Here is a 144,179-nt window from a genome sequence, read left to right as displayed (position 1 = left end):
TAGAGCCGTCAGCCAGACAGGAGCCGCTAGAGCCGTCAGCCAGACAGGATCTGCCAGAGCCGCCAACCAGACAGGATCTGCCAGAGCCGCCAACCAGACAGGATCTGCCAGAGCCGCCAACCAGACAGGATCTGCCAGAGCCGCCAACCAGACAGGATCTGCCAGAGCCGCCAACCAGACAGGATCTGCCAGAGCCGCCAGCGAGCCATGAGCAGCCAGAGCCGCCAGCGAGCCATGAGCAGCCAGAGCCGTCAGAGCGCCATGAGCAGCCAGAGCCGTCAGAGCGCCATGAGCAGCCAGAGCCGTCAGAGCGCCATGAGCGTCGAGAGCCGTCAGCCTGCCATGAGCGTCGAGAGCCGTCAGCCTGCCATGAGCGTCGAGAGCCGTCAGCCTGCCATGAGCGTCGAGAGCCGTCAGCCTGCCATGAGCGTCGAGAGCCGTCAGCCTGCCATGAGCGTCGAGAGCCGTCAGCCAGCCATGAGCATCGAGAGTCGTCAGTCAGCCATGAGCTGCCCTTCAGCCTGAAAAGGCTAGATACCCAGAACTGCCCATCAGTCCAGAGCTGTCTCTCTGTCCGGAGCTGCCTTTCAGTCCGGAGTTGCCCCTCTATCCTGATCTCCCTCTCTATCTTTATCTACCTCTATAGTCTTATCTATCCCTCTGTCTTGGTTTATCTCTCTGTCCCGGTATTGTCATTATTAGATATGTTATTAGGAGGATTTTGTGGGGGAAGTAAGAGGGTGGACATTCTTGAAGGGAGGGGGCTAGGATGGATTATGGTGGGGTGGGAACCGCGCCCGGAGCCTGAGCCACCACCGTGGTTAGATGCCCACCCAGACCCTCCCCTAGACTTTGTGCTGGTGCGTCCGGAGTTCGCACCTTGTGGGGGGGGTACTGTCACGTTCCTGACCTATTTATGTTAGTTTTTGTGTGTTATTTGGTCAGGACGTGAGGTTGGGTGGGCATTCTATGTTATCTGTTTCTATGTTGGTTTCGGTTTGCCTGGTATGGCTCTTGATTAGAGGCAGGTGGTTTGCGTTTGCCTCTAATTAAGAGTCATATTTAGGTAGGGCATTCTCACTGTTTGTTTGTGGGTGATTGTCTCCTGTGTTTGTGTCTGCGCACCACACGGGATTGTTTCGGTTGTATTTCGTTTTGATGTAGTCTGTTTCCTGCTCGTGTGTTCTTCCTGTCGTTATGTAAGTTCCATGTTCAGGTTTCGTCTACGTTGTCCGTTTGTTATTTTGTATCATTTCTAAAGTATAGTTCGTGTCAGTGTTCGTTTTGTTCAATAAATTCATTATGTCATCACACCTCGCTGCGCATTGGTCTACCGATCCTTCTCTCCTCACCTCATCCGAGGATGAGGAGAGCGTCACCCGTTACACCACCCTTTGCCTTGATGACAGCTTTGCATACTCTTGGTATTCTCTCAACCAGCTTCATGAGGTAGTCACCTGGAATGCATTTCAATTAACAGTTGTGCCTTATTAAAAGTTAATTTGTGGAATTTCTTTCCTTCTTAATGCGTTTGAGTCAATCAGGTTGTGTTGTGTCAAGGTAGGGGTGGTATACAAAAGATAGCCCTATTTTTTTAAAGGCTGAGTCCATATAATGGCAAGAACAGATCAAATAAGCAAACTGAAATGACAGTCGATCATTACTTTAAGATCAGTCAATACAGAACATTTCAAGAACTTTGAAAGTTTCTTCAAGTGCAGTCGCAAAAACCATCAAGCACTATGATGAAACTGGCTCTCATGAGGACCGCCACAGGAAAGGAAGACCCAGAGTTACCTCTGCTGCAGAGGATAAGTTCATTAGAGATAAGTGCACCTCAAATTGCAGCCCAAATAAATGCTTTACTGAGTTCAAGTAAGAGACACATCTCAACATCAACTGTTCAGAGAAGACTTTGTGAATCAGACCTTCATGGTCTAATTGCTGCAAAGAAACTACTACTAATGGACACCAATAAGAAGAAGAGGCTTGCTTTGGCCAAGAAACACGAGCAATGGACATTAGACCGGTCGAAATCTGTCCTTTAGTCTGATGAGTCCAATTTTTATATTTTTGGTCCCAACTGCCGTGTCTGTGTGAGACGCAGAATCGGTGAATGGATGATCGCTGCATGTGTGGTTCCCATCGTAAAGCATGGAGGAGGAGGAGTGATGGTGTGGGGGTGCATTGCTGGTGACACTGTCTGTGATTTATTTAGAATTCAAGGCACACAACCAGCATGGCTACCACAGCATTCTGCAGCGATACGCCATCCCATCTGGTTTGTGCTTAGTGGGAATATAATTTGTTTTTCAATAGGACAATGACCTCCAACACACCTCCAGGCTGGGTCAGGGCTATTTGACCAAGAAGGAGAGTGACGGCCTGGCCTCCACAATCACATGACCTCAACCCAATTGAGATGGTTTGGGATGAGTTGGACCGCAGAGTGAAGGAAAAGCAGCCAACAAGTGCCCAGCATATGTGGGAACTCCTTCAAGATTGTTGGAAAAGCATTCCTCATGAAGCTGGTTGAGAGAATGCCAAGAGCGTGCAAAGCTGTCATCAAGGCAAACGGTGGCTGCTTTGAAGAATCTCAAACATGAAATAGATTTTGATTTGTTTAACCTTTACTTAACGCCCATCCCGGATCCGGGAGCATCCTCATCAGTAAAACCTGACTAGCATAGCCTAGCATAGCGCCACAAGTAAATAATAGCATATAAATATCATGAAATCACAAGTCCAATACAGCAAATGAAAGATAAACATCTTGTGAATCCAGCCATCATTTCCGATTTTTAAAATGTTTTACAGCGAAAACACAATATGTATTTCCATTAGCTAACCACAATAGCCAAAGCCTCAACCGCATATTTTCACCATGTTTCTACCGCATAGGTAGCTATCACAAAACCAACCAAATATAGATATAATTAGTCACTAACCAAGAAACAACTTCATCAGATGACAGTCTTATAACATGTTATACAATAAATTTATGTTTTGTTCGAAAATGTGCATATTTGAGGTATAAATCATAGTTTTACATTGCAGCTACCATCAAAAATATCACCAAAGCAGCCAGAATAATTACAGAGAGCAACGTGAAATACCTAAATACTCATCATAAAACATTTATGAAAAATACATGGTGTACAGCAAATGAAAGATAAACATCTTGTGAATCCAGCCAATATTTACGTTTTTTTTAAGTGTTTTACAGCGAAAACACAATATAGCATTATATTAGCTTACCACAATAGCCAAACACACAACCACATTTATTCACCGCATAGATAGCATTCGCAAAAACCAGCAAAAGATATAAAATGAATCACTAACCTTGACCAACTTCCTCAGATGACAGTCTTATAACATCAGGTTATACAATACACTTATGTTTTGTTCGAAAATGTGCATATTTAGAGCTGCAAACCGTGGTTATACATTGTGAATATGTAGCATTGATTCACCAGAACGTCCGGAGCTATTTTGGACACTCACCTAATCTGACCAAAGAACTCATCATAAACTTTACATAAAAATACTTGTTGTATGGCAAATGAAAGATACACTAGTTCTTAATGCAACCGCCGTGTTAGATTTTTTAAAATAACTTTACCATAACAAACAGCTTGCGTTATTGCGAGACTGCGCTCGCCAAAACGGCAGAGAAATGGAATCAACATTTTCCACAGAAATACAAAATAACATCATAAATTGTTCTTACTTTTGTTGAGCTTCCATCAGAATCTTGTACAAGGAGTCCTAGGTCCAGAATAAATCAGTGTTTGGTTTTAGAATGTCCTTTTCTCCTGTCGAATTCGTGCCACAATGCTAGCCAATGTTGATGACGTTCCCAATTTCTCTCGACGCAAAGAACGGAAAACTCCAAAAGTCCCAATAAACGTTGAATAAACTGATAAAACTCGGTTGAAAAAACATACTTTACGAAGTTATTATCACATGTACCAAATAAAATCAGAGCCGGAGATATCCGCCGTGTATACCGAACGCTTTTCAGAAGCCAATGTTGACGTACTTCGCGCGCCAGAGAAGACAAAGAAATTTCCAGACCTGTCACTCCAAAAGCTCTTGTTCGGCCTCAGATCAAGCTAGACACCCCATTCCACCTTCCACTGCCCGTTGACATCTAGTGGAAGGCGTATGAAGTGCATGCATATCGATAAATATTAGGCAATTGAATAGGCAGGCCCTGGAACAGAGCATCGTTTTCAGATTTTTCACTTCCTGTATGGAAGTTTGCTGCAAAATGAGTTCTGTTTAACTCACATATATAATTCAAACCGTTTTAGAAACTTCTGAGTGTTTTCTATCCAATAGTAATAATAATATGCATATTGTACGATCTAGAATAGAGTACGAGGCAGTTTAATTTGGGCATGATTTTTTCCAAAGTGAAAACAGCGCCCCCCTATTGACAAGAAGTTTTAACACTTTTTTGGTTACTACATGATTCCATGTGTGTTATTTCATAGTTTTGATGTCTTCACTACTATTCTACAATGTAGAAAATAGTAAAAATTAAGAAAAACCCTTGAATGAGTACGTGTGTCCAAACATATGAGCAAACAACGCAATTATCACAACACAAAGGTTGTAATAAGGCTTTTATTCCCTGGCTTGGCTTCCCCAATGATTTTACCCATGCATTGCCACTGCAGATGTAGGATCTTAATTTGAATCTTAAAATAATCCTGCAGCAACAGGAAATGTGGATTATTATGTGGATTATAATTAATGGAAATGTTTTGAGGGGTTGATACATTTTTCATTAGGACAAATCAAGTCTGACATTTAAAGTGGATATGTAAACCTTGAATGCACTACAAGTTTGCATTTCCTGCTGTGAATGAAAATTCTCAGCAACAAAAGAATGATAAAAATGGATATCCTATATCTATATATGGTAAATCATGGCTGGCATTGGTTACACATCTGCTACAATAGCAATGTGCCAGCTATATGAGGGGATAGTAGTAGTGTGTGTGTGTGAGGTCTTAGAACCAGGCTTTACTGTGTGTTTCTCTGGCCCTGTCTGACCTGCCTTCTATAGAGTTTACACACTCCCAGAGCTTTCATCTCTTCCACGCAATACACACACACACACACACACACACACAAACAAACACAGACACACACACAGACATCTGTTCTGGTTAACTACTCTGAGAACTTGACCAGGATTAGAGGAACAGAGAAAAAACAATTGAGGACACAACAAATGTTCACTTTTAACACCTTTCAATCGGGGATTGAAGCCATTTACGATCTGCATGAGGACAGACAGTGTTTGAAATCCAACCCAAAAATTTGACGCCGATCAAAACAAACATACCCCCCAGTATGGCGAACACATCCTTGGTATTTGACTGTTATGGAACCATTTAACATGTTTCTAATAGGCCTGGTAAAGAATACTCTTTCTAAGTTTTTCATAGTGCAATGGTCAAAGCTGACTGAAAAAATCAATAGATGTTGCATTTCTGTGAATCAACTAACTCTACTAGTGTAATGAAGGTGAGTTGGACTCACACTGTCGTTTTGAGGTAACCCTGCGTGCAACTTGAAATCTGTTTCACCCTGGGTCCAATAGGGAATTTCCTCTGGTGATGTTGGTTTTCATGAGTGTGAGACCGAGGTTCAGATCAGTTACACTAGCATGTAGTTAACCGCTGAGTAGCCAAAAGCCTGGTACATCTTTAACAGCCAAGATGAGAAAATATGGTTTTATGCTGTTTCAGAATGAAGTTTGCTTGATCTGAACGGTCTACAAAACTGGCTAGTTTTGTCTGGTCTCTACTTCCGTCAACTGTTATAGCTGAAACCATAACACAGTATCCTGTGCTCTTTGGGAGGGAAGATGTGGTGTAATTCCTCTACCACACCCTCCCTCCCAATAAAGCTCCTTGGCTGGGGATGGATGTTTCACAATATGAGGGGTGACCAGGGGTGGGTTGGAGGGGTGTGGCTACTGGATAGAAATGATCCCTTGCACAATGTTATTTCTTCCACAGCACAAGCTCAAGCCATTAGATTGCTACCACCCTACCACAGTACAATTATGAAACCAACAATAACACAATAAAAAGCCCACCACATTCATTATTATGAGGATGATACAGTTCACTTAGCAAGAAAGTGGGTGTTTGGTTGCGCAATAAATGAATAATGCATGATCACAGTTCCGGATCCAACAGTTGAGCGAGTTGAGACCAAAATATGGATTGGTGCTAATCAGTCAACTTGCTGCCCTCTAAACAGAGTTAGATGTGGCTGTAGGGCTAAGTGGGCTTTGGACAGCTGCCATGTGATTATCAATCAGTGGGCGATGGGCCGGAGGGGCGGACTTTCAGGATCCTCAGAATGGCATATTTTCACAACACACACACATACAATATTCACTTATACATATACCGTACACACACGTATTCATATATAAGACTTGGCTTTCCTTTATTTTGGCCTGATTCACCCCTTGAAATAGCTAGTGAAAGTCTACACACCCTTTCCACAGTCTTCACATTTAGCTGCCTTAAAATGTAATCTAAAACAGATTACATTTGAATGTCTTCCTACAGATCAACACATCTTTCACATTTTCGAAGTGAAAGAAACATTCTAGAAAAAAACGTTTAAAAAAATAAAATATATTAAATGGAAGACATATTGATTGCGTATGTTTTCACACCCCATAGTTAATACTTGGTGGAAGCACCTTTGACAGCCACTATAGCTGTGAATCATTTTGAATAAGATTCTACCAACCTTGCACAACTCTTAGGGCAGGGGTGTCAAACATACGGGCCGCAGCGAGGGGGTTCAATCCGGCCAGCAGGTGGTTTGAGTCAAAACAAAACAAAAAAACAAACTCACAATACTTTAAAATGACTAAAACCAAATCGAAACAGTGTAGAAATTATTCAGTTCAAATTATACATTCATACAGTTTCATGATTGTCCAGCTTGCTAATAATCACTAGACAGTCAGGGACCATAGAAAATTACAAAAACAATGGATAGAGGACTATTTTTTGCACATTTTGATGGCAAGGAAATATTACACATTCAGTGCGGCCCCCGGGAGAACGAGGCAAAATTAGTTTGACACCCCTATCTTAGGGCAACATATATCCACTGTTTTTGTCAAAATTGCTCAAGCTCAGTAAATTTGGTTGAGAATCATTCATGAACAGTAATATTCAAACCTCTCAGATTGAAGTCAGGGCTGAGACTGGACCATTCAGGAGCACATACCTCTTGGAAAGCTATTTTGGAGTGTTTTTGGCATAAAAATGTGTGTGACTGTCTAGCTGAAAAATAAAACTATATCCCAGGGTTAGGTTTTCAGAAGACTACGGTGGATTTTTCTTCTAACTTTTTAGCTGGGCTTTGCTCCTTTTATATTTATTCTGATCCTGACAAACTCCCCATTCCCTGCCGGTGACAAGCATACCCATAACATGATGTTGCCACCACAATACTTGAAAATACACTGTGTTGTATTGGATTTGACACAAGCTTGTAGTTTTTAATTTAAGCCAAAAAGTGAAATAATTTGCTGTGTTGTCTTGCAGTATTACTTAACATCCTTGTTGCAAACAGAATGGATGATTTGAAGTGAATTTCTGAACACAGGCTTCCTTCTTTTCATTTTGACTTACAGGCCAGTAATGTGGAGTAAATACAATGTTGTAGATCCTCTGTTGGGGAGAATGTCAGGATCAAAAGAAATATGAGAGGAGCAAAGCCCAGATAACAGTGAAAAATAAACCCTGTCTTCTGAATACCTAACCCTGGGATAGAGTTTTATTTTTCTGCGTTACATCTACACACATTTTTGGCCAAAGACACACCAGAATGGCTTTCCAATAGGGGTTGAGTGTTCCTGAGTGGTTCAGTCTCCGTCCCGACGTAAATTTGCTTGAAAATCAGAGACAAAGTTTGAATATTGCTGTCCATCAATGATTCCCAACCAAATGTACTAAGCGTGAGCAATTTTGATACAAACAATGGATATATGTTGCCCTAAGAGTTGGACAAAGTTGGTGGAATATTATTAAAAATTATTCACAGCTGTAATGCCTGCAAAAGGTGCTTCCACCTGGTAATAAATATGGGGTGTGAAGACATATGCAATCAAGGCATCTTTGTCATTATTTATTTTTCTTCAATTGGAAAATGTTCTATCACTTTCTTTCACTTTGAAAATGTGAAGTAGGTTGTGTAGATCAGTATGGGGAAAAAATGGAGCAAAATGTGAAGACTGTACAAGGGGTGTATAGACTTTCACTTCGCATGTTACACACACACACACACACACACATACACACACACACAGAAACACACACACACACAGAAACACACATACTGTATCCAGCTGACCTGAGAAAAACACCCCTATCGCTATCCGATGAGTATTATATTCTATTTTTGAGCTTAAATTTGTATTTTTATTCCTTTTTAACCTCTTTCAGATCAAATTTAACCCACTTGAGTTCCTGCTCATTTCCCCCCCTGCTAGACTGCCATGAAAGAAAGAAAGAAAGAAAGAAAGAAAGAAAGAAAGAAAGAAAGAAAGAAAGAAAGAAAGAAAGAAAGAAAGAGTGTGAGTGAGAGAGAGAGAACTGAAACGGAGTCAGAGTCCTTGGACAGGTCTGTATACATGGTTAATGAGGCGAGAGAAGGTAACACTAGTAAAAGACACCAGACATCCTCTGAATCATTCATTCATACACAGGCCTCCTGCAGGGTACAAATAAACACCAAACACCTACATCTGGAATAAGACCAGCAGAAAGAGAAACACCGGAGTCTGGATCAGGACCAGGAGAGAGACAAACACCTAAGGCTGAGTTCAGATTCTCCACTTTCTCCCAGAGTGAACATTGTGGTGAAATCATTAGCTGAAGAGAGTTTATACCATTGTTAAATCCATGACGGGAAGTGTGCACTCTAGGGTGGAGAATTGGGACTCAGCATAAATCTGAATTAGGCCCAGCAGAGAGAAGAACACAGGAGACCCAGACTTAGCACCTCTCTCCCTATGCTACAAAGTGTCAGGAATTCAGGGAGTTTTAAAAAGGTTTTGTAGCATTCCCAGTGTGTAACTGGGTAAGAAACACCTAAGTCTGGATCAGGACCAGCAGCGAGAGGAACACAAGTGACACAAGCACCTCTCTCCCGATCCTCTCCCCCTACACTACAGTGTCAAGAATCCAGTGAGGCAGTGAGAATAATTAAAATAGTTTTAAATAGGTTAAGGCTTTGTCATTCCCCATGTATAACTGAGAAATTACCAAACACATTCTCCAAATACACTATGAAGAGATATAAAGGGCAAAAGTTCATACGAAGTGATGCTAGACTACAGTAAAAGGTAGATTCAGATTACGCGACAATATAGATGACATTACCCGGCTTCTACTTGTGAAGAGACCTTTCAATATCTGAAAATGCAAAACTAGACTATAGCTCTCCCTTACGGAGAGACAAGATCAGGGGAGGATCGGGCCACTGTGGCCAGGTGAAAGAGGAAAAGCAGGTCACCTGTCTTTCTCCCACGCACGCGCACGCGCACGCGCACGCACACTTCAACAAGGTCTTCAGGGTTCAAGAGAGCAGGGAGTGCTGCTCCCCTGGGTCTGTGTGTCAACCAGGCTGTCTTGCACAGCTCCATCCACACAGGAAAACAATGTGAATACTGAGAGACAGCAGGGCTAACACAGTAAGAGAGCAGTGGAACAGTATCTGTTCATAATTCTGCTGCTGTAAGACATTCCCTGCTTAGACTTTTAGTGGCACTAGTTATGAATTCCTCTCAATAACCTATGACTATAGAGAAGGTGGTCTGGGTTGTTTAGCCAATGGCAATACTCTTCCATATACAGATAAACACAAATACATGTATATATACACACTGTGCAGACACACACACAGAACAGTATGCGTTCATGCAGGCACATTCAGACGCACGCAGCCCAACAGACGCTACAGAAGCCGTTCAAGGACACAGAGAAATTAGAGTTTTGTCTATTTCCTCTTCTGCCAGGCAGCCTCTCCTCTCCTCAGAATCTACTCCTCGCTCAACATTACAGACATCAATCTATTTTACACAGGCTTCAGATGTGTGCAGGGCTTTATAGCCAAATCAAGTCTTCCATCCCAACTATTAATCTGGGTCTCGGGTGAATCGTCCCTGAACTCTCCAGCTATTTACAGTGACTCTCAGGACAGCTGCATGGTGCACACTCAGATCTGGACCTCATCTTTACTTTCTGGGCCTTCTGTAGTCCAAAGAGAAAGCTAAAATAACACCAGGGACATTTGAATAAAGAACAGGGACTCCCATGTCATCCATCTTAAATTGTTATGTGTTAGGCTACGTCTCCCACAGGGGATGCCGGGTAGGTAGTGTGAATTCCCAGAGTTCCTGAGTACCACAAGACTGAGTTATCCCACTGAGCTGAAGCATATGCATAGCTCGGGGAGCTAACGTAAGTCTTGAGGTCTCAAACAACGTTAATTGTCATGCAAGCGTGGTTCTGAACCACCTTCCTTAAATTAGCTCCTCTCCAGGGCAGGGCATTGTAGCTCTGGGAGCGAGAGAGAAAAAGAGAGACCAGCTTCTGCTGATCAGAGTAGTAATTAACAGAGTTTCAATTTCAAAACAGAGCAGATGCTTATTTAAAAACCTGATCGATTGGCCACTTGGTCAGCATGGTGCTCCAACTCCATAGAGAAGGCCAATTACAACAACAACAATCACCCCTGAAAAAATATGCACCGCTTAATCAGTGGTCAGAGTATAGCTAATTTAGATATTGCCTAATCCAGCTGAGAATACAGAATTAATTTTAAATAATCCAACTGCCACTGAGGAGACAACCTCTCTCTCCCCTGCACCTAGCTCGCTGGCTCTCTGTCACTCTGTCCCCTCAGTAGGGCTATCGTGGTAAACTTCCAGTCTCAGGGGTGAAGATAAACACCAACAGCTGGCTGCCTAATGGGGTTGAGAGGGACTGCCTCTGACCTCCGTCAGCTTGTCACGGACGTTGGTTGAATGGATAATCAGTATGTTAAATAGTCATTTATCAGCTTGTTTCCCTCTCTCTCTGTCTCCTCTCTCTCTTCTCTTTCTCTCAATTACATTTCAATTTCAATTTAATGGCTTTATTAGCATGGGAAACATATGTTTACTTTCCAAAGCAAGTGAAATAGACAAACAAAAGTTAAATAAACATTACAAAAATGAACACTAAACATTACACTCTAAACATTACACAAAAGTTCCAAGAGAATAAAGACGTTTCAAATGTCATGTCTATATACAGTGTTGTAATGATGTGCAAATAGTTAAATTACAAAAGGGAAAATAAATAAACAAACATGAATATAGGTTGTATTTACAATGGTGTTTGTTCTTCACTGGTTGCCCTTTTCTTTTGGCAACAGGTCACAAATCTTGCTGCTGGGATGGCACACTGTGGTATTTCACCCAGTAGATATGGGAGTTTATCAAAATTGGATTTGTTTTCAAAATTTTTGTGGGTCTGTCTGTGTAATCTGAGGGAAAAATGTGTCTCTAACATGGTCATACATTTGGCAGGAGGTTAGGATGTGCAGCTCAGTTTCCACCTCATTTTGTGGGCAGTGGTTTAAAAATAAATAAAAATGTAACCTTTATTTAACCAGGGAGGCTAGTTGAGAACAAATTCTCATTTACAACTGCGACCTCGCCAAGATAAAGCACAGCAGTGTGACACAGACAACAACACAGAGTTACACATGGAATAAACAATAAACAAGCCAATAGCACAATAAACAAGTGAATGACACAGTAGAAAAAAAGAACGTCTATATACAGTGTGTGTAAAAGGCATGAGGAGGTAGGCAATAAATAGGCCATAGTAGCGAAGAATTACTATTTAGCAGATTAACACTGGAGTGATAAATGAGCAGATGATGATGTGCAAGTAGAGATACTGGTGTGCAAAAGAGCAGAAAAGTAAATAAAAACAGAATGGGGATGAGGTAGGTAGATTGGGTGGGCTATTTACAGATGGACTATGTACAACTGCAGCGATCGGTTAACTGCTCGGATAGCTGATGTTTAAAGTTAGTGAGGGAAATATAAGTCTCCAGCTTCAGCGATTTTTGCAATTCGTTCCAGTCACTGGCAGCAGAGAACTGGAAGGAAAGGCGGCCGAACGAGGTGTTGGTTTTGGGGATGATCAATGAGATATGCCTGTTGGAACGTGTGCTACGGGTGGGTGTTGTTATCGTGACCAGTGAGCTACTATGGCCTATTTATTGCCTACCTCCTCATGCATTTTGCACACACTGTATACAGATGTTCTTTTTCTATTGTGTCATTGACTTGTTTATTGTGTTATTGGCTTGTTTATTGTTTACTCCATGTGTAACTCTGTGTTGTTGTCTGTGTCACACTGCTGTGCTTTATCTTGGCCAGGTCGCAGTTGTAAATGAGAACTTGTTCTCAACTAGCCTCCCTGGTTAAATAAAGGTGAAATAAAAATAAAAATAAATACAAAAATAAAATGAGGACCAGGAATACGACTTCCCTGGAGCAGATCCTTTGTTCACTCTCCCCAGAGCAATTTAACTTATTCCAGAGGCCGACCCAAAACATCACCGGCGGAGGAGAGGCACTAGAGGCGGCCTGCTGGTTCGACTTAGGAGGCGCGCACACCATCCACCGCTTCCGAATATATTACACGCTAATGTTCAGTCTTTGGATAACAAAGTTGATGAGCAAGGATTTCTTTCCAGAAAGACATCGGGGCCTGTAACATACTTTGTTTCACGGAACATGGCTCTCTCTGGATACTCTGTCGGAGTCGGTAAAGCCAGCAGGATTCTCAGTACATCGCGCAGACAGGAATAAATATCTCTCTGGGAAGCAGAATGGCGAGGGGGGGGTGTTTCATGATTAACGACTCATGGTGTAATTCTAGGAACACACCGGAGCTCAAGTCATTTTGTTCACCCGACCTAGAATACATCACAATTAAATGCCGACCATATCTCCCAAGATAATTCTCCTCTGTCATCGCCACGGCCATTTTACATCCCACCTCAAGCCGAAAACCTTGACGGCCCTCAATGAGCTTCACTGGACTTTATGCAAACTGGAAACCACATATCCTGAGGCTGCATTTATTGTTGCTGGGGATTTTAACAAAGCAAATCTGAGGACTAGGCTGCCGAAGTTCTATCGACATATCAATTGTCCTACTCGCGCTATGTTCCGGGTAGCTTGCAAAAATAATCTAGATGCCTACACGGATACGGTGACTGAGTTTATACGGACATGTATAGGAGACGTAGTACCCACCGTGACTATTAAAACCTACCTTAACCAGAAACCGTGGACAGATGGTAGCATTCGCGCAAAATTGAAAGCACTTAACACCGCATTTATCCATGGCAAGGTGACTGATAATATGGCAGAATATAAACAGTGTAGTTATTCACTCTGCAAGGCAATCAAACAAGCTAAACGTCAGTACAGAGCTCTCTTTTCTGGATTTTGATAATTAGCAGGTAACGGCTTAATTCTGTTATGCATGATCATCAGCAAACAGTAGACATTTGACTTCAGATTCTAATAGGGTGAGGCCGGGTGCTGCAGACTGTTCTAGTGCCCTCGCCAATTCGTTGATAAATATATGTTGAAGAGGGTGGGGCTTAAGCTGCATCCCTGTCTCACCCCCCAGGCCTAAGGAAAGAAATGTGTGTGTTTTTTGTCAATTTTACCTGCACACTTATTTGTGTACATGAATTTTATAATGTCGTATGTTTTTTTCCCCCAACACCAATTTCCATCAATTTGTATAGCAGACCGTAATGCCAAATTGAGTCGAAAGCTTTTTTGAAATAAACAAAGCATGAGAAGACATTGCCTTTGTTTTGGTTTGTTTGTTTGTTAATTAGGGTGTGCAGGGTGAATACGTGGTCAGTCGTATGGTCATTTGGTAAAAAGCCAATTTGACTTTTGCTCACTACATTGCTTTCGCTGAGGAAATGTACACGTCTGCTGTTAATGATAATGCAGAGGATTTTCCCAAGGTTGCTGTTGACGCATATCCCACGGTAGTTCTTGAGGTCAAATTTGTCTCCACTTTTGTGGATTGGGGTGATCAGTCCTTGGTTCTAAATATTGGGGAATACGCCAGAGCTGAGGATGATGTTATAGAGTTTAAGTATAGCCAATTGGAATTTGTGGTCTGTATATTTTATAATTTCGGATACCATCAACCCCACAGGCCTTTTTGGGTTGGAGGGTTTAAATTTGGTCCTGTAGTTCATTCAACATAATTGTAGAATCAAGTGGGTTCTGGTAGTCTTTAATAGTTGATTCTAAGATTTGTATTTGATCATGTATATGTTTTTGCTGTTTGTTCTTTGTCATTGAGCCAAAAAGATTGGAGACGTAGTTTATCCATTCATCTCCGTATTGGATAGATAACTCTTCGTGTTGTTGTTCGTCTTCCAATTTTAGCAGAAGTTGTTAGATTCTATGGATTCTTCAATTACATTGAGCTGATTTCTGACGTGCTGTTCCTTTTTCCGTAGGGTATTTCTGTAAAAAAAAAAATATTCACCATATTGAAAGCGTAGGTTCAGGTTTTCTGGGTCTCTATGTTTTTGGTTGGATAGGATTCTCAATTTCTTCTTAGATTTTTGCATTATTTATCAAACCATTTGTCATTGTTGTTAATTTTCTTAGGTTGTCTGCTTGAAATTTGATAGGAAAGTTGAGGTCAAATATACTGTTTAGGTTTTCTACTTCCAAGTTTTCACCTTCACTGTTACAGTGAAACATTTTGTCCAGGAAATTGTCTAGAAGGGATTGAATTTGTTGTTGCCTAATTGTTTTCTGGTAGATTTCCACACTACTTTCCTTCCATCTATAGCATTTCTTAATATTATTCAGTTCTTTTGGCTTTGATGCCTCATGATTGAGCCTAGCTCTGTTCAAGTGGAGTGAAATTTTGCTATCATCTGATAGAGATGTCAGTGGACTGACTGTGAACGTTCTAAGAGACACTGGGTTGAGGTCAGTGAAAAGGTAGTCTACAGTATTAATGCCAAGAGATGAGGTATAGGTGTACCTACCATAGGAGTCCCCTCGAAGCCTACCATTGATTATGTACGTACCCAGCATCCGACAGAGCACCAGAAGTTGTAACCCATTTTTGTTGGTTATGTAGTCGTAGTTGTGTCTTGGGAGGCATATGGGGGGGGGAATTCTGTCACCTCCAGGTAGGTGTGTGTCCCCCGTGTGCTGAGGATGTCACGTTCTTATCCAGTTCTGGCATTTAGGTTGCCACAGACCAGTACATGTCCCTGGGCCTGGAAATTGTTGATCTCCCCCTGAAGAAGCTGTCTTTGTTAAAGTATGGGGATTCTAGTGGGGCGATATAGGTAGCACACATGAGGACATTTTTCTCTGTTGAGATCAATTCTTTATTAATTTCTAGCCAGATGTAAAATGTTCCTATTCTGACTAATTTAATAGAGTGGGTTAGGTCTGCTCTATACCAAATTAGCATACCCCCAGAGTCTCTTCCCTGTTTCACACCTGGTAGTTTGGTGGATGGGGCTACCAGCTCTCTGTAACCTAGAGGGCAACCAGAGGGCCCATCTCCTTTATAACCATGTTTCTTTGAAAAAGTTTGGGTTCCTGCTCTTTAGGCCAAAGGCAGATGACCTCAAACCTTGTATATTCCAGGATGAGATAGTAAAAGTTTGTGTTTCATAGTGTCTAGTGTTGTTTTTGTGTGGTTTAGGCCAGCACCATCAGTAGGTGTGAGTAGAGCATTTCTGAACATCTGATACATACCTCTTAGGTCGCAGGATGGGGCTTGGGCGGGTGTAATAGTGGGGGTTGGGTCTCCTCTCTCTCTCACCAAGCATGTCTGTTCATTACCAATCACAACCCATTAGCTCTTGATAGAGGCTAATCTATCATGCATATTCAGCTTTTGGCCTACAGTAAAGCTCGTGGAAGCATGGATAGAACATACTCAAGCAGTAGTGTATGTTTAGGCAGATCTTTAATGGTAGAAACATATATGGCGATGGATAGCACATACTCAAGCAGCAGCTCCGTCAGCCTACAATGTAAAACAATTGAGGGAAAAAGTCGATAGGAGAACTCTAGAGTCTGTCTGGCTTTAATTGTATTTTTTGCCTGAACCAACCCTTGAAACCTGATGAATGAAAGAGGGACCTCTCCTCTCTGTAGGTTCCTCCTTCTCTTCTACAGACCTCCAGGCTATGACCTGAACCACTTGCAGTGCATGGCTATGTTTAAACTAGAACCCCTACATTCATTACATGCAAACACTTACATTCATTACACACAAATACCCTTTTGAGTGGATCACTTATGCCCCCTTTTGGTCTACACAAAGTACTACACAAAGTACAAAGTACACAGACCTAGTTCTAATGGAACGGGCTATTGCAGTGCTATAACAACTTGTCTCCCTTTAATTCTTGGTAACTTTGAGTGGGAAAAGGGCAAGCCATGCCCAAATGATCAGCACGTTGGTCACATAATGTGCCGTCAATTGAACCGAAATCTATTTGGCTAGAGTAATTGGAGTTTAATTGACTAGTACACACTTTTTTGCTGTACCAAGCAGAGTTCAGATCTATGGCTCATTTACTTGGCTGTGGTTTCATTCAATTTACCCTCTAAAGAAAGATGCTGCTAAAAGTTTATGTCTGAAGGGTGGGGAGGCAAGAGTGCGTGCATTCAAACCTAGTCTGTGACCTCACTAAATATCTCTAAGAGAAATTAAATCTTCTGTGAAATAAGTGTTTCTCATATGTGACATGTAAACAAACATCTGAGCAACAAAACATCAAAAACAGCATCCAGCTTTACAAAAAACCTCACCAAATAATGTGTGAAATGCAATGGGAAGCATTGGGTCTCTTCCACAGAGGTCGAAGAATTAAAAGCTTCACATTGCAGTAGCAGAGAGGAAAAGTACCAAGAGGCAAAAAGAGAGGGTTAGTATTTACTTGTGATACATATTATAGCCCACCATGCAAGCATTTCTAGAGAGAGAGCTCTTCGTTTAAGCAGCTTAAGCAACCCAAAGCAGCCAGGCACTCCTAATCCACCGTCCACCTGTTTTGTAGGTTTATTTACAATATGTATTCATTAAACAGACACACATGTTTATCTGTGCCGCCGTGGCTGCCCTCGTCGGCTTAAAGAGCAACAACAATGGATGAGGAAGTTGAACTCTGAAACTTCAGATGAAACCAGCGGGTGGGTGTCTGTTCAAAGGAAACAAGCTGTGGAAAAGGTTCTACATTGAACCCAAAGGGGTATTACCTGGAACCAAAAGGGTTCTCCTATGGGGACAGCCGAAGAACCCTTTTAGATTCTAGATAGCACCTTTTTTCCCTAAGAGTGTATATGTATCTCTGTCTTTTGTCAGTACAGAACCTTTTGTATTTATATATACATTTTAAATGTATGTAGCTCTGTCCTTGAGCTGTTATTGTCTGTTATTGTTCTGTATTATGTCATGTTTCATGTTTTGTGTGGACCCCAGGAAGAGTAGCTGCTGCTTTCACAACAGCTAATGGGGATCCTAATAAAATCCTAAATCCTAATCCAACAATAAATGGCTCGTCTCCCCATGGTTTTATTTTACACACACAAAGCAACAGAGCCTAAGAACTAATCTCTGATCCAACAAGAAAACATTGTGAATGCTGTTAGTACAAAATGACTCAACATAATTGATGTCTTTGAGCGAACCGGCCTACACTTTACCAGACCCTAATATAAGACAACTCTCACACAATACCATATACTACACCAGCCTTTCCCAAACCTGGTCCTCGGGACCCCAAGGGGTGCTCTTTTCGCTTCAAGTAATCAACTAATCATCACATTTTGATCATTTGAATCAGCTGTGTAGTGGTAGGGCAAAAACCAAAACGTGCACCCCTTGGGGTCCCGAGGACCGAGTTTGGGAAACGCTGCCCTGCACACTGTACTAACCATACACTATATCAGACACTAATAGGCCTATAGAAAAACCCTATAAGTAACCATATTACTACTTCTATGTAATGTTACAACTATAACAATATTCTGTATACTATATCAACACCCATGCCAGAACCAGTCCAGTCATATGTTTTAATCTAATCTAAGAAATATGGGGAAAGTTCATCCTTGCCGAGATGTTACCTCTCTCTAATGAACTGTTCTGTGATATTGAAAGATAACGGCACTGGCACTTCAGAGGAGCAACCAATTAGGAGTGACTGCCGGGGGGATAGATGGCCAGAGAGCGGGTATAAAAATCACACACAAGAACACGCGTACGCAGCTCTACTGAGGGAGGCAACCTAGGTGACCCTGACACAGCACCGCAGCATCCAAAGACGACAACCTGTCTTCTCCCTCTCACTTATATTTCTCTAGGAACGCAAAGAAAAGAGAGCTGATTAGAGAGCTGGTCCTGCACCCACACACAGTCCTGAAGGAGCTGGCAGAGTGGTGGCGTTCAGCCCTGGCTGAACCACTTGAGACATTGCGCCAAAGTCTATGTATTGCCACTATTGCAGTGATCAAGACTTGAGTGGTGTCCTGAATATGCCAACCACTTCAAGTTTACTGGCTTGGGCATCACCGGCTTGTAGATGAATCTCAATATCATACAACCAGTGTGGCACAGAATAGGAAGACGTGCTGAAGAGGATTAGTAGTGGTTGTATGAAGTAGGATCATTCAGCAACCAGATAGAAGGAGAGAGAGAAAGATAATTTACACTGAGTGGAAGCTCCATTGTTATCCAGTGCCTATCTGTGGTTCTCTGAACAGCCTGTTCTTATTCTGTCCGTGGTTCTCTGAACAGCCTGTTCTTATTCTGTCCGTGGTTCTCTGAACAGCCTGTTCTTATTCTGTCCGTGGTTCTCTGAACAGCCTGTTCTTATTCTGTCCGTGGTTCTCTGAACAGCCTGTTCTTATTCTGTCCGTGGTTCTCTGAACAGCCTGTTCTTATTCTGTCCGTGGTTCTCTGAACAGCCTGTTCTTATTCTGTCCGTGGTTCTCTGAACAGCCTGTTCTTATTCTGTCCGTGGTTCTCTGAACAGCCTGTTCTTATTCTGTCCGTGGTTCTCTGAACAGCCTGTTCTTATTCTGTCCGTGGTTCTCTGAACAGCCTGTTCTTATTCTGTCCGTGGTTCTCTGAACAGCCTGTTCTTATTCTGTCCGTGGTTCTCTGAACAGCCTGTTCTTATTCTGTCCGTGGTTCTCTGAACAGCCTGTTCTTATTCTGTCCGTGGTTCTCTGAACAGCCTGTTCTGACTGTGGAATCTGGAGTAAAATGATTGATTAAAAATCTGCAGCTATTCGAGAGGAGAAAAAGACAGTCAGGATGAGGGGGATAAAAAAGTTAGAAACTGTCTCCCTGCTCTCCTGTCCTCTCCTGTCCTATCCTCTCCAGTCCCCTCCTTCACGCCACACAAAAAAGACAAAGTAAGTCATTTAGGTGAAACAATGATATTTCTTACCCTTGAGGAGGTTGCCTTTGATTAAGAACCCACTGGAATTCTGAAAGCCTTCTAGGCTGATACGTACTCTACAGAGCAAGGACCCCACCTGGGTATGTTGTTTTAACCACCTGTAATGGGTGCGTGTTGGTGGCAGGGAAGTCAGGCGGGTGGGTACAAAACCCGTCGCACACCGACACATGACTTGCACAAAATATACAATCAAACAATCTCCGACAAGGACATGAGGGGAAACAGGGTTAAATACACAACATGTAATTGATGGGATTGGAACCAAGTGTGAAGGAAGACAAAACAAAACCAATGGAAAATGAAAAATGGATCAGCGATGGCTAGAAGGTCGGTGACGTCGACCGCCGAACACCGCCCGAACAAGGAGAGGGACCAACTTCGGCGGAAGTCGTGACACCACCCCTGATGGAAAGAGCTGATTCTACAAGGCTTACAAACTGTGATAAACAAACACCTACAGTATGTCAAACTTGAGGTGGGAATTATTTTATAAAACTATGGGAAATACAATCTTTACCCACAATGATAAAGGCAAACACAAAGAAAAATCCTTATATGAGAGTGAAAACACGGTGCGCTGCAAGCAATGAGAGCCCAAATAAAAATCTATGAGACTACAATAGCAGCTTTTGCTTGGAGCAGGAACGGTGAGGAGCCCACTTTTTAATGCTTACTGAGCAAAGTACCTACCGGATTTCTGAGTGAGCTGAGAACAAAACAAAACAAGTCTATGTCGGCCCTAACAACGAGCTCGGCCTACTTTGCACCCAGGGCAGCAGAAGAAGGAAGCATCTGAAGAATGGATGCTGTTGAGTCATACTCAGTTTATGATAGCAGGGCAGAGATGCTTATTCTACAAATAAGGAGGGATTTAGTTTATAGGGTACTCTCTGGGAACAGGAGGGAGATAATGATGTCTATGTATGAGAGAGAGAGAGAGAGAATTATCTGATGCTCGGGGAGACTCTGAGAATGTAGGCCTACATGGTAGTGAGTTCACACTGTATCGCCAAGCTGCAAAGTAAAAATGGTCTCTCTCTCACATATATTGGAATGATGACATCCACAGAGCTCAGAGAGGGCTACCTCTAGAGCCATGTCTTGTTGTTTTTTGGATGAATCTTATTTCCGTGGCTTCAGTGGGAAGTTGTTAAATATTGTCATGGAAATGCAACCAATTCTTTGGATCGATCGTTCAACTCTAAAACACCTCATTTGTCCCCTGGACTTCTTTAAATTGTTTTAGCGGATGGCATCCAACTAAGAGGTGCATAGACCGCCACCTACAATACTGGAGTGTGAGGCTACTATCCAAACAGGGGAGCGGAAAAGAAAGGTGAAAACGGAAGAAAAATGTAAAAGGGGTAAAAATTTGTCATACTAATGCTCATGCTACAGACGGCTATGTAGTTCCACTAATACAGGATTAGTAAAGGCCCAGCGCACTACGTTGGTGAGAGAATTTTTTAACATATTTTTCAGTGGGTGCTGCAGCACCCTCAGCACCCATACTTCCCGCGCCTATGACAGGGCTTCCCTTGAAAAGGGGAGAATCTGAGCTTTACAACAATTCCAGAATTAATACTGTACTCCTTATATTCAACAAATAGCCTTAATATTTCCAATCAGAAAAAACTACTGGACTCGCATTTGATCAAAGAAAAAATTGCCTACATGAAGTAAGAGAGAGTAAACATTATTGTTTCTAGTTGAGGTTAGTTACAATGTAAATATCTTGGCTTGCTGGCTGGGCATTCGTTTAAAAGACTGAAGAGTGACTGAAGTGACTGCCCAGGAGGTGTGTGGGAGAGCCAGGCAGATCAGCTCAATCAGACTGCACAACTGAAAGACATTCATTTGTCCAATTAGAGGATTGTATTACATATTCTGAAAAGCCATGCTTGCTTATGATTGGACAAAACATATGAAAAGGAGCTTCATGTCAAATTGAATGTCCATTAGTCTCACTTGGAATTCTCGTCTCATCACATTTTCTTCAACTAAAATTAAAACTAATTTGTTACAGTAATCGTTTTTTTCATGGCGTTTCGTTATCATCATTTGTTTTGGTCTGGAAAAATAGATTTTTAATATTTTTCATCTTAGTTATTGTTTATGAAATGAACACTTTTCTGGGCATAGAAATCAATAGTGCTTTGTTGACAGAATCGCGTCCCTGCTCCAACTATAAGCCTGGGATGAATACAATTTTCTGTAAGACTCTGGCAGGCTTTGGAGTTGCTTGACTTGGTACCATGCTCATCACAGTCATGTGGGGCTCCTTTTGCCTGCAGCTGTTTTCTCCACTCCCCTCCAGACCCCCAACAACGAAATAATGCAGAGAGGTCTCTCTCGCTCTCTCGTTCACTCTGTCTTGTTTTTTTATCTCTCTTTCTCAACCTCCCCCCTCTCTCGCTCTCAATTCAATTTTATTTCATTTCAAAGGGCTTTCTCTATTGTCCCTCTCTCACACTCAGTCTGCATTTCATTCTCTGTAGTGTGATTAAAGATCTCTGTATGGGGTGAACATGCAGACCGACATTGGCAATCATCATTAACATATTGCATTATTTACTCAAACTCCATTTCCCAGGACATCCTGGTTTTGCATCATAATGATTTGATTAAAGGGGAATATGACCCCTGGAGGCAACCTATAGGCTACATTAGAACATGAAGGATTACAACATGACTTTTAAGAGCATTTTTGCGGTTTCAACATTGTTTCAGCTACAATGGACTGACAGACAGGCTGACTTACTTGTGTCCGTATGTGTCAGTGGTGTAGGCAGACATCCGTTGATGACAGGGCCAGCAAAAATGTAGGTGTGTCAAAATGTGCACTCAAATCATTATTAAATTATCATAGCCTACCCTATACCCTACTGTAATCAATCACACACACAACAAACCATCTAACATGTAATTTCGTATTACAGACCAAATAGTCTTATAGGCCTACGTAAATCCATGACACTTGCATTCAACATGCGACTCTCATAGACCTACACATAATAAACTATAGGTCTATAATTAATAGACTATGATACTAAAACATAATGCCCCAATAAAAGGCAATACTGTGCATCGACCTGGCCAAGGCTTTCGACTGTCAATCACCGCATTCTTATCGGCAGACTCAACAGCCTTGGTTTCTCAAATGACTGCCTCGCTTGGTTCACCAACTACTTCTCAGACACAGTTCAGTGTGTCAAATCGGAGGGCCTGGTGTCCGGACCTCTGGCAGTCTCTATGGGGGTGCCACAGGGTTCAACTCTCGGGCCGACTCTTTTCTCTGTATACATCAATGACTTCGCTCTTGCTGCTGGTGATTCTCTGATCCACCTCTACGCAGATGACACCATCCTGATAACATCTGGCCCTTCTTTGGACACTGTGTTAACAAACCTCCAGACGAGCTTCAATGCCATACAACTCTCCTTCCGTGGCCTCCAACTGCTCTTAAATGCAAGTAAAACTGAATGCATGCTCTTCAACTGATCGCTGCCCGCACCTGCCCGCCCGTCTAGCATCACTACTCTGGACGGTTCTAACTTTGAATATGTGGACAACTACAAATACCTAGTTGTCTGATTAGACTGTAAACTCTCCTTCCAGACTCACCTTAAACATCTCCAATCCAAAATTAAATCTAGAATCTGCTTCCTATTTCGCAACAAAACATCCTTCACTCATGATGCCAAACATACCCTCGTGAAACTGACCATCCTACCGATCCTCGACTTCGGTGATGTCATTTACAAAATAGCCTCCAACACTCTACTCAGGAAATTGGATGCAGTCTATCACAGTGCCATCCGTTTTGTCACCAAAGACCCATATACTACCCACCACTGCAACCTGTATGCTCTCGTTGGCTGGCCCTCGCTTCATTTTCGGCACCAAACCCACTGGCTCCAGGTCATCTATAAGTATTTTCTAGGTAAAGTCCCGCCTTTTCTCAGCTCACTGGTCACCATAGCAGCACCCACCCGTAGCACGCGCTCCAGCAGATATATTTCACTGGTCACCCCCAAAGCCAACTCCTCCTTTGGCCGCCTTCCCTTTCAGTTCTCTGCTACCAATGACTGGAACAAATTGCAAAAATCACTGAAACTGGAGACATATCTCCTTCACTAACTTTAAGCATCAGCTGTCAGAGCAGCTTACAGATCATTGCACCTGTACATAGCCCATCTGTGAATAGCTCACCCAACTACCTCATGCCCATATTGTTAAATATATGCTCCTATATTGCTCCTTTGCACCCCAGTATCTCTACTTGCACATTCATCTTCTGCACATCTATCACTCCAGTGTTTAATTGCTAAATTGTCATTATTTCGCCACTATGGCCTATTTATTGCCTTACTTCCCTAATCTTACTTCATTTGCACACACTGTATATTGACTTTTTCTATTGTATTATTGACTGTATGTTTGTTCATTTCATGTGTAACTCTGTGTTGTTGTTTGTGTCGCACTGCTTTGCTTTATCTTGGCCAGGTCGCAGTTGTAAATGAGAACTTGTTCTCAACTGGCCTACCTGGTTAAATAAAGGTGAAATAAAACATGGAATAAAAAATTTAAATAACAGTAATATTCACAATAGGCAGCCATAGCGTATATAGGCTAGAACACTGGTCACCAACCTTTTCTTAGACGAGATCACTTTACGAAATCAAATTGCAAGCTTAGTGTAATTCTCTGCTGGGCGCTGGAGATCAAGTGTCCCTACAATTTATTCTGTGATAGCAATTAAATGATCAGTAGCCTCTAGGGCCTAAGTATAGTGAATGGATGGAGAAGCACAGAAAATATACATTTCCAATTCATTTAAATTCCTAAAAATTATAGGCTATTTACATTAAATGGAAATAAATCGTTGCACTCATTTGTCTCTTTTCATATATAGGAGGTCTGATTTTCTCCATGTAGGCCTACCCTTTATTATAAATAACGTAGAGACCCTTATATTTCAAAACTCAAGTCTCAAGCTAGGCTATATGATAACACTGGTCAGAGGTCAGTTATTGTATCTACGCTATATGATAACACTGGTCAGAGGTCCGTTGTTGTATCTAGGCTATATGATAACACTGGTCAGAGGTCAGTTGTATCTAGGCTATATGATAACACTGGTCAGAGGTCAGTTGTTGTATCTAGGCTATATGATAACACTGGTTAGAGGTCAGTTGTTGTATCTAGGCTATATGATAACACTGGTCAGAGGTCAGTTGTTGTATCTAGGCTATATGATAACACAGGTCAGAGGTCAGTTGTTGTAGCCTACTACTTGCGCGGCACATCAGAGCATAAATTGAAATAAGGGAGAGTGCGAGTCGAAGTGGAGAAGCGTTTTTCATGATTTCTAAAACAGTTGAATAAAAACAGCGTTGTGCAGATGTAGGATCACTCTTTTGTTGCGCATCATTTTCCTGTGAATCAGGAAATGCAAACTTGTAGTGTATGAGTTTTAAAAAAGCCTTGAATTAATGTTTTGGGAATTTCCACATTTAAATTTCAGACTTGATTTACCCGAATGAAGAAAACAAATTGTCTGCGTTACAGATGACTATATCAGTCTGATAATACAAGACTAGTAAAGGCCCAGTGCATTACTTTTATCAGGGGGTGCTACAGCACTCAGCACCCCTACTTCCCACAGCTATGGGTGTCAAAGGTCTAAATTAGTGTCTGATTAGAGTGGAACAATGACAAAATGCAGTGAAGCTGACTTCCAGGTCCAGAGTTGAGTTTGAGGGTAGTAGACCATTTATTTAGCTTTATTTTCTATCAATATTTGGTCTTTCCTGGATCACCTGATTATGGTCGACAATATCACTCGACAACTAGCCGACATGCTAGACACCAATACGTATCCAATCCATCCAACAAGTAGGCTATAGTTAATGACAGTAGGCCTATAAGGTGACTCTTTCTGTTAGAGGTGGTTTTAACGTTGGGTTAGAAGCATTCGATTTTGCAATGGCATTGGTAATACACATTGCAGCCTAATCTAGTAAATTTATCATGTGTGTTAGGTTGACCATCCCGTTTTTCCAGGACATTTTCAGCCCCATTTCAGCTGTGTCCTTACTTTTCAAGCTATAAAAAGGTAGATTTGTCAGCAAGACGCATCAATTAATGTAGGCCTAATCAATGACAATCACTGAATGCCATTAGGAACACTATGGTGTTTTGTAACAGATGTCTTTTTTCATTCATCAAATGGCGCCAAAATACATGCAGTTTGGATGCTGGAATTATTTGGGAGTGGACAAACATGTACAGGTAGCCTACTATTTGAAGTGATTTGTTTGATGAAAATATCATGACCGGTTGTGTTCATGTTGTTTCAATATGCTTTGTGTTGTGGTCACGAGACAGAGCGATATATAGTTAAGCAAACTTTACTATGCATATTGTTAACCAGCACATCATGTACATGAAGACATTAAGTAACAATTGGTTTCCGTTTCCTGTGTAACATCAATATTTCGGAAAAAAAATAAAATAAATTTAACAAAGGCAGACTCCACCCAACTTCGGCTTGTAGTCCATGTCTGTAATAAAACTTAAATGTGAACTGAATGTGTGTTTAATGTCTCGGATTGTTCATTACATTGTTATTTTAAAATGTACATTCACACAGTGTCTTTCAGGTGTATAGGTCTTCGGATGGCCCTACCAGGCCTTGTGTGGGGAGTGTTGATTACATCAGGAGGTGCTTGACCTGAGATGTTTGGATCTTCTTGTTGATGTGCAGCGTCCACCTCTAGCTTGTGTTCCGCACCCTGCTGGGCATCAGCTGGTGCTCTGTTTACTGGCTCTGTGCCAGGCTCCTCAACAGTGGGGAAATCCTTGTCTATTTCTCTGCTCTTCCTCAGGTGTCTCCTGTACCTCCTGAAGACTTGTCCCTGTTCTGTCTTCACCTCATAGGACCTTTGCTCCACAGGTCTGACTACTGTGGCCCTCTGCCACCTCGGTTTCTGTCCTGTGAGTGGCTGAACTCTCACCCTGTCATCTCGTTGCAGCTCTGTGAGATACTTATCGGAGGTAACATAATACTTTGCCTGTCTCTACTGTCTTTCGTTGAACTTCTCCTGCTGACAGTTTGTCATCACCGGTCTCAGCAGATGTTCACTCATTAGCAGTAGTGTCTTTGTACATCTTCCCATGAGCACCATTGCAGGGCTGCTGTATGTTCCTTGTGAAGGGTATTTCTGTAATCCAGCATGGACAGGTATGGGTCAGGACCTACTCTCTTTGCTTTTGCCATTAGTATTTTGGCTGTTTTCACTGCCGATTCTACTTTCCCATTACTTTGCGGGTATCCTAGAGACAATGTTTTGCGTTTAAAGCCTTGCTGAAACTTCGGAAATCGTCTGAAGAGTACTGGGGACCATTGTCTGAGTACAGGATGTCAGGTATCCCGTAGCGTGCAAAGTGTGTCTTTTTTCGAATTAACGTTTTCAACTCTGTGTTCTCCAAATGGTGTGTTCTCCACTTCCCAGAAGTTTGAAATGTATTCAACTGTGACTATGTAGTCTCTGTCGTTGAACTGAAACAGGTCAATCCCTATTTTTTTCCCTGAGACACTTTGGTGCTTCGTGTGGCCTCAGCATCTCTATCTGCTGCTTCACACCACATGCAGTGCAGGTGCTACATTGTTCCATGTATGTTCTCAGCTGTGCATTCATGCCTGGCCAGTAGACACACTCGCAAACTCTTCTCAGACATCCCTCGATTCCTATGTGTGAGGAATGGATTCTTTGCATTATCTGACCCGAGGACTCGCTCACCTCTGAAGATAACTCCATTTTGCACACTCAGCTCATCTCTGTTGTGAAAATACATGGCTACTTCCAAGGGTACACCCTTTCTTTCACTTCAGGCCACCCCTGCAGGATCACATTTTTCAGTGTCTGGAGCTCCCGGTCCAGCTCAGTGGCTCTCTGGATGGCCTTTAGTCTCTCGCTTGACACAGGAGGTAGTGTATCATGTTGATTGATTCCACTTCGACCTCCACAGGGCCTCTGTTTTCTTGTTCTGTGAGGTACGCCCTGCACCACATGTTTTCCAGGAACGTGTCGGAGACTGACCTCGTAGTTTTGGAGTAGTGATTAAACGGTTACCGGTTTCACGATAAACCACGGTAAAATTCCCGACAGTTAGTATTACCTAGTAGAAAGAGGAGGAAGGGAAGCGCTACTAAGGTACACAATAGTACATTTTGGTAGATAGAAGGTGCTCTTTGGTAAAAGGGGTAAATTGGTCATCAAAAAGAAAGGAGGACCAAGGCACTCTTCATATAATTAATTAAAATGCCTTTATTAGTATGGCATGTTCAATAGAAACAAAGTTTTTTTTAATACCGACGCGTTTCGGCTGCATGGCCTTCGTCAGGGAGTACAAAAAAAGAGTACAATGTCCTCTTTTAAACAGCTTTTCCAATTAGCCCTAATTGGAAAAGGGAGTGGTTACAAAATTGATTAGACACACCTAGTAAGCAATACTATACACATTAAAAAGTGAAATACTGTAGCTATGTTATCATAAAAATACAACTCCAAGCTAGAAGTATCAGAACACTTAGAAAGATAGTTCTAACCTTAAATATGACTGGGAGAAGTGTCAAGAATAATAAAGCAATATATTCCATAGTACACTAGACCACAGCAAAACATGAACAACAACAGTCTAAACATAGCTGAGGGCAATTGAGCAAAATGTCCACTAGATGACAGCAAATGGACCCATCCCGACCCTACAGGAAGGGTGAGAAATCCATATCTTCTTTTAAACCAGGGTACTTAGTGGCCTGTAGTTTGTAAATCCATATCTTCATTTAAACCAGGGTACTTAGTGGCCTGTAGTTTGTAAATCCATATCTTCATTTAAACCAGGGTACTTAGTGGCCTGTAGTTTGTAAATCCATATCTTCATTTAAACCAGGGTACTTAGTGGCCTGTAGTTTGTAAATCCAAAAACTTTCCCTTTGGTTTAACTGTTTAAGACGGTCCCCTTTTGTAATAGAGGCCGGAATATGGTCAATACCCATAGCTTGTAGGGAGGCAGGGTTGCCATGGTGTAAGGACTTGTAGTGCCTTGCCATAGGGTAGTCTTCATTGCCTATTACCGTTTCAAATGTTTATTATCATTAAAACCGTGTTTGATTACCACGGATTGAACAACTCAAGGTAAATACTGTCCAGCATCAACCAAAGTTAGCAACAGTCTGACGCAGGCGCAGCATGCAATGTGGGTTTTGTTTTGTGTGAAAACATGGGGGAAGGCAGCGACATTGGTCCTCTTAGAGGGCTGAAAAATCTCCCGAGCAAAGGGGGCAACACTTCAAATCTCTTGAGTCATCTTCGTGACCACCACCCACAACTTTTTTTGCAATTACTATCAGTCTTCTTAAGACTCATTTGTATTTATGTAAATTGTGCATGGGGTCATTGCATATACTCAAATGCAACACAGAAGATAGACCGTGTGTGTGTGTGTGTGTGTGTGTGTGTGTGTGTGTGTGTGTGTGTGTGTGTGTGTGTGTGTGTGTGTGTGTGTGTGTGTGTGTGTGTGTGTGTGTGTGTGTGTGTGTGTGTGTGTGTGTGTGTGTGTGTGTGTGTGTGTGTGTGTGTGTGTGTGTGTGTGTATGTGAATAATAATAATTATAATGTAACACCAATAATAATAATAATAATAATAATAATACATTTGCTGTTCCCTTGTTTACAGAGTGGGCGTGCAGCAGGCAAACCCAGTGATGCTACTGGTCCCTCCTCATCTACAGTTGTGACACAGACACTCAAGTAAGCATTTAATAGACAGGTTGCTTATGCACCCACATCAAAAAAATGCTCAAGACCTCACTGCAGCCCTTTCATAATACATTGCAAAGGACATTATGCCATTTCAAATTGTTGAGAGGCCTGGCTTTCTGAGGCTGATGAAGGCTGCCGTGCCTCACTACAAAGTGCCATCACCAACATTATTTTACAAGACTGAAATCCCAAACCTGTACAACCAGGTTAAAGCTGATGTTGGAAAAAGTTTGGCTCAAAGGCACATAGTTTGCTGCAACTACTGACCTCTGGACCAGTGAAAGCGGGGGTGGTCAACCCTACATCAGCTTCACTATCCATTACCTCACCCCAGACTGGCAACTGGAATCAAACTGCTTGGAAACTCAGTTCTTCCCAGAAGATCACTCGGCTCACAACATCAGAGTTTTTAAAGAATATGCTGGAAGAGTGGGGGATCAACAAGAAAGACCTGGTCTGCATAACCACAGACAACGCAACAAACATGATCAAGGCTTTTGAAGAGTTCCCAGATCTGTGGCTTGGGTGCTTTGGCCGTAATTTGAACTTGGACATCTCAAAGGCTCTGAAAATTCAGAGAGTTGACACAGCAGTCAAGGCCTGCTGTCATCTGGTCCAAGGCTTCTCACGGAGCTGGAAGAGAAGGAGAGCACAGAGAAAAGCAAGCTGCCCTCAACATGCCACAGAAGGCTCTGATCCATGATGTGGTGACCCGATGGGGATCTACACACAAGATGCTTGAGCGTTTCCTCAGCCAACAGCAGCCAGTCTGTGCGACACTGGCTGGAGAAAGAGGAACATGGCATCTGATGCCCAAGGATGCCGACATAAGTGTCACGGAGCAACTGTGCCAGCTCCTTGAACCTCTGAGCAAGTTTACAGATGCACTTGCCTCAGACACGAGTGACACTGTCAGCCATCAAGCCTGTCCTGCACCACATCACCCGTGATGTTCTGGTGGAAAAGGATACAGAGCCATCCCTGACCAAGGAGATGAAAAGGGTAATGAGAGAAGACCTTATCAACATACACAGAGAAGGCAAAGAGAGTCATGCACATGGCTTGTTTCATTGACCCTCGCTTCAAAAGGAGCTTTTTAGATGAGCCTGGGGCTGCAAAAGTTGGCACTGACAGCTGTGCCCAGGAAGCCTCGAAACTGACAGCTACACAAGTCAGGGATGAACCACAAAGCACCAGCAGCACCTCCACCACACCCATAGCGGCATCGGAGGGGGAGGGCCTGGCTGGGTTGCTGAGAAAGATTACCTCAACAATCAGCAGAGAGGTGAAGAGGTGTCTCACCTTGTCAGGGTTGCCAGGAAGCTTTTGTACATCCCAGCAACCAGCATGCCACCAGAGTGTTCAGTGCCAGCGGGCACATTGTCTCCCCTTGCAGATCACTACTTAAACCGGACAAAGTAAATTTGCTGACATTTTCACATTTCAATCTCAAGTGAACGAAGATGCATACATACAGGATGTTAGGTCAGCAGACACTTATTTCTTTATGAAGGAGAGAACGGACATACAATAAGTGCTGTTCAATTGAGTGGTTTACATATTTTGTGTTGTTATTTTAATGTCAACACCTGCACATTGGATGTGTTTACATATGGTTGTATTGTTATTAATTGTACATTGCTTTACTTGTGTTGTTTTTATATGCACATTTGATTTGCTTACTTAAGGTTGTGTTCATTTAAACCTGCACCAGGGGAACTTTTACCTCTCATGGCCACATGGTGCCATCTTTAATGTTAATGTTATTATTTTAATGTTTATGCACACAAAAAGAGCATAGTGCTGCTAGTTTTATTTGTTGTTTGTCAAAATAAAACTTGGTGAAATGATTTCAGTGTGTTTATCAGTACCTTTTAGACATGTCCAGCACATTTTAACAATACCACGATAATACTGATAACCGGGATCATTTGTCACCCTGCATCAAGGCTGCTCCTAACTCACATTTTAACAATACCACGATAATACTGATAACCGGGATCATTTGTCACCCTGCATCAAGGCTGCTCCTAACTCACATTTTAACAATACCACGATAATACTGATAACCGGGATCATTTGTCACCCTGCATCAAGGCTGCTCCTAACTCACATTTTAACAATACCACGATAATACTGATAACCGTGATCATTTGTCACCCTGCATCAAGGCTGCTCCTAACTCACATTTTAACAATACCACGATAATACTGATAACCGGGATCATTTGTCACCCTGCATCAAGGCTGCTCCTAACTCACATTTTAACAATACCACGATAATACTGATAACCGGGATCATTTGTCACCCTGCATCAAGGCTGCTCCTAACTCACATTTTAACAATACCACGATAATACTGATAACCGGGATCATTTGTCACCCTGCATCAAGGCTGCTCCTAACTCACATTTTAACAATACCACGATAATACTGATAACCGGGATCATTTGTCACCCTGCATCAAGGCTGCTCCTAACTCACATTTTAACAATACCACGATAATACTGATAACCGGGATCATTTGTCACCCTGCATCAAGGCTGCTCCTAACTCACATTTTAACAATACCACGATAATACTGATAACCGGGATCATTTGTCACCCTGCATCAAGGCTGCTCCTAACTCACATTTTAACAATACCACGATAATACTGATAACCGGGATCATTTGTCACCCTGCATCAAGGCTGCTCCTAACTCACATTTTAACAATACCACGATAATACTGATAACCGGGATCATTTGTCACCCTGCATCAAGGCTGCTCCTAACTCACATTTTAACAATACCACGATAATACTGATAACCGGGATCATTTGTCACCCTGCATCAAGGCTGCTCCTAACTCACATTTTAACAATACCACGATAATACTGATAACCGGGATCATTTGTCACCCTGCATCAAGGCTGCTCCTAACTCACATTTTAACAATACCACGATAATACTGATAACCGGGATCATTTGTCACCCTGCATCAAGGCTGCTCCTAACTCACATTTTAACAATACCACGATAATACTGATAACCGGGATCATTTGTCACCCTGCATCAAGGCTGCTCCTAACTCACATTTTAACAATACCACGATAATACTGATAACCGGGATCATTTGTCACCCTGCATCAAGGCTGCTCCTAACTCACATTTTAACAATACCACGATAATACTGATAACCGGGATCATTTGTCACCCTGCATCAAGGCTGCTCCTAACTCACATTTTAACAATACCACGATAATACTGATAACCGGGATCATTTGTCACCCTGCATCAAGGCTGCTCCTAACTCACATTTTAACAATACCACGATAATACTGATAACCGGGATCATTTGTCACCCTGCATCAAGGCTGCTCCTAACTCACATTTTAACAATACCACGATAATACTGATAACCGGGATCATTTGTCACCCTGCATCAAGGCTGCTCCTAACTCACATTTTAACAATACCACGATAATACTGATAACCGGGATCATTTGTCACCCTGCATCAAGGCTGCTCCTAACTCACATTTTAACAATACCACGATAATACTGATAACCGGGATCATTTGTCACCCTGCATCAAGGCTGCTCCTAACTCACATTTTAACAATACCACGATAATACTGATAACCGGGATCATTTGTCACCCTGCATCAAGGCTGCTCCTAACTCACATTTTAACAATACCACGATAATACTGATAACCGGGATCATTTGTCACCCTGCATCAAGGCTGCTCCTAACTCACATTTTAACAATACCACGATAATACTGATAACCGGGATCATTTGTCACCCTGCATCAAGGCTGCTCCTAACTCACATTTTAACAATACCACGATAATACTGATAACCGGGATCATTTGTCACCCTGCATCAAGGCTGCTCCTAACTCACATTTTAACAATACCACGATAATACTGATAACCGGGATCATTTGTCACCCTGCATCAAGGCTGCTCCTAACTCACATTTTAACAATACCACGATAATACTGATAACCGGGATCATTTGTCACCCTGCATCAAGGCTGCTCCTAACTCACATTTTAACAATACCACGATAATACTGATAACCGGGATCATTTGTCACCCTGCATCAAGGCTGCTCCTAACTCACATTTTAACAATACCACGATAATACTGATAACCGGGATCATTTGTCACCCTGCATCAAGGCTGCTCCTAACTCACATTTTAACAATACCACGATAATACTGATAACCGGGATCATTTGTCACCCTGCATCAAGGCTGCTCCTAACTCACATTTTAACAATACCACGATAATACTGATAACCGGGATCATTTGTCACCCTGCATCAAGGCTGCTCCTAACTCACATTTTAACAATACCACGATAATACTGATAACCGGGATCATTTGTCACCCTGCATCAAGGCTGCTCCTAACTCACATTTTAACAATACCACGATAATACTGATAACCGGGATCATTTGTCACCCTGCATCAAGGCTGCTCCTAACTCACATTTTAACAATACCACGATAATACTGATAACCGGGATCATTTGTCACCCTGCATCAAGGCTGCTCCTAACTCACATTTTAACAATACCACGATAATACTGATAACCGGGATCATTTGTCACCCTGCATCAAGGCTGCTCCTAACTCACATTTTAACAATACCACGATAATACTGATAACCGGGATCATTTGTCACCCTGCATCAAGGCTGCTCCTAACTCACATTTTAACAATACCACGATAATACTGATAACCGGGATCATTTGTCACCCTGCATCAAGGCTGCTCCTAACTCACATTTTAACAATACCACGATAATACTGATAACCGGGATCATTTGTCACCCTGCATCAAGGCTGCTCCTAACTCACATTTTAACAATACCACGATAATACTGATAACCGGGATCATTTGTCACCCTGCATCAAGGCTGCTCCTAACTCACATTTTAACAATACCACGATAATACTGATAACCGGGATCATTTGTCACCCTGCATCAAGGCTGCTCCTAACTCACATTTTAACAATACCACGATAATACTGATAACCGGGATCATTTGTCACCCTGCATCAAGGCTGCTCCTAACTCACATTTTAACAATACCACGATAATACTGATAACCGGGATCATTTGTCACCCTGCATCAAGGCTGCTCCTAACTCACATTTTAACAATACCACGATAATACTGATAACCGGGATCATTTGTCACCCTGCATCAAGGCTGCTCCTAACTCACATTTTAACAATACCACGATAATACTGATAACCGGGATCATTTGTCACCCTGCATCAAGGCTGCTCCTAACTCACATTTTAACAATACCACGATAATACTGATAACCGGGATCATTTGTCACCCTGCATCAAGGCTGCTCCTAACTCACATTTTAACAATACCACGATAATACTGATAACCGGGATCATTTGTCACCCTGCATCAAGGCTGCTCCTAACTCACATTTTAACAATACCACGATAATACTGATAACCGGGATCATTTGTCACCCTGCATCAAGGCTGCTCCTAACTCACATTTTAACAATACCACGATAATACTGATAACCGGGATCATTTGTCACCCTGCATCAAGGCTGCTCCTAACTCACATTTTAACAATACCACGATAATACTGATAACCGGGATCATTTGTCACCCTGCATCAAGGCTGCTCCTAACTCACATTTTAACAATACCACGATAATACTGATAACCGGGATCATTTGTCACCCTGCATCAAGGCTGCTCCTAACTCACATTTTAACAATACCACGATAATACTGATAACCGGGATCATTTGTCACCCTGCATCAAGGCTGCTCCTAACTCACATTTTAACAATACCACGATAATACTGATAACCGGGATCATTTGTCACCCTGCATCAAGGCTGCTCCTAACTCACATTTTAACAATACCACGATAATACTGATAACCGGGATCATTTGTCACCCTGCATCAAGGCTGCTCCTAACTCACATTTTAACAATACCACGATAATACTGATAACCGGGATCATTTGTCACCCTGCATCAAGGCTGCTCCTAACTCACATTTTAACAATACCACGATAATACTGATAACCGGGATCATTTGTCACCCTGCATCAAGGCTGCTCCTAACTCACATTTTAACAATACCACGATAATACTGATAACCGGGATCATTTGTCACCCTGCATCAAGGCTGCTCCTAACTCACATTTTAACAATACCACGATAATACTGATAACCGGGATCATTTGTCACCCTGCATCAAGGCTGCTCCTAACTCACATTTTAACAATACCACGATAATACTGATAACCGGGATCATTTGTCACCCTGCATCAAGGCTGCTCCTAACTCACATTTTAACAATACCACGATAATACTGATAACCGGGATCATTTGTCACCCTGCATCAAGGCTGCTCCTAACTCACATTTTAACAATACCACGATAATACTGATAACCGGGATCATTTGTCACCCTGCATCAAGGCTGCTCCTAACTCACATTTTAACAATACCACGATAATACTGATAACCGGGATCATTTGTCACCCTGCATCAAGGCTGCTCCTAACTCACATTTTAACAATACCACGATAATACTGATAACCGGGATCATTTGTCACCCTGCATCAAGGCTGCTCCTAACTCACATTTTAACAATACCACGATAATACTGATAACCGGGATCATTTGTCACCCTGCATCAAGGCTGCTCCTAACTCACATTTTAACAATACCACGATAATACTGATAACCGGGATCATTTGTCACCCTGCATCAAGGCTGCTCCTAACTCACATTTTAACAATACCACGATAATACTGATAACCGGGATCATTTGTCACCCTGCATCAAGGCTGCTCCTAACTCACATTTTAACAATACCACGATAATACTGATAACCGGGATCATTTGTCACCCTGCATCAAGGCTGCTCCTAACTCACATTTTAACAATACCACGATAATACTGATAACCGGGATCATTTGTCACCCTGCATCAAGGCTGCTCCTAACTCACATTTTAACAATACCACGATAATACTGATAACCGGGATCATTTGTCACCCTGCATCAAGGCTGCTCCTAACTCACATTTTAACAATACCACGATAATACTGATAACCGGGATCATTTGTCACCCTGCATCAAGGCTGCTCCTAACTCACATTTTAACAATACCACGATAATACTGATAACCGGGATCATTTGTCACCCTGCATCAAGGCTGCTCCTAACTCACATTTTAACAATACCACGATAATACTGATAACCGGGATCATTTGTCACCCTGCATCAAGGCTGCTCCTAACTCACATTTTAACAATACCACGATAATACTGATAACCGGGATCATTTGTCACCCTGCATCAAGGCTGCTCCTAACTCACATTTTAACAATACCACGATAATACTGATAACCGGGATCATTTGTCACCCTGCATCAAGGCTGCTCCTAACTCACATTTTAACAATACCACGATAATACTGATAACCGGGATCATTTGTCACCCTGCATCAAGGCTGCTCCTAACTCACATTTTAACAATACCACGATAATACTGATAACCGGGATCATTTGTCACCCTGCATCAAGGCTGCTCCTAACTCACATTTTAACAATACCACGATAATACTGATAACCGGGATCATTTGTCACCCTGCATCAAGGCTGCTCCTAACTCACATTTTAACAATACCACGATAATACTGATAACCGGGATCATTTGTCACCCTGCATCAAGGCTGCTCCTAACTCACATTTTAACAATACCACGATAATACTGATAACCGGGATCATTTGTCACCCTGCATCAAGGCTGCTCCTAACTCACATTTTAACAATACCACGATAATACTGATAACCGTGATCATTTGTCACCCTGCATCAAGGCTGCTCCTAACTCACATTTTAACAATACCACGATAATACTGATAACCGTGATCATTTGTCACCCTGCATCAAGGCTGCTCCTAACTCACATTTTAACAATACCACGATAATACTGATAACCGTGATCATTTGTCACCCTGCATCAAGGCTGCTCCTAACTCACATTTTAACAATACCACGATAATACTGATAACCGTGATCATTTGTCACCCTGCATCAAGGCTGCTCCTAACTCACATTTTAACAATACCACGATAATACTGATAACCGGGATCATTTGTCACCCTGCATCAAGGCTGCTCCTAACTCACATTTTAACAATACCACGATAATACTGATAACCGGGATCATTTGTCACCCTGCATCAAGGCTGCTCCTAACTCACATTTTAACAATACCACGATAATACTGATAACCGGGATCATTTGTCACCCTGCATCAAGGCTGCTCCTAACTCACATTTTAACAATACCACGATAATACTGATAACCGGGATCATTTGTCACCCTGCATCAAGGCTGCTCCTAACTCACATTTTAACAATACCACGATAATACTGATAACCGGGATCATTTGTCACCCTGCATCAAGGCTGCTCCTAACTCACATTTTAACAATACCACGATAATACTGATAACCGGGATCATTTGTCACCCTGCATCAAGGCTGCTCCTAACTCACATTTTAACAATACCACGATAATACTGATAACCGGGATCATTTGTCACCCTGCATCAAGGCTGCTCCTAACTCACATTTTAACAATACCACGATAATACTGATAACCGGGATCATTTGTCACCCTGCATCAAGGCTGCTCCTAACTCACATTTTAACAATACCACGATAATACTGATAACCGGGATCATTTGTCACCCTGCATCAAGGCTGCTCCTAACTCACATTTTAACAATACCACGATAATACTGATAACCGTGATCATTTGTCACCCTGCATCAAGGCTGCTCCTAACTCACATTTTAACAATACCACGATAATACTGATAACCGTGATCATTTGTCACCCTGCATCAAGGCTGCTCCTAACTCACATTTTAACAATACCACGATAATACTGATAACCGTGATCATTTGTCACCCTGCATCAAGGCTGCTCCTAACTCACATTTTAACAATACCACGATAATACTGATAACCGGGATCATTTGTCACCCTGCATCAAGGCTGCTCCTAACTCACATTTTAACAATACCACGATAATACTGATAACCGGGATCATTTGTCACCCTGCATCAAGGCTGCTCCTAACTCACATTTTAACAATACCACGATAATACTGATAACCGGGATCATTTGTCACCCTGCATCAAGGCTGCTCCTAACTCACATTTTAACAATACCACGATAATACTGATAACCGGGATCATTTGTCACCCTGCATCAAGGCTGCTCCTAACTCACATTTTAACAATACCACGATAATACTGATAACCGGGATCATTTGTCACCCTGCATCAAGGCTGCTCCTAACTCACATTTTAACAATACCACGATAATACTGATAACCGGGATCATTTGTCACCCTGCATCAAGGCTGCTCCTAACTCACATTTTAACAATACCACGATAATACTGATAACCGGGATCATTTGTCACCCTGCATCAAGGCTGCTCCTAACTCACATTTTAACAATACCACGATAATACTGATAACCGGGATCATTTGTCACCCTGCATCAAGGCTGCTCCTAACTCACATTTTAACAATACCACGATAATACTGATAACCGGGATCATTTGTCACCCTGCATCAAGGCTGCTCCTAACTCACATTTTAACAATACCACGATAATACTGATAACCGGGATCATTTGTCACCCTGCATCAAGGCTGCTCCTAACTCACATTTTAACAATACCACGATAATACTGATAACCGTGATCATTTGTCACCCTGCATCAAGGCTGCTCCTAACTCACATTTTAACAATACCACGATAATACTGATAACCGTGATCATTTGTCACCCTGCATCAAGGCTGCTCCTAACTCACATTTTAACAATACCACGATAATACTGATAACCGTGATCATTTGTCACCCTGCATCAAGGCTGCTCCTAACTCACATTTTAACAATACCACGATAATACTGATAACCGTGATCATTTGTCACCCTGCATCAAGGCTGCTCCTAACTCACATTTTAACAATACCACGATAATACTGATAACCGTGATCATTTGTCACCCTGCATCAAGGCTGCTCCTAACTCACATTTTAACAATACCACGATAATACTGATAACCGTGATCATTTGTCACCCTGCATCAAGGCTGCTCCTAACTCACATTTTAACAATACCACGATAATACTGATAACCGTGATCATTTGTCACCCTGCATCAAGGCTGCTCCTAACTCACATTTTAACAATACCACGATAATACTGATAACCGTGATCATTTGTCACCCTGCATCAAGGCTGCTCCTAACTCACATTTTAACAATACCACGATAATACTGATAACCGTGATCATTTGTCACCCTGCATCAAGGCTGCTCCTAACTCACATTTTAACAATACCACGATAATACTGATAACCGTGATCATTTGTCACCCTGCATCAAGGCTGCTCCTAACTCACATTTTAACAATACCACGATAATACTGATAACCGTGATCATTTGTCACCCTGCATCAAGGCTGCTCCTAACTCACATTTTAACAATACCACGATAATACTGATAACCGTGATCATTTGTCACCCTGCATCAAGGCTGCTCCTAACTCACATTTTAACAATACCACGATAATACTGATAACCGTGATCATTTGTCACCCTGCATCAAGGCTGCTCCTAACTCACATTTTGAAGCATCACACTGTAGTACAATCTGCTCTGTTGGTTTGTAGTATTTCAGCACAGGGGTCTGTGTAATAGTATTCCTGATTTTCTTGAAAGCCAGATCATGTCTCTCTAACCACTTCCATAGTGAGTCCTTTTGTGTTAGCTGTCGTAGTGACTCGCAGAGCTCCGTGGCGTAGGCTGCAGAACTTGGCTAGGTAGTTTACCATGCCCAGGAAGCGCTGCACCCCCTGCACATCTGTAGGCCTATGCATCTGTCTGATGGCTGTCACTTTTCCTGGGTCCACTTTCAACCCCTCTGATGTTAGCAGGTGGCTAATGTAGGGCACTTCAGCCGGAGCTGCAGCTTCTCCGGATTCAGCTTGATATTGAGCTTCCTTCATCTGTCCAGGACCATTAAGGTTCTTGTCATGGTCCAGAGTCGCTGCTTCATTGTTGTCTCCTTTTCCCACAATCAGGATGTCATATGCAATGATTTGGACTCCTGGAAGACCTTCCATTGCCTGGTTCAACTTCCTCTGAAAGATCTCTGGGTTTGACTGATTCCCATCGGTATGCGCGGCCACTTTTAGCATCCCATCGGCGCAGAGAACGTGGCTCGATTCCTTGTCCAGTTCCACATGCCAAAATCCATTTTTACATCACAAACAGAGAACACACATGCTCTGTTCAGGTCTGGCAGCACGTCTTCAATAGTGGGAAGTGGGTAATGGTTCCTCTTGAGCGCCTTGAGAGGTTTTGGATCAATACACACTCTTAGTTTTCCAGCCGGTTTCTGCACTACGATCAGGCTGCTAATCCAATCTGTGCTTTTCTCAACTGCTTTTATCATCCTTCTTTTCTCCACAAGCTCCTCTTTGAGTGGTTTATATAGCGCTACTGGCACTCTTCTCTTTGGCAGCTGGACAGGCTCCACTTGCTCATCCACTTCCAGCTTTAGTTTGCAGGGTAAGCATCAGTCTCCCTGGAATACATCAGTGTACTTTATTTGCTCTTTAGTCCAGGATCCTGTTGTTTTCTCGATGGCCAGGATATTGTGATGCTGCACAGTAATCAACTTCATTGCCTGGATGGCCTTACTGCCTAGATTGGGCCTGTGCACTTTGTTGTTGACAACGATGAACTCAACTCTATAGCTTTTCTTATTGCATGGATTGATCACTTTAAGTGTGCACTTCCCCAGTGGCGTCAGAGTACTCTTGTTATACATCACCAATACCTGAATGCAGGGCTCTAGGTGACTGTCTTTTGGGAGGTTTGCAGGGATAACATTACAGCTAGCACTACAATCTAGCTGAAATCTGACTGACGTTTTGTTGACCAGCATGGTTGCAAAGAGAGCTGCATTGGGGTCTGTGGTTTTCTCCTTTATTATTTTGTTGCTCTCTGACTTTGGCCCTAGTGTGATGCAGAGATCATCCTCACCGCTCTGAGTAAGCTGATGCATTTTCCAATGCTGGTCCCTGCACTTTTGCAAACTGTCGAGTAGTGATTGTTTTTTTCCACAGGACTTACATTTTTGTCCATATGCAGGGAATGATTTATTTTTTCTCTCATGTGTCCGTCCACAGTATCTGCATGGTATAATGCTGTGTCCCTCTGGGTCTCCTCTCCCTCTGTCTGTGTTACTGCATGCAATGCTACAGGGCCCTGCACATTTAGGACTTTAGCTCTCTGTCTGGACAGTTCTGCAGCTCTTCCAATCTGTATGCATTTCTCCAAACTGAGATCAGTCTCTGAGTAAGGTCTCTTAAGTGTGACACAATCCTGTCCCTGGTAAGAGCCTGTGATTACTCCAAAGTTGCAGGTGGCCACTATGCTCAACTTGGCCCTGACTGCGCATGAAAAAATTCTCTCAATTGTTACATTTTTCTTGGGAACAAAAAATGCATCCATTGCTGCAATTACTTCCTCAACAAAGAGATTGTCTTTTATACTGCCCACAGTGTCTCACAGAGTGTCTCACACATCTCTGCCTTTTTCTCCAATGAGATAATACACTAGCTTCACTTTGTAGTCATCAGGTTTTCCTCCCATTGTAAGAGTCGTGTACAAATTGAATTCCTCTTTCCATCTTTTCCAGGTAAGTGCTAAATTCCAATCATTAAAGTCTATTTTTCCCAGAGATTTCAGTGCCTTTTCCATGGAGATTTAGTTGTAAAATGGAATGTTAGCTACTCACAAATGTGCTTGAGTCCAATAGCCAGTTAGATTTTAGCAGTCACTCACGATTGCCAGCTAGCTTTGATGTTCGGCGCGATGACTAACGTAAACTCGTACATCGCCTTGGTCCGTGCAATTGCCCTTATTTTAGCGCCCCAAAAACGTAATACTTCCAGATCAACTGTAATGTCAATACCATTGTAAAGTACAATTTCTCCCCTTTCCAACAAAATCGATTACATGACCTAAACACTGCCCGTTTCTGCATAATTCAAGCAGGCAATGAGCCCCGTCTGGTCTTTTTAAAAATGGCGGGTGGAGAAGCGAAACTAATGCGTGGTAGTGAGAAGGACAGATGTCTTGTGGGAAAATTGCTTTTTTCACTCGATCTGTCCAACTCATCACCTTATCGCCTCTAAAATGTAAATAAAAGACTATAAAGAGTTTATATAATGTGTCATTACATACCTACTTGAAGGTTTGTGTCGAATTTGAATCGGGTTTTTAGGGCGGTGCTAAAGTGATCTTAGAAGTAAACAGCAGCTTTGAGAATGATGATCGCATGCAATGATGACGAAAAAGAGGACTAGGTATCCCCCCCTTACCCCGTCACTGTCCATTTCTTGTTTTTAAACGATGAGAGAAGTGCTACACCTGGTGGAGAGAGATTGTAAGACAGAAATAGTTGCTTTATGCATGCTGTACGTTACGACATGACACGCCAAGATGTAACGGAGGGTCAGTTTTTTCAACTTTTCTCCAATACTATAGAGCCATTACCATGTCGATCAACGCTTGAATAGTAACCTAGTTCACACCCCCGATTTTGAAGTCAACACAGTCCCATTAGTTTTCTTTGTAGCCTCGTTTGAATTTGAGTTTACGTTAGGTTGTAAACGTGGCACTTTTCCAAACTGCTGCCTGGAATGTATTCTTCCTTTACATAAATGAGATCCAGGTTCGTTTGAGTGCCGCTGCCACCATGTTTCAATATGCTTTGTGTTGTAGTCACGACAGAAAGATATATAGTTAAGATATATAGGTGACTTTACTATGCATGTTGTTAACCAGCACATCAAGTACATGAAGAATGTAAGTAACAATTGGTTTCCGTTTCCTGAGTAACATCAATATTGCTACACGTCACAATAAACGGTCATTCATTTTTACCATACAAATGACATTCATTTCTAAAAAAAGATTTATCATCACTATTCCACTACTTGTCCTCCCAGGCTGCCTGGCAAGATAGGGCTAAGACACTATTGTTCAAAACATCTACATCTTTACAGTAAAATCTCGTACACCCAAGTACTTCTTTGCAGCTGCCACAATAATGTTTTTTCTGTGATTTACGTTCCACTTCCGCGGTACAGTTGATAACCATGGCTATGAACGCCAAGAAGCCAATTTTAAACAAATTCTGGAAATGGAGAAGGGACAAGTTCACATTTTGCAATGTGATGTCCCCCCCTACCGACAAAAACATTTGTAGCATGAACGATGTGGCGACGTCAGTCGGGCGAAATTTACAGATGACTCTCGTCCTCTGCCGGACTCTTAATGTAACACCAAAATATTTAGACTGACGCAAAATCGACTGCTCGTTGTCTAAAGGTTTTTAAATGCAATTGTTTTGTAGCGTCAGTCTGTTATAATTGCAGGGAAGATATGCATGCAGAACACGTTTCATCAAAGTATGTCAACACAACTCCATCCGGTGATGAATGCGTTTACACAAGCTGCTACAAATAAATGTCAGCAATGCATGCATGATCAAAATTAAGCAAAATACACACAATGGGTCCATGAATTACATTTAAAAAATCTTGCTTTTTCAGTGAGGAAAATGTTTGGAAACTATGTGAACACATCAAGACTCAAAACACCTTTGGATGATGTGTATGCAGTCTTTATATCAAATGAAAGAATGGTGAGTTGTTGCTAGGTCATCAACTTGCCTAGTGATTGTGAAATGTGAATCTATAAGCCTTCACTCTTATGAATTTCCATTCCTCTCAGATCCCTATGTGGAAACAGAAGTCCAGTCATGGAGATTAACCTGTTGTTTGGGTAGGCACTGTCATCAAGTCCCTTGGCTTTCATTATCACAGATATAGAAATCCAGAATTAGAAAACCGGATGAAGCCACCTTTGCCCTTTAGCATTGTGAAATAGACATTTTAGATTTATCAAAAGGCCAATTGGCAATGTGTGTAAACTGTCAACTATTACAATGGTCGCTATATAAGATTCATCATTCTCTGTAGAATTATCACGTTATTCTACTACATCAGAATCAGCAGGAACAAATCTTTATTTATGACCTGGATACTGTCTTACCTTTCTCCTGTTATTTTCATGTTTACACTAAAGAAGCCTTGCAGACTGATCAGGGTCTTAATCTATTTTAATGAAGCAACAAAAACTGTGTTCGGAGAGGACAGTTTTACAATGTATCCTAATGTAATTTCAAGCAATTAATATGCACTACATTGTCAAAAGTATGTGGACACCCCTTCAAATTAGTGGATTCAACCATTTAGTTGCTTACTGGTGTATAAAATTTAGCTCACAGCCATGCAATCAACAGACAAACCATGGCAGTAGAATGGCCTGTACTGAAGAGCTCAGTGACTTTCAACATGGCACCCTTCTTAGGGTGCCACCTTTCCAACAAGTCAGTTGGTCAAATTTCTGCCCTGGTCAACTAAGTGCTGTTATTGTGAAGTGGAAATGTCTAGGAGCAACAACAGCTCAGCCGTGAAGTGGTAGGCCACACAACCTCACGGAACGGGACCACCGAGAGCCAAAAAGGCATAAAAATTGTCTGTCCTCGATTGTAACACTCACTACCGAGTTCCAAACTGCCTCTGGAAGCAACGGCAGCACAAGAACTGTTTGTGACCTTCATGAAATTGTTTTCCATGGTCAGCAGCCATGGCACCACTCTGGAAATGTGTTTTCTGGAGTGATGACGATTCTGTGCTTCCAACTTTGTGGCAATAGTTTAGGGTGCAAAAGTGAGGTCAATACAGAAATGGTTTGTTGAGATCGGTGTGGAAGAACTTGACTGGCCTGCACAGAGCCCTGACCTCAACCAAGGAACGCCTTTGCGTTCCAATTCATCCCAGACTGCAAGCCAGGCCTAATCGCCCAGCATCAGTGCCCAACCTCACTAATGGAAGCAAGTCCCCGCAGCAATGTTCCAACATCTAGTGGAAAGCAATCCCAGAGAGTGAATGTTATAGCAGCAAAGGGGTGACCAATTCCATAATGTATGTAAACTCAGCAAAAAAAGAAACGTCCCATTTTCAGGACCCTGTCTTTCAAAGATAATTCGTAAAAATTGTAAAGGGTTTAACACTGTTTCCCATGCTTGTTCAATGAATCATGACCAATTAATTAACATGCACCTGTGGAACGATCGTTAAGACACTAACAGCTTACAGACGATAGGCAATTAAGGTCACAGTTCTGAAAACTTAGGACACTAAAGAGGCCTTTCTACTGACTCTGAAAAACACCAAAAGAAAGATGCCCATGGTCCCTGCTCATCTGCGTGAACGTGCCTTACAGGCTGACTACACCGCTCGCATCGCGTGCGCGTAGCAAAATAAATGTAGAAATCTATGTTATTCAATAATTGCAAGGGCTAAAATAGAAATCACTTCTATTTCTGACGCAGATCGCACTGCAAGTCCTGCCTCTCCCATCTCTTCATTGGTTTATAGAAGCAGGTACCCACGTGCCATCTCCTCATTGGTTATACCCACGTGGGTGATTGAAAGACGAACTGTGTTGCCAGTCGTCGTGGTAATAGTATGAAAGTTTAGATGCCAATCACCATATAAGTCAAAAGATGAAAAAGCCTGGAAGGAGGAGAGTTGACTACAAACGATTCGGTTGACCGTTTTATGTGTGGATTAATTGTCAGAGTAGAGGACCTTGTGCATTTCAGGTAAAATAACTCAATGTTTATATCGCAGGACAAATGAACTAGCAACAGCAAGCTAGCTAAATAGGACAAATTAGCTAGCAAGTGCAAGCTAGCTAGCTAAATTGCCATAAATGTTTAATGCTTTTCGTCGAAGGAATGAGCGTTACACCAAAGCCTGTACTCTGGAGCGGGATCGATTTGGAGGTGGAGGGTCCGTCATGGTCTGGGGCGGTGTGTCACAGCATCATCGGACTGAGCTTGTTGTCATTGCAGGAAATCTCAACGCTGTGCATTACAGGGAAGACATCCTCCTCCCTCATGTGGTACCCTTCCTGCAGGCTCATCCTGACATGAACCTCCAGCATGACTATGCCACCAGCCATACTGCTCGTTCTGTGCTTGATTTCCTGCATGACAGGAATGTCAGTGTTCTGCCATGGCCAGTGAAGAGCCCGGATCTCAATCCCATTGAACACGTCTAAGACCTGTCGGATCAGAGGGTGAGGGCCATTACCTACAGAAATGTCCGGGAACTTACAGGTGCTTTGGTGTAAGAGTGGGGTAACATCTCACAGCATGAACTGGCAAATCTGGTTCAGTCCATGAGGAGATGCACTGCAGTACTTGATGCAGCTGGTGGCCACACCAGATACTGTTACTTTTGATTTTGACCCCCCCTTTGTTCAGGGACACATTATTCCATTTCTGTTAGTCACATGTCTGTGGAACTTGTTTAGTTTGTGTCTCAGTTGTTGAATCTTGATATGTTAATACAAATATTTACACATGTTAAGTTTGCTGAAAATAAACGCAGTTGACAGCGAGAGTACATTTCTTTTTTTGCTGAGATAAGTTCCGTCATTGAGCTGTTCTTGTCTAATGATGTTCTGTATTGTTTCATGTTTTGTGGACCCCAGGAAGAGCTTTTGCAACCGCTAATGGGGATCCTAATAAAACACCAAAAATATGAATGCCCATGATTTTGTAATGAGATTTGACAAGGCCATGTAGTGTATTTTGTCTATTGTGTGAAATGTTTACTTTTATTTTGTGAGAAGCTCAAGTTATAGATGTAAAATAAAGACATGATAGCTTCTTTACTTCCTGGAATTTATTGAAAGTTACTGAACTTGTCAGAAGGGAGGGACTGGAATACAAACAAATAAATGCTGTTATGTTGAAAATACAGTAGAGTCAATTTATTTTTGCAATAACCAAAGATAAACAATCAAATCACACTAACACAAGTCACATTTGTTTTAAGCGATAGCCGCCAAGTAGTCTTTCACTTCTGCGGGTGACAGTCGCCTGAAGCCGGCTTCATTGCAGATCCCCACTTCAATATTGTCTTCGGTCATCTGACCCTCAAAGCTTTCCTGTGAATAAAATATAGCATTCGGGATTCTGCTCATGACCCAAATGTAAGATCACAAGAGGCTGGTCTCTTAATAAACGTGTTTCTGACATCAGGAACGCGTAGAAGCCCAGCAGGAGAGGCTTTCAAGAGAGTAACTCACCTTCAAAGTCAAGATAGCTGTGTGAATGGCATCCTCCAGTTCCAGGTCCTCATTGTATCTGAGCAAGACAATACATTTACATATAGGGTTAATAACAGCTGCAGTTTAACCTCAACTGTTCTGAGTATGGTGCCAATTGGACTGGGGGAGAAATAGATTGAAATACCTTTTCTCAAGGAATGTTTTACCATTGACGTAGTTCTTCCCCATAGCAGTTGCTTTCCAGGCGAAATATGCTCCCTGTGTAGAGAAATCAAACCATGATGTCATCGTAATCGCACAAGAAATACAGAAGGCAAACATTATCAGATAGCAAAATGTGATAACGAGCCCTTACAGATGGATCAGACTGGAAAAGGTATGGTCTGTCCTCATCCCAACCAGCGATCAGCAAGGATACTCCGAAAGGACGGACACCCCTGCAGAAATAGACAAAACATTTAAGCCTATATGAAACAAATTGACTAACTCGCGAATGCCTTCATTGGTATTTTTTACATTAATTGAATATCAGATTAGAATAGCTGTTGGAAAAGCATTGCTCATTAAACTGGTTGAGAATTCCAAGAGTGTGCAAAGCTGTCATCAAGGCAAAGGGCAGCTACTTTGAGAAATCTAAAATATATTTGATTTGTTTAACACTTTTTTGGTTACTACATGAATTCATACGCGTTATTTCATAGTTTTGATGTCTTCACTATTATTCTACAATGTAGAAAAGAATAAAACATTAAGAAAAACCCTGGAATGAGTAGGTGTGTCCAAACTTTTGAATGGTACTGTAGAGACACATACATACAGTTGAAGTCGGAAGATTACATACACCTTAGCCAAATACATTTAAACTCAGTTTCACAATTCCGACATTTAATCAGAGTAAAAATTCCGTCTTGGGTCAGTTATGATCACTACTTTATTTTAAGAATGTGAAATGTCAGAATAATAGTAGAGAGAATGATTAATTTCAGCTTTTATTTCTTTCATCACATTCCCAGTGGGTCAGAAGTTTACATACACTCAATTAGTATTTGGTATCATTGCCTTTAAAATTGTTTAACTTGGGTCAAACGTTTCAGATACCCAGCCTTCCACAAGCTTCCCACAATAAGTTGGGGGAATTTTGGCCCATTCCTCCTGACAGAGCTGGTGTAACTGAGTCAGGTTTGTAGGCCTCCTTGCTCGCACACGCTTTCTCAGTTCTGCCCACAAATGTTCTATAGGATTGAGGTCAGGGCTTTGCCATTTTGCCACAACTTTGGAAGTATGCTTGGGGTCATTGTCCATTTGGAAGACCCATTTGCGACCAAGCTTTAACTTCCTAACTGATGTCTTGAGATGTTGCTTCAATTTATCCACATCATTTTCCTCATGATGCTATCTATTTTGTGAAGTGCACCAGTCCCTCCTGCAGCAGGGCGCCCCCACAACGTGCTTCACTGTTGGGATGGTGTTCTTCGGCTTGCAAGCTTCCCCCTTTATCCTCCAAACATAATAATGGTCATTATGGCCAAATAGTTATATTTTTGTTCCATCAGAACAGAGGACATTTCTCCAAAAAGTACAATCTTTGTCCCCATGTGCAGTTGCAAAACGTAGTCTGGCTTTTTTATGGCAGTTTTGGAGCAGTGGCTTCTTCCTTGCTGAGCGGCCTTTCAGGTTGTCGATATACAACTCGTTTTACTGTGGATATAAATAGTTTCGTACCTGTTACCTCCAGCATCTTCACAAGGTCCTTTGCTGTTGCTCTGGGATTGATTTGCACTTCTCGCACCAAAGTACGTTCATCTCTAGGAGACTGAACGCGTCTCCTTCCTGAGCGGTATGACAGTTGCGTGGTCCCATGGTGTTTATACTTGCGTACTATTGTTTGTACAGATGAACGTGGTACCTTCAGACATTTGGAAATTGCTCCCAATGATGAACCAGACTTGTGGAGGTCCACAAATTTTTTTCGGAGGTCTTGGCTGATTTTTTTTTAAATTTACCCACGATGTCAAGCAAAGAGGCACTGACTTTGAAGGGAGGCCTTGAAATACATCCACAGGTACACCTCCAATTGACTCAAATTATGTCAATTAGCTTATCAGAAGCTTCTAAAGCCATGACATAATTTTTGGCAATTTCCCAAGCTGTTTAAAGGCACAGTCAACTTAGTGTATGTAAACTTCTGACCCACTGGAATTCTGATACAGTGAATTATAAGTGAAATCATCTGTCTAAACAATTGTTGGAAAAATTACTTGTGTCATGCACAAAGAGATGTCCTAACCGACTTCCGAAAACTGTAGTTTGTTAACAAGAATTTTGTGGAGTGTTTGAAAAACGAGTTTTAACGACTCCAACCTAAGTGTATGTAAACTTCCGACTTCAACTGTATACACACACCTGTTCTGAAAGGCCCCAGAGTCTGCAACACCACTAAGTAAGATGCACCATGAAAACCAAGGAGCTCTCCAAACAGGTCAGGGACAAAGTTGTGGAGAAGTACAGATTAGGGTTGGGCTATAAAAAAATATCAAAAACATTGAACATCCGACAGAGCACCATTAAATCCATTATTTAAAATGTTAAAGAATATGGTACCACAACAAACCTGCCAAGGCCACCCACCAAGACCAGGCAAGGAGGGCATTAATCAGAGGCAACAAAGAGACCAAAGATAACCCTGAAGGACCTGCAAAGCTCCACAGCACAGATCGGAGTATCTATCCATAGGACCACTTTAAGCCGTACCCTCCACAGAGCTGGGCTTTACAGAAGAGTGGCCAGAAAAAGCATTTGCTTAAAGAAAAAAAATAAGCAAACACATTCGGTGTTTGCCAAAAGGCATGTGGGAGACTCCCCAAACATATGGAACATACTCTGGTTAGATGAGACTAAAATTTAGCTTTTTGGCCATCAAGAAAAACACCATGTCTGGCACAAACCCAACACCTCTCATCACCTTGAGAACACCATCCCCATAGTGAAGCATGGTGGTGGCAGCATCATGCTGTGGGTATGTTTTTCCATCGACAATGACTGGGAAAATGGTCAGAATTGAAGGAATGATGGATGGCGCTAAATACAGGGACATTCTTGAGGGAAACCCGTTTCAGTCTTCCAGAGATTTGAGACTAGGACAGAGGTTCACCTTCCAGCAGGACAATGATCCTAAGCATACTGCTAAAGCAACACTTGAGTGGTTTAAGGGAAAACATTTAAATGTCTTGGAATTGCCTAGTCAAAGCCTAGACCTCAATCCAATTGAGAATCGGTGGCATGACTTAAAGATTCCTGTACACCAGCAGAACCCATCCAACTTGAAGGAGCTGGGGCAGTTTTGCCTTGAAGAATGGGCAAAAATCCCAGTGGCTAGATGTGCCAAGCTTATAGAGACATACCCAAGGAGACTTGCAGCTGTAATTGCTGCAAAAGTTGGCTCTACAAAGTACTGACTTGGGGTGGGGGGGGGGGTGAATAGTTATGCACACTCAAGTTGTTTTTGTGGGTCTTATTCCTTGTTTGTTTCACACACAAAAAAAAGGCATATTGTGTAAATCAAATGATACAAACCCCCCAAAAATATATTAATTCCAGGTTGTAAGGCAACAAAATTATAAAAATGCCAAGGGGGGTGAATAGTCATACAGTGGCTTGCGAAAGTATCTTTTTCAGCCAATTTCGGTCTTTGATAAATGACAGACCAACAAGTTCCCTACCTTCTCCCTCTTCTACTTTCCTCCTCCATTTTTCACAGTAATGCTTCAATCAGTTGGTTGTAACTTTGGATTGAGCAAACATTCCCATATATTTTCCATAGCTGCACATGACATAACTCCACCACTCCTATTCATAATATCATTAATAAAAATAAAATGTATTCCATAAAGAAGCTTATCAGTATATTTCAGTTTAACAAAAATATTTGTTCTGTCTTTTCTGGAGAATAAAATTGAAATTACCTTTGTATGGCTTGTTTAAAAACAGCGACTTTGAACAAAGTTTCATTTTCAAATAATCGAAAATGAGAAGTTATCTAAAGGCAAAAAAATACATTTTTGAACAAAGGATGAGCCTTTCTTAGTAATCTACTGGAGAACCAGTTCGGGTTTAAGTGTATCAGTGAAGCTTTTAGTTACAGGTTTAATGCTTTAAAATTGAATAATTTCAGTCCCCCAAACTCATATTCATTATATAAATAGATACGTTTACATTTTCTGGCTTAGAGTGCCAAATAAAGTATATTAATATAAATATTCTTTGCTCATATGAATTACAAAACAAGTAAGTAAACTGATAGCACTAAAGAGTTAATCAAGGTGATTTTTTCATAAATGGTTATAGAATCTTGTCTATTTTTGATAACTTTCTATTGAAATTGGTTGTGGTAAGTTCATTTATATCTTTAGGAATATGAATACCAAGTATGTCTACGTCACCACCGGCCCATTTTATTGGTAAACTACAAGGTAATGTAACATTTCTGTATTTTAACGATCTAATACCTAATATGGTACACTTATCATAATTGGGTTTTAATAGAGTTTTTCTACAATTCTTATTTAACAGTCTGAAAACAAACATTGAATAAACAACAGTTGACTTTTTGCCTACTCCATACCCTGATTGTGTGTATTCCTGCATGACAGAGGCCACCCTCTGAACAAGCTGAGCTGTGGGGATGGGCTCCTGGTACACCAGGAAGTACTGCTGGGCCAACTTCCTGGCTCTTCGGAGCAGCACCCTGTCAACACAACAAAAGGCATCTCTCCGGGTACTCATTACAGTCAAGGACTGTAGCTTTAGTTCACTTTGTTTATTTGCCTTATTTGATCATGTACACTAAGAGATCATACATCTTACAAATAGGCCTATTCTGTGCCTATGAAGTGGCCAGTATACTAGAGTACCTAGGGTGAGTCATACGAATAGTACATGCTATGTGTTGAAGTTAAATTCCATTAAGCAGGAGGTCTCATTACCTGTAGTCAGGTCCCATGCCACTGTACACCATGCCGATGTGTTTGGTTATGGGCTCCACTTTGTGAACACTGGTCTCGTCGTACAGGATGGACTTCTGTTTCTTTTCTGTTGCCAAGACAACTCCATTTGAGGCTGGAAGGGGAACAAAAATACATGAAAATTCAATACTTGGAATCTGCTCTCATTAGGCTACTTGAGAAGGTGATATTGAAAGTTGAGTAGTGACTTGTACAACCCTGTTGATGTGTTTAATTGGGTGGGTACTGATGAATGAAACACTGAATGAACAGGGGACACATTTCACTAAACTGCTACGAAAGTCACTTCGGTATCAAAGTGGCTTTAAAAGTGTTACACGAATAAATAGACAGGGTGGATGTAAACTACCTGCATCAAACTGCTGTTTTTACTAGCTAGGTACTTACCTTTGATTCCCACAGCGGGAGCACCTGCGGCTACAGCTGCCAGAGCATATTCAATTTGGACCAGTTTCCCAGAGGGGCTGTTGGAAAAAGGGAAGGTATGTAGTCAATCTTAGTTACAACCATACAGCTAACTTAACTAGCTAGCTAAATATCTCACTAACTAGTTAGCTGTGTAGTCAAATCCTGAATAGTTGTGTCCATGTAGCAAGCTAACGTCAGCCAGTTAACGTTAACGTTACACAGAAGCTATGGGGATTGAATCTAACTTGCTAACACCAAAAATAGTTAGCAACTGCAGTACACATATTCTGACATTAGATAACCTACATTAGACATGTTAACTATCTTAGAGATGAATTAGCTTACGCTAACTAACCCGCCTCAAGCTATACATCAGTGGCTTCAACTCAGTTAGCGGTAGGAAAATATTTAGCTATGCATTAGCTATCATCGGCGTGACACTGCATCTCTTGTAGTGTTGCCTCAAGTGCATTTAATGGTCATGTAGTAAGAGCAAGATCACAACTATCGCAGAAAATAGCTTCATGGTAAGGTGTTAATTGAGTACGTCTTGTGTTTCTACGCAGAAATATATTGTTATTTTAAGTTACCTGAAAGTAGTGAGGGAGAAGCTGTATCCTCGTTCAGCCATTGTTGATCTGTCTTGGGGAAAGCTTTGCTGGACGGACCAGATGGCGGAAATGAGCTTCATGAAGTTCCGCTCATTGCGCTGTTTGTTCTTCGATAAGGTTTAACCGCGGTTGGCATCCAATTAATAATGCATTACCGCCACCTACTAGACTGAAGTATAACTCCCTTAAACTTTCCTTGAAAATAAAAAATAAACAAATACCCAGGGGTGTAAGGTAAACAAAATACTTTAAAGTACTACTTATGTCGTTTTCTGTGGTATCTGTACTTTACTATTTATATTTTTGACAACTTTTACTTCACTACATTCCTAAAGAAAATAATGTACTTTTTACTCCATACATTTTTCCTGACACCCAAAAATACTCGTTATATTTTGAATGGAAAATGGTCCAAAATGGTCCAATTCACTTATCAAAGAACATCAATGGTCATCCCTAATGCCTACACAATTGCTTTGTTTGTAAATTATTTCTGCGTGTTGGAGTGTACATTTGATCAATTCCATTTACTTTTGATACTTAAGTATATTTAAAACCAAATACTTTTATACTTTTACTCAAGTAGTATTTTACTGGGTGACTTTTACTTGAGTCATTTTTAATGAAACAGCAGGGAGCAGGTCTCGAACCCTAGACCTTCTATCCCGAAGTCCAACGCGCTATCAACTGTGCCGCAAAAGCATGCTCAAACGGCATGAGTCGATATCAGCGCTTATAAACCCACACCCCCAATTTTCTGCGACTTAAGTTCCATCCCTGCAGTACAGTTGATAACCACTGCAATAAACCCTACACATTCAATCTTACTGAAGCATATATCACTTGTTGGCCTATCCCCCTGTACTGGTAAAGATCTACTACTCACACCACTCCTCTCAGGATCCCTCGCCCTCGACCCATCTTCACTGCCTCAACATACGACAACTTCTGCTCTACTCTAACCCTGGGAACCTCAACCTGCCTCTTTCGCACCGGAGATTTCTGATCCTCAGCCTCATGGGTACCCCTACAATTAACACATACCACTGCTTTCCCCAAAGCTACACATTCCTTTGACTCATGCTCTATATATCCTAACACCACTTTTGCGGGCAAAGACTCAACATCAAAACTCAAAAGAACAGGCAACGACTCTTCTGTTTGACCACTCACGCCACTGTCTGCATAGCACCAAACGACTAGCATCCCAAACACCGGGAATCATTCCCTTCAGTTGGTCAACTTTCACATTTACCGCTACCCCAGTAATCACTAATTTCAATGGCGCCCTTTTCTTGAGAGTAAAACAATTCACACCTCTTGTCCCCATTCATTTAACGCGGAGCGCCTGCTTCCTCTAACCAGCAGAAACACAAACAATTATCACAAGACCACTTCTGGTTACCTTCACCGATTCCACAGTAACCAACTTTCTTTTCACCCAACCTGAAACCACAAATGGATCAGCCAAAAGGCAAGGATTAATTTTTTCAAAAAATGTCACTCCCACCGTCAGACACATCTTTATCCTGACTATCGGTGCATGTCTCGCGCTCCCGAGAACTTTACCACACCTAACCTCTGCATACTTCGCCCTCAATCACATTTCTCCTCCTGTCTTCGATCCGGTGTACAGCTCACCGTTTACACTTTCTACCATTCTTCTTTAATAAACCATCTCCCTTTCCCCCGCCATTTGTAACCGTTTCAAGCTCACCGTCTTCCTCCTTATCTCGAACTTCCTCTGCCTCGCATTTTTTCTACATTCCTCCTCCGTTTTCCAAGTATATGTCTCCTTATAATACTGCACTTATTCTGACATACATATTATTCTTGCCCTCTCCAGAGACACCATTTTATCAACCTACTAATTTCTCTGCGAAACATGCACATAACTTTCAGATCATCCTCTGAATTAATAGAATATACTTTATTTTTGTTTACAAGTATTAATACAATTGATTGGGCTTTTATATTGCATTGTTTTGTTCTTGTGGTACTGGGTTTTGGCTGTCTGTGGATGTTTCCAACGAAGCCCAAGGCCTGCAGATGGCGATATAGAGTTGTTTAATCTTACTGTCAAAAGTGAATGGCTGGAAAAATACATCGCTACTTTCTTTATGAAACACTATTTTCCACCAACATGCCACAGTCAAAGATTTTTACAACCATCTGTGCTACAGTGGCTAATGCTAATCCCGGATGTTGCCTATAGCGTTCTACCCTAAACTTTTAAAAAAATTCAACGGGGTAATGTCAGAGTTTTAATGTCCCAAGGAACCCAGATAGCAAGGACCCTGTATTTGTTGCAGCAGTCAGTTTTTTCACCCATTACATTACATTAAAGTAATTTAGCAGACGCTCTCCCCTGTTCATATAGTTTTAAAACACTAATGTGGACCCAGACTAGCCACTGTAGCATGGTAGTGGAAAATGGTATTTCATAAAGTACACATGTTTTTTCCCCCACCTTCTTGCCATTAAAATGTGTTGAGGAAATTGACACCTTTGCAGCCTGAATGGAGAACGTTTTATGAACCGGTCCACACCAGTGTATAGTCGGTTGCATACCATTCCCCCATCTAAAAAAAGTTAATCTCAATGCCTTCATTTTAAAATACACAAGTCAAAGTTTCTAAACCATCGTTATTTTCTGTAATCAAAGACATCTAATTACAGGGTGCTGGTACTTCCTCCAGCGACTTTGATTATTGTATTTCAGATGGAACATTGACATCGTATTTGGAAGATCTGACATACTACACAGACAGGAGGGATTGAGTTATTTCAGCATCTTTATTCAAGATAAATCCTACAAAATAGGAAGCACGCAAGCTGAACAGAACTTGACATACAGATTAGAAATGTGTTTTTCCTTAACCAAGGATAGCTACTGAGTGAAGAAATTGAGTATTGTATTGTCGATATCTAAAAAATGGGGGTTAATTTTTTTCAAACCGTGACTTACATTTTTTTGACAGATTTCTACAATCATTCAATATTTAAATATGAAATACGTATTTATTTGCCAAAAAGAACAATAGCAAATGTGTTAGAAGTTTAAAATACACACAAAACACTCAAGTTTGCACAATTTACAGTACGGTTTATTATCGAAAATATCAAATATTCCACTTATAGTATTTATTAGCAGCAATATGAGAATCCTGTTGAAACTTCATAAAGGATAACTGTAAAAGCATAAATTCTGATCATAAATAAAAGAGTTGAGTCAGCATCAGATAGTTATGAGTTTAGTAGGAACGGATGGCGGGAGGGATAGCAGCACAGTCCTCTGCATCAAGCGAGTTATCAATAACCGGTCTGTATTTCAGAGTTACCTATAACAGAAGCACAAAGAGGGAGAGATGGGTTAGTGATAGCAAATTAAAATTGGCAAGCACAGACTCTGCTATTATTGTGTTGTTAAGAATTAAAGAAGGTTACAATTAATCCTGTCATTTATATCTAGAAAAATTTAATTAGGAAAATCTGTAACACACAATCATTAGGCATTGGACTTGGTTTTGTGAGCGTACTTACCTTTCCCGTCTTAGGATCCACAGTAGACATGGTATGTTTCCTCCAGTGCGCTTCAATGGGCTTCCTCACCTGTCCCGCCAGAGGCTTGGCATAGTCAAGCTCATCCATACGGTCCTGCAATGGTACATAGGAATCTTTCAGAATGAAACATCAGTCTACAGACTGGTCCAACTACTACTGGAGAGAGCTCCTATAGTTTATGGTGGATGTTTGTGTGATGACAAAAGCAGTGTCTGTTCATATGCATTACTTTCAGCTCCAAAAAAAACATGTCAAAATCAAGGCCCCTACCATGAAACAAAATGGAACCGTATGCATACGAGCAATATCGCTTTGCCAGACAACAAATTGTCATTGCAGGCCAGGCTAGTATAGGAGTGGTTTCTGTCTCTTCAGTTCTTACCTTGAAGTCCTCTCTGGAGTGGGCTCCCCTGCTCTCCTGGCGCTGCTCGGCAGAGTTGATGGTCTGCACAGCGTTCAGCATGAGGTTCTGCAGCTCCAGGGTCTCCACCAGGTCAGTGTTCCACACAATACCTAAGGGGAGGAGAAAGAGGGAACTTTAACACTGCATCAGAACATAATCACTGTTGCAATCAAGCCCAGCAATGGGACAACAAAGACCTTCTGCCCTTGCGAGATGGGGCAATTGAAAGACAATTCATATCACATCAGCAGAGGGAATGAGATGCTGACCTCTGTCAAAGGTCTTGATGTCGTCCAGGGTCTGGTAGACGGCATCCATCTTGTCACATCCCTCCTTCAGGACCTTGCCGGTACGGAACACAGCGGCGTGGTTCTGCATGGGCTGACGACAGAGAGAGGAACAAAGGTTTAGCAAAGAAGTGATGGTACTGTACAAGTATTTAACGCTCATTACCAGTAGATTTGATGACCATCCAAGGTAAATTCCTAATATGGATGTGCTGCATATCAGTTCCATTCCCCCCACAATTTTTTTTTCATCCATACCTTCTGCATGTTCAGTCTGATCTCGGAGGTCCTCATGCTGCCGTCAGCAAACCTCAACTTGTCCAGGTTGGCCACAGACTCCTCTCCTGCGTTGCACTTCAGGGGGGAGAGCTTCTCTCCTGCAGAAACACCACATTGCCAGGATTGCCTAACTATTTTTCAAAGGGAGCCTTGGCCTGGCCATTACATTAAAAAGTTGTGGGACAATGCATTAATGTATGTGCTTTTGTCTTGACATACAGGTAAAGAAGAGCATTGGTACCTGGATTGCAGATGTCAGCAATTGTGTGGGCGCAGGCACGTCCAAACACCACCAGATCCAGCAGGGAGTTGGCTCCCAGGCGGTTGGCACCATGGACACTGGCACAGGCAGCCTCACCACAGGCAAACAGCCCTGGCACCACCTTGTCACCCTCCTCGGGCGTGTAGGTGATGACCTGTGGAGAACAGGACAGTAAATCATAAAATGATCTGCAGTACAGCAGACATATTACATCACAGCTGACAATATATATATTATATGATAAGATCGTTTGATTACATTAAACCTAAGAGAGGTCCAGATTAAAGACTCACTACATCTGTCTCATTAGATTTGCTTACCTATACTAGGGTTATTTCATAGGACTTTTAAGACAATATGCAAATGTATTACATTTCTTTTCAACGGATGCTGCTAGTTACCTGTCCCTTGTAGTTGGTGGTGATTCCTCCCATGTTGTAGTGGACGGTGGGCAGGACGGGGATGGGCTCTTTGGTGACATCCACGCCGGCGAAGACCATGGCGGTCTCAGAGATGCCTGACAGGCGGGTGGCCAGCTGCTGTGGAGGGAGATGGTGCAGCTGCAGGTACGCATGGTCCTTCTCTGGGCCACATCCCCTACGAACACACAGATAAAAGTCTGTTAGCATGACAGTTGTCTTTCACACCTGAAACCCTTAGCAAGGTGGAAACATCTCAATTGGAATTTGTGGGTAGATTCCATGTGAATTCCATTTCCTGTCATTCAGCAGGTAGCTTAGCGGTTAAGAGTAAGAGTGATGGACCAGTAACCAAAAGATTGCTGGTTCGAATCATTGAGCAGACTAGGTAACAAATCTGTCGATGTGCCCTTGAGAAAGGCACTCAACCCTAATTGCTCCTGTAAGTCGCTCTGGATAAGAGCATCTGCTAAATGACTAAAATGTAACATTCTTTAGGTCGATTTTAGTTTACCAAAGCATGAATAGATGGATTCTAGATTGACCATCTATTTGACACTTTGTTTTAAAAATTTGCACGCCAAAATTAAATCAATAATCTGACATCGATAGAGCATGCAGTATCACATCAGTTATCCAGCATCAGCACAATACTTCTATGGGTGCTCAGGGAAGGCAGAGCCTTGGTGGTGATCTTACCTGCCCTCTCGGATCTCGATGGCAATGGAGCGGGACACGACGTCTCTGGAGGCCAGGTCCTTGGCGTTGGGGGCGTATCGTTCCACGAAGCGCTCGCCCTCACTGTTGATGAGGATTCCTCCCTCACCACGGCACCCCTCTGTGATCAGACAGCCGGCTCCATAGATACCTAGAGGGATTACGTTACGTCATATATTATATGAAGCCAGCACTGAGTGCACCGATGGACTTCACTTAACTCCCAATGATATTTATACTATGATTATGTATCCACAGTATGTAAACAGACATGTCTGCCAGCCCTCTGACTTCTATGGCCATGTGATTTAATTGTCACCAACGATACTAGCCATTGTCACCAACGATGTCATGAAACACACATGATAATTCGCAGTTACCTTCAGACTAAGGACAGAAACACTTTCGAGGTTACATTTCTAATGGATAGGCCTATTCTGAGTGTTTATCAACTCTTCTCAAATAAATGTTTATTTCATGTTATTAAGTTCACTCCCTAGCAGACAGGCCTCTATTGCCAATCTAACACTGACCTGTGGGGTGGAACTGGACAAACTCCAGGTCTTGGCAGGGCAGGCCTGCACGGGTCACCATGGCATTACCATCTCCTGTGCTGGTGTGGGCTGATGTGCAGCTGAAGTAGGTACGGCCATAACCACTGCAGATTGAGCAGAGTGGCAGGAGTAAGACTCAGGGCAAAATATGAGAACTTTACATCGTCATCAAGGGAGGCACCTACTGCTCATTGTGAGGATGTTAATAAGTTAAAATTACAACTGGTATAAAAGGTAAGACAAAGCTCCCAGATTACTTGAAACAAGTCTTCTAACTGTAAACTTATTCACTATAGAAACATCTACATACCCTGTGGCAATGACTGTGTTCTTGGACCTGAAGCGGTGGATGGATCCGTAACTCCATACACAGAGCAATCACTCCTTTACACTCTCCTTCCTCCATCAGCAGGTCCAGGGCAAAGTACTCCACAAAGTAGCTGGTGTCATACCTCAGAGACTAAATAGGTGAGAAGCGTAGAAGAGTGATAGATGAGTGAATCCAGCAAAAACAGGACATAACATGAGATTCTAAAAGCAGAGTTTGTCAGTAAAATGGGATTCAGAGGAACAGCGGAGAAAGGGTATGGAAATTTAGCGCGATTGCAAGTGTTGGATTATGGAATTTTGAGTCAAGACATTGTGACGTACCCGTCCGTAGAGTGTGTGCAGAAGGGAGTGGCCGGTTCTGTCAGCTACGCAGCAGCACCGGTGGGCCTGGCCTCCCTTGCCAAACTTCAGACTCTGGCCACCAAAAGCCCTCTGGTAGATCTTGCCATCCTCAGTACGGCTGAAGGGCATGCCAAAGTTCTCTAGCTGGGGACATCAAGAAGACCTGTTAAGTCACTGGCCCACCAGCTTTCAGTTATTTTCACAACAGGAAGCTAGAAATAGTAAGTTAGCCAAGAAATAATACATGAATGTTTTTATTTTATCAGCGCTTGTTTTGATGTTGTGCCAATCCTTTCTGATTGGGAGGGGGGGGTTTCAACTTAATCCCAAAATAATGATAGGCTACATAATTACACTAATACGCTTGCACTTTAGCCAATTATTTAATTACACAGAATGTATTAAATCAAATTGTTTGAGTCTACGTAAAGGCACGTACACAACATTGCAGAGAAGAATAAGGGCATTGAAAGGGCACTTTCACTTGTTTTGGTACATCAGAAGGGCTGAAAGAGGACAGGACACAGCATTAATTCATTAATATGACAATTCGGAGGGGCCGTTGAATTCTGCTGCAGTGCTTTTAAAGCTGCAATATGTAGAGCAACCCAACCAAATTCACATAGAAATGTGAGTTATAGACCTGTCACTAATTGAAAGCAAGCGTAAGAAGCAGTAGATCTGTTCTATGTACACTATTTATAAGTCTATGCTTCCTATTCTAAAAACTTTAGTTTTTGCAACTTTTACATCCGGTTCTCTATACCAGCGTCAAACAGCTGAAAATACAATATTTTTGGATATTGAAAAGATATTTCCCAGCGGTTTAGATGGTACAATGATTTTTCCCAAACTGAAGGCCAACTTAAAATTTTTGCAACCAGGAAATGGCGGAGCAATTTCTGCATATTGCACCTTTAAGCATGGGACTTTTGCTTACACTATCACTAGCATGTATTTTTACATTACATTTTTGTCATTTAGCAGATGCTCTTGTCCAGAGCGACTTAGAGGAGCAATTAGGGTAAAGTACCTTACTCAAGGACACATACACATTTTTCACCTAGTTGGCTCAGGGATTCAAACCAGCAAACCTCTGGTTACTGGCCCAACGCTCTTAAAACCACTTCTTAATTAACCACCTGCTGCCCCACGCTTGCCACATTCCCCTACTGGCCCCATCTACCAACTCCCCTTTCAAGAGGCTCGTTACCTTTCCATACATTCGTTTTTACACAAAGAACCATCAGCGGCATAGTTTAATTTAAGTTAGTGAATATCCTGCTTTACTATTTTGTTTTCTTTGACATATCTAAAAAGCTGTGTGTGTGTGTTTCACCTCCACAACGGCATGTGGGGCCTGCTCTGTCATGTAGTGTATGGCGTCCTGGTCTCCCAGCCAATCAGATCCCTTCACTGTGTCGTAGAAATGCCACCTCCAATCATCTCCCTCCATGTTTCCAAGAGCTGCGTTGATCCCGCCCTAAATGCAAAAACAACTGTTCAGGACTTGAACTATGGACTTTTTTTGTAGATATTGCATGGATGTAGGTCTAATACAAGTGTAAAACATTAAGTTACCTAATAAAGCCACTGCATTGGGATATGGTTAATTCATTGCGAATTTAAAATGGCATTGCTGCCTTCTGTGTATAATGCAAACAGAGTTGATGAGACTTGTTATCATGCAACACAGGACTTTAAAAACTTAAACTTCTTGGTGATAGGTGTCCCGCCAACGGGACAGTTGTAAATGATGCAGCGCCTTGTCACAATCACACATTTTAGAGTAATAACAAATGTCGGTACATATAAGTGTCTTATATCAGCTGAAAGATTAAATTCTTGTTAATATAACTGCACTGTCCAATTTAGAGTAGCTATTACTGCGGGGGGGAAATGCCATGCTATTGTTTGAGGAGAGCTCCTAACAACAAAACACTCCCCCCCCCCGCGATAGGTTTTATAAATTCACCTCTGAAGGTGAAATGTGTTATTACATTCTGAAATCTTGCTCTGATTTGTCATCCAAAGGGTCCCAGAGATAACATTAAGTGTCATTTCGTTAGATAAAATAATTTTTCATATCATATTTCAAGGTCCATATAGCATGCACGATTGATTTTGTATTTCCACTCGTTCAATTTGCAAAGAAAGGAATCTTTGAAAATCTAAACCTAAACGTTGTTTCAACCAGTCAAATCATGTTCTTATTTTTCCTCAGATCCTAGAACATAACCAGACTTCACTATATCATTATGGGTGTAGTATATCCTATAGGACACCAAATTGGGTCAGAGAGCGACCCCTTCATGGCACACCGATGATGCGGGCGGTCTTCACTTGATCGACTGTAACTTTGTCAAATAAGCACCAATCGGGGTCAAACAAAGCTAGCTAGATAGCCAATGAGCTAGGCTTTACAGGAGTATCGGGAAACCCTGTATGTCGCAAAATGTAGCTGCTAACCTTGTGCGACAGTAAGCCTTTTCCTTTTGGACAAAAATTATAAGAATATGGAGAGTTATGAAGTTATGAAAACTGGGTGTTTTGCAAATGTTGAACTTATAATATGGCTACAAATACTGGAAAAGCTAAATCAAAGTCCAAGTATACAGACTTGATGATATTCTTGCAGAAAAATGTAAATGTCTCCTTCACGATTTGCCCAAATGTACCTGGATGACTTCACACTAAATGTCATGTAGTTTGTTCATACTTCAAGTTAATCGTCTGAAACTTTGCACATAAACTGCTGCCATCTTATGGACACCATCGGAATTACAGAGTGATGGCTAAATGTGGGACCTTTGTTGCATTTCAAAGATGGTGGTAGAAAAAAAAAGTATATATATATATATATATATATATATATATATATTTGTATTTTCTTCTACCAGATCTATTGTGTTATATTCTCCTACATTCAATTCACATTTCCACAACTTCAAAGTGTTCCCATTCAAATGGTACCAAGAATATGCATATCGTTGTTTCAGGGCCTGAGCTATAGGCAGTTAGTTTTGGGCATGTCAATTTAGGCTAAAATTAAATTAAAAAAGGGGGCTATCCCTAAGAAGTTTTTAAGGGAACAATCTGGGATATTTCCTGCTGTTACATGGTCATTTCCCATTGAATCTTGTAGAATATAACTTCATATACCTGTGCAGCCACCGTGTGCGACCTGGTGGGGAACAACTTTGTGACACAAGCTGTGTTGAAGCCAGCCTCAGACAGGCCAAAAGCAGCACGTAGTCCTGCCCCACCGGCACCCACAACCACGGCATCAAACTCATGGTCTACCACGGGGTACTGTGTGGAGATCTGTAGAGACCAGCAAAAACACAAGCACAAAACATTGACATTTCAGTATTTCTCTAGCTAGAGTTGTATAATAGAAATTGTCTCTACAAGCACTGAGACAAATTAAATAAATCTAAAAGACAATATTTTGTGCAAACCTATCGAATCCATTCATACAGTAATGTCAAAGATGAACATGGAGTATGCAGACTTACGCCATCTGACACTTTAGCCTTGTTCTTCCCGTAGATGGAGAAGTGGAGCTTCCTGGAGCTCTGGGATACTGCCTGAAGCTAAATGGAGACAGAATATAGAACAAAGACATATATCATAGGCTATGCATGGCTATTGATGAATGTTCTAAAATTGCAAGAACTAGACTTATCCACAAAATGTCAAGTCAATTTATGACTTGTCTGTGGGCCTCTAACATTAGTGTAGTTTGCTCAATGTTTTAAAATACAGTGAAAACACAGCCAGCTGATGGTTACATAATTAATTAAGGTGAGACTGCTGCAGCAACATGTACCCTAACAGGAACCCAAACCGGCTGCGCTCGTGCGCCATCGTGCATAAATTGATTTTGTCCCCCTACACCAAAATGCAGGTTAAAATACCAAAACAAACTCTGAACCAATTGCATTAACTTGGGGACAGGTCAAAAAGCATTCAACATTTATGGCAATTTAGCTAGCTAGCTAATTTGTCCTATTTAGCTAGCTTGCTGTTGCTAGCTCATTTGTCCTGGGATATAAACATTAGGTTGTTTTACCTGAAATGCACAAGGTCCTCTACTCTGACAATTAATCCACACATAAAACGGTCAACCGAATCATTTCTAGTAATCTCTCCTCCTTCCAAGCTTTTTCACCCAACCCCTGCGCATGCGAGCAGTGTGGTCTGCCTATAACACCTTGATTGCACCGCTCACGTCGCAAAATACATTTAGTAATCTATGTTATTCAATTATTGCACCCACACTGCTCACGTAGGTCAACGAGCATCTGTGTTGTCAAGGGCTAAAATAGAAGTAATTCCTATTTCTGACACAGATCACGCTGCAAGTCCTGCCTCTCCCATCTCCTCATTGGTTTATAGAAGCAGGTACCCACGTGGGTGATTGAAAGACTAACTTTGTTGCTGGTAGTCGTGGTAATACTATGAAAGTTTAGATGCCAATCACCATATAAGTCAAAAGATGAAAAAGCCTGGAAGGAGGAGAGATGACTAGAAACGATTCGGTTGACCATTTTATGTGTGGATTAATTGGCGGAGTAGAGGACTGTAAGAAATACCATTGTAATAACACGAGCATATTGCTATTACATTGTTATAACTAACTTCTTTCTTAAACAAGGTTCTCTCACATACTCACAAGCAGAAACTGAGGCACACACACACCAGAGACAGATGGCTGACACAGAACATTCATAGACACTGATAAGGCAGGGAAGGCCTTGAGCAAGAGTGCTTGGTACGGCTTCCCACGAGATAATGAGACACACACACATAACCAAGGACTGAGGGCTGACGTAAATCTTTCATAAAACACAGATAAGACAGGAACATCAACGCACACACAAAAAACTCCTCTTTAGTCTGAACATTTTTGAAGACAAAGAACTCTACTCAGAGCCAATGGGACAGTGATACTAGCCTGAAGGAGACCTCGCCCAACTCATCAGAACCAACCAGAGGACCAGAACTTCCAGACTCAACCTACTTTCTGTGCTGTATAAAATGACTATGTATTTCTGTTATCTGGGCTCTGTCTGCAGGTTCCTTACGAGCCGAATGAACGAGTCCAAGCATGCTTGTATCAGATATCTTTACCTCTGAATAAAACTGCTTTTTATTATACGAATATCCACCCTGTCCAGAGTCTCTACTTCGTCTCAGTTCTCCAGTAAACTTGTGTCATCAACAGGACCTTGTTATTTTACCTGAAATGCACAACTCAATGTTTATATCCCAGGACAAATTAGCTAGCAACAGCAAGCTAGCTAAATAGGACAAATTAGCTAGCAAGTGCAAGCTAGCTAGCTAAATTGCCATACATGTTTAGTGCTTTTCGACCTGTCCCCAAATTAATGTAATAGGTTCAAAGTTTGTTTTGATATTTTAACCTGCTGTCGTGATCGCGTTTGGTGTGGGGGGACAAAATAAATGTATGTACGATGGCGCACGCGCGCAGCCGGTTTGGGTTCCATGTAATTGTGTTAAAAATAATTTCACAACATGCATAAGTGCTTAGCAGCATCCCAACCAATATTTCTGATACGAGAGATACACGTGTGGGTGTATAAAGTGTTAAACATTTACATATTTTGCGACAAAGATTGATTTAAAATCATAACTAGGTAAATGCTCACTAGAAACATATTTTCTCTCACTTGCTCCAATATAAACAAATAACTTCCCTGCTTATTTATTCAGCAAACATCCTTAAAACACACCCAGTCCCAAATTCAGGAGACGGGTGCAAAGCAGCCCGCATTTCAGGGCGTTCCTGCATGTGGGCATTTCAGCATCTCGAGGAACCCATCTTCATACTTTTTGTTGGTACATTTTTAAGCTATAACTCCGGTCCATTGGCAGGAAGCAGGGGCGCTCCAGTACAGTCGATGGCTGTAATGCACCATAATGTTGGGTGCCAACCGTCAATAAACCCCACAGAAGCCGAGCCGAAAACGGTAGCTAGAGTCTTTCGCCCCTGCCCGTCGAGTACTGTTATACAGCAGTTCTGTTAACGATGGCGAGGGAAGGTGTTTGGCAGGCGGGAACGAAAGACACTGTGCTAGCTTATGTAGCAGAGCCATAAGGATGGCTGGTACACAGCAGTCGGGGGCGAAAAACCTCAGATAAGTATTATTTCCCTTTTGACCCACATCCAAAGGCGTCACACAAGCATGACGATGTTGTGCTCGTTCATGCAGGAACCAATGGGGTACTCGGGGGGACTCCCCAAATTCCGGGATGCAGTTGCACACTATTACAATTAAGAGCTGGCCAACTCCAGCTAGCTAACATTAGCTATCAAAGTAACCAATTTGCCTTAGTCTCAACATCCCCTCTTGAAACACAGCACACATTCAAAAGAAAGGTAGCCGAGAGACATTATTTGTCATCAAACATAAATCAATGACTGAAAGACAACACAAACAGACAACACATCACAGATTCAGCCAACACTGGGAACTAGCCTACTGTTTGGTCAGCCACATCGTTAATAACAGCTTCTTAGCTAACATGCCTTGATTGACCTTCAATGCACTGATGTTAATGGCTACTGCAAGGTTTAATTCACTCGTCATACACGAGCAATAAAAATTGTATTTATTAAGCTATTCGTCAGAATCGAATTGCCATGGATATTTATTATGAAAACTATTTAAGCTGTGACAAATTAAGCTAGCTCCCAGTATTGCATAGCAAATTCTAGTTAGGTAACTAGCTACGAAACTCCGTCTATGGTGAGATATCATTGACCAGCTGATGTTACAAAACATGGTGGGTTAAAGTTAAATTCTCTGCGAATACAAGCTCATATGAACACATTCATGAGTCCAAAATATAAATTAGTTCATAGCGATATTCTATAGCAACAGTTTATCTCCAAATACTTACCGCCTTAGCTGACAGGATCTTTTTGGTGAGGACACAGGAGGCAGTACACACCGCGGCCATGATGGGTGCTCGCTTCGTCTGGGGAAATCAACGTCCCCAAACTGCTCCGACACGTGCCGGAGCATACCATCTCAAAAGGAAAATAAATAGTCCTCGTTTATATATTTATTAAATCATCAAGTACGTTAACTTTCGATATTACTGTTTTGATATTTCACAACTCATAATTCGGGCTACGTCATTATATTGACAATATCTAAATTGACTCAAATGTAACTCCCCTCTGCAAAGTTTAGTTGGGAAATTACGCTATGTTTAACCCGGAAGAGAGACGAATGCAGTTCGATTGAAGAGACATTATCATTCTTGAACAGAAGGTATCTGCAATATTACTTTAGCCATCCTTTCCTTTTGGTAGCTAACACTTTCTGCAGGTTATGGATCAGGTCCTATTAACTAAGTTGGTTTGAACGGAACTGAATTCAGAATGCATCGATCCAAGATCAGTAAATAAAGCTAGTTAGCTAACAAACTAGCTCTGATTCAAGCTTATGAAAAACTCCAGTTTGACAGTCAACCATCGAGCCATTTCTGTCAACTTGTAGTTCATGTAGATAGTAAGTAGGAACAGTAGAAACGCACCCTTCAGCATCATGACGAATATGGTCATTTGAAATACCCCATATTTAAATGTTTTTGCGTCAATAAATCATTTATTGGTTGTTTTTTCACCAGTGCAGTTTACCCCAGATTGTGAGCAGTTCATGCACATTATTAATATGCAGAGATGTCACTCATTCAATTTATGCTACCTCTGCAGGCCAGATGAACAACCTGAATGACCCCCAGGAATGGAACATCAGGCCAGAGCAGAGAGGGGGTGGTGGGGGCAACGATGGGAACAAGTGGAACTATGCCCTACTGGTGCCCATGATCGGTCTCGCTGCCTTCCGTAAGTACTGTATTACACAAGTTGCCTGCTCAAGACTTCAGAAGCACAGAGCAGGTTGCCTGTTATGACTAGACATAATAACAATGACAATCAGAGGCCCACTGTGCTCAGTTTACATACATCAATTTTAGGCCAGTGAAAATGTAGTGTACTGTTGATGTCTTACCATATGCATTAACTCTCAATGTACATCCTGAAATCCAAGATTGGCATGTCTGATGACAAACTTTCCTTACTTTAATTTGGTAAGATAAGGTCTGAGTAAGTGGCAACGTTGTGCATCCACAACTTGTAAGGCACAGGTAGATAGCAAGCTAAATGCAAACATCTTTCAGGGTGGATATGGTCCAGAGAGTCACAGAGGGAAGTGTTGGAGGTGAAAGAAAAGTTTGACAAGAGCATGCAGGCCATCCGTGATGACATGGAGCTGAAGTACAAGGACACGCTGAGAGAGAACCGACGGGAGACGGTCCACCTGGAGCTGGAACTGGAGAAGGAGAAGAACCGCGTGCAGGGCTACCGCCAGGCCATAGCCTCCCAGAGCCAGCAGCTGATGGAGGATCGCAGGAGGCTTAGCCAGGAGCGGGAGGCCCTGACTGGGGAGAAGATCCGACTGCTGCAGGCTGGCGGAGCTGGGGCCCTCCTCCACACGGCTCTGGAGAGGGAGAGCGAGTGGCACCGGGGAGCCATAGCCGCTCTGAGGGAGGTGGAGGAGGGTCTGGTGGAGAGGCAGGGGGCCTTCTGCAGCATCCTGGTGCCCCGGGAGAAGAGGCTGGAAATGGAGAAGGACTTGCTGGTCAGAGCTGTCAGAGAACGGGCTCTCGCCCAGCTGGATATGGAGGCCGGCCTCAAGGACATCTTTAAAAATGACCGCCACTGTGCGCAGTACCTGAACACTGACAAGCGCAAGAACGGTAGTCTCATGTGGATCTACCTCAGATACTGGCAGCTGCAGGTCACACTACAGAAACACAGGAGAGCAGAGGCCACGTTGTTGGGAACACAGTCTAGCAATCTATGATATCGCTGGGATTATGAGCCAAAGTGATATTTATTAATGATGTGTAATATGTTCTATGAGGAAGGACAAGCATTTGAAATGAGTACAGAAAATTATTGTTGATAATCTAAAAATGTGTATCTGAGAGACAAAGTAAAATTAAAAACTGTAAACAATATGGTTAACCCTGTAAAGCATTTATTTAACCTAAAATGTTATTTGCATGACCAATATCCTAATCATAGAATCCTATAGTGTTTTATTTTTTATTAAACTAAATGTTTCCATCATACAGTACATCTCATCTCAAACCTGTGTTTGTGGGGTATGCAAATAAAGTACCGCACTGGCACTGTGTATATCAGTTGTCATGACGCTAGCCCTTTCAATGAATCGGCTAGCAGAGATGTGAACAACCCCCTACTGTGAGGGTCACAGTAGAACAAAGGAACTCTCCCGCCAAATACTCCGAATTAAACATAGTTCCTAATTTAGAGAAAATGGAAACGGTTGGTGGAGGAGCCAGCTAAGACCCGGTCCGTTTTGTTTCATGTTTGTGACCTAATGAAAGACAATACAGGCACGTTACCCTAACTCTGTTTATACAGGTTCTTCAGTTGAGGCTTGCATCTGAATGTTGGATAAAATGTTTGACGAAGTAGAAGAATACTTTTGAAAAGATAATGTGATTTAGTCTTCTAAAATGAAAAGTGTTTGTTTTATGGTAATGTGTGCCCAGTCAGTGGCCCCGCCCAAGTGAGTAGAAATTGGTTGGAAATAATGAACCAACCCCTTTTCCACTCTAGAATAAAAAAAAACGGGACGAAAAGTCACCTGTTTAAAAAGGGCTATTTCTAATTTCAACTCTACAGGCCAGAAAACGTGAGAGCTTGCTCCACACGTGAAATGGTATGAACTCTGAAATATTGATCACTCAAGAAGAAGTGAGTCCAAGATTACAGCCTAACAGACTGCAGCTGCAAAGGTAGCAAATCTAGTAAGAACATTGACCGATGCAGAAAATCACATCTCACTCTAAGACGACCCGGAAAAATCTACAAGAACAATGGCGACCTAACGAGCGATCGTTAGTGGCATATGTATTTATGTGAGAATAGCTTCCCATGTCCGATAGAGACCCATTCCTTAGTCTTCCTTCCAGCCCCCAGCCCCCCACACACTCTGAATCTATCGTGATATAACCAAACTGTTTTTGTTTAGTCTATTGGGGACGGTATTTACTGTATAATGTATTGTATATTCTGTAATTGCTTAATTAGTTAGTAAATAAATAATTCAGCCAATTTGTGTATGTATTATTCATAGTAAAGGCTGGGTTCGTGCAGATAACCAAGAATTTTACGACGTTCAGATGAGACTGATATTAGGTCAAGAATAATTAATGACTGATTGACTGCTATTGATATAAAAGATCCAGGGATCTTTAAGAGTGGATTTGGGAGATAGTCCTCTATATAAACTAACTCTTCCGTGGTGCTCCAAGTTATTAACGAGTTAATTGTTGCAATTTTTAATTCAATCACGTAATCAAACAAAATAGCTTGTCATCACATTAAAGAAGTCAGAGACACGACACAGTGTATGGATTGAACAGTTGCTGGGGAGCTACGTTGAGGAGCAAACAAACTGTTTGAACATGTTTTTATATCGCTTTGATCCTATTTTCACAATTTTGTGATGAATTTTCAAAACTCTTAGTACAAAACTCCAAACTGGTAACACAGCCAGTCTTACATTCAAAAGCTTTCATTGAGCATTCATTTTGTTTGTAGACATCTTTCACCACAGAACAATTGATCTGTGAAATATGAGTTTAATCACAAACACAAAATAATGATATTCTCAATTTAGTTATTTTAACAACCAGTTACTCCAATAGCAAAAAAATGTAATATACATGTTTCAAAATTGCCTTTGAATATAGTATGCTACAGTACATTACACTGATTTCACATTAGGTAATAAACTTGCACAACCGATTAAAATTGACTGAACATTACATTTCTATCCCATGTGTGATCAAAGGTGTGATCATTGAAGATGTCTTTCACAATGTAATCCAATGAAAATAAATGAAAGAATCCATGTTTAGCAAGCACTAGTTTGCATCAAGCCTGTCTGGAGCATTTGGACATAGGTTCTCACAAAAAATTGCAATAAATATCCTCTTTGTTCATTCACCTGGGGAAAACCCTTCTGGCATGGCAAATCCACACCTGACATACAATGAGTGTCAGTGGAAGCTGCTGAGGGGAGGACGGCTCATAATAATGGATGGAACGAAGTGATGGAATGTCATGTGTTTGCTGTATTTAATACCACTCCACCCCAGCCAGTACCAGGATTCCATTCTCCCCAATTAAGGTGCCACCAACCTCCTGTGCTGAGTGTACAAAATATTAGGATCACCGTCTCCGAAACTGACTTGGTGAATCCAGGTGAAAGCTAAGATCCCTTATTGATGTCACAAGAATTTTGAAGCCTTGACATCAAATCAAATTTTATTTGTCACATGCGCAGAATACAACAAGTGTAGACCTTACTGTGAAATGCTTACTTACAAGCCCTTTAAATCAACAATGCAGTTAAGAAAAATATTTACTAAATAGACTAAAGTAAAAAGAATATGAGCAACAATACAATAACGAGGCTATATACATGGGTACCGATTCTGAGTCGATGTGCGGGGGTACAGGTTAGTCGAGGTAACTGAGGTAATATGTACATGTAGGTAGGGGTAAAGTAATTATGCATGGCTAATAGATAATAAACAGCAAGTAGCAGGAGCGTGAAAAAAAAGGGGTGGGGAAGGGGGGGGGGGGGGGGGGTCAATGCAAATAGTCCCAGTAGCCATTTGATTAGCTGTCTTATGGCTTGGGGGGTAGAAGCTATTAACACAAACTATTGTTTGTACAGATGAACGTGGTACCGTCAGGCATTTGGAAATTTCCAAATTTGTCAAAATCTAGTTATAACTACACATGGTTGATGATATTACTAGTTTATCTAGCGTGTCCTGCATTGCATATAATCGATGCGGTGCGCATTCGCGAAAAAGGACTGTCGTTGCTCCAACTTGTACCTAACCATAAACATCAATGCCTTTCTTAAAATCAATACACAGAAGTATACATTTTTTAAACTAGTCCTATAATTCCTATCATAACTACAACCTAAAACTTCTTACCTGGGAATATTGAAGACTCATGTTAAAAGGAACCACCAGCTTTCATATGTTCTCATGTTCTGAGCAAGGAACTTAAACGTTATCTTTCTTACATGGCACATATTGCACTTTTACTTTCTTCTCCAACACTTTGTTTTTGCATTATTTAAACCAAATTGAACATGTTTCATTATTTATTTGAGGCTAAATTGATTTTATTGATGTATTATATTAAGTTAAAATAAGTGATCATTCAGTATTGTTGTAATTGTCATTATTACAAATAATATATATTTTTTATATGTATTTTTTTATTATTAATATATATATATTTTTTTTTTTATTATTAAAAAATTAAATCGGCCGATTAATCGTATCGGCTTTTTTTGTCCTCCAATAATCGATATCGGCATTGAAAAATCATAATCGGTCGACATCTAATCTGGAGCATAAGCATTTGTGGGTTCAATTACAGGCTCAAAATGGCCTGAAACAAAGACATTTCTTCTGAAGCTCATCAGTCTATTCTTGTTCTGAGAAATGAAGGCTATTCCATGCGAGAAATTGCCAAGAAACTGAAGATCTCATACAATGCTGTGTACTTCTCCCTTCACAAAACAGCGCTAACTGGCTCTAACCAGAATAGAAAGAGGAGTGGGAGGCCCCGGTGCACAACTGAGCAAGAGGACAAGTACATCAGAGTGTCTAGTTTGAGAAAGATTCCTCAAGTCCTCAACTGGCAGCTTCATTAAATAGTACCCGCAAAACACCAGTCTCAACATCAACAGTGAAGAGGCGACCCCCGGAATGCTGGCCTTCTAGGCAGAGTTGCAAAAAAAAGCCTCTCATTTTACAGATGTCTCAGTTTAGAAGCTGGAATCCTTCGCCGATTTAATATCTCCCATCAAAGTGAAGGTGTGTTTTTTGTTAATGACTAAGACAAATGGGAAACTTCTGTTCTTTAATTAAAATTGTGAAAACAATTAATGAATAATTTTTTTATAATGTAATATCACACAATTGAATGGCAAGCCATTACATGCGTGGACTGTAACAAGCACATCTACAGTTTCAGTGTTTGAAAATGAATAGTACTGCTCCCTATTTGATGGTACATACCAGTCAAAATAAATGGAGTACCTGACTACCCCCTATTAATCACAAAAATGTACTCTAATTCATTAAGCTGGAGACCCATAATTGGCAACAATTAAAAATAATCAGGCCTATTGTTGAATGAGTCAACTTTTGCATGGCCATAAATATACTATAAAACATGCTACCACGATCCATGTGGTAAACATGATACAAAAATAAATAAGTTATAAAAACACAAATTAAAAAATGAAAATAGTTATCCCAAATCACCTAATAGTTAGACAACACACATTTCTTTTCACCATAAAACAGTCAACTCAAGCAAGAAAAAAAGTGGTTGTGTCAGTAACTATTGTGCCATCTTCAACAAGTTTGTTACTGAATGCTGTCGTCCTAAAATTAAGTACTATTCCGGTATCTATACTAGTCCATAATCATGACTCTGGGTTTCCAACCATCTTTATCAAAGGTTCATCGTCAGAGCAGTCTTGTGACCGATTTCTCTTCTCTGCCATAGCTTCTGTTGAAGAATGAGGGGGATTCGTGACCATCTTTCACAAGAGTTAATCCTCTTCCAAATAAATACACAGAAAACCTATGAGTACTGCATAATAGGTAGACACTGACAGATTTCAATGTGATTTATCAAACAGTGAAGCTCTCGACTATGTCAAAGATAATCTAAATGGGAAGGGAAATATACAATAAGTGGAATTCTTACCTGCACTTCTTTCGCCAGCGTTTCCCACATTGGCTCTATAGTAATCTGCCAAGGCTTCTTTAGTTTCACACCTCTCCAGAATAACCATCAGGGTCTTCATTGATGGATTCCTCACCATCTTCTTAATCAACAGCTCATCATCTAATCTATCATCCAAAGACCCTAAAAAAGCAATACAAATCAACCGTTGCATAACAAGACTCAACCTAACCTAATCTATGCTAGGGTGTATTTTGGATTGTTTTAAATCCATGCTTCGACAAGGGCTGAAAAAGTATTCTCACCTTCACTCGTGCTCTGAACAATGTTGGTGCTCCATCTGTTGACTGCTTTGTTTGTCTTTCCTGGCACACTCTTCTTCGCTGGTGTCGTGGTCTTCTTTACAGCTTTAAGAGGCTTTTTAACTAGGCTAATTAAGGGCTCGTCATCAGAATCAGAATTCCCCTCTTCCTCTGACAATTCAAACAAGATAAAGGAAAAACAGAGACCCATCAAAAAAATGATCTGTCAGCATACTCAGCAATATTTGTAAAAATGTGCCCTATAGGATAAATTACCTCTGCTGGTTTTGCCTTTTCTTTGACTACAGTTGTTGCCGTTGGATTCTTTAGCGACACAGCTCTTCAGTATTGTCCTCACAGTGTCTTTAGATGGAGACCTGGTTAGATTAATCAATGGTTCATCATCTGAGCTGCCATCGGAGGATTCTGACCATGTAATCAGAAAACAAGACTATTGGATTAGAATCAGTGATACAACTGTCAGACATATTATGCCATAGTGAAAGTATATAGAGACAAGAGATGCTGTGTGTTCTCAACTATACTCCTGTTGTGTTTAAGAACTTTACTGGGTGTTTTTCTGGCTGTTGTAGGGAGTGTCTTTGTTCGGGTTTGTGTCTTCAGCTTGTCTACCATCTTGATCAGTGGCACATTATCGGAGCCGTCACCTGATGAGTCTGGTTAAATAGACAATAAGATGAACAGGAAAAGCAAGTTTATTCCCCGCTAAAGCCATTTAGTACATTCCTGTATATGAATCAAATCCAATTTTCATTGGTATAGTGCGTTGCATACAACAGGTGTAGACTTCACAGTGAAATGCTTACTTACGAGCCCATTCCCAACAATGCAGAGTTAAAAAAGTAAGACAATTATTTACTAAATAAAAGATAAATAAAAGGGTGTCTATGTAAATACTCCGGTTGGCCATTTTATTAACCTAACAGTCTTATGGCATGGGGTAGAAGCTGTTCAGGTGCCTGTTGGTCCAAGACTTGGCACTCCAATACTCCTTGCTGTGCGGTAGCAGAGAGAACAGTCTACGATTGGATGGCTGGAGTCTGACAATTTTTAGAGCCTTCCTCTGACACCCCCTGGTATAGAAGTCCTGGAAGGCAGGGAGTTCGGTCCCAATGATGTACTGGGCCGTACCCACTACCGTCTGTAGAGCCTTGCGGTCGGATGCCAAGCAGTTGCCACACCAAGCAGTGATGCGGCCAGTTAAAATGCTCTCAATGGTGCAGCTGTATAACTTTGAGGATTTGAGGGCCCATAACAAATCTTTTAAGATCAGCCAGGGGGACAAGGCGTTGTCCATGGTTCTTAGTGATAGGGACACCAAGGGAGCAGAATGAGTGGAATGGTATCAAATACAGTGCCTTCGGAAAGTAATCACACCCTTTGACTTTTTCCACAATTTGTTATTTTATGGATTAAATAAATAAAAAATCCTCAGCAATCTACACACAATACCAAGCGAAAACAGGTTTTTAGCATGTTTTCAATTGTATTACAAAAAATATATATACACCTTATTTCCATTTAGTTTTCAGAACCTTTGCTATGAGACTTGACATTGAGCGCAGGTGCATCCTGTTTCCATTGATCATCCTTGGGATGTTTCTGCAACTTGATTGGAGTCCACCCGGGGTAAATTCAATTGATTGGACATGATTTGGAAAGGCCCACACCTGTCTATATAAGGTCTCACAGTTGACTGCATGTCAGATCAAAAACCAAGCCATGAGGTTGAAGGAATTGTCAGTAGAGCTCAGAGACAGGACTGTGTCGAGGCACAGATCTGGGGAGGGTACCAAAAAACATCTACAGCATTGAAGGTCCAAGAACACAGTGGCCTCCATCATTCTTAAAATGGAAGAAGTTTTGAACCACCAAGACTCTTCCTAGAGCTGGCCTGCCCGGCCAAACTGAGCAATCGGGGGAGAAGGGCTTTGGTCAGGGAGGTGACCAAGAACCCGATGGTCACTCTGACAGAGCTCCAGAGTTCCTCTGTGGAGATGGTTGTCCTTCTGGAAGGTTCTCCCATCTCTGCCTCACTTCCCCAATCATGTTTTTATGGTTAAGAGTGGCCAGACAGAAGCCACTCCTCAGTAAAACACACATGGCACACCGCTTGGAGTTTTCCAAAAGCCACCTAAAGATTCTCAGACCATGAGAAACAAGATTCTCTGGTCTGATGAAACCAAGATTTAACTATTTTGCCTGAATGCCAAGTGTCACATCTGGAGGACACCCAGCACCATCCCTACGGTGAAGCATGCTGGTGGCAGCATCATGTTGTGGGGATGTTTTTCAGTGGCAGGGACAGGGAGACTAGTCAGGATCAAGGCAAAGATGAACGGACCAAAGTACACAGTTATTCTTGATAAAAACCTGCTCCAGAGTGCTCAGGACCTCAGACTGGGGCGAAAGTTCACCTTCCAACAGGTCAATGACTCGAAGCACACAGCCAAGACAACGCTGGAGTGGCTTTGGGACAAGTCGCTGAATGTCCTTGAGTGGCCCAGCCAGTGCCCGGACTTAAAAATAGCTGTGTCGCAACCCTCCCCATCCAACCTGACAGAGCTTGAGAGGATCTGCAGAGAATGGGAGAAACTTCCAAAATACGGGTGCCAAGCTTGTAGCGTCATACCCAAGAGACTCGACACTGTAATCGCTGCCAAAGGCGCGTCAACAAAGTATTGAGTAAAGGGTCTGAATACTTATGTAAATGTAATATTTCCGGGGTTTATTTGTCATTATGGGGTATTGTGTGTAGATTGAAGACAAAACAATTTAATCAATTGTAGAATAAGGCTGTAACGTAACAAAATGTGGAATAAGTCAAGGGGTCTGAATACTTTCCGGAGGCACTGTTCCATTCGCTCCGTTCCAGCCATTATTATGAGCTGTCCTTCCTCAGCAGCTCGTCTGGTAGGATTGCGTCACTGGGCAGGTCTCGGCTGGGTTTTCCTTTTGTAATTTATGACAGTTTGCAAGCCCTACCACATCCGACAAGCCGGTGTAGTAGGATTCAAGCTTAGTCCTGTATTGACACTTTGTCTGTTTGATTGTTCGCCGGAGGGCGTAGCAGGATTTCTTATGTGTCCGGATTAGTGTCCTGCTCCTTGAAAGGGGCAGCTCCAGCCTTTAGCTCAGGGCAGAAGTTGCCTGTAATCCATGGCTTGTGGTTGGGATATGTACGTAAGGACACTGTGGCAACAACGTCGTCAATGCACTTATTAATGAAGCCGGTGACTGATGTGGTAAACTCCTCAATACCTGTCCTGTAGCTTAGAAATATAGCCTTGATACAAGAATTGAGTAACTAGTCTCACCTGTGCATATGTTATGAGTGTTCTGGATGTTATTTCTGCCCTTCACATTGTTCACCTTTCTGGCTGTGTTGAAGGGTCTCTTTTTGAATGGCAATAATGTCTGTTTAGGGAGCTTTTTAACCATCTTTATCAAGGGTTCCTCGTCTGAGCTGTCATAGGAGTGCTCATCCTGGGTTGAACCTATAATTACAACAAAGACCAAACAAATTGATGCCTCCTCCCATTCATCCATTCAGAATAGTAGTAGTGTGTGTGTATTTTACAGTATTCAGGACATACATTTAGAGGAGCTTGAGAGAGGTTTTCACCTGCGATCTTGTTGTTTGTCTTCTGGATGCCATTACCTGTTCCTCTTTTGATATAAGTAGTTATTTGCCCCTTCGCTTGTACAGTGGCTTTTTTAGGTCTGGGAAGTCTCTCCAACTTGGTCATGGGTTCATCATCTGAAGTGTCATCTAACCCTAATCACACAAGCAGCAAATATCAACATATTACTCAAAATAAGGTAATTTCCCTTACGAAAAAAGATTGCAGTATAACTGCAGTATGCTGCAAATACTGCATCCAAAATAAGTTTTTGTTACTGCAGTAATTGTGCAGCATAACTGCAGTATATTCTACAATTATTGCGTCCAAAATACCAGTTAACTGCACTTTTACTGCAGTTTGAAAATTGCAATATTTTTTGTAAGGGTTACTTTATTTAATAGGTGTTTATAAAGGTTTTCATTTCACATGTTCTCTCACCTGAATCTTGTCTAGTGATATTCCGGCTTTTTTTACCCTGGGTCTCATTGGGCTGGTGCTTCTTGTTTATTAATGTAATTAAGGGTTCATCATCGGATGATCTTATATTTAAGGACTCTGACGGTACAGCTAAAAAAACATGTTAGATGTGAACACAAAGAATAAAACCAATATCGGTCATTGTATAGATTCAAGAGGCATATTCACCTGTGCGTATATCCACCATGTTTTCGCCTTGTAATATTATGACAGCTGTTTACGCAAAGGTCTATGTGCGGAGAGACTTTTCCAGGAGTAGAAAAACTGCGAGATAAAATGTCCTTTTGTTTACTATTGCGAGATAGCCCGCTGTCCTTTTTTGATGACGTCATAGTCCAGCGTTTGGTGGGACGTATTCAAAACGCCGATTTTGTTGCAAAAACGTTTCTTAAATGGAAGCAAACAGAACGAAACGGGGAGGGACCTACCTGAATTTGTCCAATAAAAACAATCATTGTACAATAGGAACTCTTTCGACTAATCATTACACCCATGTAGTGTGCAGATAATGAGAATTGATTGCAGTCGACCTTCAGTCTCAATTAAGTAAGGCAGTCATCATTTAGAGCAGTTTGGCTAATTTATTAAGCTACACGTTTCATGAATGACATGTTCAAACGTGGTAACATCTGACAGAATATGGAGGAACCTGATAGAAAACAAAACAACAAACCCATGTTGTGTTACAAACAAAGTGTGGTAGCCTACCAAAAAAAGCCTAAATTAATTGGAGAGAGTAAGAGTAGGAGGTAAAAACATGGACATGGACAAGTAAAATACATAATCACGAGTGTTTATTTTCACGGACCATGTAACCAAAATACAGGTATCGGGTCTGTGTGAATGGTTCTCTGCTTTTTTTGCAGGTAAATTCATTAACACTTCCATTAGAAGGGTTAGCTGACAATATCATTAAAACAATGCACACACTTCAATGTGGCAGAAATATGTGTGTTGTTGTGATTCTGGATAGCCAGCAACATTGAGTATGGTTACATGTGTAACCGATGTGAAATGGCTAGCTAGTTAGCGGGGTGCGCGCTAATAATATTTCAATCGGTAACGTCACTCGCTCTGATACCTTGAAGTAGTTATTCCCCTTGCTCTGCCAGGGCTGCGGCTTTTATGTAGCGATGGGTAACGATGCTTCGAGGGTGGCTATGTGTGCACAGTGTCCCTGGTTCGAGCCCAGGTAGGGGCGAGGAGAGGAACGGAAGTAGTACTTGCACACAATAATGCGATTATTGTGAATAGACAGATTAGTAGTTAGATTAAAATGTTTACAGGCATTGCACGTTTTAGGAAAAACTATATCGCTAATAATCCTGTTTACATGGACACATCTGAAATCTGGCTACTCTAATAAATGCAGACAATCAAAATAAACGTTATACCACAGCAAGCATGTTATTTTTGTTAAGCATATTTGATTCTGAGTTCGGACATATAAGACTACTAGAACGCATACATTCAGTTGTTCCCAAATCACTTCACTCGCACAGATCAAATCCACTGCTGGAACGCCGATTAAGGGGTTTACATGTTCTAATAATTTGAAAGATTGCTCAGAAAACCAGGTGTTTTAATAAGTGCATGTTTACTTTGATTAAGATCAGCAGAGTAAAGTGTCCACTGCATAATCTCCCTACTTCCATAATCAGTTTAATATCGAATTATTACGGTGCATGCAAACGTTCTCACATTTTTTATTTTACTAGGCAAGTCAGTTATGAACAAATTCTTATTTACAATGATGGCCTACCGGGGAAGGTTGTTCAGGGGTAGCACAACAGATTTTACCTAGTCAACCCGGGGATTCGTTCCACCAACCATTCGGGTTACTGGCCCAACTCTCTATTCACTAGCCGCCTAGTGACAAGGAGCTGCAATGTGGAGAATCGTAGGTGGCTCGTTTCAGCTAGTTTTATCTTGTTCTTGATACCATGTCTTGTTTGGACGTATATGCTAATATGGCAACAATTATTTAGCTAGCAAACCAACAACTGTAAAGATGTATTTGAGAGACAAGTGCTCATTGTGCAAATGTAGGAATGTTTAAACTGGGTGTTTTTTATATGTATACTTTATATGTTGTCAACAATCTGAGAGAACCTTGTCGGTTTTGTTGCTAAAAAAACATCTCCCTAATTTGAAATGTAAACAGCCCCATTGTTTAACAACCCTAAAAGGGATATACCTGCAAGAAAGTGGTAAATAAGGGGCTGTTTGAAAGGGGGTCATATAAACATTGCCTTATATTTTTGAAAGGTAATATACCACATATTCTGTCTGAAATGGGTACTGGTATCAGATATACGAAAAACACACATAAAAAAAGCAGCCATGGTAAATTTGTGGGAATCTGGTCTGTGTATGAAAAGGATATTATATCCCTTTCATACAGAGACATTAGTCCAAGTTACTTGCTAAAACAATGCAAGTACAACCAATACACAACTGTCTTTACACGAACCAGTCACTGATTAAAACCAAATGGACCATCCTTATTTTAAAAAATGTTAAATGTTTTTTTTTATTTCACCTTTATTTATTTAACCAGGTATGCCAGTTGAGAACAAGTTCTCATTTACAACTGCGACCTGGCCAAGATTAAGCAAAGCAGTGCGACAATAAACAGCAACACAGCTACACGTGGGATAAACAAAAGTACAGTGAATAACACAATAGAAAAATCTATATACAATGTGTGCGAATGGAGTAAAGATGTAAGGCAATAAATAGGTCATAGTAGCGAAGTAATTACAATTTAGCAAAGTAACACTGGAGTGATAGATGTGCAGATGATGATATGCAAGTAGAAATACTGGTGTGCAAAAGAGCAAAAAAAAGTAAATAAAAACAATATGGAGATGAGGTAGGTAGGTAGGAAGTTGGATGGGCTATTTACAGATGGGCTATGTACAGCTGCAGCGATCAGTAAACTGCTCAGATAGCTGATGCTTAAAGTTAGTGAGGGAGATATAAGTCTCCAACTTCAACGATTTTTGCAATTCGTTCCAGTCATTGGCAGCAGAGAACTGGAAGGAAAGGTGACCAAAGAAGGTGTTGGCTTTGGGGATGACCAGTGAAATATACCTGCTGAAGCGCGTGCTATGGGTGGGTGCTGCTATGGTGACCAGTGAGCTGAGATAAGGCGGAGCTTTACTTAGCATAGACTTATAGATGACCTGGAGCCAGTGGGTCTGGCGACGAATATGTAGCGAGGGCCAGCCGACGAGAGCATACAGGTCGCAGTGGTGGATGGTATATGGGGCTTTGGTGACAAAACGGATGGCACTGTGTTAGACTGCATCCAATTTGCTGAGTAGAGTGTTGGAGGCTATTTTGTAAATGACATTGCCGAAGTCGAGGATCGGTAGAATAGTCCGTTTTACGAGGGTATGTTTGGCAGCGTTAGTGAAGAAGGCTTTGTTGCGAAGTAGGAAGCCGATTCTAGATTTAATTTTGTATTGAAGATGCTTAATGTGAGTCTGGAAGGAGAGTTTACAGTCTAACCAGACACCTAGGTATTTGTAGTTGTCCACATATTCTATGTCAGAACCGTCCAGAGTAATGATGATAGTCAGCAATTGGTTGAAGAGCATGCACTTAGTTTTACCAGCATTTAAAAGCAGTCGGAGGCCACGGAAGGAGTGTTGTATGGCATTGCTCGTTTGGAGGTTTGTTAACACAGGGTCCAAAGAAGGGCCAGATGTATGCAGAATGGTGTCGTCTGCATAGAGGTGGATCAAGGAATCACCCGCAGCAAGAGCGACATCATTGATATATACAGAGAAAAGAGTCGGTCCGAGAATTGAACCCTGTGGTACCCCCATAGAGACTGCCAGAGGTCCGGACAACAGGCCCTCCGATTTGACACACTGAACTCTATCTGAGAAGTAGTTGGAGAACCTGGCGAGGCCGTCATTTGAGAAACCAAGGCTGTTGAGTCTGCCAATAAGAGTTACAGTGATAGGGCCTCCCGGGTGGCGCAGTGGTCTAGGGCACTGCATCGCAGTGCTAACTGCGCCACCAGAGTCTCTGGGTTCGCCCCCAGGCTCTGTCGCAGCCTTCCGCGACCGGGAGGTCCGTGGGGCGACGCACAATTGGGCCAGCGTCGTCCGGGTTAGGGAGGGTTTGGCCGGTAGGGATTTCCTTGTCTCATCGCGCTCCAGCGACTCCTGTGGCGGGCTGGGCGCAGTGCGCGCTAACCAAGGGGGGCCAGGTGCACGGTGTTTCCTCCGACACATTGGTGCGGCTGGCTTCCGGGTTGGAAGCGCGCTGTGTGTAAGAAGCAGTGCGGCTTGGTTGGGTTGTGCTTCGGAGGACGCATAGCTTTCGACCTTCGTCTCTCCCGAGCCCGTACGGGAGTTGTAGCGATGAGACAAGATAGTAATTACTAGCGGTTGGATACCACGAAAATTGGGGAGAAAAGGGGAGAAAATTAAAAAATATATATATATAAAAATTAAAAAAATTACAGTGATTGACAGAGTTGAAAGCCTTTGCCAGGTTGATGAAGATGGCTGCACAGTACTGTCTTTTATCGACAGCAGTTATAATATTGTTTAGTATCTTGAGCATGGCTGAGGTGCACCCGTGACCAGCTCGGAAACCGGAGTGCACAGTGGAAAGGGTACGGTGGGATTCGAAATGGTCAGTGATCTGTTTGTTAACTTGACTTTCGAAGACTTTAGAAAGACAGGGCAGGATGGATATAGGTCTGTAACAGTTTGGGTCAAGAGTGTCACCCCCTTTGAAGAGGGGGATGACCGCGGCAGCTTTCCAATCTTTAGGAATCTCGGACGATACGAAAGAGAGGTTGAACAGACTAGTAATAGGGGTTGCGACAATGGTGGCGGATAATTTTAGAAAGAGAGGGTCCAGATTGTCTAGCCCAGCTGATTTGTACAGGTCTAGGTTTTGCAGCTCTTTCAGAACATCTGCTATCTGAATTTGGGTGAAGGAGAAGCAGGGGAGGCTTGGGCAAGTAGCTGCGGGGGGTGCGGAGCTGTTGGCCGGGGTTGGGGTAGCCAGGAGGAAAGCATGGCCAGCCGTAGAGAAATGCTAATTGAAATTCTCGATTATCGTGGACTTGGTGGTGACAGTGTTTCCTAGCCTCAGTGCAGTGGGCAGAAGGGAGGAGGGGCTCTTATTCTCCATGGACTTTACAGTGTCCCAAACCTTTTGGAGTTAGATCTACAGGTTGCAAATTTCTGTTTGAAAAAGCTAGCCTTTGCTTTGCTAACTGAGTGTGTGTATTGGTTCCTGACTTCCCTGAAAAGTTGCATATCGCGGGGACTACAGTGGGGGAAAAAAGTATTTAGTCAGCCACCAATTGTGCAAGTTCTCCCACTTAAAAAGATGAGAGAGGCCTGTAATTGTCATCATAGGTACACTTCAACTATGACAGACGAAATGAGAAAAAAAAATCCAGAAAATATCATCGTAGGATTTTTAATGAATTTATTTGCAGATTATGGTGGAAAATAAGTATTTGGTCAATAACAAAAGTTTCTCAATACTTTGTTATATACCCTTTGTTGGCAATGACAGAGGTCAAACGTTTTCTGTAAGTCTTCATAAGGTTTTCACACACTGTTGCTGGTATTTTGGCCCATTCCTCCATGCAGATCTCCTCTAGAGCAGTGATATTTTGGGGCTGTTGCTGGGCAACACGGACTTTCAACTCCCTCCAAAGATTTTCTATGGGGTTGAGATCTGGAGACTGGCTAGGCCACTCCAGGACCTTGAAATGCTTCTTACGAAGCCACTCCTTCATTGCCCGGGCGGTGTGTTTGGGATCATTGTCATGCTGAAAGACCCAGCCACGTTTCATCTTCAATGCCCTTGCTGATGGAAATCTCACGATATATGGCCCCATTCATTCTTTCCTTTACACGGATCAGTCGTCCTGGTCCCTTTGCAGAAAACAGCCCCAAAGCATGATGTTTCCACCCCCATGCTTCACAGTAGGTATGGTGTTCTTTGGATGCAACTCAGCATTCTTTGTCCTCCAAACACGACGAGTTGAGGTTTTACCAAAAAGTTATATTTTGGTTTCATCTGACTTTCTCCCAATCTTCTTCTGGATCATCCAAATGCTCTCTAGCAAACTTCAGACGGGCCTGGACATGTACTGGCTTTAGCAGGGGGACACGTTTTGCACTGCAGGATTTGAGTCCCTGGCGGCGTAGTGTGTTACTGATGGTAGGCTTTGTTACTTTGGTCCCAGCTCTCTGCAGGTCATTCACTAGGTCCCCCCGTGTGGTTCTGGGATTTTTGCTCACCGCTCTTGTGATCATTTTGACCCCACGGGGTGAGATCTTGCGTGGAGCCCCAGATCGAGGGAGATTATCAGTGGTCTTGTATGTCTTCCATTTCCTAATAATTGCTCCCACAGTTGATTTCTTCAAACCAAGCTGCTTATCTATTGCTGATTCAGTCTTCCCAGCCTGGTGCAGGTCTACAATTTTGTTTCTGGTGTCCTTTGACAGGTCTTTGGTCTTGGCCATAGTGGAGTTTGGAGTGTGACTGTTTGAGGTTGTGGACAGGTGTCTTTTATACTGATAACAAGTTCAAACAGGTGCCATTAATACAGGTAACGAGTGGAGGACAGAGGAGCCTCTTAAAGAAGAAGTTACAGGTCTGTGAGAGCCAGAAATCTTGCTTGTTTGTAGGTGACCAAATACTTATTTTCCACCATAATTTGCAAATAAATTCATAAAAAATCCTACAATGTGATTTTCTGGCTTTTTTTTCTCATTTTGTCTGTCATAGTTGAAGTGTACCTATGATGACAATTACAGGCCTCTCTCATCTTTTTAAGTGGGAGAACTTGCACAATTGGTGGCTGACTAAATACTTTTTTGCCCCACTGTATTTGATGCTAGTGCAGCACGCCACAGGTTGTTTTTGTGCTGGTCAAGGGCAGTCAGGTCTGGAGTGAACCAAGTGCTATATCTGTTCTTAGTTCTACATTTTTTGAAAGGGGCATGCTTATTTAAGATGTTGAGGAAATTACTTTTAAAGAACAACCAGTCTTCCTCTACTGACAGGATGAGGTCAATATCCTTCCAGGATACTCGGGCCGGGTCGATTAGAAAGGCTTGCTCGCAGAAGTGTTTTAGGGAGTGTTTGACAGTGATGAGGGGTGGTCGTTTGACCGCGGACCCATAACGGATGCATGCAATGAGGCAGTGTTCGCTGAGATCCTGGTAGAAAACAGCAGAGGCATATTTGGAGGGCAAGTTGGTCAGGATAATATCTATGAGGTTGCCTATGTTTACGGATTTAGGGTTGTACCTGGTGGGTTCCTTGATAATTTGTTTGAGATTGAGGGCATCTAGTTTAGATTGTAGGATGGCCGGGGTGTTAAGCATATCCCAGTTTAGGTCGCCCAATAGAACGAACTCTGAAGATAGATGGGGGGCAATCAATTCACATATGGTGTGTCGTGGCAATTTCTTGTATTACCAAATGAGGAGAGTTACAAACTACACACCAGTCAGCGTTATACTTAAACATCATCTTTAATTATATGAGCTTCACCATAGCCCTTTGACTCTCAGATCAATTCAGTGTCTATAATGAATTCTGAGAGCCCCTACAAAAGAATACCAAGATCTTTTATAGCCAAGATACACCTCTCTCAACATACATGACGAACCACAGATCTTAGTAAAACTTCACGAAGGGCCTTTTACTTGAGAAAGGAGTATCCCATAGCCAGATAGCATTAGCTAGAAATTATCGTTCAGTTTGGTCTCTAAGACGAGGTTCTAATCTCGTTCCTGGTACTTCATAGTACAAAAACACCAACTCATCCAATGGCATATATCAATTGTCAAATCTAGATACTCCCATCTCAAGTACATCCCCTCTTCTCCCCACTCCTGGACAAGCTCACTGAGGGGAGGGACTTGCGGACAGACATTATGGAGCCAAGAGATAATTGGTTCCCCCTTAATCACGCCATCCCTTCACATGGTTTAACAGATACATTCACATATGAAGACAATGTTCCATTCTGACCTCTCACCTCTCTGATATTCTGCATATTACCAGAGACATGTAAAAGACAAGCCTGACCTCTCCCCTCTCTGGGCCCCAAGTGACTTTTCCCTAGATGAGAAGGGAAAAGTGCAACTGCCAACAGTATAGTCCAAAGGGAGACATTCTAATAACAAGTATCTTACATAAGCATATTATGTCAATAAAACATCTTATTTATCTATGTTACCCAACTAATTCTGATTCATCCCCCACATGTGTCCAGGGCACAGCTGGGAGCTGAGGGGGGTCTATAACATGCGGCAACAGTGAGAGACTTATTTCTGGAGAGATTAATTTTTTTAATTAGAAGCTCGAACTGTTTGGGCATAGACCTGGAAGTATGACAGAACTCTGCAGTCGATTGCAACTCATCCCTCTTTGGCAGTTCTATCTTGATAATTTAAAGTATATTCAGGCCCAGTTTTGTTCTGAAAACAGAAATTATAATTAATTAATCATTATAAAACACAAAAGTGCTAATGCAAAAACTACTAATTTATCCATTTAAGTTATCAACTTTTATTACTTCAACAGTTAAGCGCTCATTGTACCAACACATTGGAACACTGAAAGCCATTGATGATGTGTGCACAACATTGGCATGCACCTCACTAAATAGTTATTGACAAACAATCCATATATAAGAGAAATACTGTATGTCCATTTGTACATCAAAATTAATTGTTTAGAAGCATACTTGCGCTGCCAATCATTTAATTTCTTATTACAGTGATCTCCAACTAAACCAACACGAGGTGTCCCACTGGGCACAGACGTCAGTTCCATGTCTAGTTGTCAACTAACGTGAAATCAACAAAACATTTCGTAATGTCATTACATTTAGGTTAAAAGCTGGGTAAGAAAATTATGAAATTCCCTTATGTTAATTTGTGCAAATCCAATCAGTTTTCCACATTGATTCAATGTCCATAACATTGCCGCATTACAAACAGCATTGGTCATCTCTGCTCACACACGAGGTACGGTACACACTGGTTGAAAACCCCACTTAAAAGAGTAGTGACTCAGTTGAGTGAGGAACTGAAGCGTTGCTCTGTACGACTGAGATGTAGTCATGCTGGTATTGTGTGACTGACTGCTCACAGGTAAGGCGATTTTACTTGCTTCACGGACACCACTCAAATAGGAACGTTTCTGTTGGTTTCCTGGAGAGAGAAAGACACAAAGAATGAAATGCATTGAAAATCTACTCTCACTGATATTATCTTTGCTCTGAAGACCTGGGCCTATATTCATGAAGTGTCTCAAGAGTAGGAGTACTGATCCAGGATGGTTTCTGCCTTTTAGAATAAGATTACATAGACTGAATAAGATTACATGGACTGGTGGAACCTGATCCTAGATTATCAATTCTACTCTGATACTTTATGAATATGGGCCCTGTAGTGTGATACATTGGGGTAGAATGATAAAATGGATCTTACCTCCCCAGCAAAGAACACTTTTCCTTGGACATCTTCAGCGATGATGTCATAGGCCTCCCGTTGCCTCCAGTCTTTACAAAGCTGTATGACATGTCCACATGTCTGCTCTACCACATCACAAAGTACTTCACTTGCTCTAGGAACTCCTGGCCAAGACAATGGAAAAGTCATGAGGATAAGGTACAAGTTAATACAAAAGAAGTTACATATTGCAGCTTTAACCTTTATTTATCCAGGAAGTCCCATTGAGGTTAGGAGACCTCTTTTACAAGGGAGACCTTGAATATCTTGAAAATCTAATGTGTAGTAATGTAATGTGTAGTAATGTAATATGTGGAGCAATGTAATGTAGTAGTATAATCTGTGTAGTAATGTAATCTGTGTAGTAATGTAATCTGTATAGTAATGTAGTAATGTAATCTGTATAGTAATGTAATGTGTGTAGTCATGTCCTCTGTGTAGTAATGCCATCTGTGTAGTAATGTAATGTAATCGGTGTAGTAATGTAATGTAATCGGTGTAGTAATGTAACGTAATCTGTGTAGTAATGTAACGTAATCTGTGTAGTAACTAATTTAATCTGTGTAGTAACTAACGGAATCTGTGTAGTAATGTAATATAATCTGTGTAGTAATGTAATGTGTGTAGTAATGTCATCTGTCTAGTAATGCCCTCTGTGTAGTAATGTTAAGTAATCTGTGTAGTAACATAATCTGTGTAGTAACGTAATCTGTGTAATAACGTAATCTGTGTAGTGACTAACGTAATCTGTGTAGTAATAAAATCTATGTAGTAATGTAAACTGTGTATTAATGTCATCTGCGCGATATTCTCTTCCTAGTAGAGGGTTATTCCATTACCTGCTCCTTGAAGAGTTCACGCAGGACCTTCATGCACTGACCAGCAACATCTTTGTGGCCAAAGTAGTCTGCACCTTGGATCTTCTCGTCCTAAAAGCGGTATGGGAACGGCAAAGTAATTTGCGGATTAGGTGTGTCAAGACACCGTTTTTGGTGACAGGATAAACCAGTTTCTTTTAAATCACCCAGAAGATATTATAGCTCTAAACCCACACATTTTCAATGAAGCCTGCTCCAAGACTGTGGATGGCTTTCAGCTTTCTCTCAGGAAGTGGAGGGTTGAATTTAATTATATTCTTCTGAAGAAAAGTCAGTGGGACTATCACCAGAACCTAAAAGAAAACTGCCATCCCTTTTATACAAACTGATAGGACGTTAGTTTCTCTCTAAAATGACTGCAAGGGAAAGGGGGATACCTAGTCAGTTGTGCAACTGAAATGTGTCTTCCGTAGATTAAGATAATTAATCCTTACTCTCTGTGCTGTCCAAAGAGTCCCATTGAATGAGGTAACTTTGACAACATCCCTTGAGTAGTCAATAGCTTGAACCTACACTTTCTCCTTTAGTGTGCACTCGTTATCACATCTAAAAAGCATTGAATTGGTGAAAGCATGGGCTAGTTGGAGTTTCCACCACCATATTTCTCATACCTGTAACAATCGTCGTAATCTTATTTACATAACCCCCCCCTTAAGGTGCGAACTCCGGGCGCACCAGCATAAAGTCTAGGGGAGGGTCTGGGTGGGCGTCTGTCCACGGTGGCGGCTCTGGCGCTGCTCGTGGTCCCCACCCCACCATAGTCAAACCCCGCTTCCTTGGCCTCCTCCCAATGGCCACCCTCCATGTCAATCCCACTCTACCAAAGGGCAGCACCGGACTGAGGGGCAGCACCGGACTGAGGGGCAGCACCGGACTGAGGGGCACCCCCGGAATGAGGGGCCACACCGGAATGAGGGGCCACACCGGAATGAGGGGCCACACCTGAATGAGATATTAATGATGGGTCCCAATCCCTCCTGGCTGGCTGGCTCTGGCAGCTCCTGGCTGGCTGGCTCTGGCAGCTCCTGGCTGGCTGGCTCTGGCAGCTCCTGGCTGGACGGCTCTGGCAGCTCCTGGCTGGACGGCTCTGGCAGGTCCTGGCTGGACGGCTCTGGCTGGTCCTGGCTGGACGGCTCTGGCTGTTCCTGGCTGGACGGCTCTGGCTGATCCTGGCTGGACGGCTCATAACAGACGGACAGCTCTGACGGCTCGGGACAGACGAACAGCTCTGACGGTGCTGTGCAGGCAGACAGTTCATACAGCGCTGGGCAGGCAGACAGCTCAGACACTGGCTGCGCTGGAGAGGAGGAAGGCTCTGACAGCGCTGGACAGGTGGGAGCAGCTGGAGAGAGAACCCGGAGAGACAGCCTGGTGCGGGGGGCTGCCACCGGTGGACTGGTACGTGGAGGTGGCACCGGGTATACTGGACCGTGAAGGAGGACACGCGCTCTTGAGCACCGAGCCTGCCCAACCTTACCAGGTTGAATGGTCCCCGTAGCTCTGCCAGTGCGGCGAGGTGGAATAGCCCGCACTGGGCTATGCTGGCGAACCGGGGACACCATTCGTAAGGCTGGTGCCATGTATGCCAGCCCGAGGAGACGCACTGGAGGCCAGATGCGTTGGGCTGGCTTCATGACATCCGGCTCGATGCCCAACTTAGCCCTACCAGTGCGGCGAGGTGGAATAGTCCGCACTGGGATAAGCACGCGTACTGGGGACACCGTGCGCTTTACCGCATAACACGGTGTCTGACCAGTACGACGCCCTCTCACTCCACGGTAAGCACGGGGAGTTGGCTCAGGTATCCTACCCGGCTTTGCCACACTCCTCGTGTGCCCCCCCCCAAGAAATTTTTGGGTCTGACTCTCGGGCTCCCAACCGCGTCGCCGCGCTGCCTCCTCATACCAGCGCCTCTCTGCCTTCGCTGCCTCCAGCTCCGCCTTGGGACGGCGATATTCCCCTGGCTGAGCCCAGGGTCCTTTGCCGTCCAGGATCTCCTCCCAAGTCCAGGAGTCCTGGGTTTTTTCCCACTGCTGTCGCCTCCCTTCTCCACTCCGCTTGGACCTAGATTGGTGGGTGGTTCTGTAACGATCGTCGTAATCCTCCTCCTCGGACGAGGAGGAGAGGCGAGAAGGATCAGACCAATATGCAGAGTGGTTAGTGTCCATGATATTTTAATGAAAACAGACTGAACACTTAACATACAAAAACCAACAAACGTGACAAACCGCAAAGAGTCCCGTGTGGTGCTAACACAGACACGCGATACAACCACCCACAGCCACCACGTGAATCACAGGCTGCCTAAGTATGATTCTCAATCAGGGACAACGATTGACAGCTGTCTCTGATTGAGAATCATACCCGGCCGAACACAAACAACCCAACATAGAACAAACACATCGACAACCCACCCCAACTCACGCCCTGACCAACTAAAATAATACAAGAGAAAGGAAAAACAGGTCAGGAACGTGACAATACCAGTCATTTCCTTTCAAATCCGTGACGGGAAGTGAACAAGTGCACACTTTGGGAGGTAGGAGAGATAATTGGAACATAGCCATAGTACTTAACTCTTTCTCCTACGCTGAGTCTCCTCCTCCACAACTGAACAGCCAATGCATTTCTGTTGCTAGACAGAACCTTAGTTATATCTGTTCTTCCTCACTTCATCTAACCTGACCTCTACCCCAAAGTGCTCACTCCTCCCCAACTCAAGGCTGTCATGACGAGTTTCAGAAGAAAGTGCCTTGTTTCTGGCCATTTTGAGCCTGTAATCAAACCCACAAATGCTGATGCTCCAGATACTCAACTAGTCTAAAGAAGGCCAGTTGTATTGCTTCTTTAATCAGAACAACAGTTTTCAGCTGTGCTAACATAATTGCAAAAGGGTTTTCTAATGATCAATTAGCCTTTTAAAATGGTAAACTTGGATTAGCTAATACAACATGCCATTGGAACACAGGAGTGATGGTTGCTGATAATGGGCCTCTGTACGCCTATGTAGATATTCCATAAAAAATCTGCCGTTTCCAGCTACAATAGTCATTTACAACATTAACCAATGTCTACACTGTATTTCTGATCAATTTTATATTATTTCAATGCACAGAAAATGTGCTTTTCTTTAAAAAACAAGGACATTTCTAAGTGACCCCAAAATTTTGAACGGTAGTGTACTTATGTCCCTGACATAATACATCACTTTTGCAGCAGCATACTAGACATATTTATGGTCTCACCATTGTTGTGCTGTGCTCACTTGAACAGGAAGGTGGCACGGCAGTCTTTCTTCTGGGCAAACTTCTCAATTACTTTGTCATAAAAGTCTGGCATTCTCTGGATGAAGTCATGCTGGATTGACAGCATGGCCAATGCATTTAACATTTTCTGGCCCATGGAGTTGCGTATGAAGATTTTTATCCTTTTAAGGGTGGAAAAGTTTCTCTCTGACTCGGCGGTTGTCATCGGAGTGGTGATGATGATTTTGAGAACAGAGACCATCTTAGACAAGGCTTCCTGCAGGTTGTTCTCGTAGAGTGATTTCAATTAAAGAAAGTGCTGTCTTTCCAGTGTGCAGCTCAGGATGCCGGTAGACAGTGAACAGCTCCCTTTTCAACTTCTCCTGGTTGCCCACAGGCCATAGCTTGGTACAGTAGCACACTGGAGATCTGCAGTCAGAAAGGAATCCATCAGTAGCGGTTGGACACCACGTACATTACCACTCATCACCACTGCCCTGTCGTAGGTTTGTGCAGCCAGCTTCTCCTTGACATTCAGTGGCGCTAGGACTTGTTTGATAGTGTTGGAGAGGCCAACACCAGTTTTGTGTTTCACCTCTACAAAAACCTCTCACACACTGTTGTCTGGTAATATGTAGCGCAGCACTATTACCATCTGTGATTTACAGGAGACATCAGTGGTCTCGTCTGCCTGTACAGATGGAAAAGGAGTCTCAGACACCTCAGCTATAGCTTCTAGATACACTACAAACATACAATCCAAAAGTTCATTTTGGATCGTGCTTGATGTACCCTTAAAAATGGGTTGGTCGTCATAATGCCTTTGTAGCCTGTAATCTCCTTCACGCATGGTCTCAAAAATACACCTGAAAAAGCCTGGGTTCAAGGAGTCGGCCGACTCGTCATGGCCCCGCAGTGCTGTCTCACAATAGACCTTATGCACATTCCATGATCGAACGTTCTAAACACACTTCCTATCGGTTTGGCAATTTCAGGTCAGTCTAGTTATTATCGACGATATAACGTTACTACCACTATGTCGCAGTTTTTTACTAGGTGTCTTCAGGACTTGCCTCAAATTAATATTAATGATGTACATCGAATTGTTAAATCAGCCTCCGAGACTCCAGCTAGCAAGAATGAAAAGGGGTTCAAGATGTATATAGGAAGCTACATAGACAACTATGAAGGTGAGTACCAGGTCAATGACAGATATGACATTAGCTAGCTACAATCATTAGCTAGCTAATTTAACTTTTAACTGTAGCTAGCTAGTTACTTTGTAAAATTATGTAACGTTGACAGAATCTACCTGAGAATGTGTTTATTTTCGGTAGCTTGGTTAAGTTATGCTTGCTAGCTATATTTGCTAGATAAAAATAATTGTTATTTATGTCTTCTACACAGTATCTAACAAAGATACATTGACAGGGGAGATCACCGTGAGGGCTGCCTGTCACAGGTCCATGAGGAAGAGTGAAAAGCCGCACAGCACAACATGAGAGTAGGGAAAGGTTATAGATAGCTACTAGGGACCTTGTTAAACATTTTCTGTGAGACACTGTCATCATGGTCAAAATGTGTTGGAGAGTGTCAACGTTTAATCTTATCAGTAGATAGATATTAATGATGGGTCTGTAATAAATACCATTTAAAATAACACAAGCATATTGCTATTACATTGTTATAACTAACTTCTTTCTAAGCAGGGTTTCTCACACACTTATAAACAGATACAGAGACCCACACACACACACCCAAGGACAGAGGGCTGACGTAAACCTTTCATAAACACTGATAAGGAAAGGCTTTGATCAAAAGAGTGCTTGGGTCCGCATTTCACGAAATAATGAGACACACACACATAACCAAGGACAGAGGGCTGACTACGCACACACAAAATCTCCTGCTTAGCTGAACATTTGATAACAAAGAACTTTTGCTATAAGACTCAGAAGGATGACGCCCAGCTCATCAGGACCAATCTGAGAAGACAACAACCTGTCCAGAACCAACCAAAGGACCAGAACTTCCAGACTCAACCTACTTTCTGTGTTGTATAAAATGTCTATGCATTCTGTTATCTGGGCTTTTTTCTGGAGGTTCTCTATGAGCCGAAGGAACGAGACCGTATACGCTTGTACCAGATATCTTTACTCTTAAATAAAGCTGTCGCTTGTCATACAATTTACCACCTTGTCCGAATCGATCCTTGACCGGCTCGCCCTTCTCCATATCCAATTATCAACAAAAACATGGTAGCAGAGGATGGTTGTCTAGATACCCGGTCCAGAGTGGTTGATATGGATGTGAGGGGGCGAGTTGGTGAAAGGACGGTTCACGGAGGACAGGTGAAATCTTTTGGGGGGGAGGACGAAAGTTCTGCTCAACTCGGGATACTGATCTTCTGGTCGACCATAAACAAGGTAAGCAAGACCTGTTAAATCAAACTTTGCATATTGTCGTATAGTTCTTCCAAATTTTGATCAGTGGTACCGAGTCTGGGTAAGAATTCTTGTTTAAATTTATGTGCATAGATGACATGTGAACGACAGTGAAGTGAACATATGTGGGAATAATTTGTAAGTCTTAAGCGCTATTATATAGTCCGGCTTGTGACCGGTGAGGAATAGGCTTAATTTGTGTTAAAAGCGCTATTATATAGTCCGGCTTGTGACCGGTGAGGAATAGGCTTAATGTGATAAAAAGATCTATTCGTATAGTCCGGCTTGTGACCGGTGAGGAATATAGTAAGCACTATTCAATAGTCCGGCTATTCAGTCGGTGAAGGGTAGGCTTAAAATTGGGATAGGCACTATTCAATAGTCCGGCTATTCAGCCGGTGAAGGATAGGCTTGTTCCATCCCCATTCATATAGTCCGGCTGTGACCGGTGACGAGTGGGGTAAAGTTTGTCAAGACCTATTAGTATGGTCCGGCTTGTGTCCGGTGAGGAGTAGGCTAGACTTATTCAATAGTCCGGGCGATTGTCCGGTGAAGAATAGTCTATTTGTGTTTGTAGGCGCCAGGTTGAAAAATGTTCAATGTTTAAGTGTAATGTTTCCAATGTCTAAAGTCTAAGTGTTCAACGTCTAAAGGGTAATGTTCATAGTGGGAAAAATGTAAATGTTTAATGTAAAAAATACACACTCATAACTCTTAGAGCTGTACAGAGAATGGACAGAAGATGGCAGTATTGCAGCACTCAACGGTCTCTTAGCAAACGGGAGCCTGTTTGAGTGCTGGTGACAGAAAAAACTTAGAACCAATTCGGAGTAGAGAGAATACATTTAATAACTTATTTAGCTTAAATTTACAGACTAATGATATTATTGTTATGGATTGGCTGACATGCGATATAAATTTAGCAAAGTATATGGTAAGTTTACACTTTGAAATGGAAAGAGTTGAGAAGTTGATTTTACTTATAGGATAGTTTTGCTGCTAAACTTAGTTGGAGTAACTAGATGTTTTGCCTAGAGGCATGAATAAGACAGTCATTTTTGGTATTATATTGGCTAGTTGCTGCGTTCTGAATACAGGTTGAGCGCTAGTAAACGCATATCTTTATTTGAACTATACTAATCTATTTGATAAAAGTACTAAACCTGTATATTTAACATTTGATAATGATTTACCGGGTGTGGCCGTATTAAATTATGCTAGAGAAAATTGGTTGTGTCATTTAGAGGGAAAATGTGTACATTAAAGCTTTGAGATACTTTTCAAAAGTTGCTGAAAGTTATGGGTTTTGGTTTAGGTAACACCAGAGAATTCGAACAATAAGTAAACGTATTCTAAACGTGATCTGTTTTCATTATGGGGAACAAAGAACGACTCGCAACCTGGTATGGCAGGCATGAGAGTTTTTAAAGGGACAGTGTACGTTTATCACAGTTGTATGGTTAGTACATGAAACATCGGGGAAATTTAAAACGAATGATTTAAGGGTATTATCATAATTATTAGGTTTTGTTTTTGTGGTAAACGTTTTGGGTTAAGGGGTTTTCCGTGTTCCGAGAGACAAGATAATATTAGGTGTTTTACTTTGAGTTTTATTTAGACAAGGGACTTTGTTAAGATAAAGGGTTCTTTTAGTAAATCTAGATAAAGTATGAAACACGAATGTAAGGAGGTGATGTAACCTCTTGACCTGTCTTCATTGCATTTTCGTGTGGATTGATCACCCACAGGGGAAATGTAGTGAGGATAATGAAATTGTGGTCATTTGGAATACTAATTTTGAGGTAAATTGATTATAATAGAGTTTATAACTCTTGACCATAATTGTAGTTTTAACCACAGAGGAGTCAGGATTCTGTTTTTAAACATTGGCTATGAAGGTTTTGAATTTGCTATTATTGATTTGGTATTACAACAGAAAAAATCCCATTTGTCATCGATAATAAATATGGGATGATATGATACATTGAGGTTTGAACAGGAGATATTTTAAGCCAATAGGGCAGGAAAGTAATGGGTTTCAGTTCTTAGAGGAGTGATCCTGATGGGAGAGAGCTTTATTAAGGTTATGTAAGGACTTTAGCGATTGACACTATAAGACATGTTGTTGTTATTTTTAAATCCATGATAAAGTCAAAACAGTGAGACACTTAGTTAATATTGCTAAAGGAACTATTATTAGAAAAAGGCAGACAGATGGGTCTACCCCGCACTGTTGAGACCTTGAAGGTTTGAGAGCAGAGTGGGGAGGGGGGACCAGGAAATGAGCAAGGTAGGCTGTGGAATAAGATAGGATAGAAAGGGTTTAACGTATATAAGCAGCACAGATACATTTTAAAGTAGATAAGTCACTTGACAGAGAATTGGAAAAGGATAGATATGAATGGACGCCCAAGGTACAATTGGACATGTGGAAAATGGAAGGGGCGTTCCTATTGTATAATGTAGGACATAAGAATATTTTACTAATCATAATTAAGTCATTATTTAGAGTAGGTAAGGTTGTTACCTGGCCAGAGCCAGGTATCAAACGGGGGAGGGGTACATTGTGGTCTAGGATAGGATGGGGCCTATTGGATAATAAACTAATAATAAAAATAAAAAAATCTAGCTAATAAATAGGCATAGAAGTTAAATATATAATCAGATAGAACAAATGACAAACTGTTTGTTAACCAAACCTGTATGTCCAAGAGTTTATGCACTACAGGTGAATTACAGGTGAACTCACTCAATCCAGTCCCTGAGGCCTGTTGGGGGGACCATACCAAGGACTCCTGGTAACGGCTAGCTGAAGTAGCTACCCGGATTCATATCACACTGCGGGAGGGTAAGACACATTGACACTGTCGAACAAGCACAGTGTCCGAGAGGAGAACTGGAATTAACAGAATTCTGGGGGCCATCTCTCGGATGAAAATGTCCTTTTCCCGTCATTCCATCCCTGTGTTTGTTCATAGAAGTGAAAGTGTGTCTGGCTTCTTGCTGATGATGTGTTCTCTGGGAGAGGGTGGGGCTTTACAGGATTGCTTGTGGTCCTGAGTTGTCTGTTTAGGATACGATGGGGATGTTGCCATCACAGTACTGCCAGAACCACCACCAGTTCCAACAGACCAGGTTCAGCCGGCCTCCTCCACCACTTCAAGACCAAGTCCCACACCACCACCTAAGCTCTCCAATCTGGTACAGGTAATAAATGTGAAAGACATCTCAGATAGTGACCAATCTGATTCTGGTTATGAGGGTGGGGAGAACATGTGGTTGGCCTATATGAGATACACTGCCAAAACACTTAATAGAAAGGACTGTGTCGTATGTGGACATGCCAGACTTGTTCTGGCTGCTCACCCATTTGCCCTAAGTAAGGGGGAAGGTTGGATGTGCATATTGGAAAGTTTAAGCCAAATTCAACCCTGTGTAAAACTCTGAGTCTTGTGTTCCCAGAAGTCCGTCCCCAGAGGACACCATTGGGGGTTAAGGCATATGGGGATATTACAGCTGTAACACTGGTATAGGTAGAGGTATGGACTATGGGAGGTTCCCTACTGCTGCCTGCATCAGTAATGTCACTATTAACTAGAGGTGTTGCTGATGTATGGTGGATGTGTGGACCTGCCAGGCGGTTGACCCCATTTGGAGAGGAGATTGTCAGGGAACATGTGTTTTGGCCAGTCTGATAAACACCATTGCCTATTATTGAGGTTACAGCTAACCAACTTTTGGGAGCTGCACATGACAGAGGCTTGTGACCAACTCAGGAGACGGCAGAAACGTGACGCTCCTTGGTCCAAGAGTACAGATAACATCCACACCAACCTGTTGGGGGTCCCAATAGGGGTCCCCCACGAATTCCAGACATTAAACAGAAATGATGGTCTGTGGCATCTGATGCCCACCATTGGCCCAGCTATTGGTGATACTAAACAAAATGCCTGGATCAATTATCTTTAATATAATCAACAATGATTTGTCAACTACACCCACACTGCACTTAGGGGGATGGCTGAACAATTAGATGCCACCTCTCGAACTGCTAGACAGAATAGACTAGCACTAGACATGATACTGGCCAACCAGGGAGGTGTATGTAAAATGATTGGAGAACAGTGTTGCACGTTTGTCCCTAACAATACTAGTCCGGATGGGAGCATTTCAAAAAGCTCTGAGTGGGTTGGCAAGGTTATCGGTGGAGATGGAGGGTCTTGCAGGTGTGGAGGAGAGTGGACTGTTCCCCTGGCTGGGTGGTTGGTTTGGTAAGTACACTACAATGATGGTTACTGGCACTACAATGATGGTTGCTGGATTTCTGACTCTAGTTATTGTTTTTCTTATGCTCGAGTGCTGTGCTGCCTGTATCATACCTTGGTTGAAGAAGTCTGTTACAGATCTGGCAAGGACCTCGGGTATGATGCCGTTGCTTGATGCTCCAGTTGGAGAGGCTGATATGGAATCAAGCTTTCGCAGGAGAGTGGGCCTGACAGAGGAGGACCCTTGGTTTGCTGTAGTTGATGTTGTCGAATGAATAAAAAAGTGATGTTTGTCCTCCCTGTTGTGAAGGTTTGAAGTTCCCGGGTGGCGACGAGCCCACCTGGTACAGGTTGTATAGAGGGATGGACCTGAGGGTTTAACATTTTCTCGTTTTTTGGTTACTAATGTGTGGTTGGCCACTCCAGGTGTAGTTATTGGAGTGGTCTCCTTTTTGGTCCTTGCTCATTTACGACTCAACTTACATTGATGCTATTGGTGTCCCTAGGGGGTGCCAGATGAATATAAACTGGTGGACCAAGTGGCAGCTGGGCTTGAATCTTCTGTTTGTTGGTGGTGCACAGTTAATAAAAATGTGGACCGAATCAATTACATTCATTTTAATGTTCAGAAACTAGGCAATTGGACTCAACAAGGCTTCGAGGCGGTCCATGGCCAATTGGAAGCTACTTCCCTGATGGCATTCCAAAATAGAATCGCGGTGGATATGTTGTTGGCTGAACGCGGAGGTGTTTGTGCCATGTTCGGGGAGCAATGTTGTACTTTCATTCCCAATAACACAGCAACTGATGGTAGCCTGACCATTGCCTTAGAAGGCTTGAGGACTCTTAATGGTAAGATGAAATCCCATTCTGGTGTAGACACCTCCATGTGGGATTCCTGGATGGATGCTTTTGGGAAATATAAAACCCTGGTGTCCTCAATTTTGGTTTCTATCTCAGTGTTTGCAGCCATTTTGGTTTTGTGTGGTTGCTGTTGCATACCTTGCATTCGTTCACTCACCACTAGGGTCATATCTAAAGCCATTGACCCAACAAGCCCTTCCCAGATGTTTCCTCTTTTAGGGGATGAAGGCCCTCCATCTTTTGAGGACAACAACATGCCTGCTGCTTTTACCTTTTTCTAGTATATGTCACGTCTCTTAGGAGACGTGAAGAGAGGGCATATGAAACTTTCTCTTCAAGAAAGTTTCTGCATATAATACTCCTGCTTGATCCCAAGTTTATGTCACGTCTCTTTGGAGACGTGAAGAGAGGGAATCAAAACTTTCTCTCTGAGAAAGTTTCCCTGGTTGTTTACTTTTGCTTTTCTTACTTTTACTATGTTTATGTCACGTCTCTTAGGAGACGTGAAGAGAGGGAATCAAAACTTTCTCTCTGAGAAAGTTTCCCTGGTTGTTTACTTTTGCTTTTCTTACTTTTACTATGTTTATGTCACGTCTCTTAGGAGACGTGAAGAGAGGGAATCAAAACTTTCTCTCTGAGAAAGTTTCCCTGGTTGTTTACTTTTGCTTTTCTTACTTTTACCTAGTTTATGTCACGTCTCTTTGGAGACGTGAAGAGAGGGATTTGTAATAAATACCATTTAAAATAACACAAGCATATTGCTATTACATTGTTGTAACTAACTTCTTTCTAAGCAGGGTTTCTCACACACTTATAAACAGATACAGAGACCCACACACACACACCCAAGGACAGAGGGCTGACGTAAACCTTTCATAAACACTGATAAGGAAAGGCTTTGATCAAAAGAGTGCTTGGGTCCGCATTTCACGAAATAATGAGACACACACACATAACCAAGGACAGAGGGCTGACTACGCACACACAAAATCTCCTGCTTAGCTGAACATTTGATAACAAAGAACTTTTGCTATAAGACTCAGAAGGATGACGCCCAGCTCATCAGGACCAATCTGAGAAGACAACAACCTGTCCAGAACCAACCAAAGGACCAGAACTTCCAGACTCAACCTACTTTCTGTGTTGTATAAAATGTCTATGCATTCTGTTATCTGGGCTTTTTTCTGGAGGTTCTCTATGAGCCGAAGGAACGAGACCGTATACGCTTGTACCAGATATCTTTACTCTTAAATAAAGCTGTCGCTTGTCATACAATTTACCACCTTGTCCGAATCGATCCTTGACCGTCTCGCCCTTCTCCATATCCAATTATCAACAGGTCCCAATTTAGAATTGCCCACTTAACAGGTTATTTGGTAAAGATCTGTTGATGCAGTGTTTGGTAATTGTGTTACTGAGACACAATGTATTCCTGTATAGTTAAATTAGCCCCTAGTTAAGAAGACTAGACACTACTATGTTTATTGTTATTTATGGGCCACATCATTCTTGTTTCTCACTTCAGTCTTTCATCACACTTATCTTCACAGATGGTGTTAAAGCACTCCGTACCAGTGATAGTGGTCCAAAGCCACTGCTCCTGTGTTGCAGGAAGTGCTCTGTGCAATCATCTGGAGGCCCTTCTTTACCAGACAGCGCACTACTCTCAACTAAACATTCCTGCTGCACCACCAGTTCACAGCTGCACAGACACAGAACAGCGTTGGCACAAGCCAAGAACATTTGTGAGTCTATCAATATCCATAAAGAAATGGACCTGAAAAGTATTCAGCCTATGTAACAGTAAATCCTTGTTAATTAGGGTGTGAAGCCAGGTCCGGTTGATGGGATAGAGTTCCGTAAACCTACTAACTCATGTGCTGATGGAATAAGGTCAATTGGAGGTTCCTAGAATGGAAACATTTTAGAAAACATCTTCTTGTGATTGTATCCAGATGATAAGCCTAAACAGTGGCGTCTTTACGATGTAATGACAAATGTTTGGGACAAAGACTGGGGGGAAATATATCATCTATAAATCTGTATATTTTAATTCATTTTATTTGAACTTTCGGGCTTGTGCTGTTTCTGGAAAAGTTACATGAGTCTTTGTCATAGTAATCTCTCCAACCTGATGTTAAGGTTTTAAAATGTTTTGCAGAAGTTCTCTCTACAAAGCACTCAATGGATACATGCCTGACGTGGACCTTCTCCGCGTCTCAGAAACGTATGCCAACTTTTCTCCACTTACTGCCCCTCTTGTGACAACAATGGAAATGTCAGCTGACGTGCCCCTGGTTGAATCCGCCTTTGGGGCAGTGCAAGCCGGCAGTGTTCTGTCCTATCAGCTTCCACAACCAAAGACCCTTGAAATTGTGAAGATTGCCGATGCCCCTTCTCCACCAATACTTTCATTAGATGGCTACAGGCTTCAGGCTTCCCAGTGTGCTTACATCCTTAGCCATCAGGAGCAGTTCCACCTCAAGGCATTAGAGACAACCTATGAGATGTCACACAAAGTTGAGGTTGCTACAAGGGAGCAAAGCAGCAGCCCGGAATGGCATCAGCTCAGGAAAATGAGAATAACATCCTCTCGTTTCCGAGAGGTTTGCCATGTTCGGGGAGAGACCTCAGCTGACCACCAAGCTGAGCGGATGTTCAAGGGATCTGGTATGCAGACCATGGAGATGAAGAGGGGGCTAGTCATAGAGCCAGTGGCTATACAGCAGTACTGCACACTGAAGAATGTTAACTTCTTTCCGTGTGGCTTCGTAGTGCACCCAGATGCTCCATGGTTAGGATCCTCTCCAGATGGCATTATATTTGATCCCAGTGTAAGACCACACTTTGGACTCTTAGAGGTCAAGTGCCCAAATGTACCAAATTATGTTGACTGCCCTTACCCGAAGATACAGAATGGAGAGCTGAAGTTGAAGAGATCTCATGATTACTACTGGCAGGTGCAAGGTCAAATCCTTCTCACAGGTTGTAGCTGGTGTGACTTTGTCATCTGTGCACAGGAGGACATCCTAGTTGAAAGGATATATAAAGATCTACAGGTTGTAGCCGGTGTGACTTTGTCATCTGTGCACAGGAGGACATCCTAGTTGAAAGGATTTATAAAGATCTACAGGTTGTAGCTGGTGTGACTTTGTCATCTGTACACAGGAGGACATCCTAGTTGAAAGGATATATAAAGATCTACAGGTTGTAGTTGGTGTGACTTTGTCATCTGTGCACAGGAGGACATCCTAGTTGAAAGGATATATAAAGATCTACAGGTTGTAGCTGGTGTGACTTTGTCATCTGTGCACAGGAGGACATCCTAGTTGAAAGGATATATAAAGATCTACAGGTTGTAGCTGGTGTGACTTTGTCATCTGTGCACAGGAGGACATCCTAGTTGAAAGGATATATAAAGATCTACAGGTTGTAGCTGGTGTGACTTTGTCATCTGTGCACAGGAGGACATCCTATTTGAAAGGAAATATAAAGATCTACAGATTTCAAAAACTATAAGAGAGAAGGTTGACCACATGTATTTTTACCACAACTTGCAGAAGTGTCTCTCGCACCTGAATTGATCCCCTGCATGGGTGCCAAGTTTAGTGGTTTTATGAAAAATAAGTATTGATGTTCTTGTGAAGAAATCTACAGTAGAATAGATTTGTTTAAAAAAATGTATTTCAGCAAATGTTCAACAGTTCAGTTAACCAATTACACATCTCTAACATTGTATTCAATCTTGCATTCTGGCTATTCTGTGTTTACCTGATTTCTTTCCCCCACCCCTGTTAATTAATTGCCTAATTAAAGCCAATACAAGCTCCACACAAACTGATATTCACTACAACACAAATGATTGATACATGTCGTAGATAAACAAATTATTATTTTGCTGCTAGCAAATAAACACATGTACATTTACACTGGCTTGGCCCATGCTCTGGATTGGATCAGAGACAGCACAGTCCACAGGCAGCGCACCTTGTTCTTCACCCCCCTCAGTCGGAGCAGGAGGTTTCAGTCTTCTTTCCCAAACACCAGGTCTCTTTTGAATGTGCCAGTTCCACGCGAAGACAGTAGGAACAACACCTCTTTTTAGGTATTGTCGCCCCCCAATTTTTCCCTCAACAAAGTCACTTTCGACGAAATGTGTACTACACACCTTTGTGTGTTTGGTGACAGTAAAGTTGTCACGACGTACTGCCACCAACCACCTTTTTCTGAGCTCTACATCGACTGGGAAACGATGGAAGGTCACAATACCATTACATTTGGAAGAAACTGAACACAGAGGCACTGAACAATGTTCATTAGCACCTCCTTCGCGGGGCTGTAATTTAAACGTAGTCATTGTGAACTATTTCAGTCAGAAATGCATCGACGAAGCTAATGACAAAAACAATAGCAGAACTTGCTCCGGAGGTCATCAACCCGGTCGGAAGTAAATTACAACGTTGGAGGCGGAATAATGCATAGAGCCTATTGCCACACAATTTAATGCATGCTATAATTCTGGCAAGCACTACCTATTCTCCTCCGTTTGTTGGTTGTGAAGGTCGGTGGCTCGTCTATATGTCTAGCTGAGCCACAACGTTTGATTTCCCCAGTAATCCCAGTTTAACAGCATTGTGTATATGTGATGCACAATTCTCATGTTTTGAGACCCTTTCAAACACATGTATTAAATCCTTAAATCCAGACTTGGACAACACACAGTTTAGAGCGTTGGGCCAGTAACCGAAAGGTTGTTAGATCGAATCTTCGAGCTGACAAGGTAAAAATCTGTCGTTCTGCCCTTGAGCAAAGCAGTTAACCCACTGTTCACTAGGGGCTGTGGATGTGGATTTAAGGCAGCCCCCTGCACTTCTCTGATTCAGAAGACACATTTCAGCTGAAGGCATTCAGTTGTACAACTGACTAGGTATCCACTTTCTCTCTCCACTGAATAGCAGGAAGGGGATGCAAAATAGTGATTGCTCTGAGATGCTTGCAGTTAGCCACTGCGTCCTTCCAAACCACTCATTGTTGTATTTGCAATTTCTGACTTGTTGTGTAATGTTTATGGCAAATGAGCACCGAGACATTTTATCTATAATTTATCTTCAAATGACAAGAATTGAAAAGGATTTGCCAGTAGTTTGTCGACTTGATTCATGATGACTGCTAGCTTGCTAGCTAAGATTATGAAAGTATGATGTTAACATGATCAGTCCAATCAAAGCTACTGTAGATTTAAAATTACGTAATTTTATCTGTGGCCAATGACCTTGAGCTTTCTTGGATGGGCACTTCTAATGTAACTCTATGGCAGGACCGAAGGGGCTGGAATTTTCGAGCTCTCCCCGTAGATTTTGCTGCGATGTAGTGTCCCCATGAGTGACAGAACACTGAGCCAATCACAGCGCAACTAGAGAACATTACCAACCCCTATTTCCGCTGGCTGCCCCACCACCACTGATCTAGGATGAAACACCTGCATTTTGGAGCTTCCTTACTCAAGAAAGCAAAAAAGAGACCATGTTTGTATGTAGCTTTATTAACTTTTTTACATTGTTTGCAAACTGATATGTGACATGTATTAATGCCAAAATAACTATTAATAATAGTAATAGTAGTAATAATAGTAATAATAATTATTTTGCTAAACAGGTGGGGCTCTGCCTTGTCTAAAAATCCAAACATGGTGGTGGAAAATTGTGTTTTATTAAGAATCTGTAACGGCATTCCTCCTCCTCTTCATCTTCGGAAGAGGAGGAGTATTGAGGGAACCAAGGCGCAGCGTAGTGAAAAGACATATTTATTTAACGAAAACACGAACTTGATTAAACTAACAAAAACAACAAACGGTGTAGACAGACCTAGACGACGTACTTACATAAAACAAGAAAAACGCACGAATAGGAACATAGGCTACACAAACCGTAAACAGTCCCGCGTGGTGTAAAGACACAGACACGGAAGACAATCACCCACAACGAACACTGTGACAACGCCTACCTAAATATGACTCTTAATTAGAGGAACGCCAAACACCTGCCTCTAATTAAGAGCCATACCAGGCAACCCAAAAACCAACACAGAAACAGAAAACATAGAATGCCCACCCAACCTCACGTCCTGACCAACTAACACACATAAACTAACAGAAATAGGTCAGGAACGTGACAGAATCAGTACTTTTACATATACAATCTATGGACAGTACACATATTTTTCCATTTTTTTTTGACGGTTACCATTAAAGATAGTTAAGGAGGTAAATGATGCCCTTGCAACCTGAATTGAGGATGCTTTATGTACGAGCCGGTCCGAGTGTATTCCCACAGATTGAACGATGAGAAAGATATTTCACCAGATGTATAAATGTGAAGCATCTGCTTGGCATCTCCACCAAATATGGTAGTGAGAGGAAGCCCACTGGCTGTGGTGCCAGACCGATAAACAAGAGGCACAACGCGGAGTGGGAGGGCGGGAGTGGCCTGTGGGGAAAATGGTGACTCTGCTTGAATCCGAAAGTGCGGCAAGTGAAGTGTGTGATAATTAATGGAAAATAAGTTGTAGTAGAAGGCGAGGACCGGTCCAATAATGCATTTCTTATTGGGCTGCGTTTTTTGGACAAGGAGATTAATTTGGGAAATCCATTTGTAATATCGAGGACTGTGAAGAAAGCAATGGGAAAGGTGGATTCAATCAAGCTGACTAGAAGCGGCCTTGTTTTGGTTAATTGTGTTGATGAAGAGCAGAAGAGGAGTGTACCTTAAGTGTACCTTAAATTCTAAATAAATCATGAACAGTGTCACCAGCAAAGCAACCCCACACCATCACACCTCCTCCTCCATGCTTCATGGTGGTAACTACACATGCAGAGATCATCCGTTCACCTACTCTCCGTCTCACAAAGACAAGGCAGTGGGAACCAAAAACCTCACATTTGGACCCATCAGACCAAAGGACAGATTTCCACCGGTCTAATGTCCATTGATCGTGTTTCTTGGACCAAGCACGTCTCTTCTTATTGGCGTCCTTTAGTAGCAATTTGACCACGAAGGCCTGATTCACGCAGTCTCTTCTGAACAGTTGATGTTGAGATGTGTCTGTTTCTTGAACTCTGTGAACCATTTATTTGGGCTGCAATTTCTGAGGCTGGTACCTCTAATGAACTTATCCTCTGTAACTCTGGGTCTTTCTTTCCTGTGGCGGTCCTCATGAGAGCCAGTTTCATTATAGTGCTTGATGGTTTTTGTGACTGCACTTGAAGAAACGTTCAAAGTTCTTGAAATTTTCCGCATTGACTGACCTTCATGTCTTAAAGTAATGATGGACTGTCATTAAGCTTATTATATCATTAAGGCTTATTTGAGCTGTTCTTGCCATTATATGGACTCAGCCTTTTACCAAATAGGGCTATCTTCTGTATACCACCCCTACCTTGTCACAACACAACTGATCAGCTCAAACGCATTAAGAAGGAAAGAAATTCCACAAATTAACTTTGAACAAGGCACACCTGTTAATTGAAATGCATTCCAGGTGACTACCTCATGAAGCTGGTTGAGAGAATGCCAAGAGTGTGCAAAGCTGTCATCAGGGCAAAGGGTGGCTACTTTGAAACATTTTTGATTACTACATGATTCCATATGTGTTATTTCATAGTTTTGATGTCTTCACTATTATTCTACAATGTAGAAAATAGTAAAAATAAATAAAACCCTTGAATGAGTAGGTGTGTCCAAACGTTTGACTGGTACTGTAGATGATGAGTATCTTAGTCAGAAAATCCCAGCAGTGGTCAGTGCACATCGCCTGACCTGTATGGTAAATGGAAGGAAGGAGAAAAGCCTGTTGATGTTATTGTTGTTTGAGAAGATTCTACCTGAATATATAAAACTTGGATATGTGAGGTATGCGGTGAGAGAATTTGTGTACAAAACATTACAGTGCGGAAATTGTAAAGGGTACGGTCACGTGTCAAATGTTTGCAGACAGGAGAAGTATAATATTGAAGAATCTGTGAATGGAAAATGTTGAAACTGTGGTGGGGATCATACTTCAGACTTCCTTGAGTGCCCTGTTAGGGTGAAGGAGGTTGAGGTGTCAAAGATCAGGGCTGTGCAGAGGATCTCCTATGTGGAGGAGGTGAAGAGAGTCGAAGGGGAAAGAGGCAACACTGTTGAAGATATGGCGGTGGACGCATTGCAATCAGTTGCTAGTGTTTTAAGTCAATCAGGTGATCTGGATACACTCATTGTGAAGAAGGTGGATGTTGTGGCATTTATAGCCACAGTGGTTAATTGTACAGCACAAGTGTCTAAGAAGTCAAATAAGCTGGATATCATTATATGTGCAACTGAGAAGTTGTTGGGGCTCCAAGACTTCACGGCAGAAACACTACAAGGACTTTTGTCGCTAGGAAATGTCCCGCCCACACAGGAGGCTTCTGAACCTGTGTTGGGACCTGATTCCGATTTTTTTTTTTTACAGAAAAGCAGGTTCATTTAGTTTGGTTATTATTTATAATTTTTTTGGTAGTTAGTATGATCTTTTATTTTTACCCAAATGTTTTATGTTTGCGGACCGATCCTTATTACCCACCCGCACAGTTGGTGACAGACTGCACATTTGATTGTTACGCCACTATACCATAGAAGTAGAAGAAGAAGATGAAGAAGCTGCTCATTGGCTGGCAGTGGAAGAAGATGGAACGAGATGGATTTTGGCCGAGATTCTGCACATTTTCTCATCGATTAAACGTTTGATCTCAATATAATCTGTTATGAACAGAGTGGACTAAGTTTTGTAGACTTTACCCTTTGTAAAATAAAAATTAAAACGCGTTGTTTAGAACGAGTGCAAAAATAAAAACGCGTTGTTTAGAACGAGTGCAAAGGCGAATTGAGTTACTCAGGGTTTATTAATTTGTTTGAGACGATTGTAAGAATTAATTGTAATCAATCTGCCTTTGTTGTTGTTATTCTGTCAAGGAAATAATGGCGAATGCTGTCACCAAAAACCCACTTCCGGTGTGTCAGAACGGGAAAAGTAGGCGTTTCAAGATGTGGTATTTTCTGTTTGTGGTAGTAGGGAGATAACCATAGTAACGGATACAGGCGCACATAGGTAGGTCTGAGGCCAACACAGAAGTAGGTGTTTTTGTGAGAGGCATCGACTATAGTTATTTTCTTCCATGTATTTGTAATGTTTGTTATGTCAACTAACTGAACATTTTCAGTTGTACACGCGGAACTCTGTAAAGCAGGTATTTTTTTGCACCAACGCGTTTGCAATGCTTGCATCGGAGGCTGCAATGACTAAAAGTTATTTGACAACTTCAACTGGATCGAAAGCCAAAGTGCATCGAAGAAAACCTGCGATCCCAGTTATCAAACATATAGCAAAAGACAATGATCAAGAGAAACAGGAAGTAAGTTATTTATATTTTTCTACTTTGACATGTTTTAAACTACTTTGTCATGCATTTCAAATAAAGGTTAACTTTGTCTTATGAATCTGGATTCATGTGAATTTATCAAATGCATTCATGTGTTTTTTCAGGTTCTCACCAAACCCATTGAACTCAGTCGTGTGATACATTTTCTTGAGGATCCTTTAGCAGTAAGTGATAAATATTTGTCAACAAAATCATTAAACTATTACTAGGTTAGTAACAAAATCATAAACTAAGTTATTCATTCAATGGAAATGCCAAATGTTAATCAAACATTTTTATCTCTGCTTCAGGCTACTTTGAAAGAGAGACAGATTTTTGCTTTGAAGAAAGTAGTGAAGAGATGTCAAAAAGGCTTTGTATCCTTCTTACCTGACTTTTTCTTGATTTCATTGGGCTGATTGATTATTTTCTTGTTCAGAACTAATTGTGCCAGGGTGTAAACTCTTCTGACTCATATCCCCTAATGATGTTTTGGAAATAGATAAGCCTATGTTGTTAGGCAGTGTCATGTCCTCCGAGTACCAAATGTAGACACATTGAATTCCCTAGGTCCCAATTACCAGCTAATTATTTTTGGGTTCAGCATTTTTATTGCCCAGAAATAATTATAGTTATCAGATATTGTAGGTCTCCGTGGGGTATTTTTAGACACCATTATTTCCATAGTTAGGCTACTTCTTCACATGCTTATTTGTCCTTAAAATTAATTTTCAAGCTTTTGAAAGAGCTGGCTGATGTTTTTAAGATTTTATATATCTGTGCTGAGAAGTCCAAAGATCACCCTGAATATACTTCAGTGCTATGTGACTTACTGAAGATTTGTAGGTAAGTTGTTGCTTGTTCAATCGGTTGTTCTTGCTTATTCAAACCAAATACAAGCTTACAGACTATAACTTGTATTACTTAGGCTTCCTTTTCTAAAGGAAAAGACCTCTGATGAAGTGACCTACGCACAGACTGTCAAAGAATCACTCTCTCAGATGGGTACGTAACGCATGCAGTACTGCTGTGGTCATACAAGCATCTATGGTCATCCAAAAGTGATACCAATTTATTTAATGTTTGCAGGGTTCCTGATGAGGGTGCCAAACGCTGAAGTGAGGAACCAAATCTGCCACTCTATTATTTCCGTGTACAGCTCTGTGACATCAAAACACAGTGTGGATGGTATGGACAGTCTTTCAAAGCCTGCAGCTGCCTCAAAGCCAGCTGTTCCCTCTCACAGATTCTCTAAACATTCATTGAGTGAGCCATTTTAAATGATATTGATGTTGTGTTTGTTGTAAGACATTCACCTGTCTGAAATGGTGTACCATTTCACAGAATTATGCTTATTACCTTCTGTTGTAATATCCTATTTTCTATAGGACTCCACCCTACCAGCCTAGGCTACAGGGTGCAACTGTTGGAGCAGAGTGGGCTGGCTGAGACTCTGGTCCTGTCCATGGCCCTCCTGGAGAACCAGCCTGCAGTCAAGCTCCAGGTCCTACAGACTCTTCAGATGCTCTCCAGCTCCTCTGGTAAATAACAATTCAAACATGAATTGCTATAATGGACTGGTGAATTAGTTTCTGTATGAATTAGTTTCTGTATGTTTCCCAACTGGCATAGTGTCGGAAATCCCAGACCTAGAGAAAGTCAGAATATTGGCAGTGTGGGACCCTAATTCCCTTTATAGTGCACTACTTTGGATCAGAGCCCTTCATCCTTCATCAGAGAAAGTAGCTCTTGAGATAATGTAGCTCTTTAAAAAAGGACCAATCACAGCAGTAACTTACAGTTTACCTCTGCCAATGTCAAGGAGTCTGTCTCTATTTATTCCACCTCCTACAGTCACGTGTATGTTTTGTACACAGATGTGAACTGTAGCCTAATATTAAAGGCACAGGGGGCAGAGCAGATCTGTTTCCATATGAATGAGCCAGACCCATCAGGGCAAGTCCTGTTCCGCTCCTCGGAGATCCTATGGAACTTGCTGGAGAGAGGTTGCAAAGAGGAGGTTACAGCTCAACTCAGCAACATGGACTGTATTATGTATGTGACTTTTACCTACATTTTTTAAGAGCTCATTCACATTCTGCATGAGTGAGTGCAATAAACAGTACTCACATTGAAGAAGTGTTTACAACCATTACAAATTAACTGTGTAATATGTGAAGGGAAATTAAGTACTAATGATTATTATTGTCTCAAACATAGGGCTCTGAAAGAGGCATTTTTGCACCAGCTGCTGAATGGCTTTCGACATTATGACTTCCAACTCAGGAATGATCTACTGGTGATCACAACTCTCATAGCTGAAAACCCCAAATCTCCACTCATTGTAAGCAAATTGTATTACTAAATCAAAGCAGGAAGTAAATCACAGGAATGTCATCAATTGTCAATAATCATACCACACTTCAAGCATCACATGTTATTGATATTTGTTTGTCTCCTCATCAGTGGTTGTCCTCATTTACAGGAAAGTTTATTTGCCAAGCAGCTCATTCTTTTTGTTACGTTTCCAGAACGTAAGCCTCTTTTTTCCTCATATATATATAAATGATGATGTGTTTGTAAGTAGCGATAATTATTAATGCATTATAAAGTAAATCTGTTACATGTTATCTTCCAAATGAAGTAGTTCCAAATGGTCATGAACTATTTTGATATTATTTTTCTTTGTATCCAAGTCAAGAGTCACAACCCGTTGGTGCGCAACCTCAAGCTATCCTATAACAATGAAGATTTTGAGATGAAAAGGTTGCTACTAAATCTGGTTGTTGTCATGTCAAAAGACTTATCTGCTCTGCAGGTGAATGAGTATTTTACTTCCGTAATGTGAACGATTGATTAGCTGCATTATTTAACGTTAGTGTGCCATTGATAGTATGAAAAACATTCCAGAGTACATACAAATTATTAATACTTTCTGACGCGTTATAAACTGTAACTTCATACATGATGTTTGTGTCTACCAGCTGTTCAAAGAGGGCCATGTTGTCCTGGCCCTGCTCCACCTAGTGAAGCCCACTGCTGCTCCTCCTGAAGGCCAGTCAGGGCCACGCAACTGGACCCCTGTCCAGCAGGAGGAGCTGCAGCTGCAGGCTCTGGCCACTCTGGCCACCGTGGCTCCACTGATGCTGGATGACTACATGACCTGCCAGGGAAACACCTGCCTTCTGCTGCTGCTGGAGTGGTGCACTGAGCGAGGTGAGGAGAGGGGACACACTGGGAACTTACCACGAACTTGGACAGGAGTTGAACAGAAGTAGTGGTGTGTAGACAACGTTAGTTGCAGATGGACTTCTCCAAAGCAATGTTCTTAATTTCATATATTGGCTTGTATGGTGGGAGTAATTCAGAGACTGGTACCTCACACATTTGTTTGGCCACTTATGATGACTTAGCGATGAATTTAATGGAACTTGAAATTGGTCACTTGGTTTGATCTGCAACTATTGTTTGTATCACATCATTGTTTATGCCCAACAGATGCCTACTTTGGACAGGGCCATAGTTTCCATGGCACTGGAGGGAGGGGCAGTAAGAAGGCTCAGATGCGTTACTGTGTGAGGCTGCTGAGATCCATGGCATCCCTAGGCAACGAAGCAATTAACCAGGACCTCTTTGATCAAGGAGCCATCAGCCAGCTGCTTGGTAATGACAGGCGGTACCTCTCCTTTTGGAATATTACAGCTATTATGGATATTTAGATTTTGATTCCAAATGGAAGCTTCACAAAGTATCTGTGTTTTTCCATAATGTTGAGCACAACTTTCCCAGTGATCATTATGCAGATGGAGGGGAGTCCTGAGGAGGAGGACGTTATTACCTTGGAGATCAAGGCTGACATTCAGCTGATCCTGTCAGCACTCTGCGAGGACAATCCACACAGAAAGGTAAAACTAAGATCAAGAACCTTGATTACAGCGGGGACTGTGAAGAGACACACAGAAAGGTACACACACACGCATACGTGCACAAGCGCTAGCACACGCACTCTACACACACATACATTGTAATATTGTTGTATGGTGGTATTATACATTTTGTATTATAGATATGTAGTGGTGTAATAATGTTATATGATATACTGTTTGATCTTTTGTTTTATATGTAATGTAAGTGCCTTAGTGTGTTTGGACCCCAGGAAGAATAGCTGCTGCCTTGGCAGCAGGTAATGGGGAACCCTAATATATACAAATACAACATCTTCAAAGAGGATATTGGAGAATGATGTGTTACTCACCCTCATAACAGCAGTTAAAAAGCCTCAATGCTTTTTTCGCTTTCATTGAATTTAAATGGAGACTAAAATGGGTATAACTCCACGCTACTATATGCCTCAGGAATTGTTTGGATCGGAGGGAGTTGAGATGACGGTGCATTTCCTCAAGATGAGCACTGAGAAGTTCTACAGTGGCCTGGGACACAACAAACTCATCCTCTCCACCGTGGATTGTGTCTGGTTAGTTCACTTATAAATACATCAGTTTACTTCTTCCATCTGCGACTCTTGTACTGTATGTTCTCATTTGTGGGCTATTGTTTTACTGTAGGTCCTGTATCGTTGGATGCTACACCACAGAAGATGTGTTTTTGGAAAAAGAAGGCATTTTCCTTCTGCTTGACTTGCTTCATGTAAGTACACTATTTGGTGTGGCATCCTTAGGTGTAGCTCAAGCAGTACTTTTTCTGCTGCACCTGTTGAATTTCTGAACCCATCTTACCTGCAGTCGAGCCCTAGGAACATGCAGAATGTGGTACTTGGAACCCTGCTGGAGCTGTGTGACAACCCCAAGACGATGTCTCACATCCTGGCCTGGCGAGGGCAGAAGAGCCTGACCACCCCGGGGCTACTCTTACAGCTCTGGAGGCAGGAAGAGGCAGAGCTGGGGGTGAGCAGAGACCTCTATGGAAGGATCTCAGGTGGGTCCATGGTATCACTCAAATTAAGTGGGATTACTGCTGTTAACAATCACACAATGACAGTGAAATGCTATGCAGTGAGGTCAATACTATTTGACTAATACAGTAAATGTTGCCTCTGTTTCTGTCTGTTTCATAATGGAGTTACAGTAACATCCTACTACTAAAACGATAACTTTTTTTTCTATTTTATGGCTAGATCCCAAGAAGCCTATTCTGTGTTATTACCAAGAGGAGGAGGATTCCCAGGTATCACTGCCTGCTAACAGGCCTAGTGCTGCAGTGATGGATGTGTCTGAGAACCTTCGCTTCAAGATCTACTCTGTCTTCTGTAAACTTGGTAAAGGACAATTGACTACTATTTTCAAGGGATGGATTAAATCAAATCAAACTTTATTTGTCACATGTTGCCGAATACAACATGTGTAGACCTTACCGTGAAATACTTACTTAAAAGCCCTTAACAAACAGTGCAGTTCAAGAAGAGTTTAGAAAATATTTGCCAAATAAACGAAAGTAAAAAATAATAAAAAAGTAACACAATAAAATAACAATAATGAGGCTATATACAGGGGGTACCGAGTCAGTATGCGGGGGTACAGGTTAGTCGAGGTAATTTGTACATGTAGGTAGGGGTGAAGTAACTGTGCATAGATAATAAATAGTGAGTAGCAGCAGTGTACAAAACAAATGGAGGGGGGGGGGGGGGGGGGGGGGGGGTGTCAATGTAAATAGTCCGGTGGCCATTTGATTAATTGTTCAGCTGTCTAATGGCTTGGGGGTAGATGCTGTTAAGGAGCCTTTTGGTCTTAGACTTGGCACTCTAGTACCACTTGCCGTGCGGTAGCAGAAAAAATAGTCTATGACTTGGGGGACTAGAGTCTCTGACAATTTTTTGGGCTTTTCTCTGACACCGCCTAGTATATAGGTCCTGTATGGCAGGAAGCTTGGTACCAGTGATGTACTGGGCCGTACGCACTACCCTCTGTAGCACCTTACGGTCCGATGCCGAGCAGTTGCCATACCAACACCCTGAAATGTTGAAATTATCACAAATGTATGCTTTACAGTAATGTGTGTTTGTGAGTTGTTTCCTTGGGTAAAATAATGCTTCTGATTCCAGGTTTTGAAGCCCTGCCCGGATTGTCAACGGAAGATTATATCACCCTAAGCATTGTCACCAGATATCTGGACTTTAAGGTGAACATTTGTGTCCTCTCTTAGCCTATCCTAGAATGTACATTTATAACAGGTCAGTCACACACAAATAAGCTTGATATGATATCCGTATCAGTCAGAACAGTGTCAAACTGACAAAGACAAGAAGAAGGGGAAAAAAACATGTCAAATCATGACAAAAAAAAACGTTTTTTTTTAAACGGTAAGCTATCTCAATAGGTTGGCGAGGTGTGGGATGAGATCTCCAAAGAGTTGAGCCTGGAGGGAGTGAGACCAGTCACCCCTGACGAAGAGGCCCTGGATACCATTGCTAAGATGACAGAGGACACAGCCAGGAGAGTCATCACACAGCAGAGCAGCATGCTGGAGCAACGGGACAAGGAGGACATCAGTGAGGAGAAACGCATGTATACAGAGGTGTGTGCACGTGTGTGTGTGTGTGTGTGTGTGTGTGTGTGTGTGTGTGCGCCCGTGACATTATAACAGCTGGGGTCAAATGGCCCCAATGTGTGTAAGGGCTCCCAAATAATTAAGGTCTGACTAAGTTATTCTGTTTATTTCTTAATTTCACAGATAAGTTCCAACTGGAAACAGCAGGAGCTTACAGCCCAGTCTTGGGAGCATTTTGTGGCAAAGACATCAAACTACAAGATTTTAAAGGTTATCCTATGTCCGCCTCTAGCAATTAATCTTTCTTTGAAAGTGCTATTTGTAGAGAAGACTTTGTGATTGATTACTTTATCAAGTTCTATTTCAGGAGACAAAAGAGCATCAGGAGAGATCTATTGACTCATCCAGACCTAAACCAAAGCATAAGGAAGCTATATTCCATCCTACACAGATTCATGGCTTACAAATTACAGTAAGTCATTGTGATGCAGATATTGTACTGTACTATATTGATAATTATAAACTGGGTGCTTCAAGCCCTGAATGCTGATTGGCTAAAAGCCGTGGTATATCAAGGTTATACCACTGGTATGAGAAAACGTTTTTATTTTTACTGCTCTAATTACATTGGTAACCCGTTTATAATAGAAATAAGGCACCTCGGGGGTTTGTGGTATATTGCCAATATACCACGGCCTACGACACTCCGCATTGCATCTTGCCTTAAGAACAGCCCCTAGCCGTGCTATATTGGCCATATACCATGCACCCCTGTTTCCATGCTTGTTCTGTTGCTCTGATTTCCCCACTGCCTTAAAACAATTGTGTGTGTGTGTGTGTGTGTGTGTGTGTGTGTGTGTGTGTGTGTGTGTGTGTGTGTGTGTGTGTGTGTGTGTGTGTTTCAGAAATTCTGCGGGCGGGTGATGACTGTAGAGAGCACTCCAGCCCACCTGACAGGAGGGCCCCTGGCCAATACAGAGCTGGCCCTGGAGAGGGTGCCCATCCAGGGTGGAGCCCTGAGGAAACTCCCCACTGCCACTGAGGACACAGAGTATTTCAACACAGTTTCAGTCAAATAAATACCCCACCTCCTCTTATAGATTTGCTCAGTGTTTGTTCACTATTTACTACAGGTCTCCATGTACAATTTGGTGTGTTAGCTTGAGAGTGAACATACAGACAGGAATTCATCAATCCAGCATGAACAATCAAAAGTAGACTACTAGTATCTACTAGGAACAGATATTATTGGATTGATTAAACAGATTTGAAATGATTAAAATTGTGCTGTAACTGAATTTTGTCATTGTGCCTAGGACAGATTTTTTTTGTGTGTGTGGAATTTATCAATATTTAAATATTGATGTAGCAATTGACAGAATTCACAATCATTTGTGAGGACATCGCCTCATTTTGACCTTCAGTGCACAAGGTGTTTCATTTGTGATGTCAGAGATACATTTTATGATGAAGATTCTACTTGGTGCTCACATGTTGATGGTCGTGATGGTATAAACTATTGTGTGATGAGATTAGCAGTTTACATCAAGACCAGTATGTTACCAGCATCTGCTTTTGGCAATAATGTTTCAATTTACTGATGTGCAGACTGACGGATGAATTAATTTAGGAGGCCACAATCAGCATCCTGTAGTCTACCCCCCCCAAACTGAACATGACTACACATGTTTGTATTCTGCAGACTATAGACAAAGACCCATACTAAACAAGGCAACTAGTGTGTCAAGATGGGGAAGATGACGCTTTCCTGCTTTCCTTTGGTTTGAAAATATTGTTTCCATAAAGGAAATGTCTTTGGTTGTGCTGTGGTCAGGCCACTAGTTCTGGATGTGTTGGATGAAGATACATTTTTTTCCCCACATAGAAAACCTTCGCCATCATACTCCCATCCAACAAAGCATAGATTTATGTTTTTATTACTTCTGAACAAAATCACTTTTTTGGGTTGTCATACGCTTACAATAATGTTTTGATTCTTGCTTGAACAGTCGCAAAGATTATATTTGGATGTGATCTTTGCAAAATAACTATTTTGGATGCAGCAGTTGTTAGCTAGAATGCTAACGCTCATTGATATAGGCTGTAGCAAAAGCCAAAGAGCCATTTTACTGGTTGAAGTGTTTTTTTAATATAATGCAGTTGATTTGCGATGATGACACAAACATTATATTAAGCATGACATTTATACAAGCCTTAAAATCCAATTATAATTCAAAAGTAGTGTGAAATGCACTTATAAGCAACATGTAAATAGAGCCTTTTTCCCCCTTGTCCTCCCAACAACTTGCGCGCATCACCATCTTGCAGCAATGTTTGCAGACACAGAAAGAGGTCTAACGGGGCGCTGTGTTGAAGCCATCGCACTCCCACCGTTGTAAAAAGTATTTTGTAAGCTATATAAATGCATTTACTAATACTTAAATACATGTAATTTTGTCCTTGAAACATTTAATTTAAATACTGTCGAATTCCATTCATTCCAATGGAGGACTGCTCCAACTGGGGAGTACCAATTATGTCCCGACCGGTGACTTCAAAGCGCCTCAATGGCAATTAAATAGCATCAGCAATCCAGGGTTTATATACATCATTGGTTGTAACTGACGATTACAACCCACTGAGGCAAAAATTGTTGAATCAATGTTGTTTCCATATAATTTAACCCCCCAAAAAATCTATGTGATGATGTTGAATCAACTTGGAAAAACCGATTGGATTTGAAAAAAGTAATCAACATAAGGGAATTTCGTATTTTTTTCATCCAATTTTTTACCTAAATCCAATGACATGGTAAAATGTTTTGTTGATTTCACATTGAATTCACGTTAGTTGACAACTCAACCAAATGTAAATCCAAATTAATCGTTAAACTGACGTCTGTGCCCGATGGAAATGGTCATGCCATAAAAGAGAAAGCCTATTTAAAAATGTTATAGTGACATCATAAAAACGGAAAGTCTTACATGCTGACCAGACCGCACGTTCCACGTGTGCCATCGCGCAAGTTGATTTTGTCCACCCACACCAGACACGATCAGGACACCAGGTTTGAATATCAAAACAAACTCTGAACCAATTATATTAATTTGGGGACAGGTCGAAAAACATTAAACATTTATGGCAATTTAGCTAGCTAGCTTGCTGTTGCTAGCTAATTTGTCCTGGGATATAAACATTGGGTTGTTATTTTACCTGAAATGCACAAGGTCCTCTACTCCGACAATTAATCCACAGATAAAACAGTAAACCGAGTTTGTTTCTAATCTCTCCTCCTTCAGGCTTCTTCTTCTTTGGACTTTATATGGCGGTTGGCAACCAACTTTAAGGTGCATTACCACAACCAACTGGACTGGAGTGTGGACCTCAGTTCATCTTTCAATCACTCACATGGGCATATGCTCCTAAAAACCAATGAGGAGATGGGAGAGGCAGGACTTACAACGCTTCGAGCATCACAAATATGACAAAGTTCTATTTTAGCACATGGCTATGCATGCTCGTTGACGCTCGCGGCAGTGTGGGTGCAATGATTGAATAAACATGTATGTGTACATTTATTTTGCAACGCTCTCACACGCGACCGAGTGGTGTGGTCAGTATGTAACATCAGAACCAAGCCTTCAGACAATCATTTGAACATATACAAGGCAAGAAGTCTTCCAGAAATGTCAGATATGTTCTCATAATTAGAAGTCATTATAATAACTTCCTGCTGGGATCATTGAATGCTTCTTGCAGTGGATGCTATTGGATAGGGTCCTGTTTTGGTGAGTCCGAGGTGTTACATAACACCACTGCAGCGTGTTAACACATGTTTCTTCAAGCGTGGACCATGCTGCACAGAAGCACACTCCCCTCTCCTCATCCTCCCATTTTTGGAATGGATGACAAAACCGTATCTGACAGGCTGAGGCTTTTATGCAGTAGGGCGAGAGAGTGTGTCTATGTGTGTGTGTGTGTGTGTCTGTCTGTGCGAGACTGTGTCTGTGTGTTCAGCTTGAGTCTATTGAGCCCATTGGATGGGACTGGGGTTTACAAAGACCAGGGGCACATAGGAGCTTCCTCAGTATCACAGGCTTTCACTTTCTTCTAGTGTTTCGGATGGTGTCTGGGCATTCTGATGCTGCTGCAGGGCTTGGTAAAGGTGAGGATTCACCGGGATTCCTTTTGATCCTGTCCTGAATCATTTCTCTCTCTCTCTCTCTGCCCAAGGCTCTCCAACTCCATGCCGTGAGATTATATTCTACATTTCTCCTAAAATTCTGGGAACTTCTGAAGTTATTTCTCAATTGTGGTATTGGTCTCGTGTCATGGTTATCACTGGTTTTGTTATTTTGCTGTCATCATGACTTGAAGTTTGCTTGACTCTGGGCCTATAAAAGCTCCAATGGACCATGTCTTTCTCAAATGTTGAATTTGAGTTTGAAATGTAGGACTCATTGGTTTCTCTGTGATGTAAGAATGAGGGCACCATTCAGTGGAAAATTAGATAAAAGAGGCTATGTTGGCAGCTATTGTGTACTTTTGGGCTGCATTTTTTTGTGATTTGCTGGTTGACTCCTGTACTCATTTGCAACATGAATGCAGTCCTTGTTGCAGAACAAATTGCATGGACATGAGATTCTAAAAGTGTATTCTACAGAAGTTTATGCTGGGTATTGTTGCCAAGGAGTTTAGTTCCCTTTTAGCAAAATGTGGTGGTAGGATCCCATGTCTATAGAAATAAATAAAGAGTCGCACACTCTACAGTTGAAGTCAGAAGTTTACTGAAGCCAAATACATTTAAACTCGGTTTTTCACAATTCCTGACATTTAATCCTAGTAAACATTCGCTGTTTTAGGTGAATTACGGTCACCACTTTATTTTAATAATGTGAAATGTCAGAATAATAGTAGAGAATGTTTTGTTTCAGCTTTTATTTCTTTCATCACATTCCCAGTGGGTCAGAAGTTTACGTACTCTCAATTAAGTTTTGCTATCATTGCCTTTAAATTGTTTAACTTGGGTCAAACGTTTTGGGTAGCCTTCCACAAGCTTCCCACAATAAGGTGGGGAATTTTGACCCACTCCTCCCGACAGAGCTGGAGTAACTGAGTCAGGTTTGTATGCCTCCTTGCTCGCACACGCTTTTTCAGTTCTGCCCACAAATTTTCAACAGGATTGAGGTCAGGGCTTTGTGATGGCCACTCCAATACCTTCATTTTGTTGTCCTTAAGCCATTTTGCCACAGTTTTGGAAGTATGCTTGGGGTCATTGTCCATTTGGAAGACCCATTTGCAACCAAGATTTAACTTCCTGACTGATGTCTTGAGATGTTGCTTCAATATATCCACATAATTTTCCTGCCTCATGATGCCATCTATTTTGTGAAGTGCACCAGTCCCTCCTGCAGCAAAGCACCCCCACAACATGATTCTGCCACCCCCGTGCTTCAAACATAGCGATGGTCATTATTGTAACAGTCCTGACCTGTTTTATGTTGTTTTTTATGTGTTTATGGTCAGGGCATGTGTTTTGGGTGGGCAGTCTATGTTATCTGTTTCTATGTTGGTTTTGGGTTACCTGGTATGGCTCTTGATTAGAGGCAGGTGGTTTGCGTTTTCCTCTAATTAAGAGTCATATTTAGGTAGGGCGTTCTCACTGTTTGTTGGTGGGTGATTGTCTCCTGTGATGTCTTTCGTGTTGTCGATGTATATTCACATACGGGACTGTTTGGCTGTTCGTGCGTTTTGATGTAACGTTCCTGTCCGTGAGTTTACGTTTAGTGATGTGAGTTTATGTTCAGGTTTCGTTCTACGTCGTTTTCTTGTTTTTGTAAAGTTTGGTAAAGTGTTTGTTTTCGTGTTGCCATCATCATTCAGTTTTTCGTTTATAAATAAAAAGATGGCTTATTTCCCACAAGCTGCGTTTTGGTCTGAAGATCCTTCTCTCCTCACCTCGTCCGAGGATGAGGAGAGCGACAGCCTTAACAGAATCACCCACCACGCTAAGACCAAGCGGTATGGGAATGCTCTACGGAGCAACAAGGACTCCTGGACTTGGGAGGAGATCCTGGACGGTAGAGGACCTTGGGCTCAACCAGGGGAATATCGCCGTCCAAAGGAGGAGTTCGAAGCAGCGAAGGCTGAGAGGCGCTGGTATGAGGAGGCAGCGCGACGACGCGGTTGGGAGCCCGTGAGTCAGACCAAAAAATTTCTTGGGGGGGGGAACACGAGGAGTGTGGCAAAGCCGGGTAGGATACCCGAGCCAACTCCCCGTGCTTACCGTGGAGGTAGAAGGCGTCGTACTGGTAAGACACCGTGTTATGCGGTAAAGCGCACGGTGTTCCCAGTACGCGTGCTTAGCCCAGTGCGGGCTATTCCACCTTGCCGCACTGGGAGGGCTAGGTTGGGCATCGAGCCGGATGTCATGAAGCCGGCCCAACGTATCTGGCCTCCAGTACGTCTCCTCGGGCCGGCGTACATGGCACCAGCCTTACAGGTGGTGTCCCCGGTTCGCCTGCATAGGCCAGTGCGGGCTATTCCACCTCGCCGCACTGGCAGGGCTACGGGGATCATTCAACCTGGTAGGGTTGGGGAGGCTCGGTGCTCAAGAGCACGAGTCCTCCTTCACGGTCCGGTAGACCCGGTGCCACCTCCATGTACCAGTCCTCCGGTGGCAGCCCCCCGTACCAGGCTGTCTCTCCGGGTTCTCTCTCCTGCTGTTTCCTCCTCTCCAGCGCAGCCAGTGCCTAGACCACGCACCAGGCTGTCTCTCCTTCTCCTCCCTACAGAGCCATCCGTCTCCCCAGCGCCATCTGAGCCATCCGTCTCCCCAGCGCCATCTGAGCCATCCGTCTCCCCAGCGCCATCTGAGCCATCCGTCTCCCCAGCGCCATCTGAGCCATCCGTCTCCCCAGCGCCGTCTGAGCCATCCGTCTGCCATGAGCCTGCAAAGCCGCCCGTCTGTCATGAGCCTGCAAAGCCGCCCGTCTGCCATGAGCCTACAGAGCCGTCCGCCAGACAGGAGCCGCTAGAGCCGCCCGCCAGACAGGAGCCGCTAGAGCCGCCCGCCAGACAGGATCTGCCAGAGCCGCCAACCAGACAGGATCTGCCAGAGCCGCCAACCAGACAGGATCTGCCAGAGCCGCCAACCAGACAGGATCTGCCAGAGCCGCCAACCAGACAGGATCTGCCAGAGCCGCCAACCAGACAGGATCTGCCAGAGCCGCCAGCGAGCCATGACCAGCCAGAGCCGTCCTGCCAGCCTTAACAATTATGGCCAAACAGTTCTATTGTTTCATCAGACCAGAGGACATTTCTCCAAAATATACATTCTTTGTCCCCATGTGCAGTTGCAAACCGTAGTCTGGCTTTTTATAGCGGTTTTGGAGCAGTGGCTTCTTCCTTGCTGAGCGGCCTTCAGGTTATGTCGATATAGGACTCGTTTTACTGTGGATATAGATACTTTTGTAGCCGTTTCCTCCAGCATCTTCACAAGGTCCTTTGCTGTTGTTCTGGGATTGATTTGCACTTTTCCCACCAAAGTACGTTCATCTCTAGGAGACAGAACGCGTCTTCTTCCTGAGCGGTATGACGGCTGCGTGGTCCCATGGTGTTTATACTTGCGTACTATTGTTTGTAGATATGAACGTGGTACCTTCAGGCGTTTGGAAATTGCTCCCAAGGATGAACCAGATATGTGGAGGTCTACAATTGTTTTTCTGAGGTCTTGGCTGATTTCTTTTGATTTTCCCATGATGTCAAGCGAAGAGGCAATGAGTTTGAAGGTAGGCCTTGAAATACATCCACGGGTACACCAACAATTGACTCAAATGATGTCAATTAGCCTATCAGAAGCTTCTAAAGCCATGACAACATTTTCTGGAATTTTCCAAGCTGTTTAAAGGCACAGTCAACTTAGTGTATGTAAACTTCTGACCCACCGGAATTGTGATACAGTGAATTATAAGTGAAATCTGTCTGTAAACAATTGTTGGAAAAATTACTTGTGTCATGCACAAAGTAGATTTCCTAACGACTTGCCAAAACTATAGTTTGTTAACAAGAAATTTGTGGAATGGTTGAAAAACGAGTTTTAATGACTCCAATCTAAGTGTGTGTAAACTTCCGACTTCAACTGTATATACATAAACTCCCAGTAATTTATTGGATAAAACACCAAAGTTTCGGTAACACTGTGCCTGCCTTATTCAGTGTAATGTCATGAACACTTCAACCAGGTTATGTAGATAAACAGTGCAATTAGTGCAACCAATGACAGTGTTGAGGGGTGTGTCATAATTATTAGATTGATTAGAATTAATTGAATGAAACTTTTAAATGACAATAGTTTACAGCATTTAGAATATATTAGGCTACTGTTATCATCTGGAAACATAATTAAATATTGTAAATAATATTAGCATCAGCATAGATTATTGTTTAATTTAATTTCACAAATATATTTAGTTGTTTCCAATTTCTTTACATTTTTGAGACATGTAATCTTTTGGTTCAACCATAATTCATAATGCATAATCAACAGGGGAAACATATTGGGTGTAAGCTGTAGAAAGAATATATTACTTTATGAACAAGTCTTATAAATGAATATATTCTTTCTACAGCTTATCAGCGTACACCCAATATGTTCCGTCCGCCCAATATGTTTCCCACTCAGACTACTCCCAGACAGACCTAGCAAAATTCTTGCTTGAGAAATTGCCATTTGCAAAGAAGCTATTTTTGTTTCTTTTTGACCATTTTAATTGAAAACAATCACAGTAAGATACTTAATTGTAACCCAGCAATTATTTGATATTGAGTTAAAAACATCTGCATTGGACCTTTAACATTGTATGGGAGCAACTTACCCTACAGAATCCACAACAAATAGCCCCCAATTAGGGGTTTCTTTGTCTCTCCTGGCCTGCAAGTTTACTGAACAAAAAGTTTTACACAACATGTAAAGTGTTGGTCCCATGTTTCATGAGCTGAAATAAAAGATCCCAGAAATGTTCCATACGTACAAAAAGCTTATTTCTCTCAAATTTTGTACACAAATTTGTTTACATCCCTGTTAGTGAGCATTTCTCCTTTGGCAAAATGATCCATCCACCTGACAGGCATATCAAGAAGCTGATTAAACAGCATGATCATTACACAGGTGCATCTTGTGCTGGGGACAATAAAAGGTCACTCTAAAATATGCCGTTTTGTCACACAACACGATGCCACCGATGTCTCAAGTTTTGAAGGAGCGTGCAATTGGCATGCTGACTGCAGGAATGTCCATCAGAGCTGTTGCCAGAGAATTTAATGTTCATTTCTCTACCATAAGCCGCCTCTAAAGTCATTTTAGAGAATTTGCTGGTACGACCAACTGGCCTCACATCAGACCACGTGTAACCACGCCAGCCCAGGACCTCCACATCTGGCTTCTTCACCTGCAAGATCGTCTGATACCAGCCACCCGAACGGCTGATGAAGCTGAGGAATATTTCTGTCTGTAATAAAGCCCTTTTCTGGGGAAAAACTCAGTCTGACTGGCTGGGCCTGGCTCCCAAGTGGATGGGCCTATGCCCTTTCAGGCCCACCCATGGCTGGCGCTGCTACCCAGTCATGTGAAATCCATAGTCATGTGAAATCCATTTATATTTTTGTTCAGTGTAGGTATGAATGTACTGTCCTTTGATAAATGTCTCAGAATATCATTCTGGTCCTTATTCGTCTGCATGTTAACAGTGGAACATATTTTTGATTAGCTTGTTTACCTCCAAGGCTGAGTCAGGTGACTTTGTTTTTGTGCTGTTGGATCAATAAGGGAAGAGGGCTTGCTTATTGAGTCTTGTATTTAAAACTACATTTTCATTGTGTTGTCTATGTTTTTGCCTCAGTATCTATTGAGTATGTCGTGGAAAATCACTTCAAATATAACTCTTACAAGAACTTTTGTAAAACTCAAATAAATGTTTTTATTACAATTGTATTGCAATTTGGAATGTCCGCGGAACACCCCCTCCTCCGAAGTCCAGTCCTTTATATTTATACCCATATAATATTATGCTCATCCCCGATGAAGTCATTCACCACCATCTGCTTTCAATCAGTTTATCATGGTGGCCAGACCCTCTATCCCAGTGTCTCAACTTTCTTTAAGCCTATGTGTCTAACATGTATGTACATAATGGACTGGTCAGACTATATGTCTAGTGGGTCTAAGTGCCCTAAACACATATTTCTCTGACATGTGTATCTCTTTAAAGAATCAGCAGACTATGTGTCTAGTGTCCAACTTCTTTAAGCGCCTATCTTTCTGACATGTGTGTACATAATGGACTGGTCAGACTATATGTCTAGTGGGTCTAAGTGCCCAGGAACTGACATGTCTAGTCAGTCTGTCAGCACAATGGAGAAAATACAAGAGCCAGAACGTCCCTTAGGAAATTTCCATTACCACAGTCTCATAATCAATGTAAACATGTAGTCCATTACTTTAATGTTCAGCTGTCCTATGTCTCCATATTTTTATCCATGTGTCTTATTTTATTACTACACTACCACAATCCCCACTCTGGGGCTATTTAGCCACATAAATGATACAAATAAGACTTTGGGATAGTAAATGAGAATACCTATAATAATCAAGAAAATACAAAAAATAAAAACAAAGTGAAGCATATAAACCAACTAGACCAAACATCTCCAATGTGAAATAGGAGTAAAAGATCCAATCAGAAACATTAAAGAAAACCTAACTAGACCAAACATCTCTAATTTTCATAAGAGTAAAAGATCTAATTAGAAACATTAAAATTAGAAAGATAAAATATGACATATTTGATGAAGCATGAGCGTGTAGGTACTTAGCCTTGCCTGAGTTTATCTCAGTTATGTGAAAATTAAAAATTTAAACAATCCAATGAGTATAATAATAAATGAATAATCAAAAAAAAATCAAAGACCTACATGCAGTTACAAAAGAAAATTGACACAACATCATTCTAAATTTAAGCATTTCAACATGATCCTCCCTCGCAGACACCTCTCTAATAAAGTGATATCAAATGATATCAACCTTTGTTTAGAAGATTAAGGACATGGTCCATAGACACTTGTAACCGGAATACCCTCTGTTACCTAACATGTTTTTGAAATTAACCTAGTTTTTAGAAGGCATAACTAGCTTTAATTAAAGAAAACCATATATATATTCATTGATATATATATCTAAAAATTCAACCGAACATACAAAAACACAAGGCCTTAAACAAACATAGATATACTAAAATCCCTACATAGGAGCACAATCCTCATCCTGACAGATTCTACAATCACCTCTTTGACATTTTGCGCAAAACACGGGGTCTCCGTGATGGTCATGGCCTTCCACATTAAATTTTGTGCACCACTTGCACTTACGGCGCAAATGACACTCTTTGTGGACATGTACCAGTAGACATTCGTCTGAATTTGGGAATACAGCATATACAGGTAGACCATCCTTACTGAAATCATGGCAAGCATAACCACCTCCCGGCATCACTCCATAGAGACAGTTTGGATTGCCAAAGGGGCAGTCCAGAGGTCCACCAACCGCATTACATGGCTTTCCATATCTATTAGTATAATGACCTGGGCTTCCAGGTACAGGATTAATTACCACAGGAGGGTCAGCACTCCTTACAGACATCTGTTTGACTGTTGTCTGGACCACAAGTGATTTTACCAAGGGTAAAACACAACAAAATACAATACCCAGAGCCAATAACCCTCCTCCCAGCATAATAGCCATTTTAGCAAACATAGCTCCCCACTTTCCTAATGCTAGATCCAACCAATCCCAAACATGAGAGTCAAACCCAGCATTTGCCTTAACCTCTGCTCGTAAACCTTTAAGTTTAGCCATAGCAATTGCGAAGGATCCATTAGGCGCAGTGTTATTGGGAATAAAAGTGCAACAATCATCTCCAAACATAACACAAACTCCACCTTTCTCTGCTAATAGCCAATTAAGAGCCTGTCTGTTTTGCCAAGTCATTTTACTGGTAGCCTGTACCTGTTCCCCCAACGCTGTTAGAGCCGAGTCGGTATAGTTAATGAATCTCTGTTGGTTATAGTAAATATAATTAATCCACTCTAAATTCTTATTAGGTGTTATCCACAAAAAGATTGATTCAAATCCTGATTTAATCTCATCTCTTGCTTTGTACTCATTAGGAACACCTCTAGGTTGACCTATTGCATCCAAATAGACCTTGGGGTCAGACTTATATTCTCTTTTTACTCTATTTTTAGTATTTAGTTGCCTAGCATCACTAGGATCCCATTCAGTGATAGTTATCTGTTGAATCAACCTAACTCTTGCACAGAGGCCTGTCCATCCCTTTGGCAATGTTGCCCTTAATCTATTCCCCCCACATATCCAGAAGAAATCTGCAACTACCTTGGTCTGTTCTTCATACGGTGCAATTAAGGGTAGTGCTAGAGTTTGATTTTGACAACTATCATGAATGACTACTTTTCCCACCCAACTTCCAGCTGCTTGATAAGTAGCCCTTCTTGGAGTGTCTGCATTCCATGTGGTATCCGTAGTTAAGTGCCATGTGATCTCACACTCACCTTTAAACTTCCCTATCCCATTCTGTCCTTTTGTGCTGTTAAAACATTCATATGTTTGTTGATAATCTATCCGATATTTATGTGGGACCTCTAGCTTCTGTACTTCCATTCTTATATCCAATTCTTTACACCACTTACCCCAACCAGTTTGATTGTAATACTGATGATAATATGGATTACCCAAATATGACAAACATTCAGCTGGGCAATAAGGCCTTTCTGGTCTACTCAAATGACAAAAGTTCTTATTAAAATCAGCACAATCCTTGTAATCATAAGGATTTGGTACCACCACTAATTCTGTCAGCGGAGAGGGTGCACATAGTAAGCAATTTGTCAATTTTAATTTCATTGCTGTATATTGAGCCCATTCATACCATTCATTTCCTACTAATTTCTTCAATGATTTGTCCTTGTATAGTTCTGAAGTTAAAGCATCAGTTGAATTCACATTGTCCTTTTCTAGAGGCCGATTGTTAGTGTTTTTTAGAAAGTTCCAAATGTCAGTAAAAAACCCTTCTGGTTCTGATGCCTCAGGTTTCTTTGTGGGTACATTGGACTGTTTGTTAATGGCAATGGATGATACCTTGGTAGTAACTGCTGTAATCCTTGCAGCAGTTTCCACTGTTGTTGTCGTTTTAGTTATCACCGGCTCTTCCTGTTTAGGTATTGGCGTAGGACCAATTCTAATGACTGTGGTGCTACTCCCTTCGGTCCATCTGGTTCTTGTTATTTCAACTATTAATTCTTCACCTTCAACTGGTTCAATCTGATTCATGGTGAGCACCCACTCGTCTGCTTCTTTGGTTACTGTCAGGTCACATCCTTTTGGGTCCCAAATGACTTCTCCCTTTGTTTGGTGATGTGTCCATCCACAGAATGCAATCTCAGGTAGAGGCTTGATCCTTTTGATTGAGATTGTCTTCTGCTCTCCTATTTCAGTTATGAGTTGAGGTGGAACAGAGATTCTAACCTGGTCAGTCCTTTTTAATTGTTCGGCTGATTCCTCTCTTCTTTTCCTGCTTCCACCATACTTCTTGATCATGTGTGAGTCTGTTATTTCTGTACTAGTATTCATTATCACTTTTGCTATGTCAATGTCTTTTTTCTGCCATTCTAACTTCAATTGTTTGTTAGGGGGACCCTTCAAGAGTTGAAAAGTCAATTGTGGGGAAATCCCCTTCCCTTTCTCGTGAGGCTTCTCTTCCTCTTTCTTCCCCTGAGGCTCCCTCCTCAGGCCGGACTGGGCTTTCATCTGGAAGGGTATCAATTTCAGGGAAGAGATGTTCCCATTCTGCAGGTGGTACTTCGGGATCCCACTGTGGAGGGCTTCTGTCAAAGAGGTCTGCCACAGCAGGTATGTCATCAGGAGCAACAGGCATGTTACTCCCCCCCATTTCTGGGCTTTCTGACCATACCTGAGGAAGCTTTGGTTGTTTTTCCCTTTCCTGTTCAGACTTTTTTCCCCTGGTACTTCTTCTGAGAGCTTTAGTTGATGCACTCGTCGTATCTTGGCTTGTATCTGGTCTGCCATTTTCTTGACTCCTCCCTGGCGTTTCGATCGTTTCCTCTGCTCCTGCTCCCTCCGGGCTCCCGCCTGGTGTATCAGCATCCTCTGTGTTCTCATCTCTATGTGGTTGTATCCTTTTCTCTGTTGGGACTCGTGTGCAGTGGTTTAGATGGTACCACGTCTTGCTTCCTTTCACTTGGACTGCTGTTTTTGTGGCTGCGGCCACCTCGTAGGGTCCTTCTCTCCTCGGCTGATCCCACTTCCTTCGAAACACTCGAACGTAGACCAGATCCCCTGGTATCACTGGGAGAGGTCCCTCAGGTCCAGGCTCCGGCACCGTCTTTTTCTCCTGTGAATATATAGCTTTGTGTATTTTGGTTAGGTACATCACATATGATTTTAATTCACTTTGCAATATATCCAAGGAGGGACCTTTATACAGTCCTCCTAACATTGGTATAGGCATGGGTCGACCCGTAAGCATTTCATGCGGCGATAGATGCGTGTTTCTGTTAGTTTCCATGCGGCAACTCATTAGTGCAAGCGGTAAAGCATCCACCCAATTAAGCCCTGTAGATCTACAAATCTTTGTTATCTTGTTTTTCAGAAAACCGTTAACTCTCTCAACCATCCCCTGCGATTGGGGATGATAAACACATCCCAGCCTTTGTTTCATCCTTAGCTGCTGTATTATTGTTTTTACAACTTTTTGTATAAACGCTGAACCATTGTCTGAGCTAATTTCGGACGGAATCCCGAATCTGGGAATTACTTCTGTTGATAAGAATTTTATCACTGTTCCTGACCCCTGATCCACCGATGGTACTGCTTCTACCCATCTGCTGAACCTGTCTATGATAACTAACATGTACCTTTTACCCCGTATAGGTTTTATCATGTCTACATAGTCCATCACAATATGTCTAAACGGGCCTTCTGGAACCGGTATGTGACCTATAGGCGTAGCTATACCTTTACGTATGTTGTTTTTTGCACATATTTCACATTTTGACAAAATCTCATCTACTGTTGCCTGTAGATATGGTGACCAAAAACCTTGTTGTTTGATTTTTCTTATCACCTCCCCCCTTGCACAATGATCAATATCATGTGCATCATTAATAAGTAGCGTCAGTAGAGTGGTGGTGGCTAATATGGCACCATCATGTGTTCTCCATATCCCATGTCTATCTACAGAGGCCCCCCTCTGTAGCCAGGTACTTTGTTCAGTAATTCCAGCACGAGCCTGAATTTGAATTAGCTCAGTAGGAGATGTAATAGGTGCAATAGCAACCATGTCCATTAATGGTGCAATGAGAATTGGGACAATGCATTTGGATGCTTTCTTGGCAGCTTCATCTGCTGCATTATTGCCCCTAATTACAAAATCATTGCCTTTTCTGTGCGCTTGACACTTGATTATTGCTAGTTTCCGAGGATACATTAATGCTGTCATTAATTTAACAATTTGTGCATGATGTTGGATGGGAGTTCCATCACTCTTTTGAAATCCTCTCTGTTTCCAGACTGCACCAAACAAATGGCATACGCCGTGTGCGTAAGCGGAATCAGTATAGATATTAACTGTTTTACCTCTACCCAGCCCACATGCTGCAGTCAGAGCCTGCAATTCAGCTAGCTGGGCAGAGCAAGGCTGAGGACAATGCTCTAATATTTCCTCAGTGAAAGCTTTCCCCTTTTGCTTAACTACCGCAAACCCTGCATGATTACCCATATAATCTTTAAAACAAGAACCATCTACAAAGTAACTTTCCAGGTCATATCCCTCTTGACCTATTAATGGAATTGATTCTAAGTCTGGACGTAGTTTGGTAAATGTTAAAGCCTCGGCTACACAATCATGTGCTTCTCCTTCAAAATCAAATGGAATCCTTTCTGCTGGATTCACAGTGTTACATCTTTTAATGAGAACGTCTGGATACGTGAGTAAGCTCATATAATCCATCGTCCTTGCATTAGTTAACACAAATTTACCCTGTTCTATCAACTCCACTATTTTATGATGGGTGCTGATAATTACCGGATACCCCATGGTTATAGTTGATGCTTTGTCATATGCATAATGCAATGCAGCTAATCCCTGATAACACGGTGGGTATCCCTGAGCTACCGGATCTAATTTAGAGCTATAATAGGCAATAGGTTGTTTCTTCCTACCACTACAAGTTTCTTGCATAAGAACAGCTGCTGCATAATTGTTGCACCTGTTTGAGACGTATAACAAGAATGGTTTAGTGTAATCTGGGGTGGCTAGAGCTGGTGCTGTTTGCATTTCTGTTTTAAGTGTTTCAAATGCAACCAACGCATCAGTGTTCCAATCTAGTCTTGCTCTTAGATTAAGCTGTCCAGCTTCTTTCATTATTTCTCTCAGAGGAGCTGTTTTAACTACATACTCTTCTATCCAATCAGAACTAAATCCTGTCATTCCCAAAAAGGTCATCATTTGGGCTACTGTTTGTGGTAACGGTGCTTTGCTAATACCCTCTAGCTGTCCAGGAGCTATTGCCTTAGTTCCATGAGCTATTGTTCTGCCTAAGTACTCAACCTGTGGTTGACAGTACTGTAGTTTTGTTTTAGAGACTTTGTGTCCCCCCTCAGCTAGTCGCCGCAGTACTTTTAGTGAGTCAGAGTGACATTGCTCCAAAGTTGAAGCACAGATCAACAGGTCATCCACATATTGGATCAATGTACCATCTAACATTAATTCCTCCAGGTCTGCTCTCAATATCTGATTGAAAAAATGCGGACTATCCTTAAAACCCTGTGGGGTCCGAGTATAAGACAGAGTTTTGCCCCTATATCTAAATGCAAACAAATGTCTGCACTCCTCCGCCAGGGGTATACTAAAAAACGCTCCACATAGGTCAATAACCGTGAAGTATTTGGCCTCCGGGGGAACATTGGTCAGCAGTGTGTGAGGGTTTGGGACTTCAGCAGGACAATCCTGCACTATATCGTTAACAGCTCTTAAGTCATGGACCAGTCTCCATTTTTTACCATCGGCTTTAAGAACAGGTAGCAAGGGTGTATTGCAACCACTGGGCATCTCTATCAATACTCCTGCCCTGAGCAGTCCTTCTATTGTCAATCTTATTCCTTCTTCAGCCTCAGGCTTCATAGGATACTGGGTTTTCCATGGAAGTTTGGCATTAGGCTTTATTTTGACAGAAACGGGACTAGCAGATTTAACTAGTCCTACGTCTGTATCATGTTGCGACCATACCTCAGTTGGTATGGTTTTCTCCATCTCTGCTCTATGTTCACTGATTAATCCTATTCCTTCACCTAACACTACCTGCTGGCCTGCACTAACCTCTACCTCCCTTGGATCACCTATCAACATAGTAGTGGTAACTATTTTGATGAATGATTTATCTTTTGAATGAAAGATTAGTGGATTGTCAGTTTTATCCCACTTCTCTTTCCCAACTTCCTTCATCATTGATCCTAGATCTTTAGATGTATAACCCTGATTTACCAGTAATGTAATGTGAGGGACAGAGTCAGAGACATTGAACCATTTCTGCACAAATTCAGACCCGTCTCCATCCATCACATCCATTGCGGCTCCCTGCTTTCCAATAACTATAATTTGAGACATTATTGGTGCTTTCCTTCCATATGCCCCCATAACCCAAAGTTGTTCAAGCAATGGGTCCTGATGTGGGTCAAATTGCATTGTGCAATGATACTCAGATTTAGCTCTAACTGCTTTAGGTATTTGGGCCTGGATGAATTTACCCCATTTCCTGACAGTTCTATCTACATCTACTTCAATGCCTCCTAGCCAATATACATTAGCTGTTCCTTCTGTACCCATCACCGGTAATTGTAATCCTGTTTTTTCAATTATTACTCCATCAGGAGAACATTTAATTTGTAGGCCCATCTTGCATAGTGCGTCTCTTCCTAATAGATTAACTGGTGTTTGATCTGACACTAAAATTGGAATTGTGACTGATTTACCATCAGTCGTTAGCCGAACTGGAGCGGTCATTGGAATTAACTGCGTATTTCCCGAGAATCCTATTGTTTTGGCATATTTACCAGACATGGGGAGATGAGAGGCATAATTTGGACTCACACATGTGTAAGTAGCTCCAGTATCTATCATCATGGGTGTACCTCTGTTTTCTATTTGAACCTGCAGTATAGGTTCTTGATCAGCCCTTGTTGTTATTATTGGAAACTGACCCTCCCCTTTGGGATTCCCTGGGCATCCCTAGTTTTGTTGATTAGGCCCTGACCATGTGTTCACAGGACCTGAAGGTTGGCTAGGGTTGCCCCGCCAGTCGTTATTTTGATTCCAACTATTCTGATTTTGTTGGAAGTTTGGGGCATTATTCGTCGGTGGCGATCTACTATTTCTATTTCCCTCAGTCCGATTCTGCCATGGGCGTGTAGGGCACTCTCGCCTGTTGTGTCCTGTTTTCCTACATCCCCAACAGGTGCCAGGTGGCCCTCGAGAGTCTACAGATCCCTTGCCTTTATCAAATTGTACAGTTTTCTGTTGTTTTTTCCCCCCATTCCAAATCGGGGGCTGTGTGTACACATTTACTACTGGCGGTGCAGTTGACACTTGGGCCTGCCCAGGGCCGAACAGCTGTGGCTCTCCTGGGGAATCAGCAGCCATTGTTCCCATCTTTGGCCCAGGGGTAGTGACGACAGCCTGGACTTTCTTCTTCCCTTTGTTGGTTAGTTCATCCAACTGCAGCTGGATCAGTTTTCTCTGAATGTCTTTTCCTTGATCCATCTGTCTCTGTTCATCTTTTCTGTGTTTCTCTACTGCATGGACCACGTAGTCACAGAATTCCCTGTAGGGTTTTGATGTGAGTCCCACCACATCCTCCAGCCTGCTCTTTACTGGCTGGGGCATGGCTTCTATTATTGAATTTCGGAACATAGTTGTCATTAGTTCATTGCCCTCAGGGTCTTGCTCTGTTTCCATCCTCCACCTTTTCAACTGTCCATGTAGGTAGGTAGCTGGGTTTTCTGTGGCTCCGATATCTTCACCTCTTAGTGCTTTGGGATCCACTTTTGTTGGATATGTTTCTCTTAAAGCACGCCAGATGGCTGGTCTGTATCTGTCGAACAGTAATCCATCATTTATCACTCCCCCACCTGCACCATCGATGCCACCGTCCTGCATGATCTCTCCCATAGTATGCATACTCGTCACCCTGGCCAGTAGTGCCCTTATGTCCCCCACCGCCAGCAATTTCCCCACTGTATGTTCTTCAAAGGTTCTGATCCATTTACCTGCCCCCTCATGTAAATCTGGTAGACGAACAACCAAACCTTCTAAATCCTGTGTAGCCCATGGCGTATAATGTCCCTGATCGCCTTTTATCAGAATCGGACATTGTTTTCCATAAAAGCCAGATTCTTTTCTTGACCCTTCTCTACGAGCCCTGGGGTAGTCTTCAGACAAATCATCAGTTATGTCCTTATTTGTGCTGCGGGCCCGAGCTTTTTCTTGTTTTTTTAGTCTTCTCTTACTTTCTTCTAGTTTTGACTTTAATAGTTCCAATTCCTTATCTATTTTTTGTCCAAGTAATTGACCCTCTTCTTCTAGTCCGTCCCTATAGTGTCTGTCACTATATTCCTCTTCTTCTTCCGATAACTCCTTATCTACTCTTGCTGTTTCTAATGCTGCCAGAGCCTTTCTTAAACCCCCATAACAATTAAAGCCATCTCCCTCAATCCTAGACTCTTTTGTAGTCTTTTTCTGGTCCTTTTCTGTTGAATAAGATGATGCACATGCTGCTTCAGACTCCTCCCTTTCTTCTCCTTCTGTTACTTCTATGTCGCCTTGTATATCCAAATGACCCTTTATCATTGGAAATTGTCCATTGAAATAAGGTGGGGGGTTAGACATCCATTCTTTTTTCTTTTTCATTGTTTTGTCATCTTTCTTCAGCATTTCTCTTGCCGTTTTCATGCTTTTCAACAAACCAGATCCTTCTTCTTTGAACATTTTCAGTATTTCATTCTCTCTTTCTCGTTTATTTCTTCTTTTTTGTTTCTTGTCATTTGGTTTGTGGTTCTTTATTAGTGTCTCCATTTCCTCACACACAGAGACATCCAATGTTCCCACCGCTGGCCATTTGGTACTTAGTTTTCTTGTGCGTTTTTCCCATTTCATTGAAGTTTTTATTATTTCTTTTTTACTCAAGGGATGCCTTGCCCCTAAGATCTCTACTGGTGTTCTATTCATTTTATTATAGTTCTAATCAATTTTTATGATTTCTTTTTAATACCTTATCTTTACCTTTATTTATTTATATTGTTTATACTTTCTTACCTCTACTTCATGTTCCTTATTGGTTGATTCTATATTCAATTGATTAGTGAGTCAAGCCTCCCCTTTATATTCTGGCCACTCGATTTTGCACCCCTCTCTGCTCTTCAGGCTATTTTTAGACTGTAACTTCTGTAGACACAGAGTGATTTATGGCCTGTTTCACCGTACGTGAATTCTTTATGTCCTGGATTCCACTATTTATCTTAACCTACCTAGATTCGTTTTTAACTTTATAGTATACTTTCAATTTATCGGCGATTCTGTTTTCTCTTTTGTTACCCAATGTACTAACCGTATTTATAATATTCGGTTAACGCCTTTTTAAGTATTTTTATTTATTATTTGTTTTGACACCTTTTTTAGTATTCTACTATGATCGCTTATTACTTTGTCACATCTGTGTTTTTATCCTTGATTTACAACTTATTTTACTTCGACGTTTCTTAATTCAGCTCCCTCTATCTAAGTAGTTAGAGGCACCCTTCCTCAACCTTCTACTCTGTCACAGGAAGGCTGCGCGCTCCCTCTTCTGGACGTTTGCCTACACACACACAACCTGTCTTTCCTTATGTTCTGTCTACATAGATCCACTCATTCTCTTACAGTATTTTCATACATTCGTTTATTTTTCCATTCGTTCATTCAATCACTTTGTTTTCACCTAAAAACAACTTGCAGTCTGTCTTTATTGACTTAATCCCTTTCTTCAACATAAGCCTAGGCTAATTGGATTTCTACGATATGACGAGAGACTACTGTCTAATCGGATCAGCTTGTCTTCATATCCTACCCAAACCCCCAATACTGATCTTTTCTTCTTTCGTTCGAGTAGTATTGTGGCGTGACCTACTGAATTACAAAACCCTGTTAGCTAGACAGAGCGGTTTTTTATTCGCAGGATTTCTTTTGCATTTGAACGCCGCACAATCGGGCAAACGTTCTAAATATTCATCCGTACAGTCCTCCTTTCAGAGCGTTAACCATTAAATATTTTTTTAACTACTGATTTATGTTTTGACCTTATTAACTACTTTTGCAGTTGAACGCCGCACAATCGGGCAAACGTTTTTCCTACAACTTAATATTTATAAGCTACTTTTGCAGTTGAACGCCGCACAATCGGGCTAACGTTCTTCCTACAACCTAATATTTATAAGCTACTTTTGCAGTTGAACGCCGCACAATCGGGCTAACGTTCTTCCTACAACCTAATATTTATAAGCTACTTTTGCAGTTGAACGCCGCACAATCGGGCTAACGTTCTTTCTGCCTTCTAAATATTCATCCGTTCAGTCCCCCATTCTGGGGCGGTAGCCATGAAGTATTTATTTACTAAATATTCACCCACAGACTATTCTGCTGTAAATATCCCACCCAATCAGACCTCCTTAAAAATGTTCCTTTTTTAAAGAGCGGTATCGTGAATTCCTAATTACTTATTTATTCAGTTCTCTGTTATCTTTAGAGCCGTTATTCATAAGTAACCTGTCCAAGCATTCCTTCTACTAATTTTATTGAAGAGGTATCACAGGGTTTTCTACCTATTATTTATCTACTGATTTATGCTTTTAATCGTATAAACTGCCAGTTGTAGCCCTGCGCCTGAGCCCAGCCGCTCAACTAGAGAGTACAAACAGTCGCGCTGATCAGCCCACACAAGGCTGCTCAAAATGAATGGTCCGACGAGAGGGGCAGTCCGAATCACACACACTCGACACGAGTCGCCCGCTCAGGTTGACTGAGGTGTGTTTACGCACATCCCAAAACAGATCCTGATACGGTCGAACCCGGCCAAGCAGAATCAGACGGAACAACTCCCCCAATCAAACCAGACACATGAGCCCGTCTCGAGCAGTCCAACCAGAACAAATGCCCGCTCCCCCCAGCCAAACACCCAACACAAGCGAAGTTCACAGTTCCAGTTCACTCAATCTCTAGACATGCGCATTCATACAAAACCCAAATTCACACATGCATGCACATTTATTTGAATTCAAAAGCTCTTTCGTTTTTATCGTTTTTAGGAAATTTGAGAGAGAGACCTACATGACATTCCTCGCGCTGAGACAGGAACTCTGAAGCAATCTAGTCAGTCTGTCAGCACAATGGAGAAAATACAAGAGCCAGAACGTCCCTTAGGAAATTTCCATTACCACAGTCTCATAATCAATGTAAACATGTAGTCCATTACTTTAATGTTCAGCTGTCCTATGTCTCCATATTTTTATCCATGTGTCTTATTTTATTACTACACTACCACAAGTACTCTGGTGATTATATTTATATTTGATGTTTTCTCTGCTGGCAGATGCTGGACTAGTCTGAGAACTCACAGTTGAAGACATGTTCATTAGACTGGGACGCCTGACCCCTGGATACTTCCGTCTCCTCCAGGTGTGTGTCCTTGTCTATCTAGGGATGATTTTAAACCTTGGTTTGCAGTTTATTTCCTGCACACACTGTTTGTTTTTAGAGTTGATTTGGAAAGTTGATGAGTTGATATATTAGCATAGGGATCCATTGTACTGTAGGCTAGTTGTGATGGATAACAACACAGTGAAAAGTGGACATTAACATTTCATAGTGAACTACAGATGCAGACCTTAAGTGATTATATAATGCAACGCTTATGACTGTTTTTCTCACTGAAAGACCCAGCTCATATCGTTTGAAGCTTTTGCTGAATTGTACTTTCTGAAATAAAGGATCATTTTGATGTTAGCGTATTATCTTGCATGCCTGCCTCACAGATGTGAATAAAACAATACCAAAGACTTATTCCTATCATTCCTATGCTCTGTTACCGTGGTGTGGACCTGTTCCTATGAGAGCTGTAAATATGAGAGACATGCAACCTATGGGACACTGTTTCCTGCCTACTGGCTTTATTATCAGTGCCATTGCTAATGTGTGTGGAAAGAGCACTGTGTGCCCTTAACGTAAATCCCTAATTTCCTTGTTCAAATATTCATAGTGAGTGCCAGCGTAAAGGAAACTTGAAAAGTAGGCAACAATAGAACAGGATTGTTTCACAGTTCAAAAACAGTAGGGGCTGTGTGAACTGATGCCAATAGAAATTGACCAAACGTTGTGTGTGTCGGTGTGTGTGTGTGTGTATGTTTGTGTGTGTGTGTGTATGTGTGCGCGCTCGTTTCTTCCCCCTGGCAGAGACAGGTCTCAGGTGAAGTCCAGATACAGCCGCAGAAAGGGTTCATCAACCAGATCGCCATGACAATGGCCATGGTGGGCATCAGTGTGTCCTTCTACAGCGCCCGGCGGATGGCGAAGAAGTTCCATCTGAAAGAGAATACTCCCTGAACAGTTGGACAGTGTGGCCCCTCAACTGGACCAGAGCGATGGGGGAGAGAGAGGAAGAGAATCAGAGTAGACTGCAGTGTTGCACTCCATCACCTTGCATTGCAGCGGTTGGCACCTTCACTAGAATTCAGGCCCACTCAAAGCTGCCATGCCAAGATGGTTCTGTGGGCTGAGTTTTTGTTGTTGTTGTTCGAGAGAATGTCTGTGTTTGATGGAAGAGGATGGGTATCAGGAGCGTTTTGTCTTGAGAGTGAGACCATGCAGTCTTTAATAAACAACTGCTGGGTTTGAAATACGTTTACCTTTGTATTGTGATGATGGGAAAATGTAAGTGTACTGTGGGGAAATGCAAATGTGAATTACCAGTACTAATGCCTAATAGATTAAAATGACCTAACAACATTTTTACCTAAAGACATTTTTGGAAGATATGAGGCTATCTACACATATCTGCTTATTTGAAAGATTTCACCATGTAGGCCTAGCATACTTACTTAGGCTCCATACTAGAATGTCTTTTGAACATAGCATGAATGCACATCACAAATGCGGGATCCCAGTAAGCGTTTAGTATTTGCTTTAGCGTTTTATCAGTTGAACATGGATGCCATGACAATACTCTAGCTCTGTGGTTCTGACAGAATCAGTGGTCTCCTCAACGTATGCCACTTCTAAACTGACTCTTAATGACATTTATATGTATATTTTATTAACAAGTATTTTTTATAGTTTACATTTTTAAATACCAAATAAAACTCACTATTAACTCAAAGAAGGTTCAATGATTTACTTGGCTGTAAAGTACATATACAAAAAATTATTTAATGTAATATAATCATCATAGTCACTGATTTCTTTCTGGGGGTTTTTCTGTTGATAAATGTGTGTATATGTCAGTGGTATGTGACCTATCAAGACTTGAGTATTTTTCATTCAACTCTTTGAAACAGTTATGCAACACCAAAGTGTTGTTGTGAAAATCTTTCTAATTCTATGGGGTTATCCATGTGGAAGGTACAGTACATTAGGTTAGGGAGTGATATGGTCACACAGCTGCACTGACTGTATTGGGTGATTCATGTGAAAATAAGCTAAAGGAGGAAAATGTGGTTTTGACACTACATGAATGAGATATCGCACTCAGGGCTGGAAAATTCCAGAAACGTTCAATACATTCCCTGGATTTCCCAAAATCCTGGTTAGGACGTTTCAGGATGTCCTGCTAATTCCCTTCTGATTTTATAGCCCTCCAACCATAATTTCAGGAAAACAAGGGAATTTATTGAACGTTCCCGGAATTTTGCAACCCTAATCCCATTACAGTGATGGGGTTTTGCTGCACATCCTACAATGTGCCCCAATACTAGGTTACAGGTTCCTCATGATCTTTATTGCAAAAATATCTGTGTAAATCTGTGCCTATTGTCCCGTGATTCTCTGGCATCAAATCAAATCAAATGTTATTGGTCACATACACATACTTAGCATATGTTATTGCGTGGGTTGCGAAATGCTTGTGTTCCTAGCTCCAACAGTGCAGTAATATCTAAAAATTCACAATAATACACACAAATCTAAAAAATGTAATAATGGAATTAAGAAATATATAAATATTAGGACAAGCAATGTCGCAGTGGCATTGACTAAAATACAGTTGAATAGAATACAGTAAATACATATGAAATGAGTAAAGCAGCATTATTAAAAGTTATTATCGATCATAGTCTGCTGCTGGAAAAACGTATGTGTTATAGCTTTACACCCTCTGCTATAATCTGGATAAAGTGTTACTTGTCCAACAGAACACAAAGGATGTTCTTTAATGGAAGCCTCTCAAACATAATCCAGGTAGAATCAGAAATTCCCCAGGGTAGCTGTTTAGGTCCCTTAATTTTTTCTATCTTTACTACCGACATGCTACTGGCTTTGAGTAAAGTGTGTCTATGAATGCAGACAGGGTTGGGTAGGTTACTTTCTAAATGTAATCCGGTACAGTTACTAGTTACCTGTCAAAAATTGTAATCAGCAACATCATTTTTGGATTACCCAAACTCAGTAATGTAATCTGATTACATTCCGCTACTTTTAGATTACTTTCCCATAAAGAGGCATTAGAAGAAGACAAACATGTATGTTACCCATTGAACAACATCTATTGCATGATAAATCAACGTTAAAGTTTACATAGCTGGCCATATGGATGTAAAATTTTACTTCATGGGTTGGTTATGTAGGCTTCTTCTAATCTAACCCATCGCTACAACATATAATATAACTATTAAAATATATATTTACATTAAAACCAGTCTATCAGAATTCCAGTCATTCCAATAAATGTTCTACCCCTTGATCTTCAAGAATAGGACTTGGAAATATGGGAAGTATAGATTAGCCAAATTGTTTTACCTGAGCATTAATTAATGCCGTATGCTGCATTTACTACAGGCCTATTTTGGACCATTTTGTTGGTGACACTTTGATATCTTGATAATATGCAGCTGTTTAAAGCACAAATCACAGAAGAAACATTAACAAAACCGCCACCCCGTCTCTGTTTTGGTAAAAAGCTGAGGGATGGGCTTGGAGAAATGTAACCACTCTCAGATTAATAGACAGAACTATGGATGCAAGGACTGACCATCCATGATATGAAAATCATTGTTTTAACCATGTTATGAGGCTATAGAGTGTTTGTTTACATTTACCATGTTTACAAACATTTGAGAAAAACAAGCTTATATTTCGGGTTCTCCTGGAGTGTGACAGTTGAACTAAGCTCATTAGGCATTTATAAGTTAGATTCTTCAAGAATCAATGTATATATATATATAATTTATACGTCCAAAAATGGATGTAGCAACTACAGATTGCACCTTTAAGTCAATCAAAAGTGTGCAAGTTTGAGCAAGTGTCCATTAGGCCTATCGATTTTTTTTTATCAGCATGATTTAGATTGAGCAATAAAACTTCACTTTTATTCCATAGACTTGGATCTGCACTATGTAGCTGTTGCAAGAGCGCATTTTTCACTGGCTGTCCACTGATTTCAAAAGCAATGATTGATAAGCAGCTTAAACTTCTTGAATTCAACCATTATTGGGTTCAAATACACATTTAGATTTCTGAACAGCCATCCACAACAACTACATTCAGTAAGGCGCAAATAGCTAAATGAGAGAGCAGCAGTGTCACATCAAGGCGCTATGTAGATACAAATAATAAGTGATATATCCCTATCAGGGGAGCACGTAGACTAGTGGTTAGAGCGTTTGGTCAGTCACCGAAAGGTTGCTGGATCAAATCCCCAAACTAACAAGGTAAAAATCTGTTGTTCTACCCTTGAACAAGACAGTTAACCAACTGTTCCCTGGTAGGCAGTCATTGTAAATAAGAATTTGTTCTTAATTGACTTGCCTGGTATCGTTTAAAATAAATTAAACAATTGAAGTTGACTACACCATTGCTCTTAACCAACCATGCTATTTTGATTGTTTTTTCACGTCGTTCATAACTTGTTTTGTACATAATGTTGCTGCTACCATCTCATATGACCGAAAAGAGCTTCTGGACATCAGAACTGCGATTGCTCACCTCAAACTGAACGAAGAGTTCTTCTTCAATGAGTCGGACGGGAGGGATATAATACAGACACCCGACCAGGCCCAGATCCCCGTTATTCACTGGAAAAGGAAACCCAGATTTCGTGGAAAGAGATCAGGGTGCCTTGTGAGGATCAGGCGACGAGTGGCTAATCTGCCCATGCCTTCTGTCCTGCTAGCTAACGTTCAATCGCTGGAAAATAAATGGGACGAACTGAAAACGGGATATTAAAAACTGTAATATCTTATGTTTCACCGAGTCGTGGTTGAACAATGACATTAAGAACATACAGCTGGAGGGTTATACACTCTATTGGCAGGACAGAACAGCAGCCTCTGGTAAGACACGGGGCGGAGGCCTATGCATTTATGTAAACAACAGCTCGCCTGAGGTAGAGTATCTCATGATAAGCTGA

General features: G+C 41.8%; 4 protein-coding genes and 1 pseudogene across 12 annotated transcripts; 2 read left to right on the top strand and 3 right to left on the bottom strand.

The window, feature by feature from the left end:
- Positions 1-47,337: 47,337 nt before the first annotated feature.
- LOC129830969 (proteasome subunit alpha type-2-like) lies at positions 47,338-53,873 on the bottom strand. The gene is made up of 8 exons (XM_055893867.1): positions 53,763-53,873; positions 53,152-53,228; positions 52,726-52,858; positions 52,365-52,487; positions 48,099-48,180; positions 47,928-48,001; positions 47,762-47,819; positions 47,338-47,620 (listed from the first exon to the last, which is right to left on the bottom strand). Exons 1-8 carry the CDS (start codon positions 53,861-53,863, stop codon positions 47,504-47,506), a joined length of 765 nt encoding a protein of 254 aa, XP_055749842.1. The 5' UTR covers positions 53,864-53,873; the 3' UTR covers positions 47,338-47,503.
- A 2,687-nt stretch (positions 53,874-56,560) lies between these two features.
- Positions 56,561-68,029, bottom strand: LOC129830966 (succinate dehydrogenase [ubiquinone] flavoprotein subunit, mitochondrial-like; annotated as a pseudogene).
- Positions 68,030-68,139: 110 nt separating this feature from the next.
- Positions 68,140-71,126, top strand: ccdc127b (coiled-coil domain containing 127b). 2 transcript variants are annotated; one of them, XM_055893865.1, is made up of 3 exons: positions 68,140-68,247; positions 68,691-68,822; positions 69,158-71,126. In XM_055893865.1, the coding sequence occupies exons 2-3, from the start codon at positions 68,696-68,698 to the stop codon at positions 69,841-69,843; spliced, it is 813 nt and encodes a 270-aa protein (XP_055749840.1). In that variant the 5' UTR covers positions 68,140-68,247; positions 68,691-68,695; the 3' UTR covers positions 69,844-71,126. The 2 variants fall into 2 exon arrangements, with proteins under 2 accessions (XP_055749840.1, XP_055749841.1); XM_055893866.1 differs by lacking the exon at positions 68,140-68,247 and adding an exon at positions 68,324-68,487.
- A 1,200-nt stretch (positions 71,127-72,326) lies between these two features.
- Positions 72,327-79,579, bottom strand: LOC129830967 (uncharacterized). 5 transcript variants are annotated; one of them, XM_055893860.1, is made up of 9 exons: positions 79,402-79,579; positions 79,195-79,323; positions 78,756-78,908; positions 78,448-78,627; positions 75,679-75,786; positions 75,386-75,535; positions 75,113-75,280; positions 74,829-74,990; positions 72,327-74,624 (listed from the first exon to the last, which is right to left on the bottom strand). In XM_055893860.1, exons 1-9 carry the CDS (start codon positions 79,418-79,420, stop codon positions 74,542-74,544), a joined length of 1,152 nt encoding a protein of 383 aa, XP_055749835.1. In that variant the 5' UTR covers positions 79,421-79,579; the 3' UTR covers positions 72,327-74,541. The 5 variants fall into 5 exon arrangements, with proteins under 5 accessions (XP_055749835.1, XP_055749838.1, XP_055749834.1 ...); XM_055893863.1 differs by having other exon boundaries at positions 72,327-74,627; positions 78,792-78,908; XM_055893859.1 differs by having other exon boundaries at positions 72,327-74,627; positions 79,402-79,578.
- Positions 79,580-109,079: 29,500 nt separating this feature from the next.
- On the top strand, positions 109,080-117,685 carry LOC129830965 (cilia- and flagella-associated protein 69-like). 4 transcript variants are annotated; one of them, XM_055893856.1, is made up of 23 exons: positions 109,085-109,877; positions 110,009-110,068; positions 110,195-110,260; positions 110,620-110,729; positions 110,812-110,888; positions 110,973-111,071; positions 111,272-111,424; positions 111,761-111,938; positions 112,104-112,227; positions 112,369-112,417; positions 112,580-112,701; positions 112,868-113,099; positions 113,382-113,546; positions 113,673-113,788; positions 114,239-114,357; positions 114,449-114,530; positions 114,626-114,818; positions 115,018-115,158; positions 115,942-116,018; positions 116,217-116,414; positions 116,571-116,657; positions 116,755-116,859; positions 117,293-117,685. In XM_055893856.1, exons 1-23 carry the CDS (start codon positions 109,740-109,742, stop codon positions 117,464-117,466), a joined length of 2,865 nt encoding a protein of 954 aa, XP_055749831.1. In that variant the 5' UTR covers positions 109,085-109,739; the 3' UTR covers positions 117,467-117,685. The 4 variants fall into 4 exon arrangements, with proteins under 4 accessions (XP_055749833.1, XP_055749831.1, XP_055749830.1 ...); XM_055893855.1 differs by having other exon boundaries at positions 110,973-111,149; XM_055893858.1 differs by lacking the exons at positions 116,571-116,657; positions 116,755-116,859; positions 117,293-117,685 and having other exon boundaries at positions 109,080-109,877; positions 110,973-111,149; positions 116,205-116,291.
- Positions 117,686-144,179: the final 26,494 nt, after the last annotated feature.

This window comes from Salvelinus fontinalis, chromosome 32, assembly GCF_029448725.1.
Source record: "Salvelinus fontinalis isolate EN_2023a chromosome 32, ASM2944872v1, whole genome shotgun sequence".
NCBI classification, from domain to species: domain Eukaryota; kingdom Metazoa; phylum Chordata; class Actinopteri; order Salmoniformes; family Salmonidae; genus Salvelinus; species Salvelinus fontinalis.
This window is presented reverse-complemented; position numbering and strand designations above follow the sequence as displayed.

Coding starts and splice junctions, on each gene's coding strand:
- LOC129830969 (XM_055893867.1), bottom strand. CDS start 53,863: ATGAAGCTCATTTCCGCCATCTGGTCCGTCCAGCAAAGCTTTCCCCAA. Junction 53,229..53,762: donor TTCTCCCTCACTACTTTCAG/GTAACTTAAAAT, acceptor TTTTTCCAACAG/CCCCTCTGGGAAACTGGTCC. Junction 52,859..53,151: donor TCCCGCTGTGGGAATCAAAG/GTAAGTACCTAG, acceptor TTCCCCTTCCAG/CCTCAAATGGAGTTGTCTTG.
- ccdc127b (XM_055893865.1), top strand. CDS start 68,696: ATGAACAACCTGAATGACCCCCAGGAATGGAACATCAGGCCAGAGCAG. Junction 68,823..69,157: donor GATCGGTCTCGCTGCCTTCC/GTAAGTACTGTA, acceptor AACATCTTTCAG/GGTGGATATGGTCCAGAGAG.
- LOC129830965 (XM_055893855.1), top strand. CDS start 109,740: ATGCTTGCATCGGAGGCTGCAATGACTAAAAGTTATTTGACAACTTCA. Junction 110,730..110,811: donor GACTTACTGAAGATTTGTAG/GTAAGTTGTTGC, acceptor TGTATTACTTAG/GCTTCCTTTTCTAAAGGAAA. Junction 112,418..112,579: donor TTTTGTTACGTTTCCAGAAC/GTAAGCCTCTTT, acceptor TTTGTATCCAAG/TCAAGAGTCACAACCCGTTG.
- LOC129830967 (XM_055893859.1), bottom strand. Junction 75,787..78,447: donor CACTCATAACATATGCACAG/GTGAGACTAGTT, acceptor CTATTTAACCAG/ACTCATCAGGTGACGGCTCC. Junction 74,628..74,828: donor CGCTGGCGAAAGAAGTGCAG/GTAAGAATTCCA, acceptor ATTCTTCAACAG/AAGCTATGGCAGAGAAGAGA.